The 144,179-nt window shown below is 47.1% G+C and overlaps 1 long non-coding RNA gene across 1 annotated transcript; it reads right to left on the minus strand.

Moving 5' to 3' along the window:
• Nucleotides 1-19,434: 19,434 nt before the first annotated feature.
• Nucleotides 19,435-116,119, minus strand: LOC140428711 (uncharacterized). Its single transcript, XR_011948833.1, has 2 exons — nucleotides 115,968-116,119; nucleotides 19,435-19,722 (listed from the first exon to the last, which is right to left on the minus strand). It is a non-coding gene; the product is annotated as an uncharacterized lncRNA (long non-coding RNA).
• Between the last annotated feature and the right edge of the window lie 28,060 nt (nucleotides 116,120-144,179).

The raw sequence follows: 144,179 nt of genomic DNA on the forward strand, positions 1-144,179 counted from the left end.
TATCTCTGGGAAGTGTTGAGGAGGTTTGGGTTCGGGGGAGGGTTTATTAGTTGGGTTAAGCTCCTGTATAGAGCCCAGGTGGCGAGTGATGTCACGAACCGGCGGAGGTCGGAGTATTTCCGGCTGTATCAAGGGACGAGGCAGGGGTGCCCCCTGTCCCCTCTGCTGTTTGCATTAGCAATTAAACCTTTGGCCATGGCATTAAGGGAGTCGGGGAAATGGAGGGGGGTGGTCCGAGGGGGAGACGAGCATCGAATGTTGCTGTACGCAGACGACCTGTTGCTGTATGTGGCGGATCCAGTGGAGGGGATTGTTGAGGTCATGCAGATCCTAAGGGAGTTTGGGGACTTCTCTGGCTATAAGCTCAATGTGGGAAAGAGTGAGCTCTTTGTGGTGCATCCGGGGGATCAGGGAAGAGGGATAGACGACCTACCTTTGAGGAGGGGGGAAAGGAGCTTTCGATACTTGGGGATCCAGGTAGCTAGGAGCTGGGGGGCACTGCACAAACTTAATTTGACGCGGCTGGTGGAACAGATGGAGGAGGACTTTAAAAGGTGGGACATGTTGCCACTCTCGCTAGCAGGCAGGGTACAGTCGATTAAAATGGTGGTCCTCCCGAGGTTTCTTTTTGATTTCCAATGCCTCCCAATTGTGATTACCAAGGCCTTTTTTAAGAGGGTAAGCAGGAGCATTATGGGATTTGTGTGGGCGAGCAAGACCCCGAGGGTAAGGAGGGGGTTCCTGGAGCGTAGTAGAGATAGAGGAGGGCTGGCGTTGCCGAATCTGGGTGGCTACTACTGGGCAGCCAACGTGGCAATGATCCGTAAGTGGGTGATGGAGGGTGAGGGGGCGGCATGGAAGAGGTTGGAGATGGCGACCTGCAAAGGAACGAGCCTGGGGGCGCTGGTGACGGCACCGCTGCCAATCTCGCCGACAAGGTACACCACGAGTCCAGTGGTGGCGGCAACGCTAAAGATCTGGGGGCAGTGGAGATGACATAGGGGCGTGATGGGAGCCTCGGTGTGGTCCCCGATCAGAGATAACCATCGGTTTGTCCCAGGAAGGATGGACGGGGGGTTTCAGAGCTGGTATCGGGCAGGGATTAGAAGACTGGGGGACTTGTTCATCGATGGGACGTTTGCAAGCTTAGGGGCGCTGGAGGAGAAATTTGGACTACCCCCGGGAAATGCCTTCAGGTACATGCAAGTGAGGGCATTTGTGAGGCGGCAGGTGAGGGAATTCCCGCTGCTCCAGGCACAGGGGATTCAAGACAGGGTGATTTCGGGCGTATGGGTCGGAGAAGGCAAGGTGTCGGCGATATACCAGGAGATGAAAGAGGGGGAGGCTTTGGTAGAGGAGCTGAAGAGTAAATGGGAAGAGGAGCTGGGGGAGGAGATTGAGGAGGGTCTATGGGCTCATGTGCCAGGCTTAGCCTGATACAATTTAAGGTTGTTCACAGAGCGCATATGACGGTGGCGAGGCTGAGTAGGTTCTTTGGGGTGGAGGACAGATGTGGGAGGTGCTCAGGAAGCCCGGCGAACCATGTCCATATGTTTTGGTCATGCCCGGCACTGGATGGGTTCTGGAGGGGAGTTGCGAGAACAGTATCTAAGGTGGTGAAAGTCCAGGTCAAGCCAAGCTGGGGGCTAGCACTATTTGGAGTAGCGGACGAGCCGGGAGTGCAGGAGGCGAAAGAGGCCGGTATTCTGGCCTTTGCGTCCCTGGTAGCCCGGCGAAGGATCTTGTTAGTGTGGAAAGATGCGAAGCCCCCCAGTGTGGAATCCTGGATCAATGATATGGCAAGGTTTCTCAGGTTGGAAAGGATAAAGTTTGCCCTGAGAGGATCTGTGCAGGGGTTCTCCAGGCGGTGGCAACCGTACCTAGACTATAACGCGGAGCGTTAGATGGAGTTCGGTCGACAGCAGCAGCAGCAACCCGGCGGGGGGGGACATCTCTTTGTGGGTGGGGGGGAAGAGGGAGGGATAGGGAAGGGGGTTCTTCGGGGGGGCATCTGAGCAAGAAAAACATAAACGATCCGGAAAACTGATATGTGCGGGAGGAATCCAATGTACAAAGTTCTGTATCATATTGATTTGCTTTGTTTATGTCTTGCTATGCAAGTTTTTTCTTCTTTTTTGTTACGGGGTGGGGGGGGGTTGTTTATATGGTTGAAAATTCTGTTAAAAATTAATAAACATTTTTTTTTTAAAAAATCAATGGCCTTTTACCCTACCCACAATGTTTAGCAACATTCTTGATATGATTGACAGTGCCTCACTACATCAAAAGCAGCCAAGTGCTTTCACTTCCTCTTTTGCACAGCAGAAAGTACTTATCTTAGAGTTCTCCTTCATGCATAAATTTGGAAGGTAAAGGAGAGGGAATCACACCTGACACTGCACTTAGAGCCAGCTGAGATCAGTCACCGTCTCCAGAATGGAGAATCCAGTCCATGGTTTTATTAAAATTATTTGTGAGAATAAAAAATGTCTTGAAATAAGTCTCTTTAGAGTTTAACAAAGCACAACTCTTCTCACACAAAACTTTTGTATTTGTCAGCATATTGTTGTTTATTCCCAAAACAGTTCACGGTTAATGACAGTAATTCCATTGTTCATTTTAAATCAGCTTTACACATGGAACTTACTGCCTCTACTGCTTTCTGAAGATCACTCATAATAATCACTCAAATATTATAAAACAATTAGTCTGTTGAACTTCATTCGTTGGTTGGTTATATCAAGGCTTTTTATTGGCTTTTTGACATAATATAGCCATTACCTACCAGTGGGAAATAAAGGCAACTCACCACCACCTTCTGAAGGGTAATTAGGGGAAGGCAACAAATGCTGCTCTAGCTAGTGAAGCCAACATCCCGCAAAAATGAATTTTTTTTAAATTCTGCTGTGATTTCTTTTCAGATTATCAAATTCTCAAACTCAATCTGAGAGATTCCTGGGTGTGGAATTAAATCTTGATTCTTACAAGTTACCAAGAGAACAAAATGGTTAAAAAAAAACCTCAAAACATCAGGGACACAGAGCAGATGTTTAATAAAGCTGTTATTTGAACAATTGCCCTTCTAGTTATAAGGCAGGTTTTCCTACCTCACAAATAATTGAACATCTCCCTTAAAAGTGTATATATTTTACAAATAAAATATTATTCCTATGATAACTAAGGCATCAACTATACTTGAACTTAAACAGATTTCATGCAGCACTGAAGTTTCTTCAGCTTACCTTGTGTGGACTCAAGAGCCGTTGCATGCCTCAGCTCCTGGTGATGCTATTGCAACACCGGCCCTTGGGGGGGGGGGGGGGGGGCTGTCCTGACAGGAAGACAAATCCAGCGGCAGTTTATTTGAGTATCCACCCGAGTGTGTTGAGACTCAAATTTGCGCACAACCTTGGGTCCCCATCTTGTACGGTAAAATTCTGCCCATTCTCTGGTGTCCAATGATCTATCCTTGGCTCCCTCCTATTTCTCATCTACAGTTTTTCTCAGGGACATCATCCAATCAGGTTTTAGCCCCAGTACATCCTATGTGACTGTGAAGAAGATAAACCTTTCCTTCTCATCCTTCTCAACTAGTCTGCAGCTTTCAACATTGTTGATCACACCATCCTCCTCCATCGTCTTTGACAAAGAGTCATCCAGACTCGGAACGTTAGCTCCCTTCTCTCTCCACAGATGCTGTTAGACCTGCTGAGATTGTCCAGTATTTTCTGTTTTTGTTTCAGATTCTTGCATCCGCAGAGGCCTTTATCCTCCTCCAATCTACCTAAATGAAGTTAGAGAATCACTTGCAGTGACTTCTCTACCTACACTCACACCATTATCTTTGTTGTCCTCAAGGATCTATCCTTTGTCCTTTCCAAATTCTCATCTACATGCTGCTCCTCGGGGACATCTTAATTGCCAACAATAACCTGGCTCACTTCCTTCATATCGAAGGAAGAATCTCCTTGACTATCCTAAGCATTTACATCCACCACTGTAATGGGTTCTGAGGGAACACTTTGCAACTGTGCTATTGCTATTTTTTATTACTCATTTCTTTTACTGATACATTATTTTCTGAAGCTGCTTCTACTAGTGGAATGGATTTTGCTTGAAGCTTGCAACAATTTACTTTTGCGTGCCAGATCTTACCGCAATGAAAACATATGTATTACTTTACATGAACATTATCTTCAATATTATCATCCATATTTTTTTATTATTTGCTATTTACAGCACAGAAGGGGGCCATTCGGCTTATCGTGTCCACACAGGCTCCCAAAAGAGCTATCCAGCTACTCCCATTCTCCAGCCCTATCCCCGTAGCCCTCTACATTAAGCCCTTTCAAACATGTATCCAGCTCTCTTTTGAAACCTCCTGTGGAATCTGCCTCCACTACACTTCCAGGCTGTGCATTCCAAATCCCAACAACTCTCCGAGTAAAGAACTTTCTCCTCATCTCACTCCTAGTTCTCTTGCTGACCATCTTTAAATTGTGACCCCTAGTCACTACCCCTACCAACTAGCGGAAACAGAATATCCTTCTTTACCCTGTCAAAATTGTTCAGAATTTTGAACACCTCAATAAGGTCACCTCTTAATCTTCTCTGCTCCAAGGAGAACAAGCCTAATTTCTCCAATCTTTCCATGTATTTAAAATTCCTCATTCCTGGTATCATTCTAGTAAATCTGCTCTGCACTCTCTCCAGGGCTCCTGTACTCCCCTCAAAGTTGTACAAATGAGCCGATTTAGTCTCCCCATGTTTCTTCGACCAATTACCTCACATCTCGCTGCTTTGAAGTTCATCTGCTAAGTGTCTGCCCATTTGGCCAACTTGTCAATGTCCCTCTGAAGTTACTCAGCGTCATCCTCACAATTCACTGTTTTCCCTAGCTTAGTATCATCTGCAAATTTAGAGATTTTGCCCTCAACACCCATCTCTAAATAATTCATACAAATCTGAAAAAGTAAGAGTCCCAACACTGAGCCCTGGGGAATACCACTTTCAACTCATCTCTAGTCTGAGAAAATGCTGTTCTATACCTACCCTCTGTTTCCTATCTTAGTCAACTTCTAATCCATGCTGCTAAGGACCCATCAATCCCAACTATTTTTAATTTGCTAACCAACCTGCCATGTGGTACCGCTTCAAATGCTTTGTGAAAGTCCAAATATACAACATCCACGACACTATCCTCATCCACTGCCTGTGTCACCTCATCAAAGAACTCAATTAAAATTGTCAGGCATAGCCTTATCTCGACAAGGCTGTTTTAACTGTCTAGTATTTACTTATTTTTCTCCAAGTGTATATTTATCTTAGCCCATATTATGGCCGCCATCGGTTTTCCCACTATCGATGTCAAGCTGGCAGGTTTGTAGTTTCTTCGGTTATACTTTGCCCCTTTCTTAAATAACGACATCACATTTGTAATCCGCCAGTCCCCCGGGACTAATCCTGTGTTCAGAGAGGCCAGTGTTCTGTCAATGGCTCCACAACATGCTCTCTCAACAATCCAGGCCTGGCGACTTCTCTACCTGGAGCGCTGCCAGCACTTTTAGCACTCTTTCTTTATCTATCACTTTTTCACAGTAACTTCATTGCAGTGTGAATGTAAACCTACTTGTGACACAAATAAAGATTCAAATTCTCATAACCCACATTTTCAACTGGGCCATTGTCATCATCTTCCAATTTGATAAAGACAGAAGCTAAGTACTCATTTAGTACCACTGCCATTTACGAGAACAGCCTCAACCTTCCCCCAAAATCCAGAATCTTTTCCAAATTTCCGATTCCTCCAGCTTCCCTATGGGTTCATAAATGGAGATGTAAAGTTTCCTTGATATCTTTGTGAAATATTGTATCCAAGTTGCTTCATCGGCAACTGAATCCTAATAAACTCAGCTGTGCTGAACCTGTGTCAGCCTATTCTTCCAATTCCAAATCATAGAATTTAGAGTGCAGAAGGAGGCCATTCGGCCCATCAAGTCTGCACCGGCCCTTCGAAAGAGCACCCTGCTTAAGCCCACGGCTCCACCTTATCCCCGTAACCCGACCTAACCTCTTGGCACAAAGGGGCAATTTAGCATGGCCAATCCACCTAACCTGCACATCTTTGGACTGTGGGAGGGAACCGGACCATCAAGAGGAAACCCACTCAAAGTGCAACCTCCACATAGACTGTCACCCGAGGTCGGAATTGAACCTGGGACTCTGGAGCAGTGAGGCAGAAGTGCTAACCACTGTGCCACCATGCTGCCCTACACTATTGCATCAAATCTGTTTTTTCGGCCCCTACTTTTATCTATAATTTCACCTTACCTCTTAATTCTGTTAACCTAACTTTAGTTAATTGTTACAAATTATTCAGACACATACCTTCACTTCTGAACTGACCTCCGCTTCTGAGCTGACACAGCCATCCTACTAGAGTACAATTCATGTTCCATTCCTGATTTACCTAGGAGGGGTCGCCTAGGGGATGCACTCATACTACCCATGGCGCTAGGTTCACAGTGGGCAGTTAGTGGCATGCACAGCCGCATGGCTGCCTTGCAGGCTACTGCAATGGAGTTCCATGCCCATCCACCCCGGCCCCATGGCCCGCCTCCTGACTGCCCCCGCTACTCCCCCTGGCTCTGGCAGAAGCCCCCGGCCAGCAGCACAACTCTCAGCACACTATGGCGATGTTGGAGACTTTCTGACCCCTCTCTTTTCCTCATCAGCAACGGCGTCTGTTTCACGATTTTTGAAAGTAAAAGTGAACTTCGCCGTTGAGAATTCTCCCCAGTGAAGGCTAAGGATCGCGAGGCCCTGGAGAATACTGGGTCAGGCCCAATAATGATATGCCAACGGGTTTACTGCACATGCATTATCTCCACTATCGAGGCACCGGAGAATTGCAGTTTGGCATGAACCCCGCGCCGGCCACGATTTTGGCATCAAAACCGATTCTCTGCCAATCGGGTTTTGTGAATCCGGTGTCGGTCGACAGGGAATCCCGCCCCTGTTTTTTCTCTAACTTAACAGCTGATCAGAGAATCAGCAATGATTTAAGAATGGGAAGCAAAATTAATTAGTCTATCTGAGTTTGAGGTGTTCATCAACAAGATGTTTTTATATGAACTTCAAAGGGCATTTGCTAAGTTTCTGCACAAGAAATTATCAGCAAAAAAGAGCAAATGAAATGAGAGATGAACTCAGGACAATGGTCAATAATTGGTTGTGAGGTAAGAGTTAGTAAGCAGAGTTACTGTAAAAATACTCTGATTGAGGGAATGCAATAAGTGGGGCCTCAGCTTTTCAGCATAATTATTTATGAATCTGATGGCGAGAGAGTGTACAAATACATGTACATGCTTGCGCACGGTAAAGTCGAGGCATCCTGAGTGAGAAACAGGCAGAGTGGGAATTGGAAATTGGTAATTTGGAACTGTGTAGTAATTCGGTGCAGAGTGGGAGGAGGTGCTTTCCCCCCTATTTGTTTTGTTTTCTACTTCCGGTTTTGTAACTTAATCTGCAGGGAGAGGTCCAGAGTGCATCCCGGGAAAATAAGTGATACAAATATCTTTTCAAATTGTGGGGGGGAAACTGAAGCGAAATCACAGAAAAGCTGTGGCCTGATTGGCTGGTAGGAAATATGTTGAATTTTAAAAAGAAAACATTGAAAAAGTAATTAAATCTAATTGATTAACTAGATAGTGGAATAACTAAACCTGAGGGAAGAGATTAGTATTTAGCTTTTAATTTTACAATAAAAATCTAGCATCAGGACTATATAGTTAATTGTAACTCAATCTAACAATAATTCAAATTTATTTTAAATTAATTAACTAGTGCTTAAATATCCCTCAGCGGGGTGCAGTGCTCCAATTGTGAGATGTTATTATTATTATTAGTAGTAGTATAGAACATAGAAAAATACAGCACACAACAGGGCCTTCGGCCCACGATGTTGTGCCGAACCTTTGTCCTAGATTAATCATAGATTATCATTGAATTTACAGTGCAGAAGGAGGCCATTCGGCCCATTGAGTCTGCACCGGCTCTTGGAAAGAGTACCCTACCCAAAGTCAACACCTCCACCCAACGCTAAGGGCAATTTTGGACACTAAGGGCAATTTATCATGGCCAATCCACCTAACCTGCACATCTTTGGACTGTGGGAGGAAACCAGAGCACCCGGAGGAAACCCACGCAGACACGGGGAGGATGTGCAGACTCCGCACAGACAGTGACCCAAGCCGGAATCGAACCTGGGACCCTGGAGCTGCGAAGCAATTGTGCTATCCACAATGCTACCGTGCTGCCCTTAAGAACAAATAAATCTAGACTATATCATTTTACCGTAATACATGTACCTAGCCAATAGCTGCTTGAAGGTCCCTAATGTTTCCGACTCAATAACTTCCACAGGCAGTGCATTCCATGCCCCCACTACTCTCTGGGTAAAGAACCTACCTCTGACATCCCCCCTGTATCTTCCACCATTCACCTTCAATTTATGTCCCCTTGTAATGGTTTGTTCCAGCCGGGGGAAAAGTCTCTGACTGTCTACTCTATTCCCCTGATCAACTTATAAACCTCGATCAGGTCGCCCCTCATCCTTCTCCGTTCTAATGAGAAAAGGCCTAGCACCCTCAACCTTTCCTCGTAAGACCTACTCTCCATTCCAGGCAACATCCTGGTAAATCTCCTTTGCACCTTTTCCAAAGCGTCCACATCCTTCCTAAAATGAGGCGACCAGAACTGTACACAGTACTCCAAATGTGGCCTTATCAAAGTTTTGTACAGCTGCATCATCACCTCACGGCTCTTAAATTCAATCCCTCTGTTAATGAATGCTAGCACACCACAGGCCTTCTTCATAGCTCTATCCACTTGAGTGGCAACTTTCAAAGATGTATGAACATAGACCCCAAGTCTCTCTGCTCCTCCACATTGCCAAGAACTCTACCGTTAACCCTGTATTCCGCATTCATATTTGTCCTTCCAAAATGCACAACCTCACACTTTTCAGGGTTAAACTCCATCTGCCACTTCTCAGCCCAGCTCTGCATCCTATCTATGTCTCTTTGCAGCCGACAACAGCCCTCCTCACTATCCACAACTCCACCAATCTTGGTATTGTCTGCAAATTTACTGACCCACCCTTCAACTCCCTCATCCAAGCCATTAATGAAAATCACCAACAGCAGGGGACCCAGAACTGATCCCTGCGGTACGCCACTGGTAACTGGGATCCAGGCTGAATATTTGCCATCCACCACCACTCTCTGACTTCTATCGGTTAGCCAGTTTGTTATCCAACTGGCCAAATTTCCCACTATCCCATGCCTCCTTACTTTCTGCAGAAGCCTACCATGGGGAATCTTATCAAATGCCTTACTAAAATCCACATACACTACATCCACTGCTTTACCTTCATCCACATGCTTGGTCACCTCCTCAAAGAATTCAATAGACTTGTAAGGCAAGACCTACCCCTCACAAATCCGTGCTGACTAACCCTAATCAAGCAGTGTCTTTCCAGATGCTCAGAAATCCTATCCTTCAGTACCCTTTCCATGACTTTGCCTACCACCGAAGTGAGATTAACTGGCCTGTAATTCCCAGGGTTATCCCGAGTCACTTTTTTGAACAGGGGCACGACATTTGCAACTCTCCAATCCCCCGGTACCACCCCTGTTGACAGTGAGGACGAAAAGATCATTGCCAACGGCTCTGCAATTTCATCTCTTGCTTCCCATAGAATCCTTGGATATATCCCGTCAGGCCCGGGGGACTTGTCTATCCTCAAGTTTATCAAAATGCCCAACACATCTTCCTTCCTAACAAATATTTCCTCAAGCTTGCCAGTCTGTTTCACACTGTCCTCTCCAACAATGTGGCCCCTCTCATTTGTAAATACAGAAGAAAAGTACTCATTCAAGACCTCTCCTATCTCTTCAGACTCAATACACAATCTCCCGCTACTGTCCTTGATCGGACCTACCCTCGCTCTAGTCATTCTCATATTTCTCACATATGTGTAAAAGGCCTTGGGGTTTTCCTTGATCCTACCCGCCAAAGATTGTTCATGCCCTCTCTTAGCTCTCCTAATCCCTTTCTTCAGTTCCCTCCTGGCTATCTTGTATCCCTCCAACGCCCTGTCTGAACCTTGTTTCCTCAGCCTTACATAAGTCTCCTTTTTCCTCTTAACAAGACATTCAACCTCTCTTGTCAACCATGGTTCCCTCACTCGACCATCTCTTCCCTGCCTGACAGGGACATACATATCAAGGACACGTAGTACCTGTTCCTTGAACAAGTTCCATATTTCACTTGTGTCCTTCCCTGACAGCCTATGTTCCCATCTTATGCACTTCAATTCTTGTCTGACAGCATCGTATTTACCCTTTCCCCAATTGTAAACCTTGCCCTGTTGCACGCACCTATCCCTCTCCATTACTAAAGTGAAAGTCACAGAATTGTGGTCACTATCTCCAAAATACTCCCCCACTAACAAATCTATCACTTGCCCTGGTTCATTACCAAGTATTAAATCCAATATTGCCCCTCCTTTGGTCGGACAATCTACATACTGTGTTAGAAAAGCTTCCTGGACACACTGCACAAACACCACCCCATCCAAACTATTTGACCTAAAGAGTTTCCACTCAATGTTTGGGAAGTTAAAGTCACCCATGACTACTACCCTGTGACTTCTGCACCTTTCCAAAATCTGTTTCCCAATCTGTTCCTCCACTCTCTGCTACTATTGGGGGGCCTATAGAAAACTCGTAACAAGGTGACTGTTCCTTTCCTATTTCTGACTTCAACCCATACTACCTCATTAGGGTGATACTCCTCGAACTGCCTTTCTGCAGCTGTTATACTATCTCTAATTAACAATGCCACCGCCCCACCTCTTTTACTACCCTCCCTAATCTTATTGAAACATTTATAACCAGGGACCTCCAACAACCATTTCTGCCCCTCTTCTATCCAAGTTTCCATGATGGCCACCACATCGTAGTCCCAAGTACCGATCCATGCCTTAAGTTCACCCACCTCATTCCTGATGCTTTTTGCGTTGAAGTATACACACTTCAACCCATCTCCGTGCCTGCAAATACTCACCTTTGTCAGTGTTCCCTTCCCCACTGCCTCATTACACGCTTTGGCGTCCTGAATATCGGCTACCTTAGTTGCTGGACTACAAATCCGGTTCCCATTCCCCTGCCAAATTAGTTTAAACCCTCCCGAAGAGTACTAGAAAATCTCCCTCCCAGGATATTTGTGCCCCTCTGGTTCAGATGCAACCCGTCCTGCTTGTACAGGTCCCACCTTCCCCAGAATGCGCTCCAATTATCCAAATACCTGAAGCCCTCCCTCCTACACCATTCCTGCAGCCACGTGTTCAGCTGCACTCTCTCCCTATTCCTAGCCTCGCTATCACGTTGCACCGGCAACAAACCAGAGATGACAACTCTGTCTGTCCTGGCTTTTGACTTCCAGCCTAACTCCCTAAACTCATTTATTACCTCCACACCCCTTTTCCTACCTACGTAATCGGTACCAATGTGCACCACGACTTCTGGCTGCTCCCCCTTAAGGATCCTGAAGACACAATCCGAGACATCCCTGGCCCTGGCACCCGGGAGGCAACAGACCTTCCTGGAGTTCGCTCGCGACCACAAAATCTCCTATCTATTCCCCTAACCATTGAATCTCCTACAACTATTGCTTTTCAATTCTCCCCCCTTCCCTTCTGAGCCCCAGAACCAGACTCAGTGCCAGAGACCTGGCCGCTAGGGCCTTCCCCTTGGTAGGTCATCCCCCCCCAACAGCATCCAAAACGGTATACTTGTTTTGAAGGGGAATGGCCACGAGGGATCCCTGCACTGTCTGCCTGTTTGATTTTTTCCCCCTGACTGTAACTCAGCTATTCTTGTCCTGTACCTTGGGTGTGGTTACCTCCCTGTAACTCTACTCTATCACCCCCTTTGCCTCCCGGATGATCCGAAGTTCATCCAGCTTCAGCTCCAGTTCCTTAACACGGTCTTTGAGGAGCTGGAGTTGGGTGCACTTCCCGCAGGTATAGTCAGCGGGGACACTGGTGGTATCCCTCACCACCCACATCCTACAGGAGGAGCATGCAACTGGTCTAGCCTCCATCCCCTCTTACCTTACAGAATATAGCTGCCCTGTGGACCAACTGGATCTCCGCCCTCCAACTCTGCTCCAAGTCAGCTGCACTCTCTGTAAACCCCTGGCTCTCTTCTCACTCTTTGCGGAAATGTCGGAAACAAAATGAAAGGAGCACCTTACTCCCTCCTCACCTAACTCCCTCGGTCACCAAACTCTCACTATCGCACTCAAATGCACCAAATTCAGCACTCCCTCAATCACCAAACTCTCACTATGGCACTCAAATGCACCAAATTCAGCACTCAGTGCAAACAAAGTCTGCACTGTAGGGGATCACTTTTATACTGTGAATCTAGCCTCTGAAAACTGACCAAATCCAATTACCTAATTAACAAGCTCCAGCTGCAAGTGCCTACAAGTAGAAGCTTTGTTTAAAGCTGATTGAAAATTCACCTTCTTCTAAACCAAACAGCAACTTTTAAGTGAATTAACTAAATAAAAGAAAGACTAGACTTTAGATAAAAATGAAGTCTTATACTCCCTCAGTCACCAAACTCTCACTATAGCACTCAAATGCACCAAATTCAGCACTCGGTGCAAACAATAACTGAGTCAGATCTGTGACCCTTCCAGCGTTCCAGTCGACTACATCTGCAGCAAGTGTAACGAATGGCAGCTCCTCACAGACCTGTGGTTTGGTTGCAGCAGCAGTTCAATGCACTTAGGAGCATGCAGGTGGTGGAAAGCGTCATAGATAGGAGTTTTAGAGATGTGCAGGCAGACAGATGGGTGACCACTAGAAAGGGCAGGCAGTCAGTGCAAGAATCCTCTGTGGCTGTCCCCCTCTCTAACAGGTATACCTTTTGGGATATTGTTGGGGGGAGGGATAGTCTATCAGGGAAAACAACAGCAGCCAGAACAGTGGCATCACAACTGACTGTTGCTCAGCAGGGGATGGCAAAGTGCAGGAGAGCGATAGCTATAGGGGACTCTATAGTAAGGGGCACAGATAGGCGCTTCTGTGGAAGTGAAAGAGACTCCAGGATGGTGTGTTGCCCCCCTGGTGCCAGGGTCAAGGATATTTCTGAACGAACACAGGACATCCTGAAGGGGGAGGGTCAACAGCCAGAGGTCGTAGTACACATAGGTACTAATGACATAGGCAGGAAGAGTGATGAGGTCCTGCAGAAGGAGTTCAGGGAGTTAGGCAGTAAGCTAAGAAGCAGGACCTCTAGGGTTGTAATGTCAGGATTACTACTTGTCCCACGTGCCAGTGAGGCTAGAAATAGTGCAGTCAAACATGTGGCTAAACCAGTGGTATAGGAAGGAGGGTTTCAGATTTCTGGACCACTGGGATCTCTTCCGGGGCAGGTGCGACCTGTAACAGAAGGACGGGTTGCATCTAAACTCGAGGAGCACCAATATCCTGGCTGGGAGGGTTACTAGTGTCACTCGGGAGGATTTAAACTAATATGGCAGGGGGGGTGGGAACCAGTGTTAGCTTAGAAGGTGTCATAACTGAAGGGGAAATAGAGAACAAAAATAATAGGACATCACCCTCAGGCACAGCAAAAAAGGTGACAAGTGTGAGAAAGGAGGTGGTCAATGCAGGACTGAGGGTATTGTACCTTAATGCGCACACTATATGAAACAAGGTAAATTAGCTTGTTGCGCACATTGAAATTGGCCGCTACAATGTTGTGGGCATCACAGAGACGTGGATCTAAATATACAAGGATATGTGTCTTATCGAAAGGACAGGCAGATGGGCAAAGGGGGCAGAGTTGCATTGTTAGTAAGGAATGAAGTTAAATAGGCAGCAAGAAGCGATATAGAATCAAAAGGCATAGAATCTCTGTGGGTAGAGTTGAGGAATCGCAAAGGTAAAAAGACCCCGATGGGAGTTTTGTACAGGCCCTCGAGCAGTAGTCAGGATGCAGGGCAGAAAATAGAACAGGAGATAGAGAAAGCATGTAAAAAAGGCAATATCACAATAATCATGGGTGACTTCAATATGCAGGTGGAATAGGAAAATCAGGTTGGTAGTGGATCCCAAGAAAAGGAATTTGTGGAATGTTTAAGAGATGTTTATTTGGAGAAGCTTGTGGTAGAGTCCACTAGGGAACAGGCAACTCTGGATTTGGTGATGTGTAATAGAACATAGAACATAGAACAGTACAGCACAGAACAGGCCCTTCGGCCCTCAATGTTGTGCCGAGCATTGTCTGAAACCAAGATCAAGCTATCCCACTCCCTGTCATTCTGGTGTGCTCCATGTGCCTATCCAATAACTGCTTGAAAGTTCCTAAAGTGTCCGACTCCACTATCACAGCAGGCAGACCATTCCACACCCTAATCACTCTCTGAGTAAAGAACCTACCTCGGACATCCCTCCTATATCTCCCACCCTGAATCTTAGTTATGCCCCCTTGTAACAGCTACATCCACCTGAGGAAATAGTCTCTGAACGTCCACTCTATCTATCCCTCTCATTATTTTATAAACCTCTATTAAGTCGCCTCTCATCCTCCTCCGCTCCAAAGAAAAAAGCCCTAGCTCCCTCAACCTTTCCTCATAAGACCTATCCTGCAAACCAGGCAGCATCCTGGTAAATCTCCTTTGCACCTTTCCAATGCTTCCACATCCTTCCTATAATGAGGTGACCAGAACTGCACACAATACTCCAAATGTGGTCTCACCAGGGTCATGTATAGTTGCAGCATAACCCCACGGCACTTAAACTCAAGCCCCCTGTTAATAAATGCTAACACACTATAAGCCTTCTTCATGCTCTATCCACTTGAGTGGCAACCTTCAGAGATCTGTGGACATGAACCCCAAGATCTCTCTATTCCTCCACATTCCTCAGAACCCTGCCGTTGACCCTGTAATCCGCATTCAAATGTTTTCTCCCAAAATGAATCACCTCGCACTTATCAGGGTTAAACTCCATCTGCCATTTTTCGGCCCATCCTATCAATGTCTCTTTGCAGCCTACATCAGCCCTCTACCTCATCCACTACTCCACCAATCTTGGTGTCATCAGCAAATTTACTGACCCACCCTTCAGACCCCTCCTCCAAGTCATTGATAAAAATCACAAATAGCAGAGGACCCAGCACTGATCCCTGTGGTACACCGCTGGTAACTGGTCTCCGGTCTGAAAATTTTCCATCCACCACCACCCTCTCTGTCTTCTATGTGATAGCCAGTTACTTATCCAATTGGCCACATTTCCCTCTATCCCACACCTCCTTGCTTTCTTCATAATCCGACCATGGGGATCCTTATCAAACGCCTTACTAAAATCCACGTATATGACATCAACTGCTCTACCTTCATCTACACACTTAGTTACCTCCTCAAAGAATTCAATCAAATTTGTGAGGCAAGACCTACCCTTCATGAATCCGTGTTGACTATCCCGGATTAAGCTGCATCTTTCCAAATGGCCATAAAGCCTATCCTTCAGGAACTTTGCCATTATCTTCCCGACCACCGAAGTAAGACTAACTGGCCGATAATTACCAGGGTCATTCCTATTCCCTTTCTTGAATAGAGGAACAACATTTGCCACTCTCCAGTCCTCTAGCATTTTCCCCGTGGACAGTGAGGACCCAAAGATCAAAGCCAAAGACTCTGCAATCTCATCCCTTGCCTCCCAAAGAATCCTTGGATATATCCCATCTGGCCCATGGAGCTTGTCGACCCTCAGGTTTTTCAAAATTGCTAATATATCCTTCCTCAGAACATCTACTTCCTCCAGCCTACCTGCCTGAATCACACTCTCATCCTCAAAAACATGGCCTCGCTCCTTTGTGAACACTGAAGAAAAGTATTCATTCAATGCCTCTCCTATTTCTTCTGACTCCATGCACAAGTTCCCACTACTGTCCTTGACTGGCCCTACCCTCACCCTGGTCATTCTTTTATTTCTCACACAAGAGTAAAAAGCCTTGGGGTTTTCCTTGATCCGACCCGCCAAGGACTTCTCATGCCCCCTCCTAGCTCTACTAAGCCCTTTTTTCAGCTCATTCCTTGCTACCTTGTAACCCTCAAGCGACCCTACTGAACCTTGTTTTCTCATGAGGCAGACTTGATTAGGGATCTTAAGATGAAGGAACCCTGAGGGACAGTGACCACGATATGATAGAATTTACCCTGCAGTTTGAGAGGGAGAAGCTAGAGTCAGATGTAACGGTTTTACAATTAAATAAGGGTAACTACAAAGACATGAGGGAGGAGCTGGCCAGAGTTGATTGGAAAAGGAGACTAGCAGGGAACACAGTGGAACAGCAATGGCAGGAGTTTTGGGGGGTTATCGGGAGGCATAGCAGAAATTCACCCCAAGGAGGAGGAAACATGCTAAAGGGAGGGCAAGGCATCCATGGTTGACGAGGGAAGTCAACGACAGCATAAAAGCAAAAGAAAAAGTATGCAAAGTGACAAGGATTAGTGGGAAGCCAGAGGATTGGGAATCATTTAAAAGCGAGCAGAGGACAACTAACAAAGCAATAAGGGGAGAGAAGATGCCCTTTGGGGGGCATTTGAGCAAGAAAACACATGAATGATCCGGAAACTGACATGTACGGGAAGAATCCAATGTACAAAGTTCTGTATCTTATTGACTTGCCATGTTCATGTCTTGCCACGCGAGTTCTCTTTCTTTTCTTTGTTACGGGGGAGGGGGGGGGTTTGTTTGTAAGGTGGAAAATATTGTTGAAAAATTCTTAATAAAAACATATTTTTTTAAAAAAGAAGACAGGAAATTATAGGCCGGTTAGCCTGACTTCGGATATCTGTAAGATTTTAGAGTCTGTTATTAAAGATGAGATCGCAAAGTACTTGGAAGTGCATGGTAAAATAGGACTGAGTCAGCATCGCTTTGTCATTGTCAAAAGGAGGTCATCTCTGACAAATCTGTCAGAGTTCTTTGAGGAGGTAACAAGGAAGTTAGACAAAGGAGAACCAGTGGACGTGATTTATTTAGATTTCCAGAAGGCCTTTCACAAGGTGCCGCATAGGAGACTGTTAAATAAGTTAAGAGCCCATGGTGTTAAGGGTAAGATCCTGGCATGGATAGAGGATTGGCTGACTGGCAGAAGGCAGAGAGTGGAGATAAAGGGGTCTTTTTCAGGATGCCAGCCGGTGACTAGTGGTGTGCCTCAGGGGTCTGTGCTGAGACCTCAACTTTTCACAATATACATTAAGGATCTGGAAAAAGGAACTGGAGGCACTGTTGCTAAGTTTGCAGATGATACAAAGATCAGTAGCGGGACATGTAGTATTGAGGAAGCAAAGGGGCTGCAGAAGGATTTGGACAGGCTAGGAGAGTGGGCAATGAAGTGGCAAATGAAATACAATGTGGAAAAGTGTGAGGTTATGCAGTTTGGAAGGAGGAATTTAGGCATAGACTATTTTCTCAATGGGGAAATGCTTAGGAAATCAGAAGCACAAGGGCACTTGGGAGTCCTTGTTCACGATTCTCTTAAGGTTAACATGCAGGTTCAGTCAGTTGTTACGAAGGCAAATGCAATGTTAGCATTCATGTCAAGAGGGCTATAATACAAGACCAGGGGCGACATTCTCCGACCCCCCGCCGGGTCGGAGAATCGCCGGGGGCTGGCGTGAATCACGCCCCCGCCGGTTGGCGAAGTCTCCGGCACCGGAGATTCGGCGGGGGCGGGAATCGCGCCGTGCCAGTTGGCGGGCCCCCCCGCTCGATTCTCCGGCCCGGATGGGCCGAAGTCCCGCCGATAAATTGCCTGTCCTGCCGGCGTAAATTAAATCACCTACCTTACTGGCGGGACAAGGCGGCGTGGACGGGCTCCGGGGTCCTGGGGGGGGGGGCGCGGGGCGATCTGACCCCGGGGGGTGCCACCACGGTGGCCTGGCCCGCGATCGGGGCCCACCGATCCGCGGGTGGGCCTGTGCCGTGGGGGCACTCTTTCCCTTCCGCCTCCGCCACGGTCTCCACCATGGCCGAGGCAGAAGAGACTCCCTCCACTGCACATGCGTGGGAAACTGTCAGCGGCCGCTGACGCTCCCGCGCATGCGCCGCCCCGAGATGTCATTTCCGCGCCAGCTGGCGGGGCAACAAAGGCCGTTTCCGCCAGCTGGCGGGGCGGAAATTCCTCCGCCGTCGGCCTAGCCCCTCAATGTTGGGGCTCGGCCCCCAAAGATGCGGAGCATTCCGCACCTTTGGGGCGGCGCGATGCCCGTCTGATTGGCGCCGTTTTAGGCGCCAGTCGGTGGACATCGCGCCGTTTCCGGAGAATTTCGCGCCAGGGATCTACTTCTGAGGCTGTATAAAGCTTTGGTCAGACCCCATTTGGAGTATTGTGAGCAGTTTTGGGACCCATATCTAAGGAAGGATGTGCTGGCCTTGGAAAGTATCCATAGGAGGTTCACAAGAATGATCCCTGGAATAAAGAACTTGTCGTATGAGGAACAGTTGAGCACTCTGTGTCTGTACCCATTGGAGTTTAGAAGGATGAGGGGGGGATCTTATTGAAACTTACAGGATACTGCGAGGCCTGGATAGAGTGGACATGGAGAGGATGTTTCCACTTGTCGGAAAAACTAGAACCAGAGGACACTATCTCAGACTAAAGGGCCGATCCTCTAAAACAGAGACGAGGAGGAATTTCTTCAGCCAGAGGGTGGTGAATCTGTGGAACTCTTTGCCTCAGAAGGCTGTGGAGGCCAAATCACTGAGTGTCTTTAAGACAGAGATAGATTGGTTCCTGATTAATAAGGGGATCAGGGGTTATGGGGAGAAGGCAGGAGAATGGGGATGAGAAAAATATCAGCCATGATTGAATGGCAGAGCAGACCCGAGGTGCCGAGTAGCCTAATTCTGCTCCTATGTCTTATGGTCTTACATCCCAGTTTATAAATAACATCAAGTTAATATTGGGAGGTACCTTCCGAGCTCCTTCGCATCGGATTGAGGGATAAGCCACAGATGCTCTGCAGACTCCCTCTTGCGGTAGCACTGCTGCTTCACAGCACCAGGGCCCCAGGTTCGATTCCCAGCTGGTCACTGTCTGTGCGGAGTCTGCACGTTCTCCCTGTGTCTGCGTGGGTTTTCCCGGGTGCTGACCCAGCTACTCTTTGGCCCATATCTCTGCTATGTACCTCTTACAAACTATTTGCGTATCTCCTCCTGGCCAGGCTCTCCATTCGTGCAGCCCTACCTCCCTCAAGAGCAAACCAGTTTCAGGCCTGGGAGAAGCTGTGTTGACCAAGTAATCAGACTTAGCACCCACAAAAATAGGCTACCAATACATGTTCAAGATAGATGTTGCACTCATCGCCCTTTCATTATCATTTAACATGGTCTTCTGTTGAAAAATGGCAGACTTTTCCAGGGCCAGGCCAAAATGCATGTCCCTTCTTCAATGTTTAACATTCAGTGTAGTGTTTCATTTGGAGACCAAACAAGCTTCAGGATTTTGGTTCGTCACAAGCCAGCGATGCCCATATGTTAGTGAGGATGATTGGCCTCTTCAGAGATGGTTTGAGACATCCTTTTCACTGTCCTCCTCAGTGTTTTCTGCCAGGACCAAATGGATAGATCTAACAATGTAACAAATGACATATAGACATCTGTGTTTAATAAATTTGCACCTCCTTAGACCCGACTGAAGTTCTATCAGCAAAAATTTAAAAATCTCACTAATATAAACCCACATTGGATATTATTTCCCATGAGTTTGCCTTTGGCAAGGATACAAAGAGTAGAATTTTAATTTGCCACGCAGGATTCAAGTCATGTCAAGTTGTCATTCCAAACTGGTCACCATTCTTTTCAATGGAAATAAAATTGAGAAGTTGCTCTAATAGTTACAATATCAATATTATCTCGATGATAAACTGAAAATTGAAAAATTGATCCCACTGGATTTTGCGTCCAAATAATAATAACAAAACTCTGGTGTTTCTTCTGATAATATAGGCACAATAACAAGAATCATTAATTTCTGTGTCAGGTATAGAAATTTAACAACGTATATCATTTTTAGTCAGTCCCTTAAAAACTACTTAACAAAGGCCTAACTAAGAAATATTTTTCAGGTGTCTGGATTGAGCATATGATTTAATTTATTGCTGGAATAATATACCAGAACTTTTTTGATGTGGAGATGCCGGCGTTGGACTGGGGTGAGCACAGTTAGAAGTCTTACAACACCAGGTTAAAGTCCAACAGGTTTGTTTCGAATCACTAGCTTTCAGAGCACAGCTCCTTCCTCAGGCGAATAAAACATATATATAGACAAAGTCAATGATGCAAGATGATACTTTGAATGCGAGTCTTTGCAGGGAATTAAGTCTTTACAGGTCCAGACGGAGCAACTGGAGAGAGGGATAATCACATGTTAAAGAGATGTGAATTGTCTCAAACCAGGACAGTTGGTAGGATTTTGCAAGCCCAGGCCAGATGGTGGGGGGTGAATGTAATGCGACACGAATCCAAGGTCCCGGTTGAGGCCATACTCATGTGTGTGAAACTTGGCTATAAGTTTCTGCTCGCCGATTCTGCTTTGACGCACGTCCTGAAGGCTGCCTTGGAGAACGCTTACCCAAAGCTCAGAGGCTGAATGCCCTTGACTGCTGAAGTGTTCTCCGTTTGGAAGGGAACATTCCTGCCTGCCGATTGTCACGAGATGTCCGTTCATCCGTTGTCGCAGCGTGTGCATGGTCTCGCCAATGTACCACGCTTTGTGACATTCTTTTCTGCAGCGTATGAGGTAGACAACGTGGCCGAGTTTCACGAGTATGTACCACGTACCTGTTGGGTGGTGTTCTCACGTGTAATGGTGGTACTCATGTCGATGATCTGGCATGTCTTGCAGAGATTGCCATGGCAGAGCTGTGTGGTGTCGTGGTCGCTGTTCTAAAGGCTGGGAAGTTTGCTGCAAACAATGGTTTGTTTGAGGATGCGCGGTTGTTTGAAGGCAAGTAGTGGGGGTGTGGGGATGATCTTGGCAAGATGTTCTTCTTAGACCATAAGACATAGGAGCAGAATTAGGTCATTTGGCCCATCGAGTCTGCTCCACCATTCAATCATGGCTGATATTTTCTCATCCCCATTCTCCTGCCTTCTCCCCATAAACCCTGATCCCCTTAGATGACATGTTGAAGGCTGCGAAGAAGATATCGTAGTTTCTCCGCTCCAGGGAAGTACTGGACGACGAAGGGTACTCTGTCAGTTGCGTCCCCTGTTTGTCTTCTGAGGAGGTAGGTGCGTTTTTTTACTGTGGCGCATTGGAACTGTCGATGAGTCGAGCGCCATATTACGTTCGAACGAGGGCGTGTAGTGTCTCCCACCCGCCCTCCTCCTCTAACCTAATAATAAGACCCATTGGTGTAAGGTAAGTGCCATATTATATTATTATATTATTAGCATTGTGCAGGTCAAGGATCGGAGGTGGAGGAGCAGTCTCTCAGCGAGAGAACCTGAGAACATCTCAGACACTAAGAAGGTAAGTAAGTGATTTTTACTTTTATACCTTTTTTCAAATTGTGTGTGTCGGGGGGAAACTAAAGTGACATCACAGAAAAGCTGTGGCCAGAGTGGCTGGTTGGGATTCTAACCTAAATTTAAAAAAAATTTGAGTATTTGGGAACTAATTAAACATAATAACTTAATTATAATTTAGAGGATATCTAAGCCAGAGATCGGAGAGTATTATAGTTAGCTATCGCATTTCTATTAGAAATCTAGTGCTAGGAAACAGATAGTTGACAGTAACTTTGAAATTAAAAAAAAAAGTATTTATAAAAAAAAAAGACAAATTTTAATTAATTGACGCAATGTCAGTTAGAGGGGTGCTGTGCTCTGACTGTGAGATGTGGCAGGTCCGGGAGGCTTCCAGCGTCCCGGATGGCTTCATCTGCAGAAAGTGCACCCAACTGGAGCTCCTCACAGACCGCATGGTTCGGTTGGAGCAGCAATTGGATGCACTTAGGAGCATGCAGGTGGCGGAAAGCGTCATAGATCGCAGTTATGTAAATGTGGTCACACCCAAGGTGCAGGCAGAGAAATGGGTGACCACCAGAAAGGGCAGGCAGTCAGTGCAGGAATCCCCTGTGGTTGTCCCCCTCTCGAACAGATATACCCCTTTGGATACTGTCGGGGGGGATAGCCTATCAGGGGAAAACAGCAGCAGCCAGAGCAGTGGCACCACGGCTGGCTCTGATGTTCAGAAGGGAGGGTCAAAGCGCAGAAGAGTAATAGTAATAGGGGACTCTATAGTCAGGGGCACATATAGGCGCTTCTGTGGACGTGAAAGAGACTCCAGGATGGTATGTTGCCTCCCTGGTGCCAGGGTCCAGGATGTCTCCGAACGGGTAGAGGGAATCCTCAAGGGGGAGGGCAAACAGGCAGAGGTCGTTGTACATATTGGTACTAACGACATAGGCAGGAAGGGGCATGAGGTCCTGCAGCAGGAGTTCAGGGAGCTAGGCAGAAAGTTAAAAGACAGGACCTCGAGGGTTGTAATCTCGGGATTACTCCCAGTGCCACGTGCCAGTGAGGCTAGAAATAGGAAGATAGAGCAGATAAACACGTGGCTAAACAGCTGGTGTAGGAGGGAGGGTTTCCATTATCTGGATCACTGGGAGCTCTTCCGGGGCAGGTGTGGCCTGTATAAGATGGACGGGTTGCATCTAAACCGGAGAGGCATAAATATCCTGGCCGCGAGGTTTGCTAGTGTCACACGGGAGGGTTTAAACTAGTATGGCAGGGGGGTGGGCACGGGAGCAATAGGTCAGAAGGTGAGAGCATTGAGGGAGAACTAGGGAATAGAGACAGTGTGGCTCTGAGGCAGAGCAGACGGGGAGAAGTTGCTGAACACAGCGGGTCTGGTGGCCTGAAGTGCATATGTTTTAATGCAAGGAGCATTACGGGTAAGGCAGATGAACTTAGAGCTTGGGTTACTACTTGGAACTATGATGTTGTTGCCATTACAGAGACCTGGTTGAGGGAAGGGCAGGATTGGCAGCTAAACGTTCCAGGATTTAGATGTTTCAGGCGGGATAGAGGGGGATATAAAAGGGGAGGTGGAGTTGCGCTACTTGTTCGGGAGAATATCACAGCTGTACTGCGAGAGGACACCTCAGAGGGCAGTGAGGCTATATGGGTAGAGATCAGGAATAAGAAGGGTGCAGTCACAATGTTGGGGGTATACTACAGGCCTCCCAACAGCCAGCGGGAGATAGAGGAGCAGATAGGTAGACAGATTTTGGAAAAGAGTAAAAACAACAGGGTTGTGGTGATGGGAGACTTCAACTTCCCCAATATTGACTGGGACTCACTTAGTGCCAGGGGCTTAGACGGGGCGGAGTTTGTAAGGAGCATCCAGGAGGGCTTCTTAAAACAATATGTAAACAGTCCAACTAGGGAAGGGGCGGTACTGGACCTAGGTATTGGGGAATGAGCCCGGCCAGGTGGTAGATGTTTCAGTAGGGGAGCATTTCGGTAACAGTGACCACAATTCAGTAAGTTTTAAGGTACTGGTGGACAAGGATAAGAGTGGTCCGAGGATGAATGTGCTAAATTGGGGGAAGGCTAATTATAACAATATTAGGCGGGAACTGAAGAACATAGATTGGGGGCGGATGTTTGAGGGCAAATCAACATCTGACATGTGGGAGGCTTTCAAGTGTCAGTTGAAAGGAATACAGGACCGGCATGTTCCTGTGAGGAAGAAAGATAAATACGGCAATTTTCGGGAACCTTGGATGACGAGTGATATTGTAGGCCTCGTCAAAAAGAAAAAGGAGGCATTTGTCAGGGCTAAAAGGCTGGGAACAGACGAAGCCTGTGTGGCATATAAGGAAAGTAGGAAGGAACTTAAGCAAGGAGTCAGGAGGGCTAGAAGGGGTCACGAAAAGTCATTAGCAAACAGGGTTAAGGAAAATCCCAAGGCTTTTTACACGTACATAAAAAGCAAGAGGGTAGCCAGGGAAAGGGTTGGCCCACTGAAGGATAGGCAAGGGAATCTATGTGTGGAGCCAGAGGAAATGGGCGAGGTACGAAATGAATACTTTGCATCAGTATTCACCAAAGAGAAGGAATTGGTAGATGTTGAGTCTGGAGAAGGGGGTGTAGATAGCCTGGGTCACATTGTGATCCAAAAAGACGAGGTGTTGGGTGTCTTAAAAAATATTAAGGTAGATAAGTCCCCAGGGCCTGATGGGATCTACCCCAGAATACTGAAGGAGGTTGGAGAGGAAATTGCTGAGGCCTTGACAGAAATCTTTGGATCCTCGCTGTCTTCAGGGGATGTCCCGGAGGACTGGAGAATAGCCAATGTTGTTCCTCTGTTTAAGAAGGGTAGCAAGGATAATCCCGGGAACTACAGGCCGGTGAGCCTTACGTCAGTGGTAGGGAAATTACTGGAGAGAATTCTTAGAGACAGGATCTACTCCCATTTGGAAGCAAATGGACGTATTAGTGAGAGGCAGCACGGTTTTGTGAAGGGGAGGTCGTGTCTCACTAACTTGATAGAGTTTTTCGAGGAGGTCACTAAGATGATTGATGCAGGTAGGGCAGTAGATGTTGTCTATATGGACTTCAGTAAGGCTTTTGACAAGGTCCCTCATGGTAGACTAGTACAAAAGGTGAAGTCACACGGGATCAGGGGTGAACTGGCAAGGTGGATACAGAACTGGCTAGGTCATCGAAGGCAGAGAGTAGCAATGGAAGGGTGCTTTTCTGATTGGAGGGCTGTGACTAGTGGTGTTCCGCAGGGATCAGTGCTGGGACCTTTGTTGTTCGTAGTATATATAAATGATTTGGAGGAAAATGTAACTGGTCTGATTAGTAAGTTTGCAGACGACACAAAGGTTGGTGGAATTGCGGATAGCGATGAGGACTGTCTGAGGATACAGCAGGATTTAGATTGTCTGGAGACTTGGGCGGAGAGATGGCAGATGGAGTTTAATCCGGACAAATGTGAGGTAATGCATTTTGGAAGGTCTAATGCAGGTAGGGAATATACAGTGAATGGTAGAACCCTCAAGAGTATTGAAAGTCAAAGAGATCTAGGAGTACAGGTCCACAGGTCATTGAAAGGGGCAACACAGGTGGAGAAGGTAGTCAAGAAGGCATACGGCATGCTGGCCTTCATTGGCCGGGGCATTGAGTATAAGAATTGGCAAGTCATGTTGCAGCTGTGTAGAACCTTAGTTAGGCCACACTTGGAGTATAGTGTTCAATTCTGGTCGCCACACTACCAGAAGGATGTGGAGGCTTTAGAGAGGGTGCAGAAGAGATTTACCAGAATGTTGCCTGGTATGGAGGGCATAAGCTATGAGGAGCGGTTGAATAAACTCGGTTTGTTCTCACTGGAACGAAGGAGGTTGAGGGGCGACCTGATAGAGGTATACAAAATTATGAGGGGCATAGACAGAGTGGATAGTCAGAGTCTTTTCCCCAGGGTAGAGGGGTCAATTACTAGGGGGCATAGGTTTAAGGTGAGAGGGGCAAGGTTTAGAGTAGATGTACGAGGCAAGTTTTTTACGCAGAGGGTAGTGGGTACCTGGAACTCGCTACCGGAGGAGGTAGTGGAAGCAGGGACGATAGGGACATTTAAGGGGCATCTTGACAAATATATGAATAGGATGGGAATAGAAGGATACGGACCCAGGAAGTGTAGAAGATTGTAGTTTAGTCGGGCAGTATGGTCGGCACGGGCTTGGAGGGCCGAAGGGCCTGTTCCTGTGCTGTACATTTCTTTGTTGTTCTTTGTATCTTTCAGCGTCTGTAGATGTTTGTTACGCTCCTCCTCGTCTGAGCAGATCCTGTGTCTCCAGAGGGCTTGTCCATAGGGGATGGCTTCTTTAATGTGTTTAGGGTGGAAGCAGGAGACGTAGAGCATCGTGAGGTTATCCGTGCAGTAAAACGAAGTGCTGAGGTGACCGTCCTTGATGGAGATGTGTGTCCAAGAATGCAACCGATTCTGGAGAGTAGTCCATGGTGAGTCTAATGGTTGAATGGAGCTTATTGATGTCATCGTGTAGTCGTTTCAGTGAATGCAGAATCGCCGAGCAGAAACTTATAGCCAAGTTCCGCACACATGAGTACGGCCTCAACCGGGACCTTGGATTCATGTCGCATTACATTCACCCCCCACCATCTGGCCTGGGCTTGCAAAATCCTACCAACTGTCCTGGCTTGAGACAATTCACACCTCTTTAACCTGTGATTATCCCTCTCTCCAGTTGCTACGCCTGGACCTGTAAAGAGTTAATTACCTACAAAGACTCGCATTCAAAGTATCGTCTTGCATCATTGACTTTGGACTTTAAGCTGGTGTTGTAAGACTTCTTACAGAATTCTTTTGGCAAGAAACACAAAAAAATGTTTACAGAAAAATTGTAAATGTATCTTCAAATAACTTGCTCAGCAAGAAAAAGTTACAATTGCATCACAATTTCAACAGTACCATTTCAAATGTTTGAGCTAAATTTCACTCATCTATTCCGTCCGCTACCATTAAAATTTTATATGACACCTGTCAGAAGTTGTTAAAGTGAGATCCATGCTCTTGTCTATCATGAAACATACGTTAAAAAAAAGAAACAAAGAAGTCAGCAACATTCAGAATTTTAATGACAAAGTCTCAAGTTGCATGGTAAAAATGCAGTGAACACAGAGGCCAAACAAGACAACGACATCAGAATGTCCTTAGTACAGATGATGGCAGTCAGTTGCAAAAGTAAGGATGAATACATTTTGGCTTCATTTAAAGCTCATCAATGAACAATTTAAAACATGTAAAGATAAATACAACAGCAATCAACTCCATAAGATGGACAGAACTAAACCACAGTATGAGCATTGACAACAATGAAGATCATTGACATGATAAAAAATGTTTTTGTGCTTTTGCAGAGGAATGAAATTTGTCATAGATCTCTGAAGGCAGAAGGGCGGGTTAATAAGGTGGTGAAAAAGGCATATGGGACTCTCACTTTTATCAATCGGGGTATGGATTACAAAAGCAGGGAGGTCATGATGGAGCTGTATAAAACTTTGGTGAGACCACAGCTGGAGTACTGTATGCAATTCTGGAAGGATGTAATTGCACTGGAGGGGGTGCAGAGATTATTCACCAGCAAGTTGCCTGGGATGGAACACTTATATTATAAAGAGAGGTCAGATAGACTTGGGTTGTTTTCTCTGGAGCAGAAAAGACTGAGGGGTGAAATCAAATTACTGCGGATGCTGGAATCTGAAATGAAAGAGAAAATGCTGGAAAATCTCAGGAGGTCTGGCAGCATCTATAGGGAGAGATAAGAGCTAACGTTTCGAGTCCGATGACTCTTTATCAAAGCTAATAGACAGAGAAAGTGGGAAATATTTATAGTGGAGTGAGAATGAAAGATGAGTCACAGCCACAGAAACCCAGGGAAACCGGGTGCTAATGGCCACAGAAACCATGGGGAAAGCGTGCGAATGGCAGTCCCCAGAGAGAACAAAAGATGTGAAAGGCCAAACAGCAGAGAAACTAACATCAGAGGGTGAATTGTAGATGTGGGGCGGGGGGGGGGGGGGGGGGGGGGGGGGGGAGGGGAAGGGGGAAGCAAAGAGGAGAGAGGGTAATTAAAGGTGGATAAGATGGGGGGGGGTTAAATATATATTAAGAAAGACAAGAAAGAAAGAAATGGTAAAAGGCAGTTAAAATGAAATGGGATGAAAACAAATGGGTCGAGGTGGGGTTGAGCTAATCATCTGAAGTTGTTGAATTCGATGTTGAGACCGGAAGGCAGTAGTGTGCCTAACTGGAAGAGGAGATGTTGTTCCTCCAGTTTGAGTGGAGCTTCACTGGAACATTGCAGCAGGCCAAGGACAGACATGTGAGCATGGGAGCAGGGTCTTGTGTTAAAATGGCAAGCAACAGGAAGGTCAGGATCCTGAATGCGCACAGACCGAAGATGCTCAGCAAAGCAATCACCCAGTCTGCGTTTGGTCTCTCCGATATAGAGGAGACCACATTGGAAGCAGCAAATGCAATAGACCAAATTGAAAGAGGTGCAAGTGAAACACTGCTGAACCTGAAATGAGTGTTTTGGGCCTGGGATGTTAAGCATGGAAGAGGTAAGGGGGCAGGTGTTACACCTTCTGCGATTGCATGGGAAGGTGCCATGGGAGAGGTACTGGGTCTGGTAGAGGAGAGGACCAGATTATCTCGGAGGGAACGGTCTCTGCGGAATGCTGACAGAGGGCGTGAAGGGAAGATGTGTTTGGTGGTGCATCGCGCTGGAGTTGGCCGAGGAACAGAGGCTGGTGGGGTGAAATGTGAGAGCGAGGGGGACTCTATCCTTGTTCTGGGAGGGAGTGGAGGGGGCGAGGGTAGTGGCGCGGGAGATGGACCGCACACTGTTGAGGGCCCTGTCCACAACTGTAGGTGGGAAATCACGGTTGAGGAAGAAGGAACACATTTCCGAAGCACCATTTTGGAAAGTGGCATCATCGGAACAAATGCGACGGAGACGAAAGGGATGGAGTCCTTACAGGGTGTAGGGTGCGAAGAGCAGCAAGGTAGCATTGTGGATAGCACAATTGCTTCACAGCTTCTGGGTCCCAGGTTCGATTCCGGCTTGGGTCATTGTCTGTGCGGAATCTGCACATCCTGCCCGTGTGTGCGTGGGTTTCCTCCGAGAACTCCGGTTTCCTCCCACAGTCCAAAGATGTGCAGGTTAGGTGGATTGGCCATGATAAATTGCCCGTAGTGTCCAAAATTGCCCTTTGTGTTGGGTGGGGTTACTGGGTTATGGGGATAGGGTGGAGGTGTTGACCTTGGATAGGGTGCTCTTTCCAAGAGCCGGTGCAGACTCAATGGGCCGAATGGCCTCCTTCTGCACTGTAAATCCTATGAGCTGTAGTCCAGATAGCTGTGGGAGTCAGTGGGCTTGTAGTGGATATTAGTGGATAGTCTATTGCAGGAAATGGAGACAGAAAAATCAAGGAAGGGAAGGGAAGTGTCTGAGATGGACCAGATGAAAGTGATGGAGGGGTAGAAACTGGAAGCGAAGTTGATGAATTTTTCCAGGTCCAGACGAGAGCATGACGTGTGTGATGGAGGTGAAGAGAGATTGCACATCCATGGTGAATAGAATGCGGTTAGGGCCTGAGGACTGGAAACTGTCAATCTGACGCAGCCCATCAGAGGTATCCCGAATGTGGGTGGGGAGGCAATGGACCAGAGGACTGAGGATGGAGTCAAGATAAGAAGAAATAAGTTCGGTGGGGCAGGAGCATGCTGACACAATGGGCCTGCCGGGACAGTCCTTTTTGGGGATTTTGGGAAGTAGGTAAAAGCGGGCTGTCCAGGGTTGGGAGACTATGAGGTTGGAAGACATGGGGGAAGACATCCAGAGGAAATTAGGTCGTTAACGGTGTTGGATATAATGGCCTGATGTTCAGGGGTCTGGTCATGGTCCAGGGGGAGGTAAGAGGAAGTATCTGAGAGTTGGCGCTCAGCCTCTGCGAGGTAGAGGTCAGTGCGCCAGGCAACAACAGCACCCTCTTTGTCGGCAGGTTTGATGACAAAGTCGGGGTTAGACCTGACGGAGTGAAGAGCAGAAAGTTCAGAAGGAGAGAGGTTGAAATGGGTGAGGGGGGCAGAAAAATTAAGACGGCCAATGTCCCGTCGACAGTTCTCAATGAAAAGATCAAGGGCAGGTAATCGTCCCGGCAGGAGGGTCCACTTGGAGGCAGAATGTTGGAGGCACATGAAAGGATAAGTGGAACGGAGGGAGGATTCTTGCCCAAAGAAGTGGGCACAGAGACGAAGGCGACGAATGAAGAGTTCAACATCATATCGAGCCCGGAATTCATTGAGGTGGGGACGTAAGGGTACAATGCTGAGTCCTTTTCTGAGAATAGTACGCTCAGCCTCAGAGAGGGGACTGTCGGAGGGTATGGTGAACACGCGGCAAGGGCTGGGAGAAATGGGGTATGAGGGATTGGGACTGGTGGAGGGCCTAGGATGGGCAGTGGTGTTGATACTGGGAGAAATGAGGTACGAGAGATTGGGACTGGTGGAGGGCCTGGGATGGGCAGTGGTGTTGATACTGGGAGAAATGGGGTACGAGGGATTGGGACTGGTGGAGGGCCTAGGATGGGCAGTGGTGTTGATACTGGGAGAAATGGGGTATGAGGGATTGGGACTGGTGGAGGGCCTAGGATGGGCAGTGGTGTTGATACTGGGAGAAATGAGGTACGAGAGATTGGGACTGGTGGAGGGCCTGGGATGGGCAGTGGTGTTGATACTGGGAGAAATGGGGTACGAGGGATTGGGACTGGTGGAGGGCCTAGGATGAGCAGTGGTGTTGATAAGTTGTTGAAGCTTGCGTCCCTCAACATCTGTAAGAAACAGGAAAAGATTCTTGTTAAGGCGCGAATGATGCGAAGGATGAAAGACAGTGATGCTGGAGAGAGATGTCGAGTGTCTTCATGTGGCGGCGCATGGCACTGAGTGTGACTTTCAGGATGCGGCTAGAGCAGCAGTTGGAAGAATGTTGTATATGCTGGAGGTACCTGTAATCCTGGAGGTTACATGCAGGGTGAAATTTAAGTTGAAATCCCCGTGGGGTAAGTCGGAGACGAAGACAGTCACTGAGGAAGAAATATGGCTGTGGAAGCGAGTCTTGGTAAATACCTTGTCCATAAGACCATAAGACCATAGGACATAGGAGCAGAATTAGGCCACTTGGCCCATCGAGTCTGCTCCACCATTCAATCATGGCTGATATTTTCTCATCCCCATTCTCCTGCCTTCTCCCCAACCCCTGATCCCCTTATCAATCCAACACTAAGAGGGACTGAGGGGTGACCTGATTGTGGTATACTAGATTATGAGGGGCATGGACAGGGTGGATAGGGAGCAGCTGTTTTTTTGATTTGATTTGATTTATTATTGTCACATGTATTAGTATACAGTGAAAAGTATTGTTTCTTGCATGCTGTACAAACAATGCATACCGTACATAGGGAAGGAAGGAGAGACTGCAGAATACAATGTTACAGTTTAGAATGAAGTTTTAGAAGCATAGAACGAGTGTAAAAGATAGAATTAGAGGGTATGCTGGGCACAGCTTGCAAGAAGTCGCCTCGCTCCGGCACCATCTTTCTTTCATTATTGAAGAGTCAGTTTATTGTCCCCTTATTGAAGAGTCAGTTACGAGGGGACATAGTTCAAAGTGAGGGGTGGGGGGGGGGTTTAGGGAGGATTTGAGGAAAAACGTTTTTACCCAGAGAGTGGTGACGGCCTGGAACGCATTGCCGAGGAGGGTGGTAGAGGTGGGATGCCTCACATCCATGAGAAAGTATTGGATGAGTACATGACACACCATGACATTCAAGGCTCTGGGCCAAGTGCTGGCAAGTAGTATTAGGTGGGTAGGTCAGGGCCTTTCATGCATTTGTTCAGACTCGATGGGCCGAAGGGCCTTTTCTGCTGACTGCTAGCCGTGGAATTCGTGATGGCCCAGTCAATCTCAATTTGGATCAAAGTCCTGGGGAGGGATTCTCCCCTACCTGGCAGGGCGGGGGGTTCCGGCGTAATGGAATGGTGGGAACCACTCCGGCGTCGGGCCGCCCCAAAGGTGCGGACGTCTCCGCACCTATAGGGGCCAAGACCTCACCTTGAGGGGCTAGGCCCGCGCCGGAGTGGTTTGCGCTCCACCGGCTGGCGGGAAAGGCCTTTGCGCCACGCCAGCCGGGGCCGAAAGGTCTACGCAGGGCGACGTGGGTCGGCGCATGCATGGGAGCGTCAACGGCTGCTGACGTCATCACCACGCATGCGCAGAGGAGGGGGTCTCTTCCGTCTCTGCCATAGTGAAGACCATGGTGAAGGTGTAAGAAAAAGATTGCCCCCACGGCACATGCCCGCCCGCGGATCGGTGGGCTCCAATCGCGGGCCAGGCCACCGTGGGGGCACCCCCCGGGGTCCGTCTCTGCCACAGTGAAGACCATGGTGAAGGTGTAAGAAAAAGATTGCCCCCACGGCACATGCCCGCTCGCGGATCGGTGGGCTCCAATCGCGGGCCAGGCCACCGTGGGGGCACCCCCCGGGGCCAGATCGCCCTGCAACCCCCCCCCCCCCCCAGGACCCCGGAGCATGCCCCGCGCCGCCTTTTCCCGCCGTTCAAAAGGTGGTTTAATCCACGCTGGCGGTACAGGCATTCCAGCAGCGGGACTTCGGCCCATCGCGAGCCGGAGAATCGGCGGAGGTTGGCCCGCCGACTGGCGCGATGCGATTCCTGTCCCCGGCGCGGCGCTATTCCCGCCCCCGCCAAATCTCTGGTGGCGGAGACTTCGGACACGGGTGGGATTCACGCCAGCCCCCGGCGATTTTCCGACCCGGCGTGGGGTCGGAGAATCCCGCCACAGATTTGTGTCGGGTGTCAAACCGGTCACAAGTCTCCCACCCGCCCTGCCGGCCATAATGGGTTTTCCGATGTCCAGGCCGAGCTCCCCCCCCTTCCCCCCTCCCTCCCCCATCCCCTCCATCTCCCCCTCCCCCTGCCCCCTCCCCCTCCAACCTGGTGGAACTACGTAAAAAGTTCAATACATAGGTTTTACATCTCATTAACGGGCAGGACTGGCTGTTTAAAGGGTTTAACGGCTCCCAAAGATAGAGCAGCCAAACAAGTCCCTTCTGAGGAAAGACCCCCGACCGGAGCTCCTCAGCCCAGCACAACCCCCCCCCCCCCCCGCCCCCCCAGCACCCCCTCCTCCCACAAAAGAGACCCTCAGCACACTGGAGACAATTTTGGGGAGGGTACTTATCCCGTTACCACCCCTCTGACTGCAAGCCAGCACTACCAACATGCGGGGCATGCCAGTGATTGGGGAGGGGTTGCTCTGCCGGCGATCTGGAGGGTTGGGAGGGCTTTGAAGCAGCTTTATGAGATTAGAATGCCCTTATCTCAGAGGACGGGACCTGTCAGAGAGATTAGGTCTGCACCTCAGTTCCAGCACGGGCCCTGGTGTGCTATAGAATGGGACTGAAAACCCGATTCAGGTGAAAAGAGTATGTATGTGCCATTACATACCACATCAGTGTTGCTCCTAGCGCCAGCAGGGATCACTCTGGTTTTCCTGCTGACGGGAGCATTTCGTCCCGGATCAGATCACGGATGTGTTTGTTCTAAAATGGAGACAGGGTGAGAAGGTTCAGCCCGATTTACACTTATGACAATTATTACAATTCCATTTCTGCCCCAGATGGATTAGAAACAATTACTGCAGGGAACAGTAGAAGATACAATACAAAAACCTATAGAAAATTTAGAACTGATAGAAAGAGATGCAACATCATAATCCAATTGACTGATTCAGAATACTTTGACAAAACATTCAAATTCAATGGGGGGTTCGCATTGCTATCGGATCCCCCCCTCGTTGCTCAATGTGTCATGGGGTTGTGGCTGGGGGTTGGGGGGGGTCATCAGAAGGGCTTGCCTTGTTGCCAGGTGATCCTGCAAGGCGCAAGACATGATGCATGGTTGGATCACAGGTGAGGTGGTGTGGAGCTGCGGTTGGGGTGATGATGTGGAGTAGGCAAGGCGGTGCTGGAAGGGTGGTGCCACGTGTGCTACAGGGACACTGCAATTTAAGGGGGCTCACTTGGTACCCAGATGCCGACCTGCGCCCGAGTGACTGTCCGCTCTCTGACTCATTGACCAGGTCCAATGCCTGCCGCTCCACAGCGTTGAGGGGCCACAAGTCTGTCGGGCCCTCTCCAGTCTGTTCTCTTTCCCTGCGGTTGTAGGCATCTCCTTCTACAGGAGCAGACAAAAAATGTCAGTGTGACACGGGCAGACATAAGCAGCACAGTGGGTGGGCAGTTAAGAGTGGCCTGTGTGGGCAGGGCACCCGGCCAAGGAGGGCGTATGGGTGTTGGCAAGTTGTGCAGGGTGGGGAGCAAGCAGTTTGCCGACGGGTTTGGGGGGGTTTATGGGTGTTTGGGACGGGAGTTGGTGCCAGGGGCACGGTGATGGTTACTCACGCTGGCTGCCCCGCAGAGGTTGTGCAGCTTTTTATGGCACTGCTGGCCGTCGTGGCGGAGGGGCCCACGGCACTCACGGCTGTTGCCACATGCGCCCAGGCCCGGTGTACGGCGGCGGGTAGCAGCCTTCTTCCCACCCCAGGGAATAGGGTGCCCAGTCTCCCCTCTACGGCATCCACCAGGGCCTCGAGCTCCGCATCTGCAAAACGGGGTGCCGCTCTTCGGGATGCCATCTTCTTGGCTGGAAAGTGTGTGGGAGTAGAGTGCTTATATGTGGCTGCAGTTTGTCAAGCTCGAGTGCCAAACCCAATCCTAGAGAAGCGGACGCCAATTTGCATTGGAATTGCACTAGTTCCACAACCGCTTGACGGCTCTGGAGCTGCGGATGGACTCACTTTGGAACATCCGCGATGCTGAGGACATCGTGGATAGCACGTTTAGCGAGTTGGTCACACCACAGGTAAAATTACTGAGGGAGATAGAAAATGGGTGACCAAAAGACAGAGTAAGAGTAGGAAGGCAGTGCAGGTGTCCCCTGCGATCAATTCCCTGAAAAACAGGTATACCGTTTTGGATACTGTTGAGGGAGTTGGCTCACCAGGGGAAGGCAGCAGCAGCCAGGTTCATGGCACTGTGGCTGGCTCTGCTGCGCAGCTGGGCAGGAAGAAGGAAGGCAGGGATATAGTGATGGGTGACTCAATCGTAAGGGGAACAGACAGGCGGTTCTGCGGATGCAATCGAGACTCCAGGATGGTATGTTGCCTCCCCGGTACAAAGGTCAAGGATGTCTCGGAGCGGCTGCAGGACATACTGGGGGGGGGGCGTGTCAACAGCCAGCTGTCGTGGTGCACATAGGCACCAACGATATAGGTAAAAAACAAGATGAGGGCCTACAAGCTGAATTCAGGGAGTTAGGAGATAAACTAAAAAGTAGGCCCTCAAAGGTAGTAATCTCAGGATTGTTACCAATGCCACGAGCTAGTCAGGAATATCAGGATAGATAGGATGAATGCGTGCCTTGAGAGATGGTGCAAGAGGGAGGGATTCAAATTCCTGGGGCATTGGAACTGGTTCTGGGGGAGGTGGGATCAGTACAAGCCGGACGGTCTGCACCTGGGCAGCACTGTAACCGATGTCCTGGGGAGGGGGGTTTGCTAGTGCTGTTGGGGAGGGTTTAAACTAATGTGGCAGGGGAATGGGAAGTGATGCAGGAAGTTGGAGGGAGTAAAACAGGGCCAGAAACAAAAAGCAGAAAGGAGGAAAGTGTAAGGCACAGAAGCCATAGTCAAAAATCAAAAAGGGCCACAGTACAGGGTACAGTGACCGAGGAGAGTGTGAAAAGGGAGGTGGTCAATGCAGGATTGAGGGTGTTGTACCTAAATGCACGCAGTATATGGAACAAGATAAATGGGTTTGTTGCGCACATTGAAATTGGCCGATACAATGTTGTGGGCACCACAGAGACGTGGCTGCAAGGGGATCAGGGCTGGGATCTAAATATCCAAGGATATATGTCCTATCGAAAGGACAGGCAGATGGGCAAAGGGGGCGGGGTTGCATTGTTAGTACGGAATGAAGTTAAATCGATAGCAAGGAACGATATAGGATCAGCATAGAAACTCTGTGGGTAGAGTTGAGGAATCGCAAAGGTAAAAAGACCCTGATGGGAGTTATGTACAGGCCCCCAAGCAGTATTCAGGATGTGGGGCAGAAAATCAATCAGGAGATAGAAAAATCATATAAAAAAGGCAATATTACAATAATCATGGGGGACTTCAACATGCAGGTGGACTGGGAAAATCAGGTTGGTAGTGGATCCCAAGAAATGGAATTTGTGGAATGTCTAAGAGATGGTTTTATGGAGCAGCTTGTGACAGAGCCTACTAGGGAACAAGAAATTCTGGATTTGATGATGTGCAATGAGGCAGGCTTGATTATGGAATTTAAGGTGAAGGATCCCTTAGGGAGCAGTGACCACAATATGACAGAATTTACCCTGCAGTTTGAGAGGGAGAAGCTGCAATCAGATGTAACAGTATTACAATTAAATAAGGGTAACTACAAAGACATGAGGGAGGAGCTGGCCAGACTTGATTGGAAAAGGAGCCTAGCAGGGAAGACAGTGGAACAGTAATCGCAGGAGTTTTGGGGGGTTATCAGGGAGGTACAACAGAAATTCACCCCAAGGAAGAGGAAACATGCCAAGGGGAGGACAAGGCATCCATGGCTGACAAGGGATGTCAAGGACAGCATAAAGGCTAAAGAAAAAGCATACAAAGTGGCGAGGATTAATGGGAAACCAGAGGATTGGGAAGCCTTTAAAAGTGAGCAGGGGCAACTAAAAATGCAATAAGGGGGGGGAGAAGATGAAGTATGAGTGCAAGCTAGCTAGTAATATAAAGGAAGTTAGGAAGAGATTTTTTTCAATATATAAAAGGTAAGAGAGAGGCAAAAATAGACATTGGACCACTGGAAAATGTGGCTGGAGAAGTAATAATAGGAAACAAAGAAATGGCAGATGAATTGAATAGTTGGTTTGCATCAGTCTTCACGGTGGAAGACACCAGTGGGATGCCAGAGCTCCAGGAGAACCAGAGGGCAGAGGTGAGTGCAGTGACCATTACTAAAGAGAAGGTTCTGGGGAAACTGAAAGGTCTGAAGGTGGATAAGTCACTTGGACCGGATGGAATACACCCCAGGGTCCTAAAAGAGATAGCTGAGGAAATTGTGGATGCATTAGTGATGATCTTTCAGGAATCACTGGAGGGGGACTTCCGGGTGTGGCGATGACCAGCTAAGTCGCACGTTTCGGCACCTCCCGTTGAAACGGACTTTTGGGCTCTTATTAGGAGCCCCAACGGCAATTTTTAACGGCCAAAATCATCGTGCGCTGAAATAGGAGGGAACCCCCCCGGATAAATATGGATAAAGGAGAGGATAGCGGCCGGATTGCAGTGGATCCACTGGAGCAGCGGCAAGGAAGGCAAGCTCGAAGTTGGAAGGTGGCTGTTTGGTATGGGGCCCGGAGCAACAAGAGTTCCTGCGGCGCTGTGTGGAAGAGCTGAAGAAGGAGGTGTTGGCCCCGATGCTACAGGCGATTGAAGGGCTAAAGGAGGCGCAGAGGACCCAGGAGTTGGAGCTTCGGGTCGTGAAGGCAAAGGCAGCGGAGAATGAGGATGAAATACAGGGCCTGGTGGTAAGGACAGAAACGCACAAAGGCACAGCACAAAAGGTGTGTGGGGAGGTTGGAAGCCCTGGAGAATAACTCGAGGAGGAAGAATTTAAGAGTCTTGGGTCTTCCCAAAGGCACAGAGGGGGCGGACGTCGGGGCATATGTGAGCACGATGCTTCACTCGCTAATGGGATCGGAGGCCCCGACAGGCCCTTTGGAGGTTGAGGGAGCTTATCGAGTTCTGGCGCGAAGACCAAAGGCAGGAGAAATACCTCGAGCCATAGTGGTAAGATTTCACCGCTACAATGACAGAGAGATGGTTCTAAGATGGGCGAAGAAAACTCGGAGCTGCAGGTGGGAGAACGCGGTGATCCGCGTGTACCAGGATTGGAGTGCGGAGGTGGCGAGAAGGAGGGAAAGTTTCAACCGGGCCAAGGCGGTGCTCCACAAAAAGAAGGTTAAATTTGGAATGTTGCAGCCGGCGAGACTGTGGGTCACACACCAAGTGAAGCACCACTACTTTGAGATGGCAGAAGAGGCGTGAACATTCATTGTGGACGAGAAGCTGGAATAGTCTGGCGAGAGAAAAAGCTTCTGTAATAAAGTGGTGGGGTGATTATGTGGGACGAGGAAGGGGAAGGGGGGGGGAATTTTTTCAATCTTTCAATTTTGTAACTTTTCTCTTTTCCCCTCGTGGGGGGGGGGGGGGGGGGAGTATGGGGAACTGTGGGCACCGGTGGGAAGGAAAGGGGAAGGAGAAGGGAACTGCGCCATCAGGGGCGGGGCTGAGTGGGAGGGGCGGGCCGAGTGGGAAACGCGGGCTTTGCTCCCGCGCTATGGTAATTGTGACGGGAACGTCAAGGACAAACGGGGGAAGCTGAGGTCAGCCAGAGTTTGCTGACTTCTGGGAGCAACATGGGGGGTGCAACTACGCTAGAAAGGGATCTAGCGGAGGGGGGGGGGGGGGGGGGGAGTTAACTGGGTTGCTGCTGCTAAGGGGAAGGGGGAGCTGTTATGGGGCGGGGTGGTCGGGACGGGAGAGCACCGTCGGTGGGCTATACGGGTACATGGGAACCAGGTGAGGAGCTGGGTTAGAAAAGGGGATGGCTAGTCGACATGGGGGTGGGGGGGTAAAGAGTCCCCCAACCCGGTTGATCACGTGGAACGTGAGAGGGCTGAATGGGCCGATTAAAAGGGCACAGGTACTCGCACACCTAAAGAACTTAAAGGCAGATGTGGTCATGTTGCAGGAGACGCACCTGAAACTGGCAGATCAGGTCAGACTACGTAAAGGATGGGTGGGGCAGGTGTTCCATTCGGGCTTAGATGCGAAGAATAGGGGGGTGACTATTTTAGTGGGGAAACGGGTACTGTTTGAGGCAAAGACCATAGTGGCGGACAGTGGGGATAGATACGTGATGGTGAGTGGCAGATTGCAAGGGGAGGCGGTGGTTCTGGTGAACGTATACGCCCCGAACTGGGATGATATAAACTTCATGAAGCGTATGCTGGGGCGTATCCCGGACCTGGAGGCGGGAAAGCTGGTAATGGGGGGAGACTTCAATACGGTGCTTGATCCAGGGCTGGACCCGGTCTAGGTCTAAGACCGGGAGGAGGCCGGCAGCGGCCAAGGTGCTTAAGGACTTCATGGAGCAGATGGGAGGAGTAGACCCCTGGAGATTTATTAGGCCTAGGAGTAAGGAGTTTTCATTTTTCTCCCATGTTCACAAGGTGTATTCACGGATAGACTTTTTTGTCCTGGGAAGGGCACTGATTCCGAAGGTGACAGGGATGGAGTACATGGCCATAGCCATTTCGGACCACGCTCCACATTGGGTAGATCTGGAGGTAGGAGAGGAAAAGGAGCAGCACCCACTCTGGAGATTGGATATGGGGTTGTTGGCGGATGAGGGGGTACGTCTAAGGGTGAGGGGGTGTATCAAAAGGTACCTGGAGGTTAATGATAACGGAGAGGTCCAGGTGGGAGTGGTCTGGGAGGCGCTGAATGCGGTGGTCAGAGGGGAACTGATATCCATAAGGGCCCATAAAGGGAAGCAAGAGAGCAAAGAAAGGGAGCGACTGTTGGGAGAACCTCTGAGGGTAGACAGGCAATATACAGAGGCTCCGGAGGAGGGACTGTACAGGGAAAGACAAGGGCTACATATGGAATTTGACCTGCTGACCACAGGCAAGGCAGAAGCACAGTGGAGGAGGGCACAGGGAGTACAGTATGAGTATGGAGAGAAGGCGAGCCGGTTACTGGCCCAACAACTGAGGAAGAGGGGAGCGGCGAGGGAGATAGGTGGGGTGAGGGATGAGGAAGGTGAGTTGGAACGGGGAGCGGAGAGGGCGAACGGGGTGTTTAAGGCATTCTACGAGAGGCTGTATAAGGCTCAGCCCCCGGAAGGGAAGGAGGGAATGATGCATTTCCTAGATCGGTTGGAATTCCCGAAGGTGGAGGAGCAGGAGAGGGCGGGACTGGGAGCACGGATTGAGGTGGAGGAGGTGGTAAAGGGGATTGGGAGCATGCAGGCGGGGAAGGCCCCGGGACCGGATGGGTTCCTGGTGGAATTTTATAGGAAATACATGGACCTACTGGCCCCGCTTTTGACGAGAACCTTTAATGAGGCCAGGGAAAGGGGGAAGTTGCCTCCGACATAGTCGACGATATCATTACTCTTAAAGAAGGAAAAAGACCCGCTGCAATGCGGGTCTCACAGGCCTATTTCCCTCCTGAACGTGGATGCTAAGCTCCTGGCCAAGGTGATGGCGACAAGGATAGAGGATTGTGTCCCGGGGGTGGTCCACGAGGATCAAACTGGGTTTGTTAAGGGGAGACAGCTGAACACGAATATACGGAGGCTGCTAGGGGTGATGATGATGCCCCCGCCGGAGGGGGAGGCGGAGATAGTGGTGGCGATGGACGCTGAGAAAGCATTTGACAGAGTGGAGTGGGACTACCTATGGGAAGTGTTGAAGAGATTTGGTTTTGGAGAGGGGTTTATTGGATGGGTACAGCTGCTATATAGGGCCCCGGTGGCAAGTGTGATCACGAATCGGCAGAGGTCCGATTACTTCAGTCTTTATAGAGGGACAACTCAGGGGTGTCCCCTGTCTCCGTTACTGTTTGCATTGGCAATTGAGCCGCTGGCCATAGCACTGAGGGGCTCTAGGAAGTGGAGGGGAGTATTCAGGGGAGGAGAAGAACACCGGGTATCATTGTATGCAGATGATCTATTGCTGTATGTTGCGGACCCAGTGGAAGGGATGCCTGAGATAATGTGGACACTCAGGGAGTTTGGGGAATTTTCGGGGTACAAATTGAATATGGGGAAGAGTGAGTTGTTTGTGGTGCATCCGGGGGAGCAGAGCAGGGGAATAGATGATTTACCGCTGAGGAGGGTAACAAGAGATTTCCGGTACTCAGGGATCCAGATAGCCAGATCGCTTAATTTAACACGATTGGTGGAACAGATGGAGAAGGATTTTAAGAGATGGGACATGGTGTCCCTGCCACTGGTGGGCAGGGTGCAGGCGGTCAAAATGGTAGTCCTCCCGAGATTTCTTTTTGTATTCCAGTGCCTCCCGGTGATGGTTACGAGGGCTTTTTTCAAAAAAATTGAGAAGAGTGTTATGAGCTTTGTGTGGGCTGGGAAGACCCCGAGAGTGAGGAGGGTGTTTTTGCAGCGTAGCAGGGATAGGGGGGGACTGGCACTGCCGAGCTTAAGTGATTATTATTGGGCCGCCAATATCTCAATGGTGTGTAAGTGGATGGGAGAAGGGGAGGGAGCGGCGAGGAAGAGACTGGAAATGGCGTCCTGTAAAGGAACCAGCCTACAAGCATTGGCGACGGCGCCGTTGCCGTTCTCCCCGAAGAAATACACCACAAGTCCAGTGGTGGTGGCAACGCTGAAAATTTGGGGGCAGTGGAGACGGCATAAGGGAATGACGGGTGCCTCGGTGCGGTCCCCGATAAGGAATAATCATAGGTTTGTCCCGGGGAGAATAGATGGGGGATTTAGAACATGGCAGAGAGCAGGGATTGTGCAACTGAGGGATCTGTTCCTAGACGGGACGTTTGCGAGTCTGGGAGCGCTGACGGAAAAATACGGGTTGCCCCAGGGGAATGCATTTCGGTATATGCAATTGAGGGCTTTTGTGAGGCAACAGGTGAGGGAATTTCCGCAGCTCCCGACGCAGGAGATTCAGGATAGAGTGATTTCGGGGACATGGGTGGGGGATGGTAGGGTGTCAGATATATACAGGGAAATGAGAGACGAGGGGGAGATCATGGTGGATGAGCTGAAGGGAAAATGGGAAGAAGAGCTGGGGGAAGAGATCGAAGAGGGGCTGTGGGCAGATGCCCTACGCAGGATAAACTCTTCGTCCTCGTGTGCCAGGCTTAGCCTGATACAATTCAAGGTCTTGCACAGGGCGCACATGACCGGAGCAAGGCTCAGTAAATTTTTCGGGGTAGAGGATAGGTGCGGGAGATGCGTGAGAAGCCCAGCGAACCACACCCACATGTTTTGGTCATGCTCGGCACTGCATGGGTTCTGGGTGGGGGTGGCAAATGTGCTTTCGTGGGTGGTGGGGGTCCGGGTCGAGCCAAGCTGGGGGTTGGCTATATTCGGGGTTGCAGAAGAGCCGGGAGTGCAGGAGGCGAGAGAGGCTGATGTTTTGGCCTTTGCGTCCCTAGTAGCCCGGCGAAGGATATTGTTAATGTGGAAGGAAGCTTAACCCCCGGGCGTGGAGGCCTGGATAAACGACATGGCAGGGTTTATAAAACTGGCAGAATACGGGAAATTATAGGCTGGTTAGCCTGACTTCGGTCATTGGTAAGATTTTAGAGTCTGTTATTAAAGATGAAATCGCAAAGTACTTGGAAGTGCATGGTAAAATAAGACTGAGTCAGCACGGCTTTGTCAAAGGAAGGTCGTGTCTGACAAATCTGTTAGAGTTCTTTGAGGAGGTAACAAGGAAGTTAGACAAAAGAGAACCAGTGGACGTGATTTATTTAGATTTCCAGAAGGCCTTTGACAAGGTGCCGCATAGGAGACTGTTAAATAAGTTAAGAGCCCATGGTGTTAAGGGTAAGATCCTGAAATGAAATGAAATGAAATCCTGGCATGGATAGAGGGTTGGCTGACTGGCAGAAGGCAGAGAGGGGATAAAGGGGTCTTTTTCAGGATGGCATCCGGTGACTAGCCGTGTGCCTCAGGGGTCTGTGCTGGGACCACAACTTTTCACAATATACATTAATGATCTGGAAGAAGGTACTGAAGGCACTGTTGCTAAGTTTGCAGATGATACAAAGATCTGTCGAGGGACAGGTACAATTGAGGAAGTAAGGGGGCTGTAGAAGGACTTGGACAAGTTAGGAGAGTGGGCAATGAAGTGGCAAATGAAATACAATGTGGAAAAGTGTGAGGTTATGCACTTTGGAAGGAGGAATTTAGGTATAGACTATTTTCTAAATGGGGAAATGCTTCAGAGATCAGAAACACAAAGGGACTTGGGAGTCCTTGTTCACGATTCTCTTAAGGTTAATGTGCAGGTTCAGTCGGCAGTTAAGAAGGCAAATGCAATGTTGGCATTCATGTCAAGAGGGCTGGAATACAAGACCAGGGATGTACTTCTGAGGCTGTATAAGGCTCTGGTCAGACCCCATTTGGAGTATTGTTTGCAGTTTTGGGCCCCGTATCTAAGGAAGGATGTGCTGCCCTTGGAAAGGGGCCAGAGGAGGTTCACAAGAATTATCCCTGGAATGAAGAACTTGTCATATGAGGAATGTTGGAGGACTCTGGGTCTGTACTCGTTGGAGTTTAGAAGGATGAGAGGGGATCTTATTGAAACTTACAAGATACTGTGTGGACGTGGAGAGGATGTTTCCACTTGTAGGAAAAACTAGAACCAGAGGACACTATCTCAGACTAAAGGGACGATCCTTTAAAACAGAGATGAGGAGGAATTTCTTCAGCCAGAGGGTGGTGAATCTGTGGACCTCTTTGTCGCAGAAGGCTGTGGAGGCCAATTCACTGAGGGTCTTTAAGACAGAGATAGATAGGTTCTTGATTAATAAGGGGATCAGGGGTTATGGGGAGAAGGCAGGAGAATGGGGATGAGAAAATATCAACCATGACTGAATGGCGGAGCAGATGCGATGGGCCGAGTGGCCTAATTTTGCACCTGTGTCTTATGGTCTGGCGCCGGTGCTATCCCATAACGGATCCTGAATTGCTCCAGGACAGGCGCCGCTATCGGCATCGTAAAACACCTCAATTCAGTCCCTAAGTGAGCACTTAAGTCTCTAAAACAGACAATCCGGCCCTTTCTCTTTATCTACCCCGTCCTTCCCTGTTAATATCTTGAATACTTCAATGAGATCTCCCTTTACCCTTCCAAATTCGAGCGAAAACAGGTCTAATTTGTGTAATCTCTCCTCGAAACTCAATCTTTATAAATCCAGGTGTCATTTTAGTAAACCCATGTTGCTCTCCCTCCAAGGCCAAAATATCCTTCCTAAGGTGTGGTGCCCAGAAATGCTTGAACTACTCCAAGTGGGGTCTAATTAGGGTTTTGCATAGCTGCAACATAGCCCCTGTGTCTTTATACTCCAATCCTCTGGCCATAAAGGCTAGCATTCCATTAGCCTTTTTGATTATTTTCTGCACTTGTTCCTGGCATTTCAAGGACCCAAGCACCTTAACCCCCAAGTCTCTTTGGATATTCACTGTACCTAACCTCTTTCTATTCAGAAAGTATTCTGTCCTATCCTTTTATTGTCCAAAATGGACTTATACTTGTTTACATTAAACCTCATTGAATGGCAGAGCAGACTCTATGAGCTGGATAGCCCACTACTTACTGCAGCTACATCTTATGGTATGGTCTTATGGTTAGGAGGCCAGTTAGCTCAGTTGGTTATAGACAGTTAGCAGATTAAGGCCAATAGTTTGTGGTTTGATTTCCCCCTTTGGGCTGTGGTATGCTTGGAGTCTGCCTCTTTTTCCTGCCTTGTAGTACAATCATGGCATAAGCCACAGTTTGGTGACCCACGAGTAATTAAGGATGCTGCCTGAAGAAGAGCAGACTTGTTCGCAAAGTCAGGGCTCATGGAACAAAAGATACAGCATAGATATGAAATAGACTGAGTGACAGGAAATAGACTTGTGGTGACCATTTGTTTTTCAGACTAAAGGAAGGAATAGTGGGATTACCTCAAGGTCTGTGTTGGGAACCCAACTTTTCTTGATATATGTTCATGGCCAAGGGTCGGTTTCTCGCTGCCAAACTGGGTATCAGTCAGGAAATTTCCCAACTCGGCAGATGTGCGTCATTTTGAAGTATCTGGGCACACGTAATTTTTGCTCCAGGGGATGGAGTCAGGCCTGCCAAACCTGGAAGCAGATCCTAGGTGGTCACAAAGGTGGGTGAGTGCTGACACAGGCTAATTAAAAAGTCTGCCTCAATTCTCTAGGACTTCATCCCAGTTAAAATAAAAGCAATGAGGCCCTTCAGCCCTGACTACATGCCACCCCTAACCATTCCTCATGGTCCTTCATACCCTCCATGCCCATGCATGCCCCCAGTCACTCCCCATGAACCCTTGCTCTCCAGACCAACCCAAGCCCATCCCCAACCATTCACCAGTATGCACAATTTACATAATCAATGAGCCATTTAATAACAATGGAAAGTGCGGCACTGCTAAGAAAAAAAACACCATTTAGAAATATTCTTTGAAAAGAACTGCTGTTCCTACACATTTTAAAAAATATCAACCAGGCTGACCGGGAAAGCATTGATAACAGAGGATTCAAACACTTCACACCTCCTAATCTTGTCAAAAGAAATACTGATACGTTGACGAGAGAGGTCACAAAAATAACTTATTATAAGCATTTAAAGATGCCAATCAAGTAAAATAACTTGTCAAAAACAATTCCCTCTGAACTCATGGTTTTATTGGTCTGGGCTCTCAGCAAAGTATACCCAATAAGGACAGGTGGAAACCCAGCTATCTGGTATGGCAAGTAAGAGGAAACATGGGAGAGGTATGACTTAGCATTGAGTTGGCATGAAGGATATGAGGAACCATGGGAACCTTAGGTTCCCAATTCAAAACTATGGCTCATGACTCATGAAAAATTCTATGTATGACTCCCCCAATGGGCCATGAACCACAAGTCATGGAGAAGCTGGCCTAACTCCATGAGAATTGCAGGGGACTCTGAGATACCTATCCCCACAAAGGAGCCAGCAAGGTCAGGTGTGAAGTGTGTGGACTTTCTACCTGTAACCTCACCTTATGTTGGAGAACATTGCTAGCACCAGAAATAGACATAGCAGTCCCAGAATTTTGTCCTGCCTACTGTTTTTAAATGGCTCCAGAGACATCCCAGATCGAAGAAAATCTGGTCCCTAGAGTGCACAATTTCAAAATTTGCAGATGACACTAAAGTTTACATATTATGAGCTGTGAGGAGTGTGGTGAATGTAGGAAATTGTCATATGTTATATTTTGTTGTAGTGTTATTAAAAACTCTGGATTCAAATATATACAGGCAGTATGTCTGCAAATGTTGTGATTAAGGGGCCATAAAGATTTTTATATATTCTTTATTGTCACAAGTAGGCTTACATTAACACTGCAATGAGGTTACTGTGAAAATCCCCGAGTCGCCACATTCCGGCGCCTGTTCGGGTACACTGAGGGAGACAATTCAGAATGTCCAAATTACCTAACAGCGCATCTTGCGTCAATGAGTTAATTATTGATTTTCACCATTTACTTGTTTACAGAGATTGGCTAATGAAACATTGTTTATGTTTAGAAGGGGAGGGGTGTAGATAATTTATGGGGGATTGCATTTAGTCCTAGATAAGCAGGTATTGGGACATCTTAGAGAGAGGAAACTGGAGAATGCCTTATGCGTGGAATACAGTTGATGTAATTATTGGGAGGGGGCAGGGCTCACTGTAGTGTTTTTGACAGTTTGCTATAAGATTTTAAGTTGAACAGGAGCGCCTGACAAGAGAGAGGGCGCGACTTACTGGCCACATCCTGCTGGAATCGGGACGAGACGCAGCCAGTAGATCCCGCTCACAAGATCTAGATGCCACCCGGCACCTACTGGCCTCGCCGAGACAACCCCAGCCGGGAGCACAAAATCTCCCAGGTGATGTTAGCCCCTGGGTGGTCAGCCTCTGGACAGGGTGGTACCCTGGCACTGATGCTACCCGGGCACCTTGGCACTGTCAGGTTGGCAGGAGTACAGCCAGGATGTCAGGCTGGCAGTGCCAAGGTGCCAAGCTGGCATGTTGGCGCACTGGGAATTGGCCCCGAGGCTGCCGATATGTGTAAGGGTGTGGGAGGGCTCGAGGACCCCCTTAAAGATGAATTGGGGTGTTGGGGCGATCTGGGGTCCCCGATCACTTCCTGCACTGAGGAGCTCTGTTTGTCGGAGCTCCTCAGTGCAGGAAATGACGCTCAGCGCAGCCTCGAGGGGGGCATTCCCTGCCAGGGGCTGAAATAGCAACAAAGTGCGCTTCAGTAGCGGGGTCGTTCCCGGCGCTACAAGCATCAGGAACAACCCCACTAATCCCGCCTAGAACAGACTCTGATTATTTTTTATTAAATTGCGCCCAGAATGATTTTCAGGTTGTTCCTGAAAGGGTCTCTCTTGAAAGGCCTGCACAGAGAAGCAAGTAACCCTGATTGTTAATTTTATTAAGTGGCATTTGAACTGTATTTGGTTATTTAATTATAATATATAGTGGCAGGTATAGATAGGGTGTTAAATTATTTTTCCTTTTACTTAAGAACTGTTCTAACTCCATTAGAAAGTGATTATTGTGCTCCTAATGTGGTTAATTCTGTGTTTAAAGTTTGTTTTAGCATAAAAGATACCTACTCGTCAGTATTATCGCTCTTGTAGTTTAGTAGTCTTCCCTCAGTCTTACAAACTGCAATTATTGGGATTCTTGAACGGGAGTCCTAACAGGAGGACAGTGATAAATTTCAAGAGGACATAGACAGGCTGTCGGAATGGGTGTACACGTGAAAGGTGGAAGCTAATGCAAAGAAAGAGAAGTGTTAATAGAACATAGAACATAGAAAATACAGCACAGAACAGGCCCTTCGGCCCACAATGTTGTGCCGAACCTTTGTCCTAGATTAATCATAGATTATCATTGAATTTACAGTGCAGAAGGAGGCCATTCGGCCCTTTGAGTCTGCACCAGCTCTTGGAAAGAGCACCCTACCCAAACTCAACACGTCCACCCAACACCAAGGGCAATTTGGACATTAAGGGCAATTTATCATTAGCCAATTCACCGAACCCGCACATCTTTGGACTGTGGGAGGAAACCGGAGCACCCGGAGGAAACCCACGCAGACACGGGGAGGACGTGCAGACTCCGCACAGACAATGACCCAAGCCGGAATCGAACCTGGGACCATGGATCTGTGAAGCAATTGTGCTATCCACAATGCTACCGTGCTGCCCTTAAGAACAAATAAATCTACACTATATCATTTTCCCGTAATCCATGTACCTATCCAACAGCTGCTTGAAGGTCCCTAATGTTTCCGACTCAACTACTTCCACAGGCAGTGCATTCCATGCCCCCACTACTCTCTGGGTAAAGAACCTACCTCTGATATCCCTCCTATATCTTCCACCTTTCACCTTAAATTTATGTCCCCTTGTAATGGTGTGTTCCACCTGGGGAAAAAGTCTCTGACTGTCTACACTATCTATTCCCCTGATCATCTTATAAACCTCTATCAAGTCGCCCCTCATCCTTCTCCGCTCTAATGAGAAAAGGCCTAGCACCCTCAACCTTTCCTCGTAAGACCTACTCTCCATTCCAGGCAACATCCTGGTAAATCTTCTTTGCACCTTTTCCAGAGCTTCCACATCCTTCCTAAAATGAGGCGACCAGAACTGTACACAGTACTCCAAATGTGGCCTTACCAAAGTTTTGTACAGCTGCATCATCACCTCACGGCTCTTAAATTCAATCCCTCTGTTAATGAACGCGAGCACACCATAGGCCTTCTTCACAGCTCTATCCACTTGAGTGGCAACTTTCAAAGATGTATGAACATAGACCCCAAGGTCTCTCTGCTCCTCCACAATGCCAAGAACTCTACCGTTAACCCTGTATTCCGCATTCATATTTGTCCTTCCAAAATGGACAACCTCACACTTTTCAGGGTTAAACTCCATCTGCCACTTCTCAGCCCAGCTCTGCATCCTATCTATGTCTCTTTGCAGCCGACAACAGCCCTCCTTACTATCCACAACTCCACCAATCTTCGTATCGTCTGCAAATTTACTGACCCACCCTTCAACTCCCTCATCCAAGTCATTAATGAAAATCACAAACAGCAGAGGACCCAGAACTGATCCCTGCGGTACACCACTGGTAACTGGGATCCAGGCTGAATATTTGCCATCCACCACCACTCTCTGACTTCTATCGGTTAGCCAGTTCGTTATCCAACTGGCCAAATTTCCCACTATCCCATGCCTCCTTACTTTGTGTAGAAGCCTACCATGGGGAACTTTATCAAATGCCTTACTAAAATCCATGTACACTACATCCACTGCTTTACCTTCATCCACATGCTTGGTCACCTCCTCAAAGAATTCAATAAGATTTGTAAGGCAAGACCTACCCCTCACAAATCCGTGCTGACTATCCCTAATTAAGCAGTGTCTTTCCAGATGCTCAGAAATCCTATCCTTCAGTACCCTTTCCATTACTTTGCCTACCACCGAAGTAAGACTAACTGGCCTGTAATTCCCAGGGTTATCCCTAGTCCCTTTTTTGAACAGGGGCACGACATTCGCCACTCTCCAATCCCCTGGTACCACCCCTGTTGACAGTGAGGACGAAAAGATAATTGCCAACGGCTCTGCAATTTCATCTCTTGCTTCCCATAGAATCCTTGGATATATCCCGTCAGGCCCGGGGGACTTGTCTATCCTCAAGTTTTTCAAAATGCCCAACACATCTTCCTTCCTAACAAGTATTTCCTCGAGCTTACCAATCTGTTTCACACTGTCCTCTCCAACAATATGGCCCCTCTCATTTGTAAATACAGAAGAAAAGTACTCATTCAAGACCTCTCCTATCTCTTCAGACTCAATACACAATCTCCCGCTACTGTCCTTGATCGGACCTACCCTCGCTCTAGTCATTTTCATATTTCTCACATATGTGTAAAAGGCCTTGGGGTTTTCCTTGATCCTACCTGCCAAAGATTGTTCATGCCCTCTCTTAGCTCTCCTAATCCCTTTCTTCAGTTCCCTCCTGGCTATCTTGTATCCCTCCAATGCCCTGTCTGAACCTTGTTTCCTCAGCCTTACATAAGTCACCTTTTTCCTCTTAACAAGACATTCAACCTCTCTTGTCAACCATGGTTCCCTCACTCGACCATCTCTTCCCTGCCTGACAGGGACATACATATCAAGGACACGTAGCACCTGTTCCTTGAACAAGTTCCACATTTCACTTGTGTCCTTCCCTGCCAGCCTATGTGCCCAACTTATGCACTTCAATTCTTGTCTGACAACATCGTATTTACCCTTCCCCCAATTGTAAACCTTGCCCTGTTGCACGTACCTATCCCTCTCCATTACTAAAGTGAAAGTCACAGAATTGTGGTCACTATCTCCAAAATGCTCCCCCACTAACAAATCTACCACTTGCCCTGGTTCATTACCCAGTACTAAATCCAATATTGCCCCTCCTCTGGTCGGACAATCTACATACTGTGTTAGAAAAGCTTCCTGGACACACTGCACAAACACCACCCCATCCAAACTATTTGATCTAAAGAGTTTCCACTCAATATTTGGGAAGTTAAAGTCGCCCATGACTACTACCCTATGACTTCTGCACCTTTCCAAAATCTGTTTCCCAATCTGTTCCTCCACATCTCTGCTACTATTGGGGGGCCTATAGAAAACTCCTAACAAGGTGACTGCTCCTTTCCTATTTCTGACTTCAACCCATACTACCTCAATAGGGTGATACTCCTCGAACTGCCTTTCTGCAGCTGTTATACTATCTCTAATTAATAATGCCACCCCCCCCACCTCTTTTACCACCCTCCCTAATCTTATTGAAACATCTATAACCAGGGACCTCCAACAACCATTTCTGCCCCTCTTCTATCCACGTTTCCGTGATGGCCACCACATCGTAGTCCCAAGTACCGATCCATGCCTTAAGTTCACCCACCTTATTCCTGATGCTTCTTGCGTTGAAGTATACACACTTCAACCCATCTCCGTGCCTGCAAATACTCTCCTTTGTCAGTGTTCCCTTCCCCACTGCCTCATTACATGCTTTGGCGTCCTGAATATCGGCTACCTTAGTTGCTGGACTACAAATCCGGTTCCCATTCCCCTGCCAAATTAGTTTAAACCCTCCCGAAGAGTACTAGCAAACCTCCCTCCCAGGATATTGGTGCCCCTCTGGTTCAGATGCAACCCGTCCTGCTTGTACAGGTCCCACCTTCCCCAGAATGCGCTCCAATTATCCAAATACCTGAAGCCCTCCCTCCTACACCATTCCTGCAGCCACGTGTTCAACTGTACTCTCTCCCTATTCCTAGCCTCGCTATCACGTGGCACCGGCAACAAACCAGAGATGACAACTCTGTCTGTCCTGGCTTTCAACTTCCAGCCTAACTCCCTAAACTTGTTTATTACCTCCACACCCCTTTTCCTACCTATGTCGTTGGTACCAATGTGCACCACGACTTCTGGCTGCTCCCCCTCCCCCTTAAGGATCCTGAAGACACGATCCGAGACATCCCTGGCCCTGGCACCCGGGAGGCAACATACCTTCCGGGAGTCTCGCTCGCGACCACAGAATCTCCTATCTATTCCCCTAACCATTGAATCTCCTACAACTATTGCTTTTCTATTCTCCCCCCTTCCCTTCTGAGCCCCAGAGCCAGACTCAGTGCCAGAGACCTGGCCGCTAGGGCCTTCCCCCGGTAGGTCATCCCCCCCAACAGCATCCAAAACGGTATACTTGTTTTGAAGGGGAACGGCCACGAGGGATCCCTGCACTGTCTGCCTGTTTGTTTTTTTCCCCCTGACTGTAACCCAGCTATTCTTGTCCTGTACCTTGGGTGTGGTTACCTCCCTGTAACTCTTCTCAATCACCCCCTCTGCCTCCCGGATGATCCGAAGTTCATCCAGCTTCAGCTCCAGTTCCCTAACACGGTCTTTGAGGAGCTGAAGTTGGGTGCACTTCCCGCAGGTATAGTCAGTGGGGACTATATATGCAGCCCCTGTGCACTAAATATATGAAGTGATTCATTTTGATAGGAAGATCGAGAAGAGGCAATATAAAGTAAAGGATACAAATGTGTAGGGAATGCAGGAGCAGATGGGTCTAGGGGTACACGTATAAATCATTAAAGGTGACAAGAACACGTTGAAAAAGCGATTAATAAAGGATATGGAATCCTGGACTTTATAAACACTTATTTCTTTGTTTTATAAATTTGGAGTACCCAGTTAATTTTTTCCAATTAAGGGGTCATTTAGCGTGGCCAATCCACCTATCCTGCACATCTTTGGGTTGTGGGGTCGAAACGCACGCAGACACGGGGAGAATGTGCCCCTATAAACACTGTTTCAACCTCACCTAAGTATTGTGTCTTGTACTGGGCTCCACACTTCTGGAAAGACGTGTAGGTATTAAAATGGGCACGGAAATTCACTAAAGCTCCTTTGACAACACCTCCCAAAAACTACTAGAACTGCAAGGGCAGCAGAGGCATGGGAACACCACGAGCTGCAAGTTTCCCACCAAGCCACACACCATCCTACCTTGGAACTATGTTTCGGTCCGTCACTGCTACTGGATCAAAATCCTGAAACTCCCTTCCTACACCACTGTGGGTGTACCTACAGCACATGGACTATAACGGTTCAAAAAGACAGCTCATCATCACCTTCTCAAGGGAAATAGATGTTCAGCGATGCCCACATTCCACAAAATACATATGAAATGAATGAAAAATGAAATGAAAATGAATATCGCTTATTGTCACAAGTAGGCTTCAAATGAAGTTACTGTGAAAAGCCCCTAGTTGCCACATTCTGGCGCCTGTTTGGGGAGGCTGGTACGGGAATTGAACCGTGCTGCTGGCCTGCCTTGGTCTGCTTTCAAAGCCAGCGATTTAGCCCTGTGCTAAACCAGCCCCTCTGCACTAAACCAGCCCCTTTTTTAATTCATGAGAATTTAAATGAAAATATTTTTTAATTCATGAGAATTAAAAAAATTCCTTTGTGGGATGTGGGCGATGCTGGCACGGCCAAAATCTGTTGCCCATCCCAAACTTCTCTTGAGAAGATACTGCATTCTTAATGTTTCAGTTGTATTGATTCTGGGACTTTGAACACAATGCTCCTTTCCTAATGCACACTTTAAATTAGGGTCTCAGGTGTTGTATCAATTCAATTCAATCACAAACAGACCTCATGTTATGTGTATTATACATCTTGCTCCATGAAAAACAGATCTAAATGACCGAGAAAGCAAAAAGATAAGCATATAAAAAATAATAGCCAAGAATACGCCACTCCATAGGATAGATTTTCATTATTGGGTGGCCAGCCAGTAAAGTCTCCATTCAGCACATTTTGTTCTTTTGCGTCTTAGGGAATCTAAGCTATCATTTTAATGCTTATGCATTTAGCCATGTACTGGAATACCTGTAGTAAATCTGTAGTAAAAAATTAGCAGGAACCTGCACCTCTGCACCTAACCATGAGCATATATCACCAAATGAATAGTAACAATGACAGAAGTAGGCCATTCAGCCCCTCGAGCCCTTCTGCCATTCAGTGGCATTATGAATGATCTGTTTCCTGACCCCATCCACCCACCTTAACTCCATAACCCTCAATAGCTTTGGTGAGCAAACATCTATCAATCTCATATTTTAAATTAATTGAGCGTACATTTATTGCTTTTTATGGCAGTTTTTATGTTGAATAATTTTGGTCATTGGATGTTTTTAAGGCAGAGAAAGATAGATTCTTGACTAACAAGGGAGCCAAAGGGGGCAGGAAAGTGGTGTTGAGGCCACAAATCAATTCAGTCATTATCTTATCAAGTGGCAGATCAGTCTCGAGGGACCAAATGGCCTAATCTGCTTCTAATTCGGATGTTCGTACGTCCACACTTCTACAGCCTTTTATGTGAAGAAATGTTTTTAACTTCTCACTTACCGTAATGTCCCCAATCAGAGAACAACCCCACCCCCCCCCCCCACCCCCCGCCCAATCAGCAAAAAAGATTATATCTATCTAGTTTATCAAATCATTTCAACATCCTAACAACCAGCAAGTCATCTCTTAACCTCTTATATTCCAAAGAATGCAAGTCCAATTTATGCAATCAATTTATAACCTTACCCTTGGAATCTGTGCTGCAATCCTTCCAAAACCAACATATTTTTTCCTAGATGAGCAAAATACTGCCGATTTTGGAATCTGAAACATGAACAAAGAATGCTGGAAAAACTCACCAGGTCTGGCAGCATCTGTAGGGATGCCCAGAATTATACAAGGTGTTCCAGATGTGATATAGACAGGGCTTTGTATAACTATGGCAGTACTTCCTTCCTCCTATATTTTGGCCCTCTTGAACATCCCATGAATCCATTTGATTATTTTGTACCAACATTTTAGTGATCTGTGTACACGAGCCTGTAAATTTCTTTGCTCTAGATCAGTGCTCAAATATTCAAAATATTATTCTACTTGTCCAATTTCAATTTTATTTTTAAAACAGCATACTTTTTCAAGCAATCGTTCTCCAATTTTTACAATGATAATCAGCTTTTGTTTAGATTCCCCAAATGAAGAATGGTGTTAATCCCGAAATCAAGAGCATAATTTGCATTTCTGTTAACATGTATTTTCCATTTCATCAGTTTATTTGAATTTAATTTACTATGCTTTTTACTATTATCGTATAGCTAAACTCAGATGCCAATATCATAACTTCATGAAATAGACAAATATGAAAATGACACCATTTCCTTGTTAAATAAAAATATGTCGGGTTTCATTACTTTTAGAGACGCAAGAAAATTCTATGGGTTACCAGTTCATGCAAAGTAATCAAAATGAAGGAAGAATCAACATGTTTCAGAATTTTAAGAACTAAATTTCAAACATTCTGAAAACAGAAGCACATTCTAATATAATGGCTGTTTGCTGAACTTGTAAAGCATGTGATCAATAAAAATAATTTCCAGTTGATTAGTAGTACAGAACTTTAATAATGCTCAGAAGAGACATTTTGCTGAAGCTTTTCATTTTTTGCTCATCACAACAAGAATGTCAATTTTCAAATAATCATGACAATTTAAGGAGGAACTACAGGAGAACAGGGTGTTGATTGGTTGGCAAGTCTGATTAGGCGAGGCATTGCCACAGAAAAAGCAATGGGGAAATATAGACTCCACAAACTCCTGGATAATTCAAAAATGGGCAAAGCTTGAACATATTCCTTTTGTTCACAGATATTAAGTCATGTTACAAGCTCAACTGGTCATCTTAAATTGGTTAGTATAGCTATTAGCACACTCAGGAATCGCAGAATCACATCAAACATTTTTTTAGGTTTTGCATGTACAGGCTGGTTGGGTACAGTAGCCACTGCATAGCAGCAGTGTGAAACTGCAAACATGTGAAAGCCTTGCTATTCTATTAACCCTCTTAACTGTTACATAAACAGTGCAATACCAAATAAAGTTTTTAGCTGTGCTAGTGCTAACACTTACAATCTCTTTCAATATTGACCTTTTAAAAGGACTTTCACTTGAAATTATATAAAGAGTTATCACTGGAGGGATAGCCTGTACTAATAAAAAAAAAAAAATTATGACTATGTCAAACACTTTATATTAAGTTTGAACAAAACCAGTTGCAAAACACAAATCAAAAAAGTATCCAAATTGTGATATATACTAAGAAAATATGAAATAACAGGCATCTAGTAATACAGAATTTGAGTATTGATGAAATAAAAAGAGACATTTGTCAAAGCTTTTCAACTTACACTCATCAGGCCAATTTGTTAGAATACCAATGTAAGGGAAATCAATACATTTATGCTGTATGAATGTTGATTGGTTGGCAAGTGGACTCTGATTGGTAGAGGCATTGCCATGGACAATGCACCAGTTGATGGTGACCAACAGTGAACTACCAAGCATTGTTTGAAGTTTAAACCAGACAGCTTGACTTGGATTGGTCATGGCATTGCCTTGGAGAATGAACCTACATACGAATGTCACTTATTTTGTTTAGTTGAAATATATATGATGTGTGTACATGTTCTTTCTATTCTGCAAAGAACAGAAACATGTAGCTTCACAGAATCTTACCAAACAGCATGCTCCTTTCGCTGGTCACAATGACAAGGCACAGACCGAACCCAGCCAGCCCATGCTTGCAAAACTTAAAACACAGTGTCCAACATTAGATGTGATTCTGCAATTGGTCATTATTTGTTAACTAATCCACAGTGTGCTAAAAACTCTACTGACAAACCATTGAAGACTGTCAGTCAAGCTCACAGTGTGGTGCATTTGCGTGTACAGATGGGAGAGAAGACAACAATAAATCTGGAAATAGTAAATACACAAGATTAGCTTGGTTTTTAAAAGTTGTGGGTTGTAGGAAGAAGGAAAAACTGATAACGGTAAGGAAGTTCCAAAGCTTAAGACCCAGGAAATGAACAAATTAGGAAACATAGAAAATAGAGGCAGGAGGAGGCCATTCAGCCCTTCCAGCCTGCTCCGCCATTCATCATGATCATTGCTGGTCATCAAGTTCAATACCCTGATCCTGCCTTCCCCCCCATATCGCCTGATCCCTTTAGCCCCAAGAGTTATATCTATTTCCTTCTTGAAATTACAGTGTTTGGCCTCAACTGTTTTCTACGATGGCGAATTCCACAGATTCACCATTTTCTGGGTGAAAAGATTTCTCCTCACCTCAGTCCTAAAAGGTTTACCCCTTATCTTCAATCTATGACCCCTAGTTCTGGACTCCTCCAAAATCAGGAACACTCTTTCTGAATCTACCTGTCTAATCCTGTTCGAATTTTTAAAGTTTCTATGAGGTCCCCTCTCGCTCTTCTAAACTCCAATGAATATAATCCTAATATAATATAATCCAATTAATATAATCCTACAGGAAACAGGAAATATTACAAAAAATCTTGATTTCAACAATGTAAGGATGCAAGGAGGAAAAAGAACATGAGCAAAAGGAAGAATTAAGAAAAAATGAAAAATTAGGAAAAAGTTATGAAAAGACTTCTCAACTTCTATGAAAACTGGTGATTTCCGGTTGCGGTTATGCAGAGCTAAGCGCACGTTAGGCAGCTCCCGCTTGGAACGGACTTTTGGGCTCTTTTCAGTGCCCCCAACAGCATTTTTTCAACATTTCCCGGTGTGGGAAGAAGACTGCAACATTCCCCCAACAGTGTATGGCTTGGATGAGGAGCGGGGCGACTAAAAAAGTGGTGGTGAAGCCAAAGAAAGTGCGAGGGAAGAAGAGCAAGATGGCGGCGGCGGGGACCAGGCAGCGTGGATGCAGTGGGTGCAGGAGCAGCAGGAGGTTATCCAGCGCAGCTTCAGGGAGCTCAAGGAGGACCTACTGGAGCCGTTGAAGGCTTCTATTGATAAGCTGCTGGAGACTCAGACAGCCCAGGGAGTGGCGATCCGCGAGATCCGACAAAAGATCTCAGATAATGAGGACGAGATCTTGGACCTAGCGGTAAAGGTGGAGGCGCACGAGGCGCTCCACAAGACAGAAGAATCTGCGGATCTGGGCCTCCCGGAGAGGCTGGAGGGGTCGGACGTGAGGTCCTATGTGGTCACCATATTAAACTCGCTAATGGGAGCGGGTCCTTCCAGGGGCCCTTGGAGCTGGAAGGGGCCCATAGAGTGCTGGCGTGGAGGCCCAAGGCTAACGAGCCGCCGCGGGCGGTGCTGGTGCGGTTTCATCGGTTCGCTGATCGGGGGTGCGTACTCAGCTGGACCAAGAAAGAGAGGAGCAGCAGGTGGGAGAACGCGGAGGTTCGAATATATCAGGACTGGAGTGCGGAGGTGGTGAAGAAGAGGGCCGGGTACAACCGGGCGAAGGCGGTGCTGCACAGGAAGGGGGTGAAGTTTGGCATGCTGCAGCCGGCGCATCTGTGGGTCACCTACAAGGACCGGCACCATTATTTTGAGTCCCCGGAGGAGGCGTGGGCCTTTGTTCAGGCCGAAAAGCTGGACACAAACTGAGGGTCGGGATGGGGGTCGGGTGTGGGGATGGTCGGGGATTGTTGTTGTTGTTGTGTTAAATTTTGAGGGGGGGGTTCTTTGTTCTTGTTTATTTTTGGTTTGGTGTGGGTGGTTAGGGTGGGTTGGGCACTGTTTTGGTTGGGTCTGTCGGGTGGGCTCTTGGAGGGGGGCAAGTAAACGGAGTAGGGGGTGGGTGGCCGGTAGGGGGAAATGGGGCCCCGCGGGGAAGGGTGAGGCCCGAGTCGGGGGTGAGGGGACTGGGCCTGTAAAAGGGTCTGCGTCAGAGAAGGCGGGGCCAGGCAGGTGGAAAGCGCGGGCTTTTTCCCGCGCTGAAGGCTGGAGGAGGAAGCGGGGCCGGGGCGGGGAAGCATGGGTTTTTTCCCATGCTTGGGATGGAAGGGGGAGGTGGAGAGCCTGCGGGTGGGTAATGGAGGGGATGGGGAAGTCCCACAATGGGAGGAGTCGAAGGAGAGGCAGGGTCAGCAGGAGTCAGCTGACTTGCAGGAGTGCAATGGGGGGAACAATGCAGCTAGGAGGGGTCCTAGCTGGGGGGGTGGGAGGGAACCGGGTTGCTGCTGGTATGGTCAAGGGGGAGCTGGAGCAAGTAGAGGGGTGTTATAACCTGCCTGCTTACCATTGGCTGGGGACTAATGACAATCCCACAATCCTGTGGGAGTATGAGCTTCCCCAATGAGGGGGGCGGAGAAACCATTAATAAACTCCAAGTATAAATAAAGCTGGCCAGTTTGGAACCAGCAGGAAGGAGTGTGCAGCAAGGGAAGTTGATGCTGCTGTTATATATATATATATATATATATATATATGTTATTGTAAATAAATGTTATTACTTTGTATCCTTAAAACTCGTGATGGATTCTTCGTGGCCCTCAGAAAAAGGGGGTTGGGACGGGGGTCTGCCACCGTGGGGAAGGGGCTGGGCGTGTGGCTGGCCGAAGGAGGGGTTATGGCTAGTCGGCGGGGGAGGGGAGCGGGTAGCCCCTTGATCCGGCTGATGACCTGGAACGTAAGGGGACTGAACGGGCCGGTTAAGCGGGCCTGGGTGTTCGCGCACCTGAAGGGGCTGAAGGCGGATGTGGTCATGCTCCAGGAGACACACCTGAAGGTGGCAGACCAGGTAATATTGAGGAAGGGGTGGGTAACCAGGTGTTTCATTCGGGGCTGGATGCCAAAAATCGGGGGATGGCGATCTTGGTGGGAAAGAGGGTGTCGTTCGAGGCGTCGAGCATTGTGACAGACAATGGCGGCAGGTACGTAATGGTAAGTGGTAAGCTGCAAGGGGAGAGATAATGGGGGGGGGGGGGTGGGGGGGAGAACGACTTTAACACGGTGTTGGATCCGGCACTGGTTCGCTCCAGGTCTAGGACGGGTCGGAGGCCGGCGGCAACTAAAGTGCTGAGGGGGTTTATGGACCAGATGGGAGGGGTGGACCCTTGGAGATTTGCAAGGCCGGGGGCTAGGGAATTTTCATTCTTCTCGCACGGTTCATAAGGCCTATTCCGGGATCGACTTTTTTGTTATGAGCAGGGCGCTGATTGCGAGAGTAGAGGATACAGAGTACTTGGCGATAGCCATTTCGGATCACGCCCAGCATTGGGTAGACCTAGAGCTGGGGGAGGAGAGGGACCAGCGCCCGTTGTGGCGCTTGGAGGTAGGGCTGTTGGCGGACGAGGAGGTGAGCGAGCGGGTCCGAGGAAGCATAGAGAGATACCTGGAGACCAACGATAACGGGGAGGTCCGAGTGGGGCTGGTTTGGGAGGCGCTGAAGGTGGTGGTTAGGGGAGAGTTGATCTCCATTAGGGCCCACAAGGAGAGGAGAGAGCAGAGGGAGAGGGAGAAGCTGGTGGGGGAGATGGTGAGGGTAGACAGGAGGTATGCGGAGGTGCCGGAGGAGGGACTGTTGAGGGAGAGGCGGAGCCTCCAGGCCGAATTCGACCTGTTGACCACCAGGAAGGCGGAGGCGTAGTGGAGGAAGGCCCAGGGTGCAATTTATGAATATGGGGAAAAGGCAAGTCGGATGCTGGTGCATCAGCCTCGGAAGCAGGCCGCAGCTAGGGAGATCGGCGGAGTTAAGGATAGGGGAGGGAGTGTGGTGCGGAGTGGGGTTGGCATCAATGGGGTCTTCAGGGACTTTTATGAGGAACTGTATCGGTCCGGGCCCCCACTGGAGGAGGGAGGGATGGGCCGCTTTCTGGACCAACTGAGGTTCCCAAAGGTGGAGGAGGGACTGGTGGCGGGATTAGGGGCTCCATTTGGGCTGGAGGAGCTGGCCACAGGGATAGGGAGCATGCAGGCGGGGAAGACACCGGGGCCGGACGGTTTCCTGGTTGAATTTTACAAGAGATATGTGGACCTGTTGGGCCCGTTGCTGGTTAGGACCTTCAATGAGGCAAGGGAGGGGGGGCTTTGCCCCCGACGATGTCCCGGGCACTGATCTCCTTGATCCTGAAGCGGGACAAGGAGCCCCTGCAGTGTGCATCTTACGGGCAGATTTTGTTGTTAAATGTAGATGCCAAGGTGCTGGCGAAGGTCTTAGCCACGAGAATTGAGGATTGGGTGCCACAGGTCATCCACGATGACCAGACGTGATTCGTGAAAGGGAGGCAGATGGATGCTGAAAAGGCCTTCGATAGGGTAGAGTGGGGGTACTTGTGGGAGGTATTGAAGAGGTTCGGGTTTGGGGACGGGTTCGTCAGGTGGGTTAGGCTGTTGTACGAGGTCCCGATGGCGAGTGTGGCCACGAACAAGAGGAGGTCTGAGTACTTTCGGTTGCATCGAGGGACGAGGCAGGGGTGTCCTCTGTCCCCACTGCTCTTCGCACTGGCGATTGAACCCCTGGCTATGGCACCGAGGGAGTTGAGGAACTGGAGGGGCTGGTGCGGGGTGGGGAGGAGCATAGGGTATCGCTCTATGCGGACGACTTGCTGCTATATGTGGCGGACCCAGTGGGGGGAATGCCGGAGGTAATGAGGATCCTCAGGGAGTTCGGGGATTTCTCAGGGTACAAGCTCAACATGGGGAAGAGCGAGTTGTTCGTGGTTCACCCAGGGAACCAGGAGAGGGGGATTGGCGAGCTCCTACTAAAAAGGGCGGAGAGGAGCTTCAGGTATTTGGGGGTCCAGGTGGCCAGGAGCTGGGGGGCCCTGCATAGACTTAATTTCACGAGGCTGGTGGAGCAAATGGAGGAGGAGTTTAAGAGGTGGGACGCGTTGCCACTGTCCCAGGCGGTTAGGGTGCAGTCGGTCAAGGTGACGGTGCTCCCAAGGTTTTTGTTCCTGTTCCAGTGCCTCCCCATTCTTTTCCCGTAGGCCTTCTTTAGGCGGGTCAACAAGAGCATAGCGGGGTTTGTGTGGGCGCGAGGGACTCAGAGGGTGAGAAGGGTGTTCCTGGAGCGGGGTAGGGATGGGGGGGGGGGGGCTGGCGCTGCCCAACCTCTGCGGGTACTACTGGGCCATCAATGCGGCGATGGTGCGCAGGTGGGTGATGGAGGGGGAGGGGGTGGCATGGAAGAGGCTGGAGACGGCGTCTTGTGAGGGTACGAATCTGGAGGCGCTGGCAACGGCGCCGCTGCCGCTCCCTCCAATGAGGCATACCACGAGCCCGGTGGTGGCGGCTACCCTCAAAATCTGGGGGCAATGGAGGCAGCACAGGGGGGGAAGTGGGGGCCTCGGTGTGGACCCCGATACGGGGGAACAACCGGTTTGTCCCAGGGAGAATAGATGGAGGGTTTTCGGGCTGGCACAGGGCAGGGATAAGAAGGTTGGGGGGCCTGTTTGTGGATGGGAAGTTCGCGAGACTGGGTGAGCTGGAGGAGAAGTACGGGCTCCCCCCGGGAAACACCTTTAGGTGTCTACAGGTAAGGGCGTTTGCCAGGCGGCAAGTGGTGGAATTCCCACTGCTGCCGCCACGCACAGTACAGGACAGGGTACTCTCGGGAGTGTGGGTTGGAGAGGGGAAGATCTCGGCAACATACCGGGTGATGCAGGAGGAGGAGGAGGCCTCGGTGGAAGAGCTGAAAGGTAAGTGGGAGGAGGAGTTGGGGGAGGAGATCGAGGAGGGGGCTTGGGCAGATGCCCTGGGAGGGTGAACTCTTCCTCTTCGTGCATGAGGCTCAGACTCATACAGTTTAATGTGCTGTACAGGGCACACATGACCGGGACAAGGATGAGCCTGTTTTTTGGGGGGTGAGGACAGGTGTGTTAGGTGCTCAGGGAGCCCAGCAAACCACACCCATATGTTCTGGGCATGCCCAGCGCTGGAGGAATTTTGGAAAGGCGTTGCGAGGACGGTGTCGAGGGTGGTAGGATCCAGGGACAAACCGGGCTGGGGGCTCGTAATATTTGGGATTGCAGAGGAGCCGGGAGTGCAGGAGGCGAAAGAGGCCGGTATTCTGGCCTTTGCGTCCCTGGTAGCCCGGCGAAGGATTCTTCTTCAGTGGAAAGATGCGAGGCCCCCAAGCGTGGAATCCTGGATCAACGATATGGCGGGGTTTGTTAAATTGGAGAGAGTGAAATTTGCCTTAAGGGGATCGGTGCAAGGGTTTTTTAGGCGGTGGCAACCGTTCTTAGACGTCCTGGCAGAACGGTAGACAATGGTCAGCAGCAGCAGAAGCCCAGGGTGAGGGTTCTATTTTATTTTTGTTTGTCTATACTGGGGGATCTGAGGGGGTGTATATATTTGCTATGTGTTTCGGCGGGTGTTAATTTATTATTTATGTATAGGGGGGAGGGGGGGCACAGGGTTGTTTTGTTTTGTTTGGTATTTAATTCTATTGGGTTCCTTTTACATTTTGTTGTTGATATTTTGTGAAAACTTTGATAAAAATTATCTTTTTTAAAAAAAAGAAATTCAAGTTTGTACCTCTGATTCCTGAAATGCTAAGTCCCCACTCAAGTCTTCCTGTAATGAGATAAAGTCAAGCAGTGGGCAGTAAGATCCCTTTATCATAGAATTTACAGTGCAGAAGGAGGCCATTCGGCTCATCGAGTCTGCACCGGCTCTTGGAAAGAGCACCCTACCCAAGGTCAACACCCCACCCTATCCCCATAACCCAGTAACCCCACCCAACACTAAGGGCAATTTTGGACACTAAGGGCAATTTAGCATGGCCAATCCACCTAACCTGCACATCTTTGGACTGTGGGAGGAAACCGGAGCACCTGGAGGAAACCCACGCACACACGGGGAGGATCTGCAGACTCCGCGCAGACAGTGACCCAAGCCGGAATCGAACCTGGGACCCTGGAGCTGTGAAGCAATTGTGCTATCCACAATGCTACCATGCTGCCGTTCTATTCTTAGGAATAGAAGAAAAATAAACAAATAAAAGTAACAAGACAGCATGGCACAAATTTTCCTGTCAATCGATCACCAAAGATGGGACGAAAGAGAAAATGCTGGAAAATCTCAGCAGGTCTGGCAGCATCTGTAGGGAGAGAAAAGAGCTAACGTTTCGAGTCCAATGACTCTTTGTCAAAGCTAACAGACAGAGAAAGTGGGAAATATTTATACTGTAGAGTGAGAATGAAAGATGAGTCATAGTGTTATGGGCGAGGCGTTTTCAGAACCCCAAAATGTATCATGGAGTTCAACCAACCTCCCCCTTTAATGTATTTGTTGCTTTTCCGAGCACACGGCTTGTTCCCTAGGCGTGGGATTACAATTATGGACACGTGGGTTTTTAAACACAAAACAATGTTTATTCCATGAACTCAACTTAACATCTTAAATAAACTTTGGATCTCTTAACACCCCTTACTTCAAAGATAAATCCGAAAATATTACAACAGTAAATAATTCCTCAAAATGTTCCTTCAAACTTCCAAGAGACTTAACACCTTTAAACAGAATCACATCAGGTTAAAGGCTTTACTATTATGAGTTTAAATCACCAAATGATCCAGAGATAGTCTTTCATGGCAGAGATCACAGCAAATCCAGCTCACTGCAAAACACAGACACTCCCCAAGCTCTTTTCCTCCAAACTGAAACTTCAAAATGGCTGAACCGCTCAGCTCCACCCACATCACTGTTTTCTTAAAGGTACATTGCTTGAACATCCATGTCTGAAAGGTACTCTCACATTACACCTCCCTCCCGCCCCCCCCAAGAAAAAACAAATCATCAACTTCAAGATAGTTTCATTTTTCACTTTTGCACCATCCACTAAGAAATGCACACCATAAATATACATTTTCATTTAAAGAAAACACACTCAAACAGGTATAATAATATAGTCCATTTTTCTTCATTCTTCTTCCTCCAACCGAAATCGTTCTCGACTGACAGTCTCTTTGAACAAAGTCTCTGAACGATCCATCCATTCCTCTACTCCTCGGCATTTCTCTTTAAAATCAGATACTTCAGTTCAATCTGACCACAGAGCCTCTTGCAATTCTCCAATACAGGAGCATTGGTGATCAGTTTCCAGGCAGTCAAATGCCTGTTGAAAGTCCGCTGTCCCTTGAAATTTTTGACGTTTCTTTAGCAAGTCGATCAGTGGAGTAATCACGCCACAAAACTTTTGCACAAATGTTCGATCAAATCCACTAATGCGAAGAAATCGCATTATTTCCCTTCGTCTTGAGGGTATCGGAAACTCCACAAGGAAAGTGATTCGGGCTTCTCCAAATTCACTTTCGGCTAGGTTCATCACCAAATTCGCTGCCTGAAGTCGATCGAAGAACTCCATACGATGATTAAAATGTTCTTTCCATGTCTGGCTGAAAACTACCAGATCGTCGATGTATACCGCACAATTGGGTAATCCTGAAACGACTGTATTAATTAACCGTTGAAATGTTGCTGGGGCGTTTTTCATGCCAAATGGCATAACTTTGAACTGGTATATACCATCTGGAGTCACAAAAGCTGAAATCTCCTTTGCCCTTTCAGATAAAGGTACTTGCCAGTAACCTGCCAGTAAATCCAATTTGGAAGTAGAAGCGGATTGTCCCACTTTCTCAATGCAATTCTCCAAACGTGGGATAGGATAAGAGTCCGTTCTTGTAACTGCATTCACCTTTCGATAGTCCACACACAACCGTTGGGTACCGTCCGGTTTAGGTACCACCACTATGGGTGAGCTCCAATGGCTGCAACCCACTTCAATTATGCCATTCTTCAGCATACTCTCAATCTCTCTGTTAACCTGTGCCAATTTTAAAGGATTAAGTCTATATGGATGTTGTTTGATAGGAACAGCATTTCCCACATCTATATCCTGTGTAGCCATTTTAGTACTTCCCAATTTATCTCTACAAACTTGCCCATGTGATATCAATAACTCTTTCAGGTCAGTTTGTTTTTCCTCTGGAAGGTATCTTAACAATTCATCCCAATTTTTAAGAACATCCTCATTTTCCAATTTAATTTGAGGTATGTCAAATTCAGTCATCTGGATTTGGTTCGTCACTTTGAGTTAGAATCATTAAAACCTCCTTTTTCTCTCCTTCCCTTTCAAAGTACCTTTTAAGCATATTCACATGACACACTCGGTGAGTCTTCCTTCTATCTGGTGTTTTTACCACATAATTCACCTCACTTAATTTCCTTTCAATTTGATACGGTCCACAAAACCTAGCTTTTAAAGGCTCACCTACCACTGGTAACAACACTAAAACTTTATCCCCACTGGCAAAACTACGAACTTTGGATTTCTTGTCCGCTACCCGTTTCATCATATTTTGTGCAACTTTCAAATGTTGTCTCGCCAATTCACCTGCTCTATTTAATCGTTCCCTAAAGCACATCTTTGGACAGTGGAAAGAAACCGGAGCACTCGGAGGAAACCCACCCAGAACGTGCAAACATCACAGTTACCCAAGGTCAGAATTGAACCCGGGGCCCTGGAGCTGTGAGGTAGCAGTGCTAACGACTGTCCTAACGATTGTCCTACCGTGCCACCTACATGGTTGCTGTCTTTTGTTTACATCACTTCGGTAAACAGCTAATGGGACAATAGTTAGCTGAATAACCAGTTATGGGACTCAGTACTCAGTTTAATGTACGTTCTACTGGACGACTGAGTTTAGGGAACTCATTTGTTTGCTCTGCAATTGAAGAAACAGTGAGTTTAGAGTGTGTTTTTTGGGTGTTTCAGGGAGAGATCCAAGTTGCGTGAGAAGCATCAAGTGAACACTTAGGAATTCACCAGTCCCAAGCGAGAAGCCTTTGCGTCAAGCAAGTAACTCATTTATGTGGCTGTAAAGATGTTGGTGGGGTAAAGGAATAGTGTTCCAGTTTCTCATGAGGAGAGGTTAAGGATATTGGGCCTATACTTATTGGAGTTCAGAAGAATGACAGTCGACCTTATTGAGATAAATAGGGCGCGACGCAGCGAACTTAAAACTAAGTCCACTGTCGGGCACGTTTAACGGGATGTTTCTTAGCGGCTGCAGAATCGAGAAACACTCCATTATTCAACACCACTTTGCCATTTCTTTGGCCTCGGGGAGTTTCCGCCAAGGCCATGCTGATCTTGCCAACAGGAATGGCTGTTCGCAGATGGGGGCGCCATTTTGATCGGCAGCCCTGACCACCTCCCCCCATCAGGCCACCCTCGCTTTATCGCCCCCTCTCACCCCCCCTTCAAATTGGCAAGGCAGTGCCTCACCCACCCCGACCCCTGAGTGCCAACTTGGCACCTGGGCACTGCTAGCCTGCCACACTGGCACTGCCAGGTGACACTGTCAGAGTACCACACTGCCCTGTCCCAGACCACCCGGGGGTCTCCAACGGCCTGCAAGACACCAGCAGGTGCCATTGCACCTAGTCCACATTTGTCTGAACCAGTACTAAACAGTGCACGAGCGAGGTCTCCCAGCTGGCATCTGTGTAAATGAAGCATTTAATATGCCGATCTGGACCTCGTCCAGTGTGGATAAGATCCAGATCGAGCTGGATGGAGTGAATCGGACATCACAATCGGCGCACAATCCGGTTTGCGGCACTCGCACGATTCACCCATTGCACCCGGCACGGAGTCTGATTTGGGGATCTCGGCGATTCACCCAGCTCTGGGCCGGTCGCAATGGGAGCACTGAATCGTACCTATAGGGATCTCAGGGAGCTTGACAGGGTAGATGCTGAGAGGTTTCTTCTCCTTGTGGGAGAGTCTAGACCAGAGTGCATAATCTCAGAGATTTAAGTCAAGAGAGGAGGACAAATGTTTTCTGTCAGTGGTTAGTGAATTCTTTACCACAGAGAGCTGTAGAGGCTGGGTTATTAGCTAACTCAAGGTTCAGGTAGTTGGATTTTTAATCAGTAATGGAATCAAGGGTGATGTGGATAAGGCGGGAAAGTGGAGTTGAGGATTCTCAAAGCAGATCAGTCACGATTGTATTGAATGGCAGAGCAGACTCGATGGGTCGAATAGTCTACTTATGCTCCTACCTTTTATGGTCTTATATATCGTCTTCTTGTGTTTGTATTAAAATCTTTCCGGGGACTTCCGGTTGCGGTGATGCATTGCTAAGCCGCACGTTTCAGCAGCTCCCGTTCTAACGGACTTTTGGGCTCTTATCGGGAGCCCCAACGGAATTTTTTTCCGACCTTTGGAGCAGCGGCAGAGAAGAGAAGGGAGAAGCAAGATGGCGGCGGATGGAGCCCAGATGGTATGGGGCCCGGACCAGCAGGAGTTTCTCCGACGATGTGTGGAGGAGCTTAAGAAAGAGGTGCTGGCGCCGATGCTACTGGCAATCGAGGGACTGAAGGAAACACAAAAGGTCCAGGCGATAGAGCTCCGTGGAGTGAAGGCAAAAGGCAGCCGAGAATGAAGATGAGATACAGGGCCTGGTGGTAAAAACGGAGACACACGAGGCACTACACAAGAGGTGCATAGAAAGGCTGGAAGCCCTGGAGGACAGCTTGAGGAGGAAAAACCTACGGATTCTAGGTCTCCCCGAAGGAGCAGAGGGAGCTGATGTTGGGGCTTATGTGAGCACGATGCTCCACACGCTAATGGGAGCTGAGGCCCCAACGGGCCCCCTGGAAGTGGAGGGAGCGTACCGGGTCCTCGTGAGAAGACCAAAGGCAGGTGAAACACCAAGAGCAATAGTGGTGAAGTTCCATCGCTACAGGGACAGAGAGATGGTCCTGAGCTGGGCCAAGAAGGCACGGAGTAGCGAATGGGAGAATGCGGTGATACGTGTGTATCAGGGCTGGAGTGCGGAGGTGGCGAGAAGGAGGGCGAGCTTTAACCGGGCCAAGGCGGTGCTCCATAGGAAGAAAATAAAATTTGGGATGCTGCAGCCGGCGCGATTGTGGGTCACGCATCAGGGCAAGCACCACTACTTCGAGACGGCGGATGAGACATGGACATTCATCCAAGAAGAGAAACTGGACTAGATTTGAGAGTTTGATGTTTGGAGAGGAGCAGCAAGGTGGTGGTACAGGAATGTAAAGTGGGGAAAGGGGAGGGGTATTGTACAGCAATGTTGGACGGGGAATTTCTCTCCCCCCGATGGGGGGGACACGAAGAAATGTGGGCGCCGGTGGAAAAAGGGACAGGGAAGGGGAATGAGGGAACTGCGCCATAGGGGGCGGGGCCGAGAGGAAAGCGTGGGTATTTTCCCGCGCTATGGAAATTATACCGGGAAAACGGGCGCAAGAAGGAAGGGACCCCCACACGCAGGGAGGTCAAAGAGTGAACGGGGGAAGCCGAGGTCAGCCAGAGTTAGCTGACTTCCGGAAGCAATATGGGGGGAGTAACGAAGCTAGAGGGGGATCTAGCGGGGGGGGGGGGGGGGGGGGGGGATTAACTGGGTTGCTGCTGCTGAGTGCAAGGGGGAGGTGGTAAGAGATGAGGTGATCGGGGCGGGAAGGCGCTGCCTGGGGGACAGACAGGTGCGCGGGACCTGGATGGGGAGATGGCCTACAAAAGGGGATGGCTAGTCGACGAGAGGGGGGGGGGGGGTGAATGGCCCCCCAATCCGGCTGATCACGTGGAATGTGAGAGGCTTAAATGGGCCGATTAAGAGGGCACGGGTGTTTGCGCACTTGAAGAGACTGAAGGCGGACGTAGTCATGCTCCAGGAGACGCACCTGAAGGTGGCGGATCAGGTTAGATTAAGAAAAGGATGGGTGGGACAGGTATTCCACTCAGGGTTGGACGCGAAAAACAGAGGGGTGGCAATATTGGTGGGGAAACGTGTATCATTCGAGGCTAAGAATATAGTGGTGGACAGTGGGGGCGGATATGTGGTGGCGAGTGGCAGGCTGCAGGGAGAGGCGGTTGTGCTGGTGAATGTATATGCCCCGAACTGGGATGACGCGGGATTCATGAAGCAAATGCTGGGACGTATCCCGGACCTGGAAGTGGGAAGCTTGGTAATGGGGGGGGATTTTAACACAGTGCTGGATCCAGGGCTAGACCGGTCCAGATCCAGGGCCGGGAGAAGGCCGGCAGTGGACAAGGTGCTTAAGGGATTTATGGAACAAATGGGGGGAGTGGATCCGTGGAGATTCGCCGATGGCTAAAGAGTTCTCTTTCTTCTCCCACATCCATAAGGTACACCCGGATAGACTTTTTCGTTTTGGGAAGGGCACTGATCCCGAAAGTGGCAGGAACGGAGTACTCGGCCATAGCCGTTTCAGACCACACCCCGTATTGGGTGGATTTGGAACTAGGAGAGGAAAGGGAGCAGCGCCCACTCTGGCGACTAGATATGGGACTACTGGCGGACGAGGGGGTCTGCGGAAGGGTGAGGGGGTGTATTGACCGATACCTGGAGGTCAACGACGATGGGGAGGTTCAGGTGGGGGTAGTATGGGAAGCGCTGAAGGCGGTGGTTAGAGGAGAGCTGATCTCCATCAGAGCCCACAAGGGGAAACAAGAGGGCAAAGAAAGAGAGAGATTAGTGGGGGAAATTTTGAGGGTGGATAAAAAATATGCGGAGGCCCCAGACGAAGGGCTATACAGAGAAAGACGAAGACTACAGACGGAGTTTGACCTGCTGACCACGGGAAAGGCAGAGGCACAGTGGAGGAAGGCACAGGGGATGCAATATGAGTATGGGGAAAAGGCGAGCCGGCAGTTGGCCCGCCAACTTCGGAAGAGGATAGCGGCGAGAGAGATCGGGGGAGTTAGGGACGAAACGGGAAGTATGGAGCAGAGAGCAGGGAAAGTGAACGAGGTGTTCAAGACCTTTTATGAGAGGCTATATAAGTCCCAACCCCCGGGGGGAAAAGAAGGAATGTTACACTTTCTGGACCAGCTAAGGTTCCCGAAGGTGAAGGGGCAGGAGGTGGCAGGTCTGGGGGCGCCAATCGAGATGGATGAGGTGATTAAAGGACTGGGGAACATGCAGGCAGGGACGGCCCCGGGACCTATAATGAGGCTAAGGACAGGGGGATGCTACCCCCGACAATGTCGGAGGCGACGATATCGCTAATCCTGAAACGAGATAAAGACCCGCTGCAATGCGGGTCATACAGGCCTATCTCACTCCTAAATGTAGATGCCAAACTGCTGGCAAAAGTGATGGCGACAAGGATAGAGGATTGCGTCCTAGGGGTGGTGCATGACGACCAGACAGGGTTTGTAAAGGGGAGACAACTGAATGTTAATGTACGAAGGTTACTGGGGGTGATGATGACGTCCCCACCGGAGGGAGAGGCAGAGATAGTGACGGCGATGGATGCAGAGAAGGCATTCGATAGGGTGGAGTGGGACTATCTGTGGGAGGTGCTGAAGAGGTTTGGATTCGGTGAGGGGTTTATTAGATGGGTCAGACTCTTATATGGGGCCCCGGTGGCAAGCGTAGTCACAAACAGGCAAAGATCGGGATATTTTCGGCTACATAGGGGTACAAGACAAGGGTGTCCCCTGTCCCCGTTACTGTTCGCGTTGGCAATTGAACCACTGGCCATAGCACTGAGGGATTCTAAGAAGTGGAGGGGGGTGCTTAGAGGGGGAGAGGAGCACCGAGTGTCGCTCTACGCAGATGATCTACTGCTATACGTTGCGGACCCGGTAGAGGGGATGCCAGAAGTAATGCAGATACTTAGGGAGTTTGGAGAGTTCTCGGGATACAAACTAAATATGGGGAAGAGCGAGCTTTTTGTAATGCACCCCGAGGAACAGGGAAGGGAGATAGATGCTCTGCCGCTGAGGAGAGTGGAAAGGAACTTCCGATACCTGGGGATCCAGGTGGCCAGGAACTGGGGAACCCTGCATAGACTTAACCTGACGCGACTGGTGGAGCAGATGGAGGAGGACTTTAAGAGGTGGGATAGGGTGCCGCTGTCGCTGGTGGGCAGAGTGCAGGCAGTTAAAATGGTGGTCCTCCTGAGGTTTCTTTTCGTGTTTCAGTGCCACCCCATTCTGATCACAAAAGCCTTTTTTAAAAAAATAGACAGGAGCATTACGAGCTTTGTGTGGGCAGGAAAGACCCCGAGAGTAAGGAGGGGGTTCCTGCAGCGCAATAGGGACAGAGGGGGACTGGCGCTGCCGCGTTTGAGCAACTACTACTGGGCCGCCAATGTGTCGATGGTCTGTAAGTGGATGAGGGAGGAAGAGGGAGCAGCGTGGAAGAAGCTGGAGATGGCATCCTGTAAGGGAACGAGCCTAAAAGCGCTGGTGACGGCGCCGCTGCCGTTCTCCCTGAAAAGGTACACCACAAACCCAGTGGTGGTGGCAACCTTGAGGATCTGGGGGCAGTGGAGGCGACACAGGGGAGTGACGGGTGTCTCGGTGTGGTCCCCGATAAGGAATAACCACAGGTTTGTCCCAGGGAGGATGGATGGGGGGTTCCAGTGTTGGCAACGAGCAGGAATTAGGAAGCTGAGGGACCTGTTTATAGACGGGATGTTTGCAAGTCTGGGAGCGCTAGAAGAAAAATATAAGTTGTCCCCGGGGAACGCCTTCCGGTATATGCAAGTGAGGGCATTTGCGAGGCAACAGGTGAGGGAATTTCCGCAGCTCCCGACGCTGGGGATCCAAGATAGAGTGATTTCTGGGATATGGGTCGGAGAGGGCAAAGTGTCCGAAATATACCGGGAGATGAGGGACGAGGGGGAGGCGATGATAGAGGAGCTGAAGGGAAAATGGGAAGAGCTGGGGGAAGAGATTGAGGAGGGGCTATGGGCTGATGCCCTAAGTAGGGTAAATTCCTCGTCCTCGTGTGCCAGGCTTAGCCTGATTCAATTTAAGGTTCTACATAGAGCACATATGACGGAAGCAAGACTGAGCAGGTTTTTCGGGGTGGAGGACAGGTGTGGGAGGTGCTCGGGAAGCTCGGAGAACCACACACACAAGTTCTGGTCGTGTCCGGCACTGCATGAGTTCTGGGGGGGCGTGGCAAGGGTAATTTCAAAGGTGGTGAAGGTCCAGGTCAAGCCAGGCTGGGGGTTAGCTATATTTGGGGTTGCGGAAGAGCCGGGAGTGCAGGAGGCGAAAGAGGCCGATATTTTGGCCTTTGCGTCCCTAGTAGCCCGGCGTAGGATTCTACTCATGTGGAAGGAAGCGAAACCCCCAGGCGTGGAGGCCTGGATAAACGACATGGCAGGGTTCATAAGATTGGAACTAATAAAATTTGCGTTGAGAGGATCGGCTCAGGGGTTCTCCAGGGGGTGGCAACCGTTCCTTGACTATCTCGCGGAACGATAATGAAAAGATAGAAATGACAGCAGCAGCAACCCAGGGGGGAGGGGGGGGGAGCACTATTTTGTATTTTTGCTATTTGTGTTTTTTTTTCTTTTTTTTTCTTTTTTAGTTGTTGTTGTTAGTTCACTATATTATTTAAATAATGTTACCAGTTAATGTATTATCCCTTGTTGAGTTGTGAAAACGGAAACATTTTTGTTTGAAAAATTTTAATAAAATATATATATTTTTTAAAAAATCTTTCCAACCTTTATGTCTGGTGTAATTAGAACATACAGTGCAGAAGGAGGCCATTCGGCCCATCGAGTCTGCACCGACCCACTTAAGCCCTAACTTCCACCCTATCCCCATAACCCAATAACCCCTCCTAACCTTTTTTGGACACGAAGGGTAATTTATCATGGCCAATCCACCTAACCTGCACGTCTTTGGACTGTGGGAGGAAACCCATGCAGACACGGGGAGAACGTACAGACTCTGCACAGACAGTGACCCAGTGGGGAATCGAACCTGGGACCCTGGCACTGTGAAGCCACAGTGCTAGCCACGTGTGCTACTGTGCTGCCCAAATATCGTTCACTTTTCTTGTTATAAGAAATATTTTACTCTTTGCACCAAAAGTTCATCAGCAGACTCCTTTGAATTTGTTCAGTAATGGTCCTCCACGGTTTCAAAAAAAAATTAGGATATACCAACTCAGATTTCACCTAGGGATCTTACTAGTCCATGAAACCATAAGACATCGGAGCAGAATTAGGCCATTCAACCCATCGCGTCTGCTTCGTCATTCAATCATGGCTGATATTTTTCTCATCCCCATTCTTCTGCCTTCTCCACATAACCCCTGATCCTAATATTAATCAAGAACCTATCTATCTCTGTCTTAAAGAAACTCAGTGACTTGGCCTCCGCAGCCTTCTGCGGCAATGAATTCCACAGATTCACCGCCCTCTGGCTGAAGAAATTACTCCTCATCTCTGTTTTAAAGGATTGTCCCTTCAGTCTGAGGCTGCTTTCGGGTTCAAATTTTTCGTACTAGCAGAAACATCCTCTCCACGTTCACTCCATCTAGGCCTCTCAGTATTCTGTAAGTTTCAACTAAATCACCCGTCATCCTTCTAAACTCCATCGAATACCCCTGCTATTTTCTCTCTTGCCTCTCTCAACAGCGTGGGATACATTTCATCTGGGGTGGAGATTTATCTACTTTTAAGCCTCCCAGACAACTCAGAACCTCTTCTCTATGTTAATCTCTTTAATTTTATTGCAGTCCTTCTTCTCCCTGATTTCTATACCCAGACTGTCTGTCTCGTAAGTGGACACCAACATAAAATATTCATTTTGAACCCTCCCTATATCCTCCGGCTCCACATGCAAATTACCACTGTGGTCCTGAATGGGCCCCTGTTATCCTTTCCCTAGTTATCCTTTCCTTTGCCTAGTTATCCTTTTACCCTTAATGTACTTACAAAACAACTTAGGATTTTCCTTTATTTTACCTGCAAATAACCTTTCAGGTCCTCTTTTTGCTCACCTAATTTCCTTTTTAAATTCCTTCTTGCACATTTTATATGTCTCTAGGGCTTCTGCTGTTTTAAGCCCTCGATATCTGACATGGACCTCCCTTTTTCTCCTGACCCAATGCTGTATATCGCTCATTATCCAGGGTTCACTAGGCTTGTTGATCCCAACCTTTTCTTGATTATAATATGTTGGCCCTGGTCCCCCCTGTTTCCTTCTTGAATGTATCCCATTGTTCTGTCACAGATTTACCGAAAAGTCTCTGCTCCCAGTCCACTCTGGCCAAGGGATGGTAATGCCATTGAATGTCAAGGGGTGATGGTTTGATTTTCTCTTATTGGAAAAGGTCATTGCCTGGCACAAATATTCCTTGCTACTTGTCAGCCGAAGCCTGAATATTGTCCAGGTCTCGCTGTATTTGCATGTGGACTGCTTCAGTGTCTCAGGAGTCGTGAATGTTGCAATCATCAGCGAACATCCCCACATCTGACCTGATGTTGGAAGGTCATGGACGAAGCAGCTGAAGATGGTTGGGCTTTAGGACACTACCCTGAGGAACTCCTGCAGTGATGTGCTGGGACTGAGATGATTGACCTCCAACCACCGCAACCATCTTCATTTGTGCTAGTTATGACTCCAATCAGTGGAGGGCTTTTCCCCGATTCCCATTGACTCCAGTTTTGCTAGGGCTCCGTGATGCCCTACTTAATCAAATGCTGCGCTGATGTCAAGTGCAGTCACTCTCACCTCACTTCCCCTACTGAATTAAAAACTATCAATCTCAGCCTTGAAAATGTTCAAGTACACAGCTCTTTGGGATAAATTCCAAAGATTCACTACTTTTTGAGAGAAGAAATTCTTCCTCAAATCAGTCTTAAATGAGAACCGATTTATTCTGCTGTGATGCCCTCTGGGCCTACGCTCTCCCATGAGTGGAAACATCCTCCCAACATTCACCCTGTCTAATCCCCGAAGAATCTTACAAGCTTCAATTGTATCACCTCTCATTCTTCTAAACTCCAGGGAGTACAGACCTGTTTAATCTATCTTGGGTGGCAGGGTGGCTCAGTGGTTAGCACTGCTGCTTCACGGCACCGAAGACCAGGGTTCGATCCTGGCCCTGGGTTTGATCATGGCCCCGGGTCATTCTCCGTGTGGAGTTTGCACATTCTCACTGTGTCAGCGTGGGTCTCACCCCCACAACCTAAAGATGTGCAGGGTAGGTGGATTGGCCACTCTAAGTGCCCCTTAATTGGAAAAAAATTGGGTACTCTATATTTATCAAATAAAAATAAATACAGCTTAAACCAGAATGGCATAAAGTAATATTTACATTACAGAACAGATTCTGGCTCCAGTTGCAACCCAATCATACACTGGCTGAATATCTTCAAATAGCTGCTTCAATTAGGTTGTTTTTAGCCTTTTCTGGGTCTTCAGAGAATTTCTGTCTTAAAATATCATTTTTTTAAATTATTCAAAATGGAAAGAATTGTGGACTGAGTCAGGTAGATCAGAACTCAGCTCCTCACTCTCAAAGCTTCTGCAAACTCACTGCCTCTCTGCCTTTTTGAACTCCACCCAGCAATGGCCTCATCTCCCCAAGCTGGAAAACACATCGAGGTTTATTCTCTGCCAGGGGATTCACTGTTCTGCAGGCCGTGCATCCCCGCCTGTGCCGGGTTTCCTGGCGGCGTTGGATGCCGACAATGGGAAGTTCCATTGGCCAGTGGCGCAAACGGAGAATCCCACTGCCAGCGACGGCACGCCACCAAGACGTACGCGGCTGAGGAGACAGTGAATTCTCCCAATCATCTCTGCAGGCTTCAAAAGCACATTAACTCCCTAGGCATATCCACAGTCAAACCACAGTCCATTAGCCTGGACTGAAAAACACATTACTCGTCAATTTCACCTTCTATTTACTAGAAGCAAAACCAAATCCTGTTTAAAACACACTATACCCGGAGGCATTTAATCCTTAAATTGCTCAATACTTAGAATCCATTATTGTTAAAGTCTTCCAGTTGTCACAATTCTCTGAGGGGCAAATGCTTCATTTTACTTCTCTCTTCCTTTCAATTTACTTAGAAATGTACTAATTGCCTGTTTTTATATATCTTGCTGGCTTGCCCTCAGTTTATTTTCCCCTTCCGAATTATTATTTCCGTCCATCTTTGCTGCATTCTGAATCTATCCCACTTTTCTGGCCTACCACTAATTTTTGCCATTTTATATGTTTCCGCATTCAATTTAATCCCTTCCTTAACTTCCTTGGTTATCCATAGGAGGTCTTCCTCCCCTTAGAGTCTTTCCTCCTCAGTGGGATGTATTTTTGCTGAAATATTTCCCTAAGTGTCTGCCGCTGCTCATCTATTGTCTTACGTACTAATCTATATGACCAGTCCACATTAGCCAATTCCATCCTTATACCTTCATGATTCCCCTTCTTTAATTTAACACTGATATTTCAGTCCTAATTTTCTCACACTCAAGCTGAATGCTAAACTCGATCATACTTTGATCACTGCTTCCTCAGACAGGGTTTTTCAAAGTGTAGGTCATCCCACTCCTGCAGTGATCCCGATGGCACAATGGTGGGTATCAACTTTTAGATTGAGAATGTCGGTCACTGCCGCCTTTTAAATGAAAATAAATTATGCTATGTGCAGTCTTCTGGCCGGAAGCGGCAGCAAAGAGCAGGACACACACCCTGAATGTCCACTTGGCCTCAAGTGCCCTGCATACACGTGCTTTTGCCGTCAAATCACAGAGCAAAGTTGCTCCCAGTTTCCAGCTGCTGGCAAGTGGACTGTGAAGATGGACTGTTTTCGTAAAAGCAAGAGATGGCCAGATACTGAAATAGACAGATTGCCAGCTGCACAGATTTCACAACAGAATCTGTTGCAGAGAACTGCTCAGTCTCAGGGCAGAACAGAGCAGTGCTAGTAATAGATCTGTACAGAATTTCAGGGCCTCTGGTTAACAGCCTACAAAGAAGAAACTTTACTTGGAAGCAAAGCAGTATGAAGATGATTTTTTGAGATAGAAGACCATAAGGCCATAAGACATAGGTGCAGAATTAGGCCACTCGTCCCATCGAGTCTTCTCTGCCATTTGATCATAGCTGATATGTTTCTGATCTCCATTCTCCTGCTTCTCCCCATAACCCCTGATCCCCTTATTAATCAAGAACCTATCTATCTCTGTCTTAAAGACACTCAGTGATTTGGCCTCCACAGCCTTCGGCGGCAAAGAGTTGCACAGATTCACCACCCTCTCACTGAAGAAATTCCTCCTCACCTCTGTTTTAAAGGATCCTCCCTTTAGTCTGAGATTGTGTCCTCTGCTTCTCGTTTTTCTTACAAGTGGAAGCATCCTCTCCACATCCACTCTATCTAGGCCTCGCAATATCTTGTAATTTCAATAAGATCCCCTCTCATCCTTCTAAACTCCAACGAGTACAGACCCAGAGTCCTCAACCGTTCCTGATACGACAAGTTCTTCATTCCAGGGATCATTCTTGTGAACCTCCTCTGGCCCCTTTCCAAGGGCAGCACATCCTTCCTTAGATACGGGGCCCAAAACTGCAAACAATACTCCAAATGGGGTCTGACCAGAGCCTCAGAAGTATATCCCTGGTTTTGTATTCTAGCCCTCTTGACATGAATGCTAACATTGCATTTGCATTTGCCTTCCAAACTGCCAATTGAACCTGCACGTTAACCTTAAGAGAATCGTGAACAAGGACACCCAAGTCCCTTTATGTTTCTGATTTCCGAAGCATTTCCCCATTTAGAAAATAATCTGTACCTCCGTTTCTCCTTCCAAAGTGCATAACCTCACACTTTTCCACATTGTATTCCATCTGCCACTTCTTTGCCCACTCTCCTAGCTTGTCCAAGTCCTTCTGCAGCCCACCTGCGTCCTCAATACTACCTGTCCCTCTACAGATCTTTGTATCATCTGCAAACTTAGCAAAAGTGCCTTCAGTTTCTTCTTCCAGATCATTAATGTATATTGTGAAAAGTTGTGACCCCAGCACAGACCCCTGAGGCACACCACTGGTCACCGGTAGCCATCCTGAAAAATACCCCCTTCTCCCCATTCTCTGTCTTCTGCCAGTCAGCCAATCCTGGTTTTATCAATTGTGCCAATGCAAATACGGATGCAAGCCCATGTGTATTATATGCAGGGAAGTACTGGCAAATGAGAGGAGAAGTTTCAGATTTTGAAAGAAAAGTGGTGGGTGAAAAATTCCTTTTGAAGTTGAGACCCCAGAGTCAGTTGCTAACTTAGAGTGGACTCCAAATTAAAAGACTATGTGGTTCAGCTAACCTGTGATACCATATTAAAAACACGCCAAAAAGCCATGAGGCTATCAGCATACTGGAGTAGCATCTACCAGGATGATCTAGTATTGAGTAAAACCAGCATTTTATTGCTATTGCCCTTCATGGTGACCTACATGTGCGAGGTTGTATTTTGCGTTTTCAAAAAGATGAAGATGGCGCGAAGGAACTGGCTGAAGTCTGCGCCTGATATGCTCATTTCCCTCTCCTCCTTTGAGGCAGATTCAAGTGAGATTGTGAGGACCATGCAGGCTCCCCTTTCTCATTAAAGGTAAACAAACATGGCATTTGTCATGAAGATCAGCCGGCGAGGGTCGCGAAGGTCGGCCGGCTGGCAATAGTGGGTTCCGGGGAAAAACGTTTGAAAAGCACTGTCCGAGGAGATCCTTAACCTTGAAAACATTTATGAAGTCTACCTCATTACCCATTACCAGATTCTAAATAGCCTGATCCCTAGTTTCTTCCAGGAAACCATCCCAAATGCACTCTATGAATTAATTCTCTTGGCTGCCATTTTCAATTTGATTACCCCAATCCATATGAAAATTAAAATTGCCGAAGATTAATGCAGTGCTCTTTTTATATGCATTTGTTATTTCTTGATGTAAACTCTTTCCTACAGCGGTGCTACCATTCTCTTTCTTCCTTTGGTATTTATCACTTCCACCTAAATCAAATCCACATTCTCCAAGCCCAGGGACTGAGCTACCACACCACCTTTTGCTTCCCGCTTGTCCAAGTCAAATATCCCTGAATATTGATTTACCAACTTGGAACCATGTCTCAGTAATGGCGATCAGATCATACCCATTTAACTCTATTTGTGCCGTTAGGTCATCTTGCTTTTTGTGCTACGTGCATTAAGATACAAAACTCTTAATTTTGTTTTTCTACCACTTTTCCTTATGCTATGCCCATCTCTCGGGGCAATAGAGCCAGTGTTTGTTTTTTGCCTTTTATTACCATGTCTTCCTCTTTTGCTTTCATGTCTTCTGCCTTTTGTTTCTAACCCAGTTTCCATCTCTGCTAACTCTCTGCCCAGGTACCCATCCGTTGTTAGCAAATCAACATTTTAATTTCAGCTAGGATGCTACACTTCTTTGACTTGTTTATAACTAAATACAATTTTCAACTCACACTACTATATCTATCTAAACCTATCTATATCTATATCTACTATATAAACAAATTATATAATAAACCCTGTTTGGAGGATGAGAGTTCTGCTTCAGTTATAAGAAGATATGTTCAGAGGGAAGTCCAATTAGGAATCATTTATTTTAAAAGAGTGTTTACTCTGGTCTGTCCCTTGACAGTTTTAATTGTATGAGGTCAATTACAGGTTAATTGTAATTGGTGAGGGAAGTTTATATATTGGCAGATGCTTCACAATTTCCAGATGCATATCAGAAGAAACAAGCATGAACTGAATACATCTGTTACTTTTGACACTTTAAGTGATGTCTGAAGTTTGGCACCTAACTGCAGGACAATCTAAAATTTTACTCCAACACTAGCCTTTCCCCCGTAACAATGCCCAGATAATCTGGAGGTTATATTGAATCAAACATATTTCTTTCCTTCAAAATCTACCTTTCACGCTGTAGCCAGCCAGATATAGCTAAAACTATATTACTTTCAAACAGACACATGGAGATGGATTTGTTTAGGTCAACCAATCACTATCACAGTACAAAATTGCTAAAGTCACAAAATATAGGGGGCAATTTTCAGCATGCATTGTCGTCAGCAAGAATGGTGGCGCAGGTGGAAAATCTCACGAGAATTAGAAAATATGATTCTTGCTAGCGTGATGTTCCACGCCCCTCAGCAGTGATGTAATGAGGATCATGTATAGAAAGGGAACCTCATTTGAATATTACCCCATTATAGGGGACTCTATAGTCAGGGGAACAGATAGGCGCTTCTGTGGACGTGAAAGAGACTCCAGGATGGTATGTTGCCTCCCTGGTGCCAGGGTCCAGGATGTCTCCGAACGGGTAGAGGGAATCCTGAAGGGGGAGGGCAAACAGGTAGAGGTCGTTGTACATATTGGTACTAACGACATAGGCAGGAAGGGGCATGAGGTCCTGCAGCAGGAGTTCAGGGAGCTAGGCAGAAAGTTAAAAGACAGGACCTCGAGGGTTGTAATCTCGGGATTACTCCCTGTGCCACGTGCCAGTGAGGCTAGAAATAGGAAGATAGAGCAGACAAACACGTGGCTAAACAGCTGGTGTAGGAGGGAGGGTTTCGGTTATCTGGACCACTGGGAGCTCTTCCGGGGCAGGTGTGACCTGTATAAGATGGACGGGTTGCATCTAAACCGGAGAGGCATAAATATCCTGGCCGCGAGATTTGCTAGTGTCACACGGGAGGGTTTAAACTAGTATGGCAGGGGGGTGGGCACGGGAGCAATAGGTCAGAAGGTGAGAGGGTTGAGGGAGAACTAGGAAATAGGGACAGTGTGGCTCTGAGGCAGAGCAGACGGGGAGAAGTTGCTGAACACAGCGGGTCTGGTGGCCTGAAGTGCATATGTTTTAATGCAAGGAGCATTACGGGTAAGGCAGATGAACTTAGAGCTTGGATTACTACTTGGAACTATGATGTTGTTGCCATTACAGAGACCTGGTTGAGGGAAGGGCAGGATTGGCAGCTAAACGTTCCAGGATTTAGATGTTTCAGGCGGGATAGAGGGGGATGTAAAAGGGGAGGCGGAGTTGCGCTACTTGTTCAGGAGAGTATCACAGCTATACAGCGAGAGGACACCTCAGAGGGCAGTGAGGCTATATGGGTAGAGATCAGGAATAAGAAGGGTGCAGTCACAATGTTGGGGGTATACTACAGGCCTCCCAACAGCCAGCGGGAGATAGAGGAGCAGATAGGTAGACAGATTTTGGAAAAGAGTAAAAACAACAGGGTAGTGGTGATGGGAGACTTCAACTTCCCCAATATTGACTGGGACTCACTTAGTGCCAGGGGCTTAGACGGGGCAGAGTTTGTAAGGAGCATCCAGGAGGGCTTCTTAAAACAATATGTAAACAGTCCAACTAGGGAAGAGGCGGTACTGGACCTGGTATTGGGGAATGAGCCCGGCCAGGTGGTAGATGTTTCAGTAGGGGAGCATTTCGGTAACAGTGACCACAATTCAGTAAGTTTTAAAGTACTGGTGGACAAGGATAAGAGTGGTCCGAGGATGAATGTGCTAAATTGGGGGAAGGCTAATTATAACAATATTAGGCGGGAACTGAAGAACATAGATTGGGGGCGGATGTTTGAGGGCAAATCAACATCTGACATGTGGGAGGCTTTCAAGTGTCAGTTGATAGGAATACAGGACAGGCATGTTCCTGTGAGGAAGAAAGATAAATACGGCAATTTTCGGGAACCTTGGATGACGAATGATATTGTAGGCCTCGTCAAAAAGAAAAAGGAGGCATTTGTCAGGGCTAAAAGGCTGGGAACAGACGAAGCCTGTGTGGCATATAAGGAAAGTAGGAAGGAACTTAAGCAGGGAGTCAGGAGGGCTAGAAGGGGTCATGAAAAGTCATTGGCAAATAGGGTTAAGGAAAATCCCAAGGCTTTTTACACTTACATAAAAAGCAAGAGGGTAGCCAGGGAAAGGGTTGGCCCACTGAAGGATAGGCAAGGGAATCTATGTGTGGAGCCAGAGGAAATGGGCGAGGTACTAAATGAATACTTTGCATCAGTATTCACCAAAGAGAAGGAATTGGTAGATGTTGAGTCTGGAGAAGGGGGTGTAGATAGCCTGGGTCACATTGTGATCCAAAAAGACGAGGTGTTGGGTGTCTTAAAAAATATTAAGGTAGATAAGTCCCCAGGGCCGGATGGGATCTACCCCAGAATACTGAAGGAGGCTGGAGAGGAAATTGCTGAGGCCTTGACAGAAATCTTTGGATCCTCGCTGTCTTCAGGGGATGTCCCGGAGGATTGGAGAATAGCCAATGTTGTTCCTCTGTTTAAGAAGGGTAGCAAGGATAATCCCGGGAACTACAGGCCGGTGAGCCTTACTTCAGTGGTAGGGAAATTACTGGAGAGAATTCTTCGAGACAGGATCTACTCCCATTTGGAAGCAAATGGACGTATTAGTGAGAGGCAGCACGGTTTTGTGAAGGGGAGGTCGTGTCTCACTAACTTGATAGAGTTTTTCGAGGAGGTCACTAAGATGATTGATGCAGGTAGGGCAGTAGATGTTGTCTATATGGACTTCAGTAAGGCCTTTGACAAGGTCCCTCATGGTAGACTAGTACAAAAGGTGAAGTCACACGGGATCAGGGGTGAACTGGCAAGGTGGATACAGAACTGGCTAGGCCATAGAAGGCAGAGGGTAGCAATGGAGGGATGCTTTTCTAATTGGAGGGCTGTGACCAGTGGTGTTCCACAGGGATCAGTGCTGGGACCTTTGCTCTTTGTAGTATATATAAATGATTTGGAGGAAAATGTAACTGGTCTGATTAGTAAGTTTGCAGACGACACAAAGGTTGGTGGAATTGCGGATAGCGATGAGGACTGTCTGAGGATACAGCAGGATTTAGATTGTTTGGAGACTTGGGCGGAGAGATGGCAGATGGAGTTTAACCTGGACAAATGTGAGGTAATGCATTTTGGAAGGGCTAATGCAGGTAGGGAATATACAGTGAATGGTAGAACCCTCAAGAGTATTGAAAGTCAAAGAGATCTAGGAGTACAGGTCCACAGATCACTGAAAGGGGCTACACAGGTGGAGAAGGTAGTCAAGAAGGCATACGGCATGCTTGCCTTCATTGGCCGGAGCATTGAGTATAAGAATTGGCAAGTCATGTTGCAGCTGTATAGAACCTTAGTTAGGCCACACTTGGAGTATAGTGTTCAATTCTGGTCGCCACACTACCAGAAGGATGTGGAGGCTTTAGAGAGGGTGCAGAAGAGATTTACCAGAATGTTGCCTGGTATGGAGGGCATAAGCTATGAGGAGCGATTGAATAAACTCGGTTTGTTCTCACTGGAACGAAGGAGGTTGAGGGGCGACCTGATAGAGGTATACAAAATTATGAGGGGCATAGACAGAGTGGATAGTCAGAGGCTTTTCCCCAGGGTAGAGGGGTCAATTACTAGGGGGCATAGGTTTAAGGTGAGAGGGGCAAAGTTTAGAGTAGATGTACGAGGCAAGTTTTTTACGCAGAGGGTAGTGGGTGCCTGGAACTCACTACCGGAGGAGGTAGTGGAGGCAGGGACATTTAAGGGGCATCTTGACAAATATATGAATAGGATGGGAATAGAAGGATACGGACCCAGGAAGGGTAGAAGATTGTAGCTTAGTCGGGCAGTATGGTCGGCACGGGCTTGGAGGGCCGAAGGGCCTGTTCCTGTGCTGTACATTTCTTTGTTCTTTGTTCTATTACCGTGCCCCCTCCCCAATGTCACATGATTCCTCACTCACTGAATATTGGAAGAGACCCTGATGCTGATTGGGCAGGGCAAGGGTTATTTTCTGTGATCAGTGTGCTATTTTTAAAGGACGCCCCTGTAGCAATCTGCATATCTGTATATACACAAGGAGTTAATGTATAGACATAACAGCTAAGTGATCACTAGATGGCAGTACTAGAAAGGGGTATAAAAGACAGATTCAAGCCGAGTTCCCGCCTCTTCGTGTGTATAGTCGTGACTAGTGACCAGAGGTAGAGAAAGATAGCTCAGAGTGCAGGTGTAGTTAATCATAGTTTATTCTTATTCAATCTTGTTTATTTAATATCTAGTATAAGTACTGGAGAGAGAACAAACTCACAGTTTATTTGTTTAAGTTACTCAATAAATCATTTGCTTTAATTGGAAGACTACGAGTGTTAATCAACATCGAGTTCAAGAGCATCTTGGTAAGAAGCAAATGAGTAACATATAGTACACAAAGTAATATAACATGGTACCAGGTTATTGCCTTCAAGAAAGCTTACTAGTTTCAATAAGAATTAGCAAGAAAAAAAGAAAATTCGTACCGACTATTCAACTTTGGAAGGCTTCACAGCAGTCGGATTCTCGAAGAACAATCGACTCGATGGACCACGTTCAAGTTCTACGTCAACTAAAAACTACTGGTCACCTTAACTCAATTTGGAAACTTTTCAAACAGCAATTCCAAATTTATATAGAGGCACATGATTTGACCACCGCTTCTGAAGTTGGAAAAATAGTGCTGCTCCTATCCATGGCAGGACAGCAGGCTATTGAAATATACAACTCCTTCATTTACTCAGAAGGGGAGGACAAAAGCAAATTTAATTTGATAATCACAAAATTTCACGACCACTGCAAAACGCAAATAAATGAGATCTTTGAAAGATTTAGATTTCACAAAAGGTTGCAGAAACATGGCAAGTCGTTCAACAGCTTTGTCACCGACTTAAAATTGCTAGCACAGACATGTAACTACGCAGATTTGCATGATTCGCTGATCAGGGATCAGATTGTATATGGACTATGTGATGAGAGTTTAAGGGAAGCATTATTAAAGCAACACGATTTAATGCTAAAAATCGCAATTGAGAAATGTTTATCTCACGAACAGAGTAAAAATTAATATCTAGAATTTTTATCACCGTGAAAAGGGCGCGAAAATCAATCACGGGGTCGAGAGTGTTAAAATGGTGTCGCAGGCAATTAAAGAAGCATGTTTCGGACGGCAGATATCTTGTGCGCACACACTTCAGCCACATGCGCACTTCGCTCGAAAATGCGAGACTGAAGAAAAGAAGTCTGTGCATGCGCGAACATGTCTCAGAGAGATGACGTCATGACGTGTTACCGATGTGGAAACGCCCACTTAAAGGGGAAATGCCCTGTTCAAGGGAAAAGATGTTGAAAATGTTCCAAACTCAATCACTATGCCTCACAGTGTAGATCGACAGTGCAATATCAATCTCCGACACCAAGACAGAAGAACATCAATGTTCGCAGTATGGATACAACGGAGAAGAACAAATCTGAACAAAGTTTTTCAACCAAAGAGGATCATTTTTCCTTAGAGAACACTTTATTCGTGGGAATTATTGAAAAGACTGAGGAACTTCAAGCAACAACTCCTCAACAGATCAACATGATAAACTCCAACAGTGAATGGACCTCAACAGTGCAAGTTAACAATTTTCCAATAATGTTCAAGATTGACACTGTGGCTTCAGCCAATCTACTGACAAGCAAAGATCTCGACTTGATTCCAGGGGAACACGAGATGATACCTGCTGCATGTAGCCTGAAAGACTACAATGGCAACCAGATTGCTTCAAGAGGATCGTGCCATTTAAATGTTACAGATAAGATTACAGATAAGAAGGTCAATAAGACACTACGGTTTGGGATCGTGGACAGCCAGGAATTGTCACTGTTACGTGCTCAGGCTTGCAAGGACCTGTGGATTGTTCAGAGAATTTTTATGAATACTCAGTTTACATCATGCATTGAAGATGAGAGCTAGAATATATTTCAAGAATACCCTGATATTTTTAGAGGTATGTGCACTTGACCGTACCAATATAAGATTTTGCTGAAAGAGATGCAAAACCTAATTCATCCGTCGAGGAGGGTTCCAGCTCCTTTACGAGAGAGATTGAAATTTGAGCTTGAAAGGCTACAGTCACAAGGAATCATCTCTCGAATCACGCAGCCGACTGACTGGGTCAGTTCTCTGGTATGTGTGAAGAAACCGTCTGGAAACCTTAGAATCTGCATAGATCCAAAGGATCTGAACAAAAATATTCGTAGGGAACATTACCCTATCCCTAAGCGTGAAGAATTCACATGCGAGATGACGAATGCTCACATTTTCACTCAACTCGACGCTTCGCAAGGATTCTGGCAGATGCAGCTTGATGATTCAAGTAGATTGCTGTGCACATTCAATACGCCATTTGGACGCTTCTGCTTTAACCGCATGCCTTTTGGCATAACCTCCGCTTCAGAGATTTTCCGTAGGATAATGAAGCAGATGACTGAGGGTATCGATGGTGTAAGAGTCCATGTCAACGATATAATTATATGGTCCACAACAGAAGAAGACCACATTTTTCGTTTGAAAAAGGTGTTTCAAAGAATCCATCACTATGGATTGAAACTAAATCACTCAAAGTGCATGTTTGCACAAACATCTTTAAATATCTTGGGAGATGCAATATCATCTCAAGGTGTCAGACCAGATAATGCGAAAATTTCTGCGATCCAGAACATGAAAAAGCCACATGATAAAAAGGCTGCGTTAAGGTTTCTGTGATGTGGAGATGCCGGCGTTGGACTGGGGTGAGCACAGTACAAAGTCTTACAACACCAGGTTAAAGTCCAACAGGTTTGTTTCGATGTCACTAGCTTTCGGAGCGCTGCTCCTTCCTCAGGTGAATGAAGAGGTCTGTTCCAGAAACACATAAATAAGACAAATTCAAAGATGCCAGACAATGTTTGGAATGCGAGCATTAGCAGGTGATTAAATCTTTACAGATCCAGAGATGGGGTAACCCCAGGTTAAAGAGGTGTGAATTGTCTCAAGCCAGGACAGTTGGTAGGATTTCGCAGGCCAGATGGTGGGGGATGAATGTAATGTGACATGAATCCCAGGTCCCGGTTGAGGCCGCACTCATGTGTGCGGAACTTGGCTATAAGTTTCTGCTCGGCGATTCTGCGTTGTCGCGGGTCCTGAAGGCCGCCTTGGAGAACGCTTACCCGGAGATCAGAGGCTGAATGCCCTTGACTGCTGAAGTGTTCCCCGACTGGAAGGGAACATTCCTGCCTGGTGATTGTTGCGCGATGTCCGTTCATTCGTTGTCGCAGCGTCTGCATGGTCTCGCCAATGTACCACGCTTCGGGACATCCTTTCCTGCAGCGTATGAGGTAGACAACGTTGGCCGAGTCGCACGAGTATGTACCGCGTACCTGGTGGGTGGTGTTCTCACGTGTAATAGTGGTATCCATGTCGATGATCTGGCACGTCTTGCAGAGATTACCATGACAGGGTTGTGTGGTGTCGTGGTCACTGTTCTGAAGACTGGGTAGTTTGCTGCAAACAATGGTTCGTTTGAGGTTGCGCGGTTGTTTAAAGGCAAGTAGTGGGGGTGTGGGGATGACCTTGGCAAGATGTTCATCGTCATCAATGACGTGTTGAAGGCTGTGAAGAAGATGACGTAGTTTCTCCGCTCCGGGGAAGTACTGGACGACGAAGGGTATTCTGTCGGTTGTGTCCCATGTTTGTCTTCTGAGGAGGTCGGTCCGGTTTTTCGCTGTGGCGCGTTGGAACTGTCGATCGATGAGTCGAGTGCCATATCCCATTCGTACGAGGGCATCTTTCAACGTCTGTAGATGTCTGTTACGCTCCTCCTCGTCTGAGCAGATCCTGTGTATACGGAGCGCTTGTCCATAGGGGATGGCTTCTTTAATGTGTTTAGGGTGGAAGCTGGAGAAGTGGAGCATCATGAGGTTATCCGTGGGTTTGCGGTAAAGCGAAGTGCTGAGGTGACCGTCCTTGATGGAGACGAGTGTGTCCAAGAATGCAACTGATTTTGGAGAGTAGTCCATGGTGAGTCTGATAGTTGGATGGAACTTATTAATGTCATTGTGTAGTCGTTTCAGTGATTCTTCGCCGTGGGTCCAAAGGAAAAAAATGTCATCGATGTATCTGGTGTATAACATCGGTTGAAGGTCCTGTGCGGTGAGTATGTCCTGTTCAAACTTGTGCATGAAGATGTTGGCGTATTGGGGTGCGAATTTGGTCCCCATGGCTGTTCCGTGCGTCTGAATGAAGAACTTGTTGTCGAAGGTGAAGACGTTGTGATCCAGAATGAAGCGGATGAGTTGCAGAATTGCGTCCGAAAGCTAGTGACATCGAAACAAACCTGTTGGACTTTAACCTGGTGTTGTAAGACTTTGTACTGTGCTCACCCCAGTCCAACGCCGGCATCTCCACATCATGGCTACCATCGACACCGCAAACTGCCGGCTCAAAGTGGAGAGGATCTCCAGGAAGATCGCGCATATAGACACTGACATTAAGTTTCTACAAAGATGCAAGAAAGCAGACAAGATCCCGAAAGGGCTACAGATCACAAACCCACTCAAGTCGACCTACAACACAGACTTCGCTGAGAGACTCTGCCGTCGCACCTCTCTCACACTCCTCAACCACCTCGTCCGCCAGCTCTACAGCAGACGACGCAACCTGGAAACCAAGATAGAGGCCATATTCTCAACTTGCGCTCAGGATGCAGCAGACCAGCTGCGGAACACCGCCAAACAGATGAGACAACAATACTATGCCACCTATATGCATACCAAGAACAGAAAGCTTGAGAAACTTGGCATCACCACCGGCAGCAACCAAGCCACCCCCGGTGTCACAGTAGAAAACAATACAGGCAAATCTATTGTCAACTTGTCAGACTACACCCTTCAACCAGACGAAATCGAAGTCCTCAGCAGAGGGCTTAATTTCTGCACCACCACCAAAATGGACCCCATCAGTCTCGCGGCAGACACGGAGGAATTCATCAGGCGAATGAGGCTCCGGGAATTCTTCCACAGACCCCAAGAGGCCAACAGCGAACCAAGCAGACTACCAATGAACCGGAACAGCAGACCGAGAGATCTGCGGTGCGGCAACCGAAGAGGAAAGAGTCGAATTGGACCCCTCCGGAAGGCCGCTGCCTTAGACTCGACATGTATGCTCAAGCCGTCAGGAGTCGCGTCAATGCCAGATTCATCAGTCGCATTCACAAGACAACCCCGAACGTCACCCAAGCACAACGCAATGCCATCCGCGCTCTCAAGACCAACCACAGCATCGTCATCAAACCAGCAGACAAAGGGGGGGCCACTGTCGTACTGAACAGAACAGACTACTGCAAAGAAGTATACCGACAACTGAACAACCAAGAACACTACAGACAGTTACCCGCAGATCCGACCAAGGAACACATCCGCCAACTTAACAGACTGATCAAGACCTTGGATCCAGACCTTCAGAGCACCCTACGTGCTCTCATCCCACGTACTCCCCGCATTGGAGATCTCTACTGCCTCCCAAAAATACATAAGGCCAACACACCAGGCCGCCCTATCGTTTCAGGCAATGGGACCCTGTGTGAGAACCTCTCTGGCTACATCGAGGGCATCTTGAAACCCATCGTACAAGGTACACCCAGCTTCTGTCGCGACACGACGGACTTCCTACAGAAACTCAGCACCCATGGACCAGTTGAACCAGGGACATTCCTCGTCACAATGGACGTCTCGGCACTCTACACCAGCATCCCCCATGACGACGGCATTGCTGCAACAGCCTCAGTACTCAACACCGACAACTGCCAATCTCCAGACGCAATTCTGCAACTCATCCGCTTCATTCTGGATCACAACGTCTTCACCTTCGACAACAAGTTCTTCATTCAGACGCGGAACAGCCATGGGGACCAAATGCGCACCCCAATACGCCAACATCTTCATGCACAAGTTTGAACAGGACATACTCACCGCACAGGACCTTCAACCGATGTTATACACCAGATACATCGATGACATTTTTTTCCTTTGGACCCACGGCGAAGAATCACTGAAACGACTACACGATGACATTAATAAGTTCCATCCAACCATCAGACTCACCATGGACTACTCTCCAAAATCAGTTGCATTCTTGGACACACTCGTCTCCATCAAGGACGGTCACCTCAGCACTTCGCTTTACCGCAAACCCACGGATAACCTCATGATGCTCCACTTCTCCAGCTTCCACCCTAAACACATTAAAGAAGCCATCCCCTATGGACAAGCGCTCCGTATACACAGGATCTGCTCAGACGAGGAGGAGCGTAACAGACATCTACAGACGTTGAAAGATGCCCTCGTACGAATGGGATATGGCACTCGACTCATCGATCGACAGTTCCAACGCGCCACAGCGAAAAACCGGACCGACCTCCTCAGAAGACAAACATGGGACACAACCGACAGAATATCCTTCGTCGTCCAGTACTTCCCCGGAGCGGAGAAACTACGTCATCTTCTTCACAGCCTTCAACACGTCATTGATGACGATGAACATCTTGCCAAGGTCATCCCCACACCCCCACTACTTGCCTTTAAACAACCGCGCAACCTCAAACGAACCATTGTTTGCAGCAAACTACCCAGTCTTCAGAACAGTGACCACGACACCATACAACCCTGTCATGGTAATCTCTGCAAGACGTGCCAGATCATCGACATGGATACCACTATTACACGTGAGAACACCACCCACCAGGTACGCGGTACATACTCGTGCGACTCGGCCAACGTTGTCTACCTCATACGCTGCAGGAAAGGATGTCCCGAAGCGTGGTACATTGGCGAGACCATGCAGACGCTGCGACAACGAATGAACGGACATTGCGCAACAATCACCAGGCAGGAATGTTCCCTTCCAGTCGGGGAACACTTCAGCAGTCAAGGGCATTCAGCCTCTGATCTCCGGGTAAGCGTTCTCCAAGGCGGCCTTCAGGACCCGCGACAACGCAGAATCGCCGAGCAGAAACTTATAGCCAAGTTCCGCACACATGAGTGCGGCCTCAACCGGGACCTGGGATTCATGTCACATTACATTCATCCCCCACCATCTGGCCTGCGAAATCCTACCAACTGTCCTGGCTTGAGACAATTCACACCTCTTTAACCTGGGGTTACCCCATCTCTGGATCTGTAAAGATTTAATCACCTGCTAATGCTCACATTCCTAGCATTGTTTGGCATCTTTGAATTTGTCTATATATGTGTTTCTGGAACAGACCTCTTCATTCACCTGAGGAAGGAGCAGCGCTCCGAAAGCTAGTGACATCGAAACAAACCTGTTGGACTTTAACCTGGTGTTGTAAGACTTTGTACTTAAGGTTTCTGGACTTTGTAAACTTCTTCGGAAAGTTCATCTCGAACAGGTCAACGAGGACGTCAGCTCTACGCAATTTGATAAGGAAGACCACTGAATTCGAATGGACACAACGTCACCAAGATGAATGGGTGGATCTCAAACATCAACTGACGACAGCACCAACTCTTACCGTTTTTGACCCAACTAGAACTACCAAAATCTCCATCGTGCCAGTCAAGACAGGATAGGCGCAGTTCTTCTACAACAAAATGATCAATCGGATTGGGCTCCAGTTGCATATGCTTCCAGGGCTATGACTTCAACAGAGTGCAGGTATGCACAAATTGAAAAGTAATGTCTCAGACTACTTACAGGAATACTGAAATTCCACGACAATTTTTGTGGGTTTCCTGCATTTGTCGTGGAAACGGATCACAGATCGTTATTTCACATAAGAGATAAAAATTTGAATGACATGACTCCTCGCCTGCAATCATAATGATAAAGTTAAGGAGGTATGACTTCACCTTAGTATACACTCCAGGAAAATAACTCGTCATTGCTGATACGTCATCAAGATCAATTGACACTGAAAGTTCACCACCAGAGTATATTAGAGACATCGAACCTCAAACGCAGTTCTGCACGGAGAATCTTCCGGCATCTGATGAGAAGCTACAACAGATTTGTCAAGAAACGAAGAAAGATGCAACTTTGCTAAGAGTGATGCACCATCTCCAGCATGATTGGCCAAAGGGACGATGTCCACAATATCAGAACATTCAGACAGAGTTAACAGTAGTTGATGGACTATTGCCATGCAATGACCAAATTGTAATTCCACTGAGTGGGCAGCACGGTAGCACAGTGGTTAGCACAGCTCCAGGGTCCCAGGTTCGATTCCCGGCTAGGGTCACTGACTGTGCGGAGTCTGCACATTCTCCCCGTGTCTGCGTGGGTTTCCTCAGAGTGCTCCAGTTTCCTCCCACAGTCCAAAGATGTGCAGGTTAGGTGGATTGGCTATGCTAAATTGCCCTTAGTGTCCAAAAAAGATTAGTTGGAGTTACGGGGATAGGGTAGAAGTGTGGAGATTGGGTGGAGGTGTGGGCTTGGGTAGGGTATTCTTTCCAAGGGCCGGTGCAGATTCAATGGGCCGAATGGCCTCCTTCTGCACTGTAAATGCTATCACAGTAACTTCATTTGAAGCCTACTTGTGACAATAAGCGATTTTCATTTTTCATTTCATTTCAAAGGTGTGCACATCGTCAAGCAACTCATAAGCAAGACGAATGAATCGCAATCTGACATTCACTTGGCCTTAGAACATAGAACATAGAAAAATACAGCACAGAACAGGCTCTTCGGCCCACGATGTGGTGCCGAACCTTTGTCCAAGATTAATCATAGATTATCATAGCATTTACAGTGCAGAAGGAGGCCATTCGGCCCATTGAGTCTGCACCAGCTCTTGGAAAGAGCACCCTACCCAAGGTCAACACCTCCACCCAACACTAAGGGCAATTTTGGACACTAAGAGCAATTTATCATGGCCAATCCACCTAACCTGCACATCTTTGGACTGTGGGAGGAAACTGGAGCACCCGGAGGAAACCCACGCACACACGGGGAGGATGTGCAGACTCCGCACAGACAGTGATCCAAGCCGGAATCAAACTTGTTATCGTACCGAGCGACTCCATTAAGCTCAGGACTATCAACAGCTCAGATGCTTTTTAACAGAGACGTCAGAACAATGTTACCTGCAATTCAACTCAAGGATCCTGATTATTTGTATGTTATCAACAAAATCAAAGAGCAACGTGTTAAACAAAAGCAATATTATGATCAGCATGCGATTCAGCTTAAACCACTGACGAAAGAAGACACCGTCAGGCTGAGAAGTCCAGATGGAAGATGGTCTGCTCCAGCCACAGTATTCGAAGAGCAACGTGTTAACCAAAGGCAATATTATGATCAGCACGCGATTCAGCTTAAACCACTGACGAAAGAAGACACCGTCAGGCTGAGAAGTCCAGATGGAAGATGGTCTGCTCCAGCCTCAGTACTCAGGCAAGCAGCACCGCGATCCTACATCGTTAAGTCTGCAGAGGTTGTGCCTTTTCGACGTAATCGGCAAGACCTTCTGAAGATTCAACTTCAAACACCAGTCTTTCCTACGTTGAATCTGCATGAATCACTTATTAGACAGAACTTGATTCACAACAAGATGGCAGACGCCATTCACAAAGACATCAAAACATCTACAACACCACTTCAGCGAAGAAGATCCAACAGAAGGAGGAAACCCAACTGTCTAAATTTATAAAGATTGGACTCTTTAATAAAATATTAATTGCCTTTGTATAATTATCAATATCGTTACAATTGTACAGATATTCATATTGTTTCTTAGAACATAGAACATAGGAAAATACAGCACAGAACAGGCCCTTCGGCCCACGATGTTGTGCCGAACCTCTTCTTGTACAATTTTCTTTAAACAGGTCAGGAAATATGGAAAAAAAAAAAAGGGGGTGATGTAGTGACCTGCATATCTGTATGTATACAAGGGGTTAATGTATAGACATAACAGCTAAGTGATCACTAGGTGGCAGCACTACAAAGCGGTATAAAAGATAGACTCAAGCTCTTCGTGTGTATAGTGACTACTGACCAGAGTAGAGAAAGATAGCTCAGAGTGCAGGTGTAGTTGATCATAGTTTATTCTTATTCAATCTTGTTTATTTAATATCTAGTATAAGTATTGGAGAGAGAACAAACTCACAGTTTATTTGTTTAAGCTACTCAATAAATTATTTGCTTTAATTGGAAGATTACGAGTGTTAATCAACATTGAGTTTCAGAGTAACTTGGTAAGAAGCAAATGAGTAACATATATTACACAAAGCCCCGATATCTGTTGTACCGCCCTCCCTGTCACAGTGATGATGTAAATCATATCCACTGATTTGTTTTCCCCAGAGAGCCTCAAAATCTGGCCTAAAATCTCAGCTGTGCAGCTGGAGAGCTACACACTGGATTTCAGTCAGAGCTCGACACTCTTAAAACAAATGATAAGATTCCGCCCATATTCTACAAGATTCCGCCCATATTCTACATTTTTTCCTGATCTAAATTACAACTAAAATAGTTTTAAAAACAAGTTCACATATTAATAGTAATGTGAATGGAATGAATAAGTTCAAGAGTAAAAGAGAGCAATTAGATAACTATTGACAGTGTACAGTTCTTGTCCCCTTATTTGAGGAAAGATGTAGGGCACAATCCAACGGCCACCAGAAAAGCAGCTCACCGCAGCGCAGCATGGTCACTGAAAGCCGGAAGACCCCACTCCCGGTATCTACCCAGCTCGCAACTCTCGCGAGACGTAACAATGTGAATCCTACCCACAATGGGCGGAATCACTTTTTGGAAAATCTGCATATTAGAGCAAGGCAGTTAAGCCTCACTCTAATGTGCAGATTCCCGAGGAATCTGAGGCTTTGGGATTCAACCTCTACGCCTCAGAGACCTCGGGTGAGCGCCATTTAGCACTGGTCCCCACAAACCGGGACCAGACGGAACGGCACTCGTGGGGATCCAAGGCCCCAGCAGCATGCCCTTTGGGCAGGCTGGTGCCCTGGCACTGTTGGTGTCACCTGGGTGCCATCTTGGCACTGCCATTTGGCATGGTCAGTGCATGATGCCAGGTTGGCACTGCCAAGGCGCCAAGCTGGAATCTTTTGCACACATGAGCCATTGGGCCGGGGGTGCCTGGGGTGGGTTTTGGGTGGTGCCGGGGGGAGAGGGACAGGGACCCTCCCATATTGCGTTCGGGCTGGGGGGGGGGGGGGGTAAGGTCGGGGATTGTTTCAGGGGCCTCGGAGATCGGCATGCCATTTAAAAATGGCATCCCGCGCTCTTGCTACAAAGGGGAGTTCCGGCAAGCAGAGCTCCCCACTGTACAAAACGGGGTTATGTGCGGCCCCAGCCACGCTTCCCCCGTTCAGACCTCTTATTCAACGCAAGTCTTGTTGAATAGCCATGTGTTTCTCTCCACTGCGAGTGCCAGGAAACACACGGCTAAATACGTTCGCTCGGGAACTTTGTTCCCTTTTGTGAGAATCGCACCCGTAGTGGAATTCGAGGCAGTTCAAGGAGGCTCATTAGTTTGACTACAGAGATATGGGGGATATCATACGAAGAGAGATTGAACAGTCTTAGACCTATACTCTAAAGTTTAGTAGAATGTGGGGAGGTCAAATAGAGGTATACAAGATGATAAAAGGTATGGATAAAGTAGACGTGGAGCGGATGTTTCGTCTTGTGGAGCATTCTAGAATAAGAGGTCACAGTCTTAGGATAAGAGATAGCAAATTTAAAGTTGAGGAGAAACTACTTCTCCCAAAATGTTGTCAATCTGTGGAATTTGCTACCCCAGAGTGCAGTGGATGCCATGACTGTGAGTAAATTTGAGGAGTTAGACAGATTTTTTATTGGTAATAGGGAGAACGAGCAGGATAGTGGAGTTAAGGCCAGAATGAGATCAGCCATGATCGAATGGCAGAGCAGATTCGATGGGCCAAATGGTCTAATTTTGCTCCTATGTATCTTATTACAATAAAGTAGCAAGAAGATCAGTGACACTCGAAAGAAAAGGCTCTGGATTTTGATGGAATACATTCTCAACTGCTGCAGCAAGTCACAGAGAAAAAAACATCCTCGGACACAGCAAATTGCCAATGTAACACTTTTGAAAAGGAAGGCAGGGCTAAAGAAAGTAATTATAGGCCAGTTTGTGCAATCTCAAATATTTGAGACATTTTGTGGATTGGGTGCGAAGAGAAACTATTTGCTTTGGTGAGGAACCCAAGCAAACAGGGATGGGGGGCAATGTTAAATTATTTTTACTCGTTTATCGGATGTGGCCATTGCTGACTACACCAATATATATTTCCCATCCTTCACTTCTCTCAAAAAGGCGATGGCCAGCAACCTTTTTGAACTGCTGCAGTCCATGTAGTTTAAGTTCACTCATAATTGTTACGGCACCCTGGTCAATTGCGTGGTCAATTCCTGCCCAACCCATTCTGGAGTCAAAACACAAGTGAATTAACCAATAATTCTTATAAAAATACCTGAAATCTTGGGCCCTTGGCTGTTCAATAATTACAGTCAACAGGTTTGCAAATTAAAACACAATTACTGTTTATTTTAACGAGAATGATTAGGAAATACGCAGTAAATACAGCTATTTAACAAGCTAATACCTGACTTCCCCTTCAACTGCCCCATCCTCTACTCACAGACACAAGACAGGCAAACACAGAGGCAGAAAAGAGATAGAAATAATAACGAATAAGGTCAAAATATAAGAGACCTTCCTTCAGATGATGACTTCTTTTGTGCACTTTCTTCACAGTATGAGTGTGGATTAAAGTTTACAGCCTGTAATGATCTTCCTTGCAGTCAGCAATATCTTACTCACAGCTTTTCCAGGAGAGGCCCTTGGCTTCACATCAACCTGTCCTGCAGAGAGAGTAATCAGAATCTGGATTCTGTTTGCATCTGCGTTTTCTGCAGAGAATTAGTTCCCACAATGAACTTTGGGTGAGAATTATCTGGTTATTTTTGGAGACAAGAGAGTGGAAAAAAGAGACGTTTTCTCCTTTAGCTTCCAGAGTGAAACTGAAAGCTCACTAGGTCTCTGAACCATTTAAGTGGGAATAGATCCAAGCACTACCTGTTACTGGGCAGGAAACATCCTTTTGGGCCAATTCATTTGCCGTAAGCCAAATCAAACAAATGGAGACTCAGCCAATCTCGGTCATTGGTACAGTTCAGTCCACTACTCCAGTCCAAAGCAGCACGGGCTTCTGCTCGAATTAAAGGCACAGGCCACTTTCCTTAAAAACACATGTCTATAAATGATCCATGGATCGAAAATGTAGCAGCAAAAAAGAATAGAAAGGGTAAAAAAGAACAAACAGTACAGCACTGAAACAGGCCCTTCAGCCCTCCAAGCCTACGCCGATCACGTATCCTATCTTGACCAACCGCCTGTATCCTTCTGTACCCCGACTATTCATGTGTCTATCTAGATAAGTCTTAAGTCGCTAACATATCTGCCTCAACCACCTCACTTGGCAGTGCATTCCAGGTTTCTACCACCCTCTTGTGTAAAAAACTTCCCCCGCACATCTCCACTGAACCTATCCCCCCGACCTTGAATTTGTGCCCCCTTGTAATTGTCATTTCCGCCCTGGGAAAAAGCCTCCAACAGTTCACCCTATTTATATCCCTCAATTTTATAAACTTCTATCAGGTCTCTCCTCAGCCTCCATCTTTCTAGGGAAACAATCCCAGTTTACTCAATCTCTGCTCATAGCTAATACCCTCCATACCAGGCAACATCCTGGTAAACCTTTTCTGTACTCTCGCCAAAGCCTCCACGTCCTTCTGGTAGTGTGGTGACCAGAATTGGACACAGTATTCCAAATGTGGCCTAACCAACGTTCTACATAACTGTAACATAATGTGCAAACTTTTATACTCGATGCCCTGTTCGATGAAGCCAAACATTCCATATGCTTTCTTCACCACCATTTCCTCCTGTGTTGCCACTTTTAAGGATCTGCGGACCTACACACCCAGATCTCTGTGTGTCTATGCCCCTGACGGTTCTGCCATTTATTTTGTAGCTCCCACCTGAATTGGATCTACCAAAATGCATCACCTCGCATTTGTCCGGGTTAAATTCCATCTGTCATTTCTCCGCCCAATTTTGGATTGGATTTGTTTATTGTCACGTGTACCGAGGTACAGTGAAAAGGTACAGTGAGCAGCTCAAACAGATCATTAAGTACTTGAAAAGAAAAGAAATTAAAAAGAAAATACATAATAGGGCAACAAGGTACACAATGTAAATACACAGACACCGGCATTGGGTGAAGCATACAGGGGTGTAGTATTAATCTGGTCAGTCCATGAGAGGGTCGTTTAGGAGTCTGGTAACAGTGGGGAGAAGCTGTTTTTGAATCGATTTGTACATGTTCTCAGACTTTTGTATCTCCTGCCCAATGGAAGAAGTTTTGCAGCCTATCTATATCCTGCTGTATTCTCGGACAATCTTCATCACAATTCCAAACTCCTGCAATCTTAGTATCATCCGCAAACCTGCTAATCAGTGTCATCCGTAAACTTGCTAATAAGGGAATAAAAAGAAACAAACAGGAAGGACCCTTACACAATGTTGTTAGGGAGAGATCTCCAGGATTTTGACCCAGGGAACCCAAGGTGTGAAGGAAGGGTGATAAAATTCCAAGTGTAGACGATATGTGATGGAAATATTGGAGGAAGTGATGTTCCCATCCATTCAATGCACTTGTTCTTCTGGGTGATAGAAGCTACCGGTTTCGAAAGTCCTGCCGAATATGCCCTGGTAAGTCGCTGCAGTACATGTTGTAAATGGTACACACTGTCGCCACACAGTGTCAGTGGAGGAGGAAATGAATGTTTAAGGTGGTGGATGGGGTGCCAATCAAGCTTTGTCCTGGATGGTTTCAAGCTTTGTTGTTGAAACTGCGCTCATCCAGCCAAGTGGAAGGTATTACATCATCCTTCTGACCATGTCTTACAGCTAGTGCATAGGCTTTGGAAGTCAGGAAGTGAGTGAGATACTTTTGACAGAAGTATCAGTCTGTAATCTACTTGTGTCGTCACAGTATTTATATGGCTGGACCAGCTAAGCTTTGGTCAATAGTATTCTCCAGTATGTTGATGGTAGGGAATTCAGTGATGGTAATACTACTGAATGCCAAAGAGAGTGGTCTCTTTTGTTTGAGATGGTCAGTGCCTGCCTCTTGTGTTGTCAGAATGTTGTCCTCGTCTTGCCGAAGGCATATGGCATACTTGCATTCATCAGCCGGGGCACTGAGTAGAAGGGTTCTGAAATCATGTTGCAACTATATAAAACCTTGGTTAGGCCGCATTTGGAGTATTGCATGCAGTTCTGGTCACCACATTATTAGAAGAATGTGGAAGTCGTGAAGAGAGAGCAAAGAAGGTTCACCAGAATGTTGCCTGGTTTCGAGGGTGTTGGCTATGAGGCTAGGTTGAATAAATTAGGATTGTTTTCACTGGAAAGATGGAGGCTGAGGGGAGACCTGATAGAGGTCTACAAAATTATGAGAGGCATAGAGAGGGTGGATAGTCAGAGGTTTTTTTCCAAGGATGGAAGTGTCAATTACAAGATGGCACAGGTTCAAGGTGAGAGGGGGAAAGTCTAAGGGAGATATACAGGGTAAGTTTTTCACGCAGAGAGTGGTGGGTGCCTTGAATGCGCTGCCAGAGGATGTGGTGGAAGCAGGCACATTAGCAACATTTAAGGGGCATCTGGATGGATATATGAATAGGGAGGAAATAGAGGGATACGGACCGAGTAAAGGCAGAAGATAGTTTTTTTTTAGTTAGGGCACCATGATCGGCACAGACTTGGAGGGCCAAAGGGCCTCTTCCTGTGCTGTACTTTTCTTTGTTCTTTGAATGCAGGTAAGGACTGATGGCAGAGTGCTGATGAGTTGTAGTAAATGGTTGCTTTTCAGACTGGAGGTAAAAGTGATGAATTTGCTGATGATGACAAACTCAAAGGTGTGGCAAAAAATGTGGATGATACCAACTGATTACAGCAGGACAAAAACTTACAGAATAGCAGACAAGTGGCAAATGTTGCTTCACAGCACCAGGGTCCCAGGATCGATTCCCGCTTGAGTCACCGTCTGTGCGGAGTCTGTACGTACTCCCTGTATCTACGTGGGTTTCCTCCGGGTGCTCCGGTTTCCTCCCACAAGTACCGAAAGAAGTGCTATTATCTAATTTGGACATTCTGAATTCTCCCTCTGTGTTACCGAACAGTTGCCGGAATGTGGCGACTAAGGGCTTTTCACAGTAACTTCATTGCAGTGTTAATGCAAGCCTAATTGTGACAATAAAGATTATTATTATTATTATTAATAATGCAAATGGTATCTTGGATTTCATATATAGAGATATTGGGATTGATTCAATATTGGGAATGATTCAATGCAATTGGGTGGCGAATCGGCGGTGATGCCAAAATCATGGCAGGCAGCGGGCGCACGCCAGAATGCCATGCAATTGCTATGGCCTGGAAGCGCCGATCTTGCTGCACATCCCACTGACAGTACACCATGGCCCGTGGTTGTGCAGAGTGACATATGGGTGCCCCCACAGCGCCACCACATCCCACACCCTCACCCCACCAATTCTCCACCCCCCCAAAACAGCTACCACCTGCCGGTGGGGTAGCACGCAGCCCACCTAAGGGCAACGTTCACAGTAGCACCTGCAAGAGGGCGCCGGACTGGGGCCGTGGAGTGTACCGCTGGCACAGGTAAGGCCAGCCACCGGTACCCCTGACACCAGGGATGGGCGACACGGCCCCAAGGGGCCAGGGGTGCAAAGGGCAGGATACCTGGGGGTTAGAGGACATTGGGAGGGGGAAAGGAAGAAGGTCTCAAACCAAGAAGAAGGTTTCAACCAGGAAGTGGGACAGAAAGAGGTCCCAAACGAAAGTCCCAGGCAAGGACAAAGAGGAGGAATCTTTCATGGGATGTGGGCTTCGCTGGTAAGGTCAGTATTTGTTACCAATCCCTAATTGCCCTCGAGCCAAGTATCAGTTAAGAGACAACCGGATTTCTGTTGATCTGGAGTCACATATTGGCCAGACCAAGTAAGGATGGCAGATTTTCTCACCTAAAGGACATTAGTGAACTGATTGGGTTTTTACAACAATCAGCAATGTTTTCATAGTTATTGGACTTTTAATTCCACAACATTTTTATTGAATTCAAATTTCACCATCGACCGTGACAGGATTCGAACCCGGTTCCACAGAGCAGTACCGAGTCTCTAGATTACTCATCCAGTGAAATACTACTATGACATCGCTTGCCCCAAGAGATCCCATTGTGTCAAGTTAAATTGCAGGAGCACTGGAAAAGGACTGGGTTAAGAGAGATCTTTGGAGGAGGTGCTGGAGGATTCCATGGTGGCGTGGAGTGTTGTGGGTGGGGGTGATGGTGCGCGGTTCAATGCATTGGGAGCTCCATTTTTATTTTTTTCAACATTGGAGCACCCTTTCTTTTAAAGAGTTCACCCTGCCAGCATGACATTGCGGGACCCAGGTGTTGGACTTTATTTTATAAGGTGTCTAAACATTTGGTGGGAAAAGCTGGCGGCACAGCCAGAGGGCTACCCTCCTCTTTGCGGAAAAATCTGGCGGGATAGCCGGAGGGCTACCTTCCATTTTTCCTGCCCATGATGACACTCGGCCAGAAAAAAAAGCAAGATTACGCGCACCATCTCTGTCGACATATCTATGTATTCTTTGGAAAAGCAAAGTAGAATTCTTCTATCGCTAGAGGGAGCACTATTTAAACGGCACGCTGAGGAACTCCAGTGGCCCAAATGGGCAGTGCATCATTATAAAACCATATAATATATAAATTGCCGAAGGACCTAAACATTTTAATAGTTAAATCTTGGAAAATGTATTTCTACACTGTTAAATCATACATCATTATGTCACTAATTCTCCTGGCCCCAAGATCACATATCTTACATTTGCTGACTATGCTTGCTCCCCACAGTGCACCCATGTTGAAATGCCACTACCCTAAAATAAAATCACATGCTATTTTCTAAAGTAGTTAGGACATTGATAATCTTTATTATCGTCACAAGTAGGCTTATATTAACACTGCAATGAAGTTACTGTGAAAATCCCCTGGCCGCCAAATTCCACTGCCTGTTCGGGTACACTGAGGGCAAATTCAGAATGTGCAATTCACCTACAGCACATCTTTCAGGACTTGTGGGAGGAAACCGGAGCACCCGGAGGAAACCCACGCAGACACGCGGAGAACATGCAGACTGCACAGATTGTGACCCAAGCCATGAATCAAACCTGGGACACTGACGCTGTGAAGCCACTGTGCTAGCCACTGTGCTACCGTGTCACCCCATGATAAGATCGTGGTTCAGACAGAAGGAAAAAGATCTAAACCAATTCTTGATCATACCTTTTGTCCTTTTGCTGCAACAAAACAGATGAGAATAAAATGGGATTTGCATTTGTGACACTATCTGATTTTACTAAATCTCAACTTCTTAAACCATACAGTACAAAACTGCAGATTAGAATTTTGAAAAACATTTTGTATTGCAATAAACCTGTGAGTATCATCAGACATTTTTTCCAAAGTATAAAGGATTGTGTCAAGTAAAATGGCAAAAGTTTTGTTTTAGTTTTTCTTATAATATAGATCGAAACTGGTAATAGCAAAAACTGCATTTCAATCACCTGTGTCACAATGGTGTGACTTGTGCATGAGTGATATTAATCTGTAATCTTTCTGGCTGTCCAAGCATATTCTGAACTGTTCAAAAAGGACTTTTTGAAGGCAAGAAAAGACGCAGGCTAAATATGGCTGCCACAAGTCACCCAAATTTTCAGATGACACAAAGCTGGGTGGGAGGGTGAGCTGTGAGGAGAATGCAGATATGCCTCAGCACGATTTGGACAAGTTGCATGAGTGGGTAAATGCATGGGAAATGCAGTATGTTGAGAAATGTGAGGTTATCCACTTTGGTGGTAAAAACAGAAAGGCGCATTATCATCTGAATGGTTAGAGGGAAATTTGCAACAAGACTTGGGTGTCCTTGAATACCAATCGCTGAAGGTAAGCATGCAGGTACAGAAGGCAAATGGTATGTTGGCCTTCATAGAGAATTTGAGTATAGTAAGAAGTCTTACAACACCAGGTTAAAGTCCAACAGCTTTGGAGTGCAGCTCCTTCCTCAGGTGAATTATTCACCTGAGGAAGGAACTGCGCTTCGAAAGCAAGTGATTCGAAACAAACCTGTTCGACTTTAACCTTGTGTTGTAAGACTTCTTACTGTACTCAGCCCAGTCCAACGCGGCATCTCCACATCATAATTTGAGAATATGGATATTTTACTGCAATTATACAGGGCCTTGGTGAGGCCACACCTAGAGAATTGTGTGCAGTTTTGTCTCCTTATCTGAGGAAGGATATCCTTGCTATAGAGGCAGTTCAGCGAAGGTTTAATGGACTGATTCCTGGGATGGTGGGGCTGACATATGGGGAGAGATTGAGTCAGTTAGGATCATATTCGCTGGAGTTCTGAAAATGAGGAAGGATCTCATACAAACCTATAAAATTCTAACAGGGTGGGGGCAGCACACTGGCACAGTGGTTAGCAGTGCTGGCTACAGCGTTGAGGACCTAGGTTCTATCCCGACCCCGAGTCACGGTTTGTGTGGACTTTGCACATTCTCCCCGTGTCAGCGTGGGTTTCACCGCCACAGCCCAAAGGTGTCCAGGGCTAGGTGGATTGGCTGCGCTGATTGCCCCTCACGTGGAAAAAAGATTTTAAAATGTATTTATGTTTTAATTCTAACAGGACTAGACGGGTAGATGCAGGAAGGATGTTCCCGATGGTGGGGGGGTCCAGAGCCAGAGGTCACAGTCTGACGATATGAGGCAGACTGTTTAGAACTGAGAACTGGAGAAATGTCTTCACCCAGAGTGGTCGGCCTGTGGTATTCGCAGAACGTATTTGAGGCCAAAACTTTGTATGTTTTCAAGGAGTTAGATATAATTATCGGGAAAAGGTGGGAACTCCTGCTCCTTGTTTCTATGTTTCTATGTCTGGTAGCCAGTGACCAGTTTCTGGAAAGTTCCAACATGCATCCTGCTCTGGAATTTCATACCTGAGGATATCAAGAATTACTTCAAAGGAATCAACTGAAATGCCCTTGGCATAGTATTTACATCGCCGTAAGAGGTCATGTGACTGAAGTAACCGTTTTGAAATCTCTTTATAAAGCAAGCAAGCTGCAAATAGTGTTGAATAGTCTAGAAAAACTGCAGTAGGTGCCCCCTTCTCTCCTCTTCCAAGTTAACAGCCTAACCCTTACAAGTTCAAAAATCCAGCAGAGATAGTGAATCTTTCATCGAAAGGATCCTGAGGTGTAAAGCTCATCAACGTCTGGAGATGAATCACAGATTAAAAATAAATTGTCTCTGGCTGTTACCAGGGGGGGGGGAGCTGCTTTGCTGACAGTGGAAGAACTGTTACTAGGGGACAAATGGTAGGTCGGGGACAGCGAATGCCCGAGGGGGGGCTCGAGGAGGCCGGGGGCGCGAGCTGGAGGCTGGCCTAAAAAGGGTGATGGCTAGTCAGGCTGATTACATGGAACGTTAGAGGGTTGAGTGGGCCGGGCAAGAGGGCTCACGTGTTTGCGCATTTGAGGGGACTGAAGGCGGACGTGGCAATGTTACAAGAGACACACCTAAAGACTATAGACCAGACTAGATTGAGAAAGGAGTGGGTTGGCCAAGTATTCCACTCAGGGCTGGACTCAAAGACCAGGGAGGTAGCGATTTTTATCAATAAATAGTTGGCATTCGAAGCAGGCAGAATCGTGTCAGACACAGGGGGGCTATGTACATAATGGTGAGTGGGCAGCTGGAGGGGGTGCGGGTGGTACTCGTGAACGTATATGCTCCGAATTGGGATGATGTGGAATTTATGAGGCGGGTGTAAGGTAAGATGCCAGACTTAGAGTCACATAACTTGATCATGGGGGGAGATTTTAACACAGTCATTGATCCGGAGTTGGACCAGTCAAAATCCAGGATAGGGAGGGTGCCAGCCGCGGAACAGATGGGGGGAGGTGACCCATGGAGGTTTGCACGGCCAAGGGCAAAGGAGTTTTCTTTTTTCTCCCATGTCCACAAGTTATACTCTCGCATGGATACGGAGTACTCGGCAATCGCAGTGTCGGATCAGGCCCACACTGGGTGGATCTACGGGTTAGTTTGGAGAGAGGACAACGCCCGCTCTGGAGGCTGGAGGTGGGGTTGTTAGCGGACGAAGCGATCTGTGGGCGGGTAAACAAGTCCATCCAAAGCTACCTGGAAACAAATGATACGGGGGAGGTCTCTGCAGCAACGGTTTGGGAAGCTTTGAAGGCAGTGGTCAGAGGGGAATTTATCTCGATACGGGCCCCACAGAGAAAAGGTGGAAGGGGCCGAGTGCGATAGGTTAGTTGAGGAGATACTCCAGGTGGACAGGAGATACTCGGAGTCCCCGGACGCGAGGCTACTGAGGGAGCGGCGGAGGTTACAGGTGGAGTTTGGGCTGTTGACTACAGGGAAAGTGGTGGAACAGCTGAGGAAGGCAAGGGGGCGATTTATGAGTATGGGGAAAAGGCAAGCAGAAGGTTAGTGCACCAGCTCAGAAAAAGGGAGATGGCCAGGGAGAGCAAAGAGTAGAGGTGGGATTACGGTCCTGGACCCAGTGGGGGTGAATTAGGTGTTTTAAGGACTTTTACAGCAGATTATATGAGTCGGAACCCCCAGCTGGGCTGGAGGGGATAAGGCAGTTTTTGGGTCAGTTGAGGTTCCCGAGGGTGGATGAGGATCTGGTGGAAGGGCTGGGAGCCCCAATTGAAATTGATGAAATAAATTGATGAAATTCCATAATAAGTTTTCAGAGATATTGAGCCCACTGCTGGTGAGGACATTTAATGAAGCAAGAGAGAATGGAGTCCTCCCCCAACTATGTCACAGGCCTCGATTTCATTGATCCTGAAAAGGGAGAAGGATCTGGAGTAATGAGGGTTATACAGGCCAATTTCTCTACTGAATGTGGATGCCAAACTGCTGGCTAAGATACTGGCCACAAGGATAGAGGATTGTGTCCCGGGGGTGATAAGGGAAGACCAGACGGGATTTGTAAAGCGCAGGCAACTCACGGCCAATGTTTGAAGGCTTTTAAATGTTATTATGATGCCCTCAGAAGGAGGGGAGATGGAGGTGGTGGTAGCGATGGATGCAGAGAAGGCTTTTGATCGGGTGGAGTGGGATTACCTGTGGGAGGTGCTGGGAAGGTTTGGGTTTGGTGAGGGCTTCATTGACTGGGTGTAGTTGCTCTATCAGGCACCAGTAGCGAGTGTGCTTACGAACCAGCTGAGGTCGGAGTATTTTAAACTACACCGAGGGACGAGGCAAGCGTGCTCCCTCTCCCTGCTACTGTTTGCTCTGGCCATAGAGCCACTGGCCATGGCATTAAGAGCCTCTAGGAACTGGAAAGGGCTGGTTCGGGGGTGGGAGGGGGGGCACCGCTTTACACAGATGACCTGCTCTTGTATATTTCAGGTCCATTGGAGGGAATGGGGGAAGTTATGTGGATCCTCGGGGAATTTGGTAATTTTTCGGGGTTTCAATTGAACATGGGGAAAAGTGAGATGTTTGTGATCCAGGCAAGAGGGCCGGAGAAGAGACTGGGAGAGCTGCCGTTTAGAATGGTAGGAAGGAGCTTTTGATGTCTGGGAATCCAGGTGGCCCAGGAATGAAATGAAATGAAAATGAAAATCGCTTATTGTCACAAGTAGGCTTCAAATGAAGTTACTGTGAAAAGCCCCTAGTCGCCACATTCCGGCACCTGTTCGGGGAGGCTGTTACGGGAATGGGAGGCACTGCACAAGTTGAACCTATCCCGGCTTCGTAGAACAAATGAAAGAGGACTTTAAGAGATGGGATATGCTTCCGCTATCACTGGCGGGGAGAGTACAGACTGTGAAAATGACAGTCCTCCCCAGATTTCTGTTTGTCTTTCAGTGCCTCCCCATCTTCATCCCGAGGGCTTTTTTAAAGTGGGTGAATAAGATTATTTCGGATTTTGTGTGGGCGGGTAAAACCCCCGCGAGTGAAGAAAGTGTTGCTGGAGCGCAGTCGGGGGGAGGGTGGGTTGGCGCTGCCAAATCTTTGCAATAAGGAGGATATGGGAACCAATTTATAGACGGGAGCTTCCCCAGCTTGAAAGCCATGAAGGATAAATTTGAATTGCGAGCAGGTTTCGGTATCTGCAGGTGCGAGGCTTCTTGAGAAGGCAGGTTCCGGCCTTCCCGCTGATGCCGCCACAGGGAATACAGCACAGAGTAGTCTCCAGTACCTGGGTGGGAGAGGGGAAGGTATCAGATATTTACCAGGAACTTTTGGAATCGGAGGAAACTCCGGTGGAGGACCTTAAGGGCAAGTGGGAAGGAGAGATAGAGCCGGGTCTGTGGGCGGATGCCCTAAGCAGGATTAACACATCCTCATCATGTGCCAGGCTTAGCTTGATATAATTCAAGGTAGTCCACCGGGCACACATGACGGTGGCCCGGATGAGCAAGTTTTTTGGGGTAGAGGACAGGTGTGCGAGGTGCGCAGGAAGCCCAGCAAATCACGTCCACATGTTTTGGGCATGCCCGAAGCTTAGAGGGTTTTGGCAGGGTTTCGCGAAGGCAATGTCCACGGTACTCAAAGCACGGGTGTGCCGAGTCCGGAGGTGGCGATCTTTGGAGTGTCGGAACAGCCGGGAGTTCAGGGGGTGAAAGAGGCCAACGTCTTGGCCTTTGCTTCCCAGGTAGCCCGGAGATGGATCTTATTAATGTGGAGGGACTCGAAGCCCCCGAGTGCAGAGACCTGGGTTAGTGACATGGCTGGGTTTCTCAGTCTCGAGAAAATAAAGTTCGCCTTAAGAGGGTCAATGGTAGGGTTCCCCCGGAGGTGGCAGCCGTTCGTCGACTTTCTCGGGGAAAATTAAAATGTCAGCAGAAGCAGAATTCCAAAAGTGTGGGGGGGGGGGGGGGGGGGGTGTGGGGAGGGCCTGCCTGTTGTTTTTATTGTTAGGGGGTGTGAAGATTGGGATAAGGGTGGAAATGCTCATTGTACCACGTTTATGTCGCTGTTATTGTTATTATAAAAACTTGCAAATTGCTTAATAAAATTTTTTTTTTTTTTTTAAATAGAAATTGTCTCTGGAAATTGCAGCCACATGAGCTTCACCTCACCTCCTGGGGAGGAATTTTATGGCCCCGTCACAGCAGTTAAGAGGCTACAAAATGTAGCATGCCAAGGTCGATTGACTTTGGGGGACCGGAAAGGCCCACCAGCACAAAATTCCATTTCTAAATTCTAACGGTGCGTGTGTGAGTATGTGTATATGCATGCTTGCGTGTGTCTGTGAGTGTGTGTGTCTGTGAGATCTTTACCTGGCCGACTTTTACATTCAATGCAAACTAACCACTTGGCGTTTTCAACCTCAAGAAAGCCAGTCAGGCTAGTTTCTTTGAAATCAGTACATAGGGGCTGGTTTAGCACAGGCCTAAAGAGCTGGCTTTTAAAGCACACCAAGGCAGGCCAGCAGCACGGTTCAATTCCTGTACCAACCTCCCCAAACAGGCGCCGGAATGTGGCCACTAGGGGCTTTTCACAGTACCTTAATTTGAAGCCTACTTGTGACAATAAGTGATTTTCATTTCATTTCATTCATAAATAGTTAAACAGACAGTGAGTAAAATGCCTTAATCTCTCCAAATTCTTTATTTTAACCATGTACAGTAATCACCAAGCCAGACGCTAACTTTAGCAGCGGCTAAGTGGAGCTGTTTGACCCCGCCACTAAATTTTGTCAGGCAGTAGTCTTTGATGATGTGTGTCATTGGTTGGGGTCCACCATTGCTGCAGTTTGTGTTGCCTGCAAGTCCCCACTTGTACCGATTTGCTGCACAAAGGCCTTGGCCTGTGCGGAAACGGCTGACCAGTGTTGGCTTGGCAGGTTGAAGTCGGGTGGGTGGGCAATATTGGCGTGGCAGGTTGAAGCCGGGTGGGTGGGCAATGTTGGCGTGGCAGATTGAAGTCGGGTGGGTGGACTGTGGAATTGGTGATGAACAAAGAACAAAGAAAAGTACAGTACAGGAACAGGCCCTTCTGCCCTCCAAGCCTGTGCCGACCATGCTGCCAGTCTAAACTCAAATCTTCCACACTTCCGGGGTCCGTATCCCTCTATTCCCATCCTATTCATGTATTTGTCAAGGTGCCCCTTAAACGTCACTATCGTCCCTGCTTCCACCACCTCCTCTGGCAGCGAGTTCAAGGCACCCACTACCCTCGGTGTAAAAAACTTGCCTCATACATCTCCTCTAAACCTTGCCCCTCTCACCTTAAAGCTATGTCCCCTAGTAATTGACCCCTCTACCCTGGGAAAAAGCCTCTGACTATCCACTCTGTCTATGCCCCTCATAATTTTGCCCCTCATAATTTTGTAGACCTCTATCAGATCGCCCCTCAACCTCCGTCCTTCCAGTGAGAACAAACCGAGTTTATTCAACACAAACCGAGTTTATTCAACACAAACCAAGTTTATTTAACACAGTGATTATGAGGAAGTCTTTTTAATGGTGGCATGCTGCCATAGGGCCTCCGCTCTTATTCCTTGGCACGGTGGTCTTAGTCATACAGGCTAGTTAAATCCTTATAAATTCATAACAAACCCTGTAGCGGTCAGACTTGGGGTGGTCGGGCAGGGGAGTCATATTTTACCCCTCCTCACGTGGCAGTATGCCCTATTCAACAGAGTCTTGCCTGACATAAAAACATTTTGTTTAAACAATCTAGCCAGCATAATAAAAGATATCAAAAATTAGCTGCCACCATTTCAAATATAACAATAATCCTTTATTGATTAAATAGTCAATTTGAATTAATTGTGATGAATTAAATCAGAATTAGTCTTAATCATACATTTTCCCCCCATTAAATAATATAACTAGTTTTGAAAGTAGTAATCTCTTCTTGGCTTGGACAATTGATGAAAATTTCTCTCATCATTAAAACTTTTCAAAATATGAAAATATAAATCTGAAATTCGGGTGGGTTTAAATTAACTTGGCAGGAGGGTAGGAATCAGGACAGTAAGCCAGCAAATGTACAGGCTGGGGTTGAGCATGATACCAGGGTCAGGCTGGCTAAGAGGAAGGGCATGCTGGGGAGGGCAAACTCAGTGGGACTGGAGGTCTGGAGTGCTTCAATGCACGGAGTATAACAGGCAAGACAGATGAACTTAAAGCTTTGATTCACACGCAGAACTTGGATGTGGTTGATGTAACGGAGACTTGGTTAAAAAAGGGACAGGACTGGCAGTTAAATATTCCAGGATATAGGTGTTTTAGGCGAGACAGGGAGGAAGGAAAAGAGGTGGAGGAGTTGCAATGCTGGTTGGAGAACATATTACAGCTGTACAGAGGGAGGACGCCATGGAAGAATCAAGTAACGAGGCACTGTGGGTAGAGCTCAGAACCAGGAAGGGGCAGTCACTATGATGGGGGTGTACTACAGATCTCCCAACAGCCCACGGGAAGTTGAAGAACATATGTAAGCAGATTCTGGATAGATGTAGAAATAATAGTACGAAGTCTTACAACACCAGGTTAAAGTCCAACAGGTTTGTTTCGATGTCACTAGCTTTCGGAGCGCTGCTCCTTCCTCAGGTGACCTGAGGAAGGAGCAGCGCTCCGAAAGCTAGTGACATCGAAACAAACCTGTTGGACTTTAACCTGGTGTTGTAAGACTTCGTACTGTGCTCACCCCAGTCCAACGCCGGCATCTCCACATCATAGAAATAATAGGGTTGTTGTAGTGGAAGACTTTAATTTCTCTCATATTGACTGGAAAGTCCTTAGGGCTAGAGGTCTGGATGGTGAGGAATTTGTTAAGTGTCTCCAAGAAGGTTTTTTGGAACAACATGTGGATAGAGAGGGGGCTATATTGGACCTAGTACTAGGAAACGAGCCTGGCCAGGTCATCAAAGTTGCAGTGGGAGAACATGTGGCGAACAGTGACCACAATTACGTAAGTTTTCGGATACTCATGGAACAGGACGAGTGTTGTCCTAGGGTTAAGGTGCTAAATTGGGGGAAGGCTAACTACAACCAGATTTGGCAGGATTTGGAGGCTGTTGTTTGGGAGAGGCTGTTTGAGCGTAAATCCACATTTAGCACGTGGGAGTCTTTTAAGGAGCAGTTGGTGGGAGTGCAGGATAGGCACGTGCCGGTAAAAAGGAAGGACAAGAAAGGCAGGATTCAGAACCATGGATGACCAGGGAAATTGAGAATCTTGTCAAAAAGAAAAAAGATCCATAAGCAAGGGACAGGCAACTAAAAACAGATAAGGCACTCGAGGAATACAAGGAAAGTAGAAAAGAGCTCAAGCAGGCAGTTAGGAAGGCAAAGAGGGATCACGAAATGTCCTTGGCAGACAGGATTAAGGAGAATCCCAAGACATTTTATACATATATTAGGAACAAGAGGGTAGCTGGAGAACGAGTTGGTCCACTCAAGGACAAAGGAGGGAATTTATGTGTAGAACCAGAGGAAGTAGGTGACGTCCTTAATGAGTATTTTGCATCGGTAGTCACAAAGGAGAGGCACATGTTTATTTGTGTCTCAGAGGGATGTGTAAACACTTTAGAACAGGTCATTATTACTAGGGAGGAAGTGTTAGATGTGTTAAAAAGCATTAAGGTAGACAAATCCCCAGGGCCAGATCGTATCATTCCTAGATTACTGAGGAAGACAAGAGATGAAATTGCTGGACCTCTGACAGAAATCTTTATGTCCTCATTGGCCACAGGTGAGATCCCAGAGGATTGGAGAATACACAATGTCGTACCGTTATTTAAGAAGGGTTGCAAGGATAATCCGGGTAATTATAGGCCAATGAGCTTGACGTCAGTGATAGTGAAATTGTTGGAAAAGATTCTCAGAGATAGGATCTATGCACATTTGGAAGTGAATGGTCTTATTAGCAATAGACAGCATGGTTTTATACGAGGGAGGTCATGTCTCACTGAATTCTTTGAGGAGGTGACAAAAATGATTGACAAGGGAAGGGCAGTGGATGTTGCCTACATGGACTTTAGTAAAGCATTTGATAAGGTCCCTCATGGCAGGCCGGTGCAAAAGATTAGATCACATGGGGTCAGCGGTGAACTAGCTGGATGGATCCAGAACTGGCTTGGCCATAGAAGATAGAGGGTAGCAGTGGAAGAGTGTTTTTCCGAATGGAGGTCTGTAACTAGTGGTGTTCTGCAGGGATCAGTATGGGACCTCTTCTCTTTGTAATATATATAACTGACTTGGAAGAAAATGTTGCGGGTCTCATTAGCAAGTTCGTGAATGATATTAAGATTGCAGGAGTTGTGGATAGTGGTGAAGATTGTCAGAGAATGCAACAGGATATAGATAGGCTACAAAATTGGGCAGAGAAATGGCATATGGAGTTTAACCTGGACAAATGCAAGGTGATGCATTTTGGTAGATCCAATTCAGGTGGGAGCTATAAAATAAATGGCAGAACCATCAGGAGCATAGAAACACAGAGATATCTAGGCATGCAGGCCAACAGGGGCGAGATTCTCCGAGCCCCCACCGGGTCGGAGAATCGCCGGGGGCTGGCGTGAATCCCGCCCCCGCCGGTTGCCGAATTCTCCGGCACCGGAGATTCGGCGGGGGCGGGAATCGCGCCGGTTGGTGGGCCCACCCCGCGATTCTCCGGCCCTGATCGGCTGAAGTCCCGCTGCTAGAATGCCTGTCCCGCCGGCGTGGATTAAACCACCTACTTTACCGGCGGGACAAGGAGGTGCGGGTGGGCTCCGGGGTTCTGCGGGGGGGCAGGGGGCGATCTGGCCCCGGGGGGTGCCCCCACGGTGGCCTGGCCCGCGATCGGGGCCCACCGATCCGCGGGCGGGCCTGTGCCATGGGGGCACTCTTTTCCTTCCGCCTTTGCCACGGTCTCCACCATGGCGGAGGCAGAAGAGACTCCTTCCACAGCGCATGCGTGGGGATGCCGTGAGCGGCCGCTAACGCTCACGCTCATGCGCCACCCGGCAATGTCATTTCCGCGCCAGCTGGCGGGGCACCAAAGGCGGGGAGGAAATCAGTCCGGCGCGGGCCTAGCCCCGCAAGGTTAGGGCTTGGTCCTCCAAGATGCGGAGGATTCCACACCTTTGGGGCGGCGTGATGCCGGACTGATTTGCACCGTTTTTGGCGCCGGTCGGCGGACATCGCGCCGATAACGGAGAATTTCACCCCAGATCCATTAAAAGTGGCAGCACAGGTGGAAATGGTGGTAAAGAAAGCATATGGCATGCTTGCCTTCACAGAACAGGGTATTGAGTATAAAAGCTCAAAAATTATGTTAGAATTATATAGAACATTGGTCAGGCCACATTTGGAATACCGTGTCCAATTTTGGTCACCGCACTGCCAGAAGGACGTGGAGGCTTTGGAGAGAGTACAGAAAGGTTTACCAGGATGTTGCCTGATATGGAGGGTATTAGCTATGAGGAGTGATTGAATAAACTGGGATTGTTCTCCTTAGAGGGACAGAGGCTGAGGGGCGGCCTGATCAAAGTTTATAAAATTATTAGCGGTATAGATAGGGTGAACAGTTGGAGGCATTTTCCCAGGGCGGAAATGACAATTACAAGGGGGCACAAGTTCAAGGTGAGAGGGAACAGGTTCAGTGGAGATGTGTTGGGGACGTTTTTTTTTACACAGAGGGTGGTGGTGGCCTGGAATGCACTGCCAAGTGAGGTGGTTGAGGCAGATACGTTAGCGACCTTTCAAGACTTATCTGAATAGGCACATGAACAGATGGGGTATAGAAGGATACAGGCGGTTGGTCGAGATAGGACACGTGATTGGCGCAGGCTTGGAGGGCCGAAGGGCCTGTTCCTATGCTGTATTGTTGTTTGTTCCCTTTGAAATTGACTTATTTCTGTAAACTACCAATGAATTGAAATGGTTTATTGAAGCAGTGTAATAAATAGGACTGTCAAATCACAACTTCAGTTAAAAAAAACTGCAGTTACACATGTGTTTAGAGAGATCAAACTGAATATATTATCGGAAAACCACAGGTTTCCCCCTTCCACAATAAGAAGTACCCTTAGAAAAGTGATGTTTTATTTTAGTTTTCTCAGGTGGAATTTTCTGAATTTGGTCCATGGCTCATTTAGGCTGTTTTTTATTTGAAATACGGCAGAAAAACACCAAGTTTTCAATGAAGAATCGAACAAAGAGCATCCCATACATTTCTGCATGACAGTTTGTTTGTTAAAACAAGTGAAAACATGTAATTGCATCACTTCACTTGGCCAGTTATAAGTTATGATGCATCAAGGACACATAACAATAAAGCCAGAAAAAAAGTCATCTACTTCTTCTATAGATGTAGGTTCTATTTAATGGTTTTCATCCCATATATTTCATCAACTAAGGTAAATTTTTGCAAATTTCTACATGACCTTTTCGGTCAGTCAAGTAATAGTTCACATTATCATCCTCCACTTACACCTTTATCATTCAGATCTGAACAGTCGCTTCCAATAAATTATGTTTCCATAGTCCCAGTAGCACATTTGTACTTCATGGAGTATTTGCTTTTCATTTTGTAAACTTGGGCTTATATCTTTCATTTTCAATTCAACACTGTAATTAACCAACCAATTTTTAAATAGACAAAGTAGATTCTTGTTAAGTGCGACTTCGATATAATTCTAACTCTGCAAAGTAATTTTCTTTTCTAATCCCTTGTCTTGCTTGAGATCTGTTAATATTCTGTTAAATAATCTGCTTGCATCTGCATTAACACCTAAGAACTGCAAAACGTTACAGCACAGAGGAAATACTCTGCCCATTGCACTGGTACCAGTTTTTTTCTGGAGCAAACCTAAACTAATCCCTACTGCCCCACACTTTTCCTCATGGCTGTACAATCTTCTGTGCCAAATCTTTATTTCAACAGAAAATGTAATAGCTCTGTCTCAACCATCCACTTTTGCAAGCTTCAATTTTCCAACAACCCTCTATGTAAAGAGTTTTTCCCTAGGCTCCTTCTTCATTGGCAATCACAAATTTTCACTCGTAACTGATCATTGACTCCCAAACAAGAGAAATGGTATTTCCTTACTCACTGAAAACCAATTATTTTAAAACATCTGTTAATTGTTCTTTTATATTCACGCATTGGATGTAAGCATTGCTTGTAGCTTTGTCTTGGACAGTATGGAATTTCTTTATTATGTCATTTGGTAGTATAGAACTTGAATATTGCTGAAAAAAGACGCTGAAGCTTTTCACCTTATACTCATCAGGACAATCATCAGGACATTCACAAGGGGCTGGTTTAGCACAGTGGGCACAGGTAATTAAGTCTTTACAGATCCATAGAGAGGGATAATCACAGGTTAAAGAGGTGTGAATTGTCTCAAGCCAGGATAGTTGGTAGGATTTCACAAGCACAGGCCAGATGGTTGGGGGCGAATGAAATGCGGCATGAATCCAAGGTCCCGGTTGAGGTCGTACTCATGTGTGCGGAACTTGGCTATAAGTTTCTGCTCGCCGATTCTGCGTTGTCGCGCATCCTGAAGGCTGCCTTGGAGAATGCTACTAAAGACTTAATTACCTGCAAAGACTCGCATTCAAAGTATTGTCTTGCATCTTTGACATTGTCTATATATATGTTTCTGGAACCTACCTCTTCATTCACCTGAGAAAGGAGCAGTGCTCCGAAAGCTAGTGATTCTAAACAAACCTGTTGGACTTTATGCTGGTGTTGTAAGACTTCTTACTGTCCTCATAATTTTGTACACCTCAATTAAGTCACACCCTCAGGCTTCTTTGTTCCAAAGAAATTAACCCCAACCTATCCAATCTCTCCTCGTAGCCACACTTTTCTAGCCCTGGCAACATTCTTGTAAATCTACTCTGCGCTCTCTCCAGAGAAATAATGTGGCAACCAGAACTGCATACAATATTCCAGTTGTGGCCTCACCAGCGTTTTATGCAATTCTACCATTATATCCTTACTTTTATATTCTGCCAATGAAGGAGAGCATTCTATGTGCTTTCTTAACAACCTTGTCTACTTGAACTGCTGCCTTTAGGGATCTATGTACCTGTACGCCAATCACTTCATCCACCGCATCTCTGGAATTCAGTTATTTTGTCCATGCTTGGACCAAGGCTGGGATGAGGTTGGGAGCTGAGTGGCCCTGGCAAAACCAAAACTGAATGTCGGTGAACAAATTGTTGCTAAGTGCTGCTTGACAGCTGTCATGGATAGGCCCAGCAACAGCTCTGCCCAGCAACAGCTGGAAATCTGCCTCGTAGAAGCAGTAACATGAATGTAACAAGGGACAATGGGTTGTGACCTGCCCAGCAACAGGTGTCATAGATCTGCCCAGCAACAGGTATAAATCAGCCTAGCATGCAAAAGGCAAAATGAACACAATTTTAAAAGTAACAAGATGCAGGTGGCTAGACAAATGATATATAGTTGCCAGTGACCTCTGAAGCAGAGAGCTAGTTTACGCCCAGGAGTCAGAGAGGTGAGTTTGAAAATCTAACAGTCAGGAGCCTCAGCTAGTATCGGAGTCTTAAAGCCAAGGTCTTGCAGAAACCGTCGAAAAAAAATTTTTTGCTGGACCAAGAAAAGATGTTTCCCAGACTTGATTATCCGCACTGTGTTGTGTGTTAATCATAAACTGGATTTAACTTATAGATTTACATAATTTGGATGCTTTTTTGGAAAAGGGAAAGTCTTGAGTTCAGGTATTCTTCATATAGTTTGGAACAAGGGGAATATTTGGCAAATTGTGTGTGTCTTTAGTGATTCATATACTTAATTGCCCGAGTGTACTGTAGTCTTGTACTTGTATATTTGTCATTTCTTTAATTTAATAAATAGGGCGGGATTCAGCGCGCTATCTTTGGGGGTTTCCCCGTTGTTTTTGTCTCCCGATGTTTTTCGGCATTTGAGGCCCGAGGAACGGGTGCCCGGTCGGGCCGGTTTGAAGCCGGTGAGGAGCCCCGTGGGGTTTGTCCAGCAGCCGGAGCGGAGGCATCGAGCCCGAAGTGAGAGGCGGGGGCGCAGCTTAACACGAGGCAAAGCAATCGAGGCAGCAGGCCGGAATCCAGGACGCAGCATGTAGAGGGGGAGTAGCACATCGGGCGGCTCCCGCTTAAAATGGATTTTTGGGAAGTTTGAACTCCGGTCCCGGGGGAAGAATTTATTTTTTTAGGATTGAAGAAAGAAAGAAAAAATAGTACGTCGAAATAGGATGCCAAAAGCAGCTGTGAAGAAGGGAGGAAATGCGGGTTCGCCGTCGAGTGAGAGGACCAGCAAAAGCGTTGACAAGATGGTGGAGGCCAGACCACATGGTGGGGCTGCACTACTTACAATGGAAAAGATGACCAAGGTGATGGCTGTGGAGCTGGAGAAGCAATTTGCGAGGCACATGGAGGCGTTGAGGAAGGAAATGGCGGTCGCACTAAAATCAGTGGTGGAGGAGGCAATCGCCCCAGTGAGGGTAGCTGTGGCAAAGACATCGGCCGAGGTGAGAGAACAAGGTGAAAGGATGAAGGAAGTGGAGGAGGCCATGTCGCAGCACAGCGACCAGTTCACCTTGATGGGGGACGAACTGCAGAGGGTGGTGGAGGTCAATAGAGGGCTCCGAGCAAAGCTTGAAGATTTGGAAAACCGCTCGAGGCGACACAATCTCAGAATTGTGAGCTTGCCCGAAGGCACAGAGGGCTCGAGGCCAACAGAATACTTCGCGAAGATGTTGACTGAGTTGATGGGGGAGGGGGAGGACCCCTCCCGGTATGAACTGAACAAAGCTCATCAGTCGTTAAGGCCGAAACCCAAAGCAAATGAGCCGCCAAGAGCTGTAATTATCTGCTTCCATAAATACCACGAGAAAGAGGTGTTAAAGTGGGCAAAACAGAAGAGGGAAGTGCAATGGGCTGGTGCTAGAGTTCGGATTTACCAGGACTTGACGGTGGAGATACCGAAGGAACGAGCGGCTTTCGGCCAAGTAAAGGCGTCACTGTCCAACAAAGGGGTGCGATGTGGGATGGTATACCCGGCAAAGCTGAGGGTGACGTACAGCACCAAAGATTTTTATTTCGAAACAGTGGAGGCGGCTGAGGCGTTCGTGAAGGCAGAAGGCTTGGGACATAAGTGACGAATGAAGCTGGAAGAGAGATCGTGGACTGTGATTGGGGAGCTGGAAAATGTTTAAATGTTGCAACTTTCTTTTCATTGACCTGTATTGTAACTTACTTGACTTCACATTGTTATAGATTAAGGTTTTTTTGGTTTGATTGGCATTTTTTGTTCGACTGTAAGGTGTAATTATATTTGTTATGGGCCAGTGTTTAGAGAACCCCAAAGTGTATCATGGAGTTCACCTGATTGTGGTATGGGGAGCACACAGCCCACTCTACAGGTGTGGTACAGCAGAAATGGAAAAGTATTTTTTAAAGCAAAAGTTAACCTTTTTAAAACATACAGTGAACATCTTAGCAACCATCAATTCAAATACAACCTCCAAAGAATACAACACCCAGTAATCCTTAATAACTTCCCAAACAACATCCAGAAGACAAAAGAAACACCTTTTAACAGAAGCACATTAGGTTTACATTCACTACTGAGAACATTTATAATTCTGAATTCACCAAATGATTAGGAGCTGGTTTAGCACACTGGGCTAAATTGCTGGCTTTTAAAGCAGACCAAGGCAGGCCAGCAGCACGGTTCAATTCCCGTACCAGCCTCCCCGAACAGGCGCCGGAATGTGGTGACTAGGGGCTTTTCACAGTAACTTAATTTGAAGCCTACTTGTGACAATAAGCGATTTTCATCATTTCATTTCATTTCATTTTCAGGAGATAGTCTTTTCATGGCAGAGAGATCAACAGTACACCTGCTCTGTCTGGCATCAGCTCCAACACTGAAAACGAAACTAAAACACGCCCTGCAGCAAACAGCCTAAAACGAAAGTAAAAAGCTGATAGACAGCCCATCTCCACCCACACTCTGACATCACTGCAGTAATATGAGCAGCCAAACATTTCTTAAAGCGACATTCCCATGACATATTGAATTGTATGGGTTGGGTTACATAGAGCACAGAACAGTACAGCACAGTACAGGCCCTTCAGCCCACGATGTTGTGCCTACCATTTATCCTAATCTAAGATCAACCTAACCGACACCCCTTCAATTTACTGCTGTCCATGTGCCTGTCTAAGAGTCGCTTAAATGTCCCTAATGACTCTGACTCCACCACCTCTGCTGGCAGTGCATTCCACACACCCACCACTCTCTGTGGAAAGAACCTACCTCTGACAGCTCCCCTGTACCTTCCTCCAATCACCTTAAAATTATGTCCCCTCGTGACAGCTATTTCGAACCTGGGGAAAGGTCTCTGGCTATCCACTCTATCCATGCCTCTCATCACCTTGTACACCTCTATCAAGTCACCTATCTTCCTTCTTCGCTCTAGTGAGAAAAGCCTTAGCTCCCTTAACCTTTCTTCATAAGACATGCCCTCCAGTCCAGGCAGCATCCTGATAAACCTCCTCTGTAATCCTCTCCAAAGCATCCACATCCTTCCTATAATGAGGCGACCAGAACTGGACTCAATATCTTGGGTTTTATAAAGCTGCAGCAAAACCTCGCAGCTCTTAAACTCAATCCCCCGGTAATGAAAGCCAACACACCATACGCCTTCTTAACAATCCTATCAACCTGGGTGGCAACTTTGAGGGATCTTTGTACGTGGACCCCAAGGTCCCTGTGTTTCTCCAAACTTCCAAGAATGCTGCCTTTAACCATGTATTCAACATTCAAATTCGACCTTCCAAAATGAATCACTTCAAATTTGTCAAGGTTGAACTCCATCTGCCACTTCTCAGCCCAGCTCTGCATCCTGTCAATGTCCTGTTGTAACATGTAACAATCCTCAATACTATCTACAACTCCCCCAACCTTTGTATCATCGACAACTTACTAACCCACCCTTCCACTTCCTCATCCAAGTCATTTATAAAAACCACAAAGAGCAGAGGTCTCAGAACAGATCCTTGCGGGACACCACTGGTAACCGACCTCCAGGCGGAATACTTTCCATCCACTACCACTCGCTGTCTTCTTTCGGCCAGCCAATTCTGTATCCAGACAGCCAAATTTCCCTGTATCCCATGCCCCCTAACTGGAACTTGGTGCAGGAGCCAAGGTTGGACAGGTCACGGCCGAGCTCGCTGGTCCCGTCAGGGGGGGCAAAGGCATTGACTGGGCTAATGGTGGAAATGGGAGGGGTGGACCCTTGGAGGTTTCTGCACCCGAGGGAGCGGGAGTACTCGGTTTTCTCGGCGGTCCATAAGGTATACTCGCGGATCGACTTTTTTGTGATGGGGAAGGTGCTGCTGGCTGGGGTTAAGGGGTCAGAGTACTCGGCAATTGCAATATCAAATCATGTTCCGCATTGGGTGGATATGGTACTGGAGAATGGGGTGGGTCAGAGACCGGGGTGGAAATTAGATGTGGGACTGTTGGGGGACCGAGGGTTCTGTGACAAAATTGAAAACGTAACTGTGGAACTGCACGGGTGAGGTATCTAAGGAAGTTGTCTGGGTAGTTGTAAAGGTGTTGGTGAGGGGTGAGGTGATCTCGTTTAAGGTTAGGGTGGCCAAAGAGGTGAGGTTGGAGCGTCATAGGGTAATAGATGAGATGCTGGCGGTAGATGGGAGTTATGCAGAAGACGGGGTGTCCTTTGAACCCCCTGCTGTTTGCACTCACGATTGAGCCGTTGGCCATCGCATTAAGAAGTTCAGGGGTATGGAAAGGGATAGTGCGGGGCGGGGGGGATAGAGCATAGGGGGTCCTTAAATGCCAATGACTTGTTGATATATGTGTCGGAGCCGAGTGTGTCAATAGGGGGAATACTGAAGCTGTTTTGGGTGTTTGGGTCTTTCTCGGGGTACAAATTAAATCTAGACAAGAGTGAGTATTTTGTGGTGTCTCGATCGGGGGTGGGGGGGCTGCCATTCCGTAGGGCAGGGTCTCACTTTAGATACCTGGGAGTGCAGGTTGCTCGGGATTGGGGGGGGGGGGGGGGGGGCTCCTTAGGTACAACATTTCTAGTTTAGTGAGGAGGGTGAAAGCTGATCTGGCAAGGTGACATGGTCTCCCTCTGAAATGAAATGAAAATCGCTTATTGTCATAAGTAGGTTTCAAATGAAGTTACTGTGAAAAGCCCCTAGTCGCCACATACCGGCGCCTGTTCGGGGAGGCTGTTACGGGAATCGAACCGTGCTGCTGGCCTGCCTTGGGCTGCTTTCAAAGCCAGCGATTTAGCCCTGTGCTAAACAGCCCCTTAGGTCAGGTACAGGAGGTTAAAATGAACATGTTGCCGCGTCTCCTGTTTATTTTTCAATGCCTGCCGATTTTCTTGCCAAAGGCATTTTTTTGAGAGATTGAAGGGATGATTACCTCGTTCATATGCAGCGGGAAGGTGGCCAGAATTAGAAAGGTGCTATGGAGGGCAGCATGGTGGCACAGTGGTTAGCACTGCCATCTCACAGCACCGAGGTCCCAGGTTTGCTCCATACTGTCTGTATGGAGGATTACTTGAAGGAGGTTTTTAGGGTAATCTCTAAAATGGTGCACGTGAAACTGGACCCGGGCTCTCAGGAGGCCATATTCGGGGTGTCGGACCAGCCGGGGTTGGAAACGGGTGCGGAGGCAGATGTTGTAGCCTTCGCCTCTTTGATTGCCCGAAGGCGGATCCTGTTGGGACGGAGATCAATCTCTCCACCCTGTGCCCTGGCGTGGCAGGGGGACCTGCTGGAATTCTTAATTCTTGAGAAGATCAAGATTAAACTGAGGGGAAGATGCCACTGTCGCAGATGTGCTTGCACAGCTTAGCTAGTGGCACAAAACGTTCTGAAGCACAAGTCTCCAGTACCAGAGACAGGATTTGGCAGAGTCTATTACTTTTGCTGCATCCATGGCATTCAACTGTTTTGTAATACCACACGCAATTGATTGAATTTGCTGAGGATTGGCATCTATAATGCTGGGGACCTCAAGAAGTCTAAGATGGATCATTCACGCAGCACTTCTGGCTAAAAAGATTTGCAAATGCTTCAGCCTAATCTCTAACACTGATTGGTTGGGCTCCCTCCGTCATGAAGTATGGGGTTATTTGTGAAGGTCTCTTCCTCTAGTTAGTTATTTAATTGTCCACCACCACACCAGGACATTAAGTTACAGATTATGGTTGAATGCAATTTTTCTGTCGATGGTCCACAGTGTCAGTTGCTAAATCTATTCTGAATATATCCCATTTAGCACCATGGTAATGTCACATAACATGATTGAAAGTGCCCACTATGTGAATTCAGAACTTGTCTCCATAAGGACAGTGTTGTGGTCACTCCTACAAATACTGTAATGGACAGTTGTATCTGCAACACAGAGGTTGGTTAGGACGCGATCAAGTAGTTCTTTTCTCCTTTGTTGATCTGCTCACCACCTGCTGGAAGCCCTGTGTGGCAGCTATGTCCTCAGGACATGGCCAGCTTAGTCAGAAGTGGTGCTACTGTAGGCTTACATTAACACTTCAATGAAGTTACTGTGAAAAGCCCCTAGTCGCCACATTCCAATACTTGTTTGGTTACACAGAGGGAGAATTCAGAATGTTCAATTCACCTAACAAGCATGTTTTTCGGGACTTGTGGGAGGAAACCGGAGCACCCGGAGGAAACCCACGCAGACACGGGGAGAACGTGCAGACTCCACACAGACAGTGACCCAAGCCAGGAATCGAACTTGGGACCCTGGAGCTGTAAAGCAACAGTGCTAACCACTGTGCTATTACCGCGACGCTTAAAGTAGAGTGCAGAGCTCATCTGACTAGGTCCAGGATGTTTTCGTTTTTTTGCGGGAGTAGAGGCCAAGTGCGAGCGCTGTGGAGGGGGTCCGGCCAACCACATGCCCATATTCTAGTCGTACTCTAAGCTTGTGGAATTCTGGGTCTCCTTTCTTGGCACCATGTCGGTGATTCTGAAAATTGAACTAGAGCATGTCCCTTACAAATGGCCATATTTGGGGTGTCAGACTTGCCGGAGCTGCAGATCGGTGCAGGAGCCCCTTGTCCTGGCCTTTGCCTCGTTAATTGTTCGGAGGCGAATGCTGATGGGATGGAGGTCAGCTTCTCCACCCAGTGGCTGAAAGATCTGATGCAGTTCGTAGACCATGAGAAGGTCAAGTACAGGGCAGCACGGTGGGGCAGTGGTTAGCACTACTGCCTCACGGTGCTGAGGGCCTGGGTTCGATCCTGGCCCCGGGTCACTGTCCATGGGGAGTTTGTATATTCTCCCTGTGTCTGCATGGATGTCACCCCCACAACCCAAAAAGATGTGCAGGGTAGGTAAATTGGCCACTTTAAATTGCCCCTTAATTGGAAAAAACGGAATTGGATGCTCTAAATTTAAAAAAAAATAAAAGATAAAACCAAGTTCACAGTGAGGGGAGCAATTGATGGATTTTACACGACATGGCAGCTATTTATTCTGTATTTCAAAGATCTGGGGCGTCATTCTCCGACCCTCCGCCGGGTTGGAGAATCGCCGGGGGCTACCATGAATCCCGCCCCCGCCGGTTGCCGAAGTCTCCGGTACCAGATATTCGGCGGGGGCGTTGGTGGGTCCCCCCCGCTGGATTCTCCGGCCCGGATGGGCCGAAGTCCCGCCGATAAATTGCCTGTCCCGCCGGCGTGGATTAAACCACCTTTTGAACGGCGGGACAAGGCGGCGTGGGCGGGCTCCGGGGTCCTGGGTGGGGCGCGGGGCGATCTGACCCCGGGGGGTGCCCCCACGGTGGCCTGGCCCGCGATCGGGGCCCACCGATCCGCGGGCGGGCCTGTGCCGTGGGGGCACTCTTTCCCTTCCGCCTCCGCCACGGTCGCCACCATGGCGGAGGCGGAAGTGACTCCCTCCACTGCGCATGCGCGGGAAACTTTCAGCGGCCGCTGACGCTCCCGCGCATGCGCCGCCCCGACATGTCCGCGCCAGCTGGCGGGGCAACAAATGCCGTTTCCGCCAGCTGGCGGGGTGGAAATTCCTCCGGCGTCGGCCTAGCCCCTCAATGTTGGGGCTCGGCCCCCAAAGATGCGGAGCATTCCGCACCTTTGGGGCGGCTCGATGCCCATCTGATTGGCGCCGTTTTGGGCGCCAGTCGGCGGACATCGCGCCGTTTCGGGAGAATTTCGCCCATGGTCACTGTTAGTTGCTAAGTGGGAGAGGGTTAGTTGGGGGTGGTGTTTGTAGTTCAGGTATTATTTGGGTGGGATGAGTTGCTTTGGTGTTATGTATAAAATGGAAAAAGTTTGAATAAAAATACTTTAAAAAAAAACAAAGGAAGATGGTTGTGGTAGTTGGAGGTCAATCATCTCAGCATCGGGGCATCACTGCAGGAGTTGCTCCATCAATGACCTTCCTTCCACCATAAGGTCAGTAGTGGGGATGTTTGCGGATGACTAAACAATGTTCAGCACCATTCGCGACTCCTCAGATAATGTAGCAGTTCATGTTTAAATGCAGCAAGACCTGGACAATATCCAGGCTTGGGCTGACAAGTGTCAAGTTACATTCGTGCCACACAAGTGCCAGGCAATGACCATCTCCTACAAGAGAGGATCTAACCATCGCCCTTTGACATTCAATGGCATTACCATCGCTGATCCCCCATAATCAACATCCTGGGGTTACCGTTGACTGTAAACTGAACTGGACATGCCATATAAATACTGTGGCTACCAGAACAGGCCAAAGACGAGGGAGAGTAACTCTGAGGGAGAGTAACTCACCTCCTGACCCTCTCAAAGTCTGTCCCCATCAACAAGGCTCAAGCCAGTAGTGCAATGGAGTACTTAGTTTTATTACTGCTTGCCTGGATGAGTGCAGCTCCAACAAAAGAATTGCTACACCATCCATCACAAAGCAGCCCACTTGATTCCACAAACATTCAATCCCTCCGTCACCAACAAATAGTGGCATCCATGTGCACCATCTACAAGATGTACTGCAGGAACTCACCAAGGTTCCTTAGGCAGCACCTTTCAAACTCGGCCACTGCCATCTAGAAGGACAAGAGAAGCAGATACCCCAGAATACGACCACCTGAGGTACCCCTTCAAGTCACTCACCACCCTGACTTGGAAATAGATTTCCGTTCCTTCATTGTTGTTGGGTCAAAATCCTGGAAGTCCCGACCTAATGGCATTGTGGATGCACCTACACCTCGGAATGTAGCTGTTCAAGAAGGCAGCTCACTGCCACTTTCTGAAGTGAACTGCGGATGAGCAATAAATGCTGGCATAGCCAGTGACTCCCACATCCTGTAAATTATTTTTTTTTTTAAACTGTCAAAGAACCTTCCGTCACTTTGCAACAATTGAGAGGAAGTTGGCAGAATTAGATTTATCCTACTTTTTGTGGACAGCTTTCCCATTTTCAATTAGATGCCAATATTGTGGTTGGAGGTCCAGTTAGTTCTTAAGCACAAGCCTCCAGCACTACTTCCAGGATGTTGACTTAGCTTGTCGCTTTATTGCTCAGGCATTTCTCCTCAAGTGTTCAACATGGAGGGGTACTATTCAGCGGCTGAGGTAGGGCAACAGATGGCAATCTACAGAAGTTTTCTTTGCCCATGCTTAACTCGATACCATGAGACTTCATGAGGGCCAGAGTCAATATTGAGGACACCCACGGTTACTCTCTCGTTTGTCCAGTCCGCATGACAGATCTCCAAACTGTGGCACATGTTACAGGATGTTATTGACGAGGTCTTTAAAGGTTAACTTCACTGGGTTTGCCTTTGTATGGACTGTGCCTTGGTCGATGCCAAGTGGTCCGTCCTGTTTTAGTTTTATTATATTTTCCTGTGATGGTTTAACACAACTGAGTCATTGTGAAGCAATTTGAAGAAGCAGTTAAGTGTTCACTACATTGCTCTGGGTCTGGAAGCACAAAGGTCAGACCGCATGAGGACAGCACTTTTATTTCCCTAAATGGCGGTAGTGAACCAGATGAGTTTGTTGGAAAAACTCCAATAGTTTCATGGTCAACATTACTGATAATGACTGCAAGCTTTTTTTTATTCCAGCTTTATTTAATTAACTGTATTTAAATTCCCAGTTGTCATGGTGGGGTGTGAACTCCCCTCTAATGATCTTCAGATCATTAGACCAGACCTCTGGATTACTTGTCAGTAAAATATTCATTGCGCAACCATCATATCTATACCATAATAGCTCCTCTATTGTTTCTTAACTCCAATCAAATGACTCTTCAAGGATATTCTCTCTTTCTAGTTCTGTAATATATTCTTTATTCAAAACTGCTACCCTGTCACCAATTTTCCGTTCCCGATCTTCCTAACTACCTTGTACCCATGATATTAAACATTCTATCCTCTGTAATCACCATTACATCATATGCAGATGCACCTCACCAACCTTAAATTCACCACTTGTTATTAACTACCTCACTCTCATGAACGTCAAAACCTAATTTCATTAAGCTGTAAAATGTATTGGGTATCCTGAGGTTGTGCAGGTTTTTCTTTCCTTAATAAGTGACTGAAATTATTCATTATTCAAAAATGGCTGTAAGGATAAGCCCCAGCAATTACAGGTCAGTCAGTTTAACATCAGTCGTGGGCAAACTTCAAGAAACAATTATGTGGATAGAATTAGCAGTCACGTAGAAAAATGTGGATTGATTAGGAAGAGCTAGCATGGATTTTTAAAGGAGAAATTGTGTTTAACTTGCTGGAGGTATTTGAGAAGGTAACAGAAAGGATAGATGAGGGTAATGGTGTTTCTGTGGTGTGCATCGTTTCAGAAGGCATTCAATACAGTGCCACATAACAGACTTGTGAGAAACGTTGGCCGCGATTCTCTGGTCCGGCGCCAGAGTGCCGGCGCCATATGGGAGTACTTTACTCCGACGCCGGCTCTGAGACCCGATTCTCAGGTCCTTGGGGGGGGGCGCAGCACGGCGCTGGAGCGGCTCATGCCGCTCCAGCTGCCGGTCCCGGCGTCGACCCAGCGTCGTAGGGTCCGCGCATGTGCAGTTGGGCCGGCGCCAACTAGCGCATGCGCACTGACCGTCATCCCCGCACCTGCCCCGCGCCAAATAGTGCAGGGATCCAGGAGCCGGCGCGGAATAAAAGAGGTCCGCAGCCAGAGGGGCCGGACCGCCGATCGGTGGGCCCCGATCACGGGTCAGGCCACTACTGAGGGCCTCCCTGGGGTTGGACCTCCTCCTTGCCCCCCACAGGCCGCCTCCGGACCCTTCAACCTCAAGGTTCCGCCGGCCCAGAACATGTTAGAACAGCGCCGGCGGGACTCGGATTTTTTCGGACAGCCTTCGGGCCGGAGAATCGCGGTGCCGCCGGAGGATTGCCGTGACGGCCGTTTGCGGCGATTCTCCGTGCGGCGCGGCGCCATGTGCGCCCACCCGTGAAGGCGTCCCGGCGGTGTGGCGCGATTCGCGCGGCCAAAAGGCCGTTCGGAGAATCGCGCCCCACAGAGTTCATGGAATCAACGAAATAGTAACAATGTGGATACAATAATAATATAGGAATCCTAGACTTCAGAACGCTTACTAGAAGATTACACAAGATGCAGACAGAGCAAGATCCAAAACAGAAGAAAACTCGTACATGGGGAAACTTCGCTGAGTCGATGAAACTCGTTGGAACTCCACCGCAGCTGAAAACAACTGGTAATTTAAGTCATAGATGGAAAATTTTGAAACAACATTCAAACTATATATTGTAGCTAATGATTTGAGCACGGCCTCAGAAGAAACGAAAATAGCACTGCTACGAGCAGGAAATGAAGCTAGAGAAATCCATAACTGCTTTAATTACTTGAAAGGTGAAGACAACACCAAATTAGAAGTAATACTCAAAAAAATTTGAAGATCACTGTAACACCAGTAACAATGCTGCTTTGAGACATTCAATGCTCGGAGACCAAATTGCACAGGGGATGAGTGATGCGAAACTCAAACAATCATTATCAGAACAGAAAGGTTTAACGCTGGAAATCGCGATTGAAAAGTGCAGATCGCGATAAAAAAAAACATTAAGTCTTTACCTAGAAAGAACACAGAGAAAGTTCTTCTCCACGGGACTAAAGAAGTTAAAATGGCGTCTCAGCACATTTTAAACTGCCGGGGGAACAAAAGACTCAAATCTGGGTCTGCGCATGCGCAGGAAACCGCAGCCGCGCATGTGCAATTGCAAAAAGACGTTTTGGACGCAAATCATAGACCGCGCATGCGCAGTCAGAAGTAGCTCGAACACCTTGAACAAGTTGAACAAAAAGAGCACACAATTCGAAGATGGATCCGCACACAGGAAAGGGAAATCGATTTGCGCATGCATAATCGATTCCTACTCTTTGCATTGCATGACGAGCGTCATGACATCAGAAGACTCAGACCACTCCCACTTAAAGGGGAAATGCCCGAAAATCACAAACAAGACTCTTAAAGGCACAAAACCAAAAAAATTCAACCTCAAAAGGCACAACCAGCAGTTGAAAATAACCTTCGCACCACCCTGGAACAAGCAGTTTGCGTCACCTAAGTGAAGAGCACAATGACAAATCCGAAACCAAAGAAGATGATTTGTTCATTGAACATGAAGAGCACAATAACACATCCGAAACAAAAAAAATGATTTGTTTATCGAAAAATACTACTCAGACATGGCTGAGTTATTCGGATATGATGATCATAAAAGCATCAGCGCCACGGTTGAAAAGCTCAACACGACTCTCCTCATGGTAGATGAATCCAATACCATGATGCAATGGCAGATCATCGATACATTGGATGACAGCATTTTGTCAAATACCCAAGAAGAAAACAACGCCACACAGCGAGTACTGAACGACTCCGTTCAGAGAGCACAGATCGACTCCGCAGAGAGAACACTGCATGACTCCACACAGAGAGCGATGTAAGACTCCACACAGAGAGCGACGCAAGCCTCCAGAGAGCTTGTTGACAGACTCCAAAATGGAAGCAACTAAAGACTCCATAGCGAAATCCATGCATGCACGAGACCATGAAGGTCTATCCATCTTATCTGAGCAACCAGAAACAGACTATGAAAGTCTACCCAGTTCACGAGAACAAAACGTCTATGAAAGTCTACCCAGGAAACATGAACAACAAGAAAACGACGCATGTCCAACCACTGTATGTACGAATAGTGACACAGTGATCACAGGCAGCATACACGATCTGCAAGATCACAGCGAGACTGACAGATCTCAGCTCGCCTGCACAGAAGCACTCAACAATCAAGGTAAAAGTACTCTCGAGTCCAGTGAGACCGCATCAATTAAAACCTCATCCACTCTTGACAACCCACAAGAAACTGAAATCTTGACGACGTTGACTCCAAAAAAGGAGCACCAAGAGATCAAAGATGAAGCAGATCAACCAGAAATGACTCCAGGAGCACCAAGGAATCAAAGAAGGGGAATCAAATCCACCACAAATGACTGATGTCACCAAGATCAATGCCACATCAGATCATTCTCACAATCCTCAAGAAGAAACGGCCAATGAAACATCACCACAAAGGACACCGACACCAATAACTTTGAGAATGACTCAAATTATCCACACGGAACAGTCATTGAGCGCAACAAGAAAAACAAAAACCACAACAAGAACAAGAACAAAAACTACAAGCACAACAAAAACTACAAGAACAAAAACAACCACAAGAAGCATAAGAGACAACAGCAACAACAAGCACGACAAAAACAACAAGAACAACAACGGAAACAACAGAAACAACAAGCATGACATAAACAATAACAAGAACAACGAAAAAAACAAAGACAGAAATGACAGAAACACCAACAATGAAACAATGACCTGTACAACATACCAAGAGTACAAACATACCATGGCATGACAACGAATCTCATGAATTCACATTTGCTCCAGAATAAACAAGCACACCAGCTTTCAAGGCAGATGACACACTAAATCGATACCATAAGCACAGAATAAAGTCCATGTCAGTCAACATCAGTGGTTCGACCATTCAAACACCTCGTGATGACTTGTTGGTTACCTAAACACAAGAACACTGATGACATTCACAAAGAAATTACAATATCAACATCACCACATCAACAACAGAAAAAAAAACTCAACCGAATAAATTCATAAAGTTGGACTCATACATTTTTTATTAAGATTGGACTCATAAATATTAATTGGCTTTGTATAATCATCAATATCATCACAACTTGTACATATCATCATTTATCTACCTGTCTAGTACAATTTTCTTTAACAAAGTACAGAAAATATGTTAAAAGAAAAAAGAGAGGATGTAGTGATATGCATCACTGTATATACACAAGGGGTTAATGTAAATACACTACAACTAAGTAACCACCAGAGGGAGCACCAGAGATGTCTATAATAGACAAAACAGGAAGTCAAGGGGCACTCTATACAGGAACCGCAGCTGGTGAGCAAGATACAGACAGGCAGCTCAGATGTAACATATAGTATAAGCATGGAGAGAGAACAAACTCACACAATAAAGCATCTACTTCAACTGTAAGACTACGAGCTTTATTCAGACACAAGGAATAATATGAATAATAGGAAGCAGAGAATAATGGTCAATAGATATTTTTCAGGCTGAAGGAAGGTTTGTAGCGGTGTTCCCTGGGGATTGGAATTGAGACCTTTGCTCTTCTTGATATATATATTAATGCTCTCGATCCTGGTTTGCTGGAGACAATTTCAAAGTTTGCAGATGACACAAAACTTGAAGTGTTGTAAACTGTGACGAGAACAGTGCAGAACTTCAAAAACACATAGACAAGTTGGTAGAGTGGACAGATAGGTGGCAGATGAAGTTCAATGCAGAGAAGTGTGAGGTGATGCATTTTAGTAAAAAAGACATGGAGAGTTAGGAAAAAGCATAGAGTGTTCTGGGTTGTATTAATACGGGCAAAGAGTAAAAGAGCAAGGAGCTAATACTGAACTTATACAAGTCACTAGTTAGATCTCAGCTGGAATATTGTGTACAGTTCTGGGTGCCACACAATAGGATGCAAACACATTGGAGAGAGTGCTGAAGAGGTTTGCAAGAATGGTTCCAGGGACGGGAAATTTCAGTTATGAGAATAGATTGAAGAGTTGGGACTGTTCTCCTTGAAGAGAAGAAGAACAAGAGAAGATTTGATAGAGATGGTCAAAATCATAAGGGGGTTGGATAGAGTAGACAGGGAGAAATTGTTCCAGCTCATAAAAGGATGAAGAATAAGAAGGGACGGGTTTCACATGATTTGCAAAAGAAGCAAATGTGACGTGAGAAAAAAAGATTCTACACAATGAGTGATTCAGGTCTGGAACGCACTGCCTTGGAAGTGTGGAGGAGGCGGATTCAATCAAGGCATTCAAGAGGGCATTAGGTGATTTCTTCAATAGATGTAATGTGCAGGGTTACAGGGAAAAAGCAGGAGAATGATACTAAGCCGTGATGCTCATTTGGAGAACTGGTGCAGACACGATGAGTCAAATGGCCTCCCTTCAGCACTGTAACAATTCTGAGTTCCATTTTGGAGGCTTAAAGTGAAAAGGCCAGGTTTTCTTTTAAAAAATTAATAAATGATTGTCTAAATAGTAGCAACAATTCAGTTACTGGTTTCAACTAGCATTCAATCTCTAGGTTCCTTGAACATTGGTGTCTCTGGTTTCTTAAGCTTATAAGCGTCTTTAGTCAGGTCAACCAAGCAGGGGCATTAACTACTAGAGGGGAGGTCACAATTAGAATGTCCTGTTCTTCCAACACGTTAGATGTAGCTTGAGTCAAAGGTAGCTTGAGTCAAAGGAGAATAAGAAGAAAGAGTGTTACAGTTTCATTGAAATTAGATGTGGTAACTATATCATTGCTATATTTAAAAGAGTTGGACTTCCAGTGTCGGCCATGAGCTGATCGGTCGCACACAAGGTGGCTGCTGCTTGGAGGCTTTGGTTTTCACCTACTCTGCCTGGTTAATGGGCGCTTTTGTTAAGGATTGCGCAAAATAAATCATGGGAATTGAATTTTCCTTCGAAGTGAAATGTTGGTGGGCTGCCACACCCGGCAGAAATCAAATAAGGCAGCGGCGGGAGCGGCCTGTAAGGAGTTGAAGGTAAAGGTGGATGATCAGAAGAATCGGTCCCAACGGTAGAATTTAAGAATTGTGGGACTGCCGGAGGGAGTGGAGGGAACGAGTTTGCGAAGCTGGTTGATAAGAGGCCCTGCGAGAGGGTCCCAGAGGTGGAAGGGCACACCGATCACTATGGCAGAGGCCGAGAGTTGGGGAGCTGCCACAAGCGATGATAGCCCAAATGCATAAATTGCAGGAGAAAGAGAAGATTCTGAGATGAGTGAGGACAACGCGCGACTGCAGTTGGGAGGGACAGCAGATTAGAATAGATCAGGACATTGGGGCCGACCAGGCTAAGTAGCGGCGGGTTTCAACCGAGTCAAAGCGGTGCTTTTCGGAACAAGGGATGTTGTACCCAGCCAAATTCTGGGTGGCTTTTAAGGGGAAGGAATGCTATTTTGCGACCCCAGAGGAAGCAAATTATTTTATTAAGGAGCATGGTTTGGAGGAGAGTTAATGGTGGGCATTTCTTGGTTTTTCGTATGTTTGTACAATATTTGTTTTGTTTTTTGCACATGTTGGCAGTTTGGGTATTTTATTATGGTCGGCGGGGGAATGGTTCCGAGTCCTGAGTATCTTTCTCCTGTCGGCAGGGAGAAGATGAGGGTTCAGGGCAGGAGGGTACTGGACAGGGAAGCTGTGAAGAGTGGAGAGGCATTATGGGGCAGTTTGCACGGTGTGGATGGGGGCCTTTGTATCACGCTAACAGAGATGCTGGTGAACGAAAGCAGTGTGGGGGAGGGGGCTGTGACAGGTAGCCGGGAGGGTACGGTTGGGTAGTTTGAGAGAGGTTGGCGTGTGCTCATGATGCAAGTAGCTTGTTGGGTGAAGGCAGGAAGAAAGGAGGGGGTGCCATTTTGAGTGGGCCTGGTCAAGAAAGGGGATTGGGGCAGGGATAGATTTGCGATGGATTGGGATGGTTGTGGGGGGGCGGTGCGGTCTGGAGAAGAGAGAGGTCAGAAACCCCTGGTCGACGATACTGGTTTGGAATGTGCGGGTGTTGAATTGTCCGGCGAAGCGATCGCGGGCGTTTGCGCACCTGAAAAGTTTCAAGGCGGAGGTAGTTTTTCTGCAGGAGGCACACCTGCGGGTGAAGGATCAGGTAAGGTTAAGAAAGGTGGGTGGGGCAGGCATTTCCTCGCCATTTGATTTCACCTTAAGCTCCCTAATCAAGTTTGCCTCATTACACATCACAAAATCTAGATTTGCCTGTTCCCTAGTAGGCTCTGTCACAAGCTACTCCAAGAAACCATCTGCCACAAATTCCTTCTCTTGGGATCCACTTCCCAGACCACCTGCATATTGAAGTCCCCCATGATTATTGTAATATTGCCTTTTTAACATGCCTTTTCTATCTCCTGATTTATTTTCTGCCCCACATCCTGACTACTGCTAGGGGGCCTGTACATAACTCCCATCAGGATCTTTTTACCTTTGCGATTCCTCAACTCTACCCACAGAGATTCTATGTCTTCAGTCCCTCCCGATATTCTTGCCAAAGGCGTTCTTCCGAAAATTGGACAGGTTAATGTCAGCATTTGCAGGGGCTAGAAAGACGCCGTGGCTCTAGAGCGTTTTTTTTAATGGAGACAACAGCAGGTGGGGTGGCTGACACTCCCAAATATGCTATACTGCTACTGGGATGTGAATGCAGAGAAGATGCGGCAGTGGTGTGTGTGTGTGCACGGAATAGATGCAGGTGGAGGAGGCTTCGTGTGCAGGAAATGTTGCGAGACCGTCTAGTATGCGGCATTAACAATGCAGTCACCTTTATGAAACTATTCGCTAAACCTTCGCTGAATCGACAACAGGCCAGAATGAAAAGCAGTGCAGACTCGAAGGGCTGAATGGCCACCTCCTGCTTCTATTTTCTATGTATGCTTTGAAGTTCCCCTGGGGATGCAGGTAGATACTGTGAGGCCGGTAGATCCTGGGTCAGCACGTCTAAGTGGGTTTTAAACCGATTTAAACGAGCGAGGCTTGGTCACGCTCATTATGGGTGGGATCCTGATCGTGACACCTCGCAAGGTCTACCGACCATGTCGCGCATCTGTTCAAGTGCAACGCGGTCGTTAGATCGCACCCTCGGTCTCAATCATCCTAAATGGCTGATTAACAAGTTCCAAATTCCATTTCTCAAAAGTTTGTGCTGATGAAAAATGTAAATTAAACAAAAATGCTTGTTCAGTTTACTGCACTGATTTCCTTATACACAGGTCTTGCAAGTGTTATGATAATTAACACAAAGTTTAGTAATGCCGGATAAATTCTGTAAATTTTTTCAAATATTTGAGTAAAAGATAAAGGTTTTTGTTTTACTCATTTCCTGCTCTAAGGTAGATAGCATTTATATGGTCCCAGAATTATCAAAATAAACACCTACCAGTTGCATTGCATCAAAACAGTAATATTGCAAGATCCACAGGGTTTATCTAGCAAATCTAGCCACCTACTTTAATTAGTAAAAGTATTGCCAGCCAAAATACACACAGATGGAATCAAATTAACAGGTGGTAATTTAATTAATTTCCCCAATATTATAAAATTCCAAAAAGATTTCAGAATATTAAGATTAATACTTTGCAGCATACATTAGAAGTCCAACATACAAATGGGCTTTCAGAATCACAAAATCACAGGATTGTTATGGTGCTGAAGGAGGCCATTAACACCATCATGTGTGTACTGGCTCTCCAAATGAGCATCATGACTTAGTGCCATTGCCCTGCCTTTCCCACATACTCCTGCACATTACTTATTACCTATATAGAAACAATCATCTAATGCCTCTTGAATGCCTCAATTGAACATGTCTCCACCACACATCCAGGCAGTGCATTCTTGACTTGAACCATCTGTGGGGAAAGCTTGGGCTGGATTCTACCACCCCATAAGACATAGATGCACTCGGCCTATCGAGTCTGCTCCGCCATTCAATCATGGCTGATATTATTCTCATCCCCATTCTCCTGCCTTCTCCGCATAACCCCTGATACCCTTATTAATCAAGGACCTATCCATCTCTGGGACACTTAGTGATTTGGCCTCGACAGCTTTCTGCGGCAAAGATTTCCACAGATTCACCACCCTCTGGCTGAAGAAATTCCTCCTCATCTCTGTTTTAAAGGATTGTCCCTTTAGTCTGAGATTGTGTCCTCTGCTTCTAGTTTTTCCTCTCCACGTCCACTCCATCCAGGCCTCACAGTATCCTGTAAGTTTCAATAAGATCCCCCCTAATCCTTCTAAACTCCAACGAGTACAGACCCAGAGTCCTCAACCGTTCCTCATGCGACAAGCTCTTCATTCCAGGGATCATTCTAGTGAATCTTCTCTGGACCCTTCCCAAGACCAGCACATTGTTCCTTGGATACGGGGCACAAAACTTCTCATAATACTCCAAATGGGGTCTAACCAGAGCCTCATATAGCCTCAGAAGTACATCTCTGGTCTTGTATTCTAGCCCTCTTGACATAAATGCTAACATTGCATTTGCCTTCCTAACTGCCGACTGAACCTGCACTTTAACCTTAAGAGAATCGTGAACTAGGACTCCCAAGTCCCTTTCTGCTTCTGATTTCCTAAGGATTTTCCCATTCAGAAAATAGTCCGTGTCAAAATTCCTCCTTCCAAAGTGCATAACCTCACACTTTTCCACATTGTATTTCATCTACCACTTCATTGGATTGGATTGGATTGGATTGGATTTGTTTATTGTCACGTGTACCGAGGTACAGTGAAAAGTATTTTTCTGCGAGCAGCTCAACAGATCATTAAGTACATGGGAAGAAAAGGGAATAAAAGAAAATACATAATAGGGCAACACAACATATACAATGTAACTACATAAGCACTGGCATCGGATGAAGCATACAGGGTGTAGTGTTAATGAAATCAGTCCATAAGAGGGTCATTTAGGAGTCTGGTGATAGTGGGGAAGAAGCTGTTTTTGAGTCTGTTCGTGCGTGTTTTCAGACTTGCCCGTTCGTGCGTGTTTTCAGACTTGCCCACTCTCCGAGCCTGTCCAAATCCTTCTGCAGCCCCCTTGCTTCCTCAACACTACCTGTCCCTCAATGGTATCATCTGCAAACTTAGCAACAGTGTCTTGGGTTCCAGATCATTAATGTATATTGTGAAAAGTTGTGATCCCAGCACAGACACCTAAGGTACAACACTAGTCACCAGCTGCCATGCTGAAAAAGACCCTTTTATCCCCACTCTCTGCCTTTTGCCACTCAGCCAATCTTCTATCCATGCCAGGATCTTACTCTTAACACCATGGGTTCTTAACTTATTTAACAATCTCCTATACGGCACCTTGTCAAAGGCATTCTGGAAATCTAAATAAATCACATCCACTGATTCTCCTTTGTCTAACTTCCTTGTCACCTCCTCAAAGAACTGTAACAGATTTGTCAGACATGACCTCCCTTTGACAAAGCCGTGCTGACTCAGTCCTATTTTATCATGCACTTCCTAGTACTCCGCGATGCACTCATATTTCATCTACTCTCTCCTTATTGCTTTTAACGGCTCCCCAATCCTCTGGCTTCTCGCTAATTCTCGCCACATTGTATGCTTTCTCTTTTGCTTTTATGCTGTCCTTGACTTCCCTCATCAACCATGGATGCCTTGTCCTCCCTTAGCATGTTTCCTCCTCCTTGGGATGAATTTCTGCTGTGCCTCCCGAATAACCCCAAAACTCCTGCCATTGCTGTCCCACTGTCTTCCCTGCTAGGCTCCTTTTCCAATCAACCCTGGCCAGCTCCTCCCTCATGTCTTCTGTAGTTACCCTTATTTAATATAATACCGTTACATCTGATTGCAGCTTCTCCCTCTCAAACTGCAGGGTAAATTCGATCATATTGTGGTCACTGCTCCCCAAGGGTTCCTTCACCTTAAGATCCTTAATCAAGTCTGGCTCATTACACATCACCAAATCTAGAATTGCCTGTTCCCTAGTGGGCTCTACCACAAGCTGCTCCCCCAAAAAATCTCTTAAACATTCCACAAATTCCTTTTCTTGGGATTCACTACCAACCTGATTTTCCCAGTCCACCTGCATATTGACGTCCCCCATGATTATTGTGATATTGCCTTTTTTACATGCTTTGCCTGCTGCAAGAACGCCACGAGCGAGACGCTAACAATGGAAAAATCCCTTGACGTCGGGCGGGATTCTCCGGTCGCCAGGGGTCCGTGGCCGGAGAATCCCACCCTTTATCTCACACCACATTTGCTTCTTTTGCAAATCACTTTAAACCTGTGCCCTTTCATTCTTGATCCTTTTACGAGCAGGAACAGTTTCTAACTATTTACTTCGTCCAGCTCTCATGATTTTGAACATCGCCAACAAATCTCTTCTTAGCTTTCTTCTTTCCGAGGAGAACAGTCCCAACCTCTCCAATTTATCCTCATATCAAAGGTTTCTCATCCTGGAACTCTCTTCTGCACTCCAATACGTTTTTATCCTTCCTATTTAATTTAATAATCTTTATTGTCACAAGTAGGCTTACATTAACACTGCAATGAAGTCACTGTGAAAAGTCCATAGTCGCCACATTCCGGCACCTGTTTGGGTACACAGAGGGAGAATTCAGAATGTCTAAATTACCTAATAGCACGTCTTTCGGGACTTGTGGGAGGAAACCTCTCATCTGACCTCTTAGGTTCTGAGGCTGCAATTTCATCATCTCTCACAGACGCCAATAGTTTATTTTTTGTAGAAAACATCACAAAGCAAAACAAATGATTGAATGGACCATGTGTATGAAAGTTACATGTAAAAAAGATATATACGGCAGGACTTACTGTGCAACCTGCCATGTGTTTCTCAGCAGAGGAGGCGGCCTGCCATTGGCCAGCGGATGGACCTTCTGGTCCCCACCATTGTCAACGGGATTTCCCATTGAATGCATCCATCACCGCCGAGAAAACTGCGGCAGGAGTGCGCCATTCGTGTTACCGGATGATCCCACTGGCATGAACGATCGGAAAATTCCAGCCATAATGTTTGCTAATTGAACTTCATGCAAACATGTTAGAATACCCTCCATGCCTAATGCTTAAGAATTAATGCAAAGAATAAAATAAGCAAGGAACAAGAAAGTTTGAATAAGAATATTGAATTCTGGAATACACAACAGAACATCCAAAGACTACCAAAGAAAACATTTGGACAAAACAAACAAAAATCACTCGATCGTCTAGGGAAGTGAGGTGGGAAGGTTTGAGTTGAGAACATGAGGCAGTTCAGATTGCCATGTTTCTCCAGCTGACCTCATTACGAAAGGTGTATTTGGGGCATGGAAAATAAATGGTAGGCATCGAGGGAACATGGTATGAGGATATGGGTGACATGAATACAAACTTTTAAACTTACCAGTTATAAGGTACCTGAAACTGGACTCTCCACTTACCTGGATGAGTGCTGCTCCAACAACACTCAAAACTATCCAGGACAAAGCAGTCCACTTGATTAGCATTTCCTCCACAAATACTCACTCCCTCCACCACCGATGCACAGTGGCAGCAGTGTGTAACCATCAACAAGATGCACTGCAGGAACTCACATCGGCTCCTTTAGACAGTATCTCCTAAACCCACGACTGCTACCATTTAGAATGACAAGGGCAGCAGACACAAAGGAACCTGGAAGTCCCCCCTTCCAAGTCACTCGCCATCCTGACTTGGAAGTACATTACCATTCCTCCACTGTCGTTGGGTCAAAATCCTGGAACTCGCGTCACAACATGGTGGGTGTACATACATCACATGGACTTCAACAGTTAAAGAAAGCTGCTTACCACCAACTTCTCAAGGGCAATTACAGATGGAATAATAAATGCTGGCCTCGCCAGCAACACCCAAATCCCATGAATTATTATTAATAATAATAATAATAATAATAATAATAACAATAATAGCTTATTGTTACAAGTTGGCTTCAATGAAGCTACTGTGAAAAGCTCCTAGTCGCCACATTCGGGCACCTGTTTCGGGAGGCCGGTACAGGAATTGAACCCGCGCTGCTGGTCTTGTTCTGCATTACAAGCCAGCTGTTTAGTCCACTGTGCTAAACCAGTCCCTAATTGGATCAAAGAAAACTATGTTTCATGACTCCTCTGAGGTACTGTGAACCACATCTCTTCCCAAGACAGGTTTGATGCCACAAAAACAGCCGGGGGGGCGGGGGGGGCGGAGAGAGACTTGTTGCTCCCCACACCATTATCCAAATGCTATGAAAATCTATAAAGAAAAATGTCATAGTCGAGAGTGGAAAGAACCCAAACCAAGTAGGTCCTGAGACATATGTGCAGGTGGGATGATAAAGATCAGTTAAAGAGCAGGATAGAGTCCCATTATAATCAAATGAATACTAAATATAATGGTCAGAATAAGAAAGCATTCTGTAGAGCGAGAAGGAAAAGATGGTCTGTGAGATGCTGAAAATGGTATGTTATGGTTCAGCAAATTAGAAAAAGATCACAATAAAAGTAAAATATAGTGGGCGGGATTTAGTGATCCTGAGGCTGTGTTGACGGCATCGGAAACACCGTCACATTTCTCGACGGCGTCAACACGGCCTCAGGATCAGCAATTCTGGCCCCTACAGGGGGCCAGCACGGCACTGGAGCGGTTCTCGCCACTCCAGCTGCTGATCCCGGCATCAACTGGGCGCCGCTGGATCCGTGCATGCGCAGTGGCACTGGCGCCAACACACGCATGCGCAGTGGCTCCCTTCAACGCGTCGACCCCGACGCAACATGGCGCAGGGCTACAGGGGTCGGTGCGGAAGAAAGGAGGCACCCAGCCAGAGAGGCCGTCCCGCCGATCGGTGGGCCCCGATCGCAGGCCAGTACACATCAGAGACCCACCCCCCCTGGTGGTCGGACCCCTATCCCCCCCCCAACAGGCCGCCCCCCGACCCTTCCACGCCGAGTTCCCGCCGGCTGACAGCAGGTGTGGACAGCGCCGGCGGGACCTGGCTTTTTTACGATGGCTGCTCAGCCCATCCCAGGCCGAGAATCGGCAGGGGGGGGCCTCGTGAAGAGGCCCCGACCGGCGCCGTGCCAACCACTCTGGCACCAATGGCGGAAAATCGCGTGCTGGCGGCGGGGCGCGATTCGCACCGGTCGCGGGGATTCTCCGGCCTGGCCCCGGGTTGAGAGAATCCCGCCCAGTATGTCTTGAAAAATCAGACACGTTTAGGGTAAATATTAAGTTTAAATTATCACGATTATAATGCAACATCAACTTAATCATTCTGCCTCATAAAGGAATTTTTGGTCCTGTCAGTCACTGTAAAATATGAAATGTAATTTTTTTATAGTCCAGTATTCTGTCAATCTGAGTGTGCAGTGAAATTGGAATTTTATCTTGTGATGGAACCAATTTCTTCTGGCTCTTTTACTTGCATAGACATACACGGAGGTACTGAGAAAATATGTTTTCAGTATAATCCGAATGGTTCCAATGCATTTATTATTTTTGTTAATCAAAAAGATTCTTATTCAAGATCACTGTACTACTGTCAACTAGAAATACAGGATTTATATGCTTGGGTGGGAGAGCCAGGAGGCCCTTAACCATCACACCAAGAAATGAGTGGGAGCAGACAGTCAATGAGGTTAACGTCCAGAGTCTAGATCTGTAGACCTGGCAGCAGTGCCACAAGATGTCCAATGACCTCACGTGGGTGGTCAAGGTAAGTGAATGAATCTTCATGTGACATCTCTGACTCACCATACCAACCTCTCACACTGCTCTACACACCATATGCCCACCACTCAACTGACAGCACTCCCTAGCACTCAGGGTTCTCACCTAACATTCAGATACTCCACCTCACCATCACATATCTACCAATGATGCCAGCCTTACGCACACTTCCTACTGCCTCCACATACATCCAGCTATTCAGCAATGGCATGCACCTAACTCAAACACAGTGCTATACAATCACTGACATTCTAACCTTTCTCTTGCAGGCAAGGTGTACACAATAGAATCTCAGATTACAGCATTAAAGGAGGACATTCAGCCGTTTAAGTTTTTTGTCAATATTTTTGAAGAGTGAGCCAGTCAAGTCCATTCATAAGCAAGAAAAAGCAATAGACCTGAGGATTGGGAACAGTTAAAAATTCAGCAAAGGCAGACCAAAGGATTAATTAAGAATGGGAAAGTACAATATGAAAGTCAGCTAGCGGGGAACATAAAAACTGGCTGTCAAAGTTTCTACAGGTAAGTAAAGAGAAAAAGATTGACAAAGACTAATGTAGGCCCCTTACAGTCAAAAACGGGGACATTCATAATGGGGAACAAAGAAATGGCTGAGGAACTAAATTTGCACTTTGCTTCTGTCTTCACAAAGGAAGACACTGAATGATGTACCGGAAGATCTGAAAAACTAGTGAGGAGCTGAAGGAATCAGTATTAGTAGAGAAATGGTTTTAGGGAAATTAATGGAATTGAAGGTGGATAAATCTCCAGGCCCTGACAATCTTCATTACAAAGTCGTTAAGGAAGTGGCCTTAGAAATAGTAGATCCCTTGGTATACAAGATTATGAGGGGCATAGACAGGGTGGATAGGGAGCAGCTGTTTCCCTTAGTTGAAGGGTCAGTTACGAGGGGAAACAAGTTCAAAGTGAGGGCTGAGAGGTTTAGGAGGGATTTGAGGAAAAACTGTTTTACCCAGAGAGTGATGACGGTTTGGAATGTACTGCCTGGGAGGATGGCAGAGACGGGATGCCTCACAATTTTTAAAAAGTACCTGGATGAGGACTTGGCACGTTTTAACATTCCAGGCCACGGGCCAATTGCTGGCAAGTGGGATTAGGTGGGCAGGTCAGGGCCTTTCATGCATCAGTGCAGACTCAATGGGCCGAAGGGCCTCTTCATCACTGTAGTAGTCTGTGATTCTGTAATGGTTTGGACGAAGGAACTAAATGTATTATCTCCAAATTTTCAGATGATACAAAGTTGGGTGGGAGGGTGAGCTGTGAGGAGGATGCAGAGATGCTTCAGCGGGATTTGGACAAGCAAAGTGAGTGGGCAAATGCATGGCAGATTCAGTATAATGTGAATGAATGGGAGGTTATCCACTTCGGCAGCAAGAATAGGAAGGCAGATTATTATTTGAATGGTGTAAATTGAGAGAGGTGGATACTCAGTGAGACCTTGGTGGCCATGTGCATTAGTCGCTGAAAGGAAGCATCCAGGTACAGCAGGCAGTAAAGAAGGTATATTGGCCTTCATAGCAGGATGATTTGAGCATAGGAATCGGGATATTTTACTGCAATTGTATAGGGCATTGGTGAGGCCACACCTGGAGTATTGTGTGCAGTTTTGGTGTCCTTATCTGAGGAAGGATGTTCTTGCTGTGGAGGGAGTCAGCGAAGATTTACCAGGCTGATTTCTGGGATGGCAGGACTGTCACATGAGGAAAGACTAAATTGGTTAGGATTATATTCATTGGAGTTTAGAAAAGTGATAGGGATACTCATATAAAAGCACAAAATTCTGATACGATTAGACAGGGTAGATTCTTAAAGAATGTTCCCAGTGATGGGGGGTGTCCAGAACAAGGGATTATAGTTTGAGGATAAGGGGTAAACCTTTTAGGACTGAGGTGAGGAGAAATGTCTTCACCCAGAGAGTGCTGAATCTGTGAAATTCACTATCACAGAAAGTAGTTGAGGTCAAAACATTGTGTAATTTCAAGAAGGAATTAGATGTAGCACTTGGAGCTGGGGGAAGGCGGGAACAAAGTATTGAACTTGATGATCAGCCATGATCATAATGAATGGTGGAGCAAGCTTGAATAACCTACTCCTGCATCGATTTTCTATGTATGTTTCTATGTATATGGAAGCTGTAACAAATGCCTCAGAATTGATTTGGTAACAGAAGACGTGTTTCAAGAAAGTCTGACACTGGCATTTTGACAAGGGAGTGTGTGTCAGAAGAAGAGTTGAGGATGTAAAATGAAAAGCAAATGTGCAATTCCAAAAAGTATAAGCTACATACAAGACATTCATGTTATTCTTGGCTCAGTGGGTAACACGGTTGCCTCTGAGTAAGAAGCCCATGGGTTCAACCCTCACTCCAAAGACTTGAGCACAAGGCCTAGGCTGACACTCCAAGTGCCGTACTGAGGAAGTACTGCACTATAAGAATACTGTCTTAAACCTTAAATTGCGTCCCAATCTGGCTACATCAGGGGGGTCGTAAAAGATGCTTATGGTCACTAATTTGAGCTTGTGAGTTTCCCCCACTCCATGAACTGGCCAGTATTTATCCCTTAACCAGAATCACTAAATTTGGCCATTATCAGGGAGCACACCGTGCATAAATTGGTTGCCATGACTACAAAGAAATTAGCTGCAAAATATTCCAACGTCTCTAAACCTTTGGAAAAGGTGAGCAATGTGAAAACACTGTTCTTGCTTTTGTTTCATATAGTTAAGGAATTTAATGTAGGAAATATCTGGTTACCAACGATAAACTGAAATAAATATATTAAATGGTCAAGAAGTGAAAATTCTTTTCCAGCTCCTCACAAGTTAAGCTTCATTTGCAGCTCATTACAGCAAGCACTTGGTCATCAATTTCAGGGAGTTCCAGAACACCCTGTTGGTGCTGCCCTCATGTCATAGGAACAATTGCCCGTAACTTCCTGGAGATCTCACAACTAAGTCGCTGGTGCGTCGCGCCTGGAAGTGCGGGCATTCAGGCATGTGCGCTAAAGAACAATCCAGCAAAGGATTAGGCCCTTCGGCCCTCCAAGCCTGTACTGGTCATGATACCCTCAGCACTTACTTGTGTCGTAGCCCTCCACACCCATCCTATCCATGTGTTTGTCAAGATGCCTTTTGAACACTGTTAACGTATCCGCTTCCACAACCTCCCCTGGCAGCACGTTCCAGGTACTCACTACCCTCTGCGTAAAAACCTGCCTCGCACATCTCCTCTAAACGTTGCCCCACGGATTTAAACCTATGCCCCCTGGTGACTGACCCCTCCATCTTGGGAAAGAGTGCCTGCCC

The sequence above is a fragment of the Scyliorhinus torazame genome, chromosome 8 (assembly GCF_047496885.1).
Source record: "Scyliorhinus torazame isolate Kashiwa2021f chromosome 8, sScyTor2.1, whole genome shotgun sequence".
NCBI classification, from domain to species: domain Eukaryota; kingdom Metazoa; phylum Chordata; class Chondrichthyes; order Carcharhiniformes; family Scyliorhinidae; genus Scyliorhinus; species Scyliorhinus torazame.